General features: G+C 40.0%; 4 protein-coding genes across 10 annotated transcripts; 1 reads left to right on the top strand and 3 right to left on the bottom strand.

Annotated features, from left to right (window-relative positions):
* Positions 1-14,435: 14,435 nt before the first annotated feature.
* fgf13a (fibroblast growth factor 13a) lies at positions 14,436-92,891 on the bottom strand. Of its 5 annotated transcripts, XR_011037171.1 has the most exons (9): positions 91,644-91,909; positions 91,304-91,470; positions 90,909-91,072; positions 57,676-57,843; positions 35,837-35,947; positions 31,559-31,662; positions 20,626-20,824; positions 16,055-16,352; positions 14,436-15,805 (listed from the first exon to the last, which is right to left on the bottom strand). XR_011037171.1 is itself a non-coding variant. In XM_068325312.1 (8 exons), the coding sequence occupies exons 3-8, from the start codon at positions 90,955-90,957 to the stop codon at positions 16,216-16,218; spliced, it is 768 nt and encodes a 255-aa protein (XP_068181413.1). In that variant the 5' UTR covers positions 90,958-91,072; positions 91,304-91,470; positions 91,644-91,909; the 3' UTR covers positions 14,436-16,215. The 5 variants fall into 5 exon arrangements, 4 of the variants coding, with proteins under 4 accessions (XP_068181413.1, XP_068181415.1, XP_068181417.1 ...); XM_068325312.1 differs by having other exon boundaries at positions 14,436-16,352; XM_068325314.1 differs by lacking the exons at positions 91,304-91,470; positions 91,644-91,909 and adding an exon at positions 92,832-92,891 and having other exon boundaries at positions 14,436-16,352.
* A 6,421-nt stretch (positions 92,892-99,312) lies between these two features.
* f9a (coagulation factor IXa) lies at positions 99,313-102,669 on the top strand. Of its 2 annotated transcripts, none has more exons than XM_068325964.1 (8): positions 99,313-99,431; positions 99,678-99,853; positions 99,941-99,965; positions 100,065-100,178; positions 100,915-101,049; positions 101,126-101,472; positions 101,601-101,724; positions 101,966-102,669. In XM_068325964.1, exons 1-8 carry the CDS (start codon positions 99,314-99,316, stop codon positions 102,553-102,555), a joined length of 1,629 nt encoding a protein of 542 aa, XP_068182065.1. In that variant the 5' UTR covers position 99,313; the 3' UTR covers positions 102,556-102,669. The 2 variants fall into 2 exon arrangements, with proteins under 2 accessions (XP_068182065.1, XP_068182066.1); XM_068325965.1 differs by lacking the exon at positions 99,313-99,431 and adding an exon at positions 99,436-99,545.
* Positions 102,670-113,417: 10,748 nt separating this feature from the next.
* On the bottom strand, positions 113,418-115,507 carry slc25a5 (solute carrier family 25 member 5). Its single transcript, XM_068325534.1, has 4 exons — positions 115,302-115,507; positions 114,171-114,657; positions 113,940-114,080; positions 113,418-113,833 (listed from the first exon to the last, which is right to left on the bottom strand). Exons 1-4 carry the CDS (start codon positions 115,410-115,412, stop codon positions 113,676-113,678), a joined length of 897 nt encoding a protein of 298 aa, XP_068181635.1. The 5' UTR covers positions 115,413-115,507; the 3' UTR covers positions 113,418-113,675.
* A 140-nt stretch (positions 115,508-115,647) lies between these two features.
* Positions 115,648-121,688, bottom strand: slc25a43 (solute carrier family 25 member 43). Of its 2 annotated transcripts, none has more exons than XM_068325533.1 (5): positions 121,274-121,688; positions 119,171-119,412; positions 118,816-118,988; positions 117,777-117,911; positions 115,648-116,339 (listed from the first exon to the last, which is right to left on the bottom strand). In XM_068325533.1, exons 1-5 carry the CDS (start codon positions 121,543-121,545, stop codon positions 116,268-116,270), a joined length of 894 nt encoding a protein of 297 aa, XP_068181634.1. In that variant the 5' UTR covers positions 121,546-121,688; the 3' UTR covers positions 115,648-116,267. The 2 variants fall into 2 exon arrangements, with proteins under 2 accessions (XP_068181634.1, XP_068181633.1); XM_068325532.1 differs by lacking the exon at positions 115,648-116,339 and adding an exon at positions 116,346-117,256.
* Between the last annotated feature and the right edge of the window lie 208 nt (positions 121,689-121,896).

Raw genomic sequence — 121,896 nt, forward strand, 5'->3', positions numbered from 1 at the left:
AATGACAGTGAGACCTGGAAGGGCGTGATTGGGAGGAACGGCCCCCCCTGATCAGAACCCGAGTGGTGTTCAGTTATTGGACTTCTGTGCTTGTCACGGATTATCCATAACGACCCCATATTCAGACATAAGGGTGTCCATATGTGCACTTGGCACCAGGACACCCTAGGTCGCAGTTCGATGATTGACTTTGTGGTCATGTCATCAGCCTTACGGCCGCATGTCTTGGACTCTCGGGTGAAGAGAGGGGCGGAGCTGTCAACCGATCACCACCTGGTGGTGTGTTGGCTTCGATGGTGGGGGAAGATGCCGGTCCGACCTGGCAGACCCAAACGGATTGTGAGGGTCTGCTGGGAACGCCTGGCAGAATCCCCTGTCAGAAGGAGTTTCAACTCCCACCTCCGGCAGAACTTCAACCATGTTCCGGGGGAGGCGGGGGACATTGAGTCTGAGTGGACCATGTTCCGTGCCTCCATTGTCGAGGCGGCCGACTGCAGCTGTGGCCGTGAGGTGGTCGTTGCCTGTCGTGGCGGCAACCCCAGAACCCGCTGGTGGACATCGGTGGTAAGGGATGCCGTCAAGCTGAAGAAGGAGTCCTATCGGGCCTTTTTGGCCTGTGGGACTCCTGAGGCAGCTGATGGGTACCAGCTGGCCAAGCGGAATGCAGCTTTGGTGGTTGCTGAGGCAAAAACTCGGGCGTGGGAGGAGTTCGGTGAGGCCTTGGAGGACGACTTCCAGACGGCTTCGAGGAAATTCTGGTCCACCATCAGACGTCTCAGGAGGGGGAAGCAGTGCAGCATCAACACTGTGTATAGTGGTGATGGGGCACTGCTGACCTCAACTCGGGACTTTGTGACTCGGTGGGGAGAATACTTCGAAGATCTGCTCAATTCCGGCGACATGCCTTCCCATGCGGAAGCAGAGTTTGGGTTCTCTGAGACGGGCTCTCCTATCTCTGGGGTTGAGGTCACCGAGGTGGTTAAAAAGCTCCTCGGTGGCAGGGCCCCGGTGGTGGATGAGATCCGCCCGGAGTTCCTAAAGGCTCTGGATGTTGTAGGGCTGTCCTGGTTGACACGCCTCTGCAACATCGCGTGGACGTCGGGGACAGTGCCTCTGGATTGGCAGACTGGGGTGGTGGTCCCCCAGGGGGATCACACTCCTCAGCCTCCCTGGCAAGGTGTATTCAGGGGTTCTGGAGAGGGGGGTCCGTCGGGAAGTCGAATCTCGGATTCAGGAGGAGCAGTGTGGTTTTCCTCCTGGCCGTGGAACAGTGGACCAGCTCTACACCCTCCGCAGGGTCCTTGAGGGGGCATGGGAGTTTGCCCAACCAGTCTACATGTGTTTTGTGGACTTGGAGAAGGTGTTCGACCGTGTTCCTCGGGGGGTTCTGTGGGAGGTGCTTCGGGAATTTGGGGTACCGAACCCCTTGATAAGGGCTGTTCAGTCCCTGTACGACCGATGTCAGAGTTTGGTCCGCATTGCCGGCAGCAATTCGGATTCGTTTCCAGTGAGGGTTGGACTCCGCCAAAGCTGCCCTTTGTCACTGATTATGTTCATAACTTTTATGGACAGAATTTCTAGGCGCAGCCAAGGCGTTGAGGGTGTCCGCTTTGGTGGCCTCAGTATTGCATCTCTGAGAAGGAGCTGAGCCGAAAGGCAAAGCTCTTGATTTACCGGTCGATCTACGTTCCTGCCTTCACCTATGGTTACGAGCTGTGGGTCGTGACCGAAAGAACGAGATTCCAGATACAAGCGGCCGAAATGAGTTTCCTCCGCAGGGTGTCCGGGCTCTCCCTTAGAGATAGGGTGAGACGTTCGGTCATCCGGAAGGGACTCAGAGTAGAGCCGTTGCTCCTCCGCATCGAGAGGAGCCAGTTGAGGTGGCTCGGGCACCTGGTTAGGATGCCTCATGGACGCCACCCTGGTGAGGTGTTCCGGGCACGTCCTACCGGGAGGAGGCCCCAGTGACAACCCAGGACACGCTGGAGAGACTATGTCTCCCGGGTGGCCTGGGAACACTTTGGGATTCTCTCGGAGAGCTGGACGAAGTGGCTAGGGAGAGGGAAGTCTGGGCTTCCCTGTTGCCCCCGCGACCCGACCCCGGATAAGCGGAAGAAAATGGATGGATGGAATTGTACACAAAGAAGAAGAGGACAAAATTTTCAACTTGGCCAGAAATAACTATATCATATCTACCCAAGGGACACATGTTATGTCATCACTGAAAAGTGAGCTACATCTGCTGCTGTGTAAAAACATGTCTTGAGCTCTTACTTTAAACAAAGCCTGCTTATTTATGTGTTATTTTTTGTAGATTTGTGCTGTATGTATTTGCCATAGATGACTTCTGGACTTCTGGATAGTCTCGTCTTTCTATGTGGGTCTGTATTTGCAAATCTTTATGCACAAACATACAGTACGTGTTGCAGATTAACAGTGGGCGGGTGAGATGCCTTCTTCTTGCCAAAGCGTTGCATCTCGGTGAAAGAAGCCAAACGCTCTGTTTCATGTAAACACTTCATGGCATTATGATGACACCAGTTCAGTTAGGACAGACTAGTGGTTCAAGTAAATAGAATTAGATCAGATCATATGTAGTCTGTCAGAAAGTTTTTGGCTGTTCAAGAGGAAAGAGATTGATAAGTGTCTGTCCTGAGCAGTGTTAAGATATTCGGTATCTCCCCACTTTGAGTCGAGACACTGGTGGTGGTGGCCGATGAACTTGGTGAAATTAATGACCGAGGAAGTTGATGAATCTGTGAAAACTAAATAGTGATTTGGCACACAGGTGGCACAGATGATGACTTGAAATCAGCATTGTGTAGGTTGATTTAAAATCTACGCCCAGCAGGCTTTAGGCCTCCATCAAGGCCACATACACCACCTTCACATTGAAATTGAACAGTTAGCTAATATGTATACATTCTACTTCATCTGAGCCAATAGGATAAGCCTTTATTGAGGATTTACAGAAAAGATCCACAGTTGCTTCCTATGATAACAAGTGCCACTGTTGGCAAGTGAATTCAACACCAAGTCCAAGGACCAAGGATGGTCAGTGTGAATGGTCACTCAATGATAGACACACAAAAGTGTAAAGCACAAGCGAGACCCAGCTGGAGGGAGTGAGGAAGTGATTGTACAAGGCGATAAGACTAGGAGATAGCAGACCTGACAAGCTGAGAAAGGGAATTGCGATTGAATGGAAAAAGAGGAGATACTATGTAGGATTACTCGATATAAAGAACTTCATGGAAGCTAGCAGTGTGTTGTGTCAAGGCAGACATGCATTAAAATCAATAGGTTTTGTTGTATGTGGATAAAACGAATAATTTCTGTCAATGCTCTGAAAGGAATATTCATTATCTCTTGTCTAACTTATCCGTCTGTCTATATTTACACAACTAAAAACATGATCACAATAAATGTAATGGCTTGAAAATTCCTCTTTGCACACTGGATGGAAACCCTCTCTTTCATCTTACCTTGCACATGTCTTTAATCCTTCCTTATGTCCTCTGTTCGTTTATTCTTTTATAGTTTCTCATGTTTAATATCAAGACCACTCATTTGTGTGAGGCTGTTCCTGGTTTTCTGATGTGGAAGAGGAAATAGGATCTGCAAAGTCTCATATTTTCTTGGTGGAGCAAATTTCTTTCCTCATTATCGGATCAGTAAATCACGTCAACCAACCAATATGGTAAGGGCAGAGATACTGATTTATTCTCAGACCTGGACTTGTGGCAGTCAATCCAACAGGATATTAAAGGTGCCCGTCTGGTTATGATAGGGACAGATATCATAAAGTATGTCTCTTACAAATCTCTATTTTCAGCGATGCTGTTCAGCACTGAAAATATATCCAATGCAATGTCAGAATCTAATGACAAACATTTTTACCTCTGGAATCATTCACGCATTATGGTATCCACACCGTAATCAGAATGTATTTCTCAGAAATTTCAGTGCTTTTTTACAACATGCTACTGCAGTGTAATCTGCACTTCAGTGCAGTAGAATATGATGAGTTACTGCTCATTTTTCTTAAATTTACAATGAATCTTTCAGTGTATTGATCATTTCTACACACTTTTGTGTTTAGGGAGGCAGTAATCTGATTTTGTCAAAGTTTTCTCTGGCTCTCTGCATTGCCGGAGGGAATGATGCAGGATGACAGGACAATAGACAAACTGTTTTCCACTCAGTTATTAAGAAAGCGCTTTGACTGCACTGTAGTGGCAGAGGAATTATTCTGCAGCACCTTCATAAATATTGGATTTACCCATGCCTGCCTGCTTGCCTCTCATTGCCTACCATGATGCTTTACTGCATTCTAATAGAGATGAGTGCTGTTTTGTCTGTGTGGTTTGCTCCCTCTTATGTAACGCCAGGCTTATACACCATACTGAGGCAAGAGTGGGGATTCCCTTCAGCGCTATGCAGCACAAAGAGAAAAAAAAAAGGCTGGTTATTACTGATAAGCATAGAAGGCTAATAGAGAAGCTTACTGGCATGTGTTTTGACTTTGACTTGTCACAAATATAATGTTAACAAAACAAGACATGGCATGAAATGAGTGACATCAGATTTGGAAGCATTGTATCTGTCATTCTCTATTTGAGGGGCTGAATGGTGAGTTGGAACAGATGATTCACAGTGTTGGAGATGAAGCAGTTGATCAGAAAACAAAGTGTTAATGAGGGAATGACTTGGCTTTATGCGCTGATATTTGAATAAATTGAGGTTATAAGTACTGAAGCAAATCCACGTGGAAGAGGCGAAGAAATGGTGACACAAAAACTGAAACAGTATTGAAATATTGCGCTATAGTTGCATAACACACCAAGCTGGTTGTTTGGGCATCTCGGGAATTAGTTTTGAACAGTTTTCCAATACCAAAAATAATTGGTTGTGTCCCCAACTGTGAAAATTGAACGAACATTCACTTAAACAGCACTGTTGTTGAAAGGTATTGAAAACCACAGAAAATAGACAATAAATATATCATGTAATGCAGCGCAATGAGTGAAGATTGAATGTTTAAGATCCTATTCACTTATGCAATAGTCACGTAATGTATGAAACTCTGGGCACAATTACTTTTTGGCCACTGGTTGCTAAAAGATGACATATCTGTAAGCATCAAGCTTTGGTGTCCCTCAGATTAAAGGAAGAGTCGCCTAAAAAAAGATTTTAAACTGATATTTAGCAACCCTTTAGAAAGAAATGCATTATTAATGAACAACAGACCCAAAACCTCTCAAGACTCCAAATGCAATACAACACAATGCAGACCGCAACATAATAAAGAGGAAAGGAAATGATCTCATTTGTTTTATCACACGATTATGTATAAGAATGGAATGATAAAAAGTCGTTCTTTTTGGTGGTTACTGTGTGTGTGTGTGTGTGTGTGTGTGTGTGTGTGTGTGTGTGTGTGTGTGTGTGTGCATGCTCACACACAGCCTATATGTATGAAAGAGATATCTGGTTGAAAAAAAAAAGAATTTCCTCACTGACGGACTAATAAAGGAACTTTTTCTTCTATACTAATGTGACGGTTATTAATTTGACACTGAAAAAAGAAAAAAAAGAAACACTAACAAGCCAACACAATTAGCATAATATTTTAACAGAAACTGGAATTCATTCCATATGTATTATTTACATGTTTGCACTGAAATCAAATATGACTGAAGACTTAGAGAAAGAAGGGAACAGACAGCGAGAAAAATCACCAGTTCTGAAGTTATTTTATTAGTTCATAACAGGTATCTCAGTGGTGTAAAGACTGCTGTCTAACAGGGTTCAAATCCTAGTGAGAATCTGATTTTTGTTCTGTCTGTATGGGCTTCCTCCAGGCACAATGACTTACTTCTGAAGTGGAGTAGTCTTATTTCAGTATTGGCTGTTTGAGGGGTGATAGACCATCATGGTGCCAGACAACCACGATGGTCCAGAACCATTCTTTCCCTGGTCAGTTTGACTGTCCTTTCATTGTGAGTGTGAGTTCCCTAGTACTGTAGCTTCCTCCTATGGTCCAACAACACACAATAGAGATGAACCGATGACCTTAAACTGCCCACGAGGGTCAATTTGAGTGTGAATGACTGTTTGCCTTTCTACATGTCAACCCTGTGACTGTCATGTGTCTAACTCATCTATTGGTTGCTTAGTTGGTTGGAAGAAGAATAACGAAAGTTCATGCGACACCATCTTCGCATACTTACAGTACATGTTGTATTTGAAAAAATTTGGATACGCAGTTCTGCTTGGTTGTAGTGGATGACCTACATGGAACAGATGAAACAGAACGGGAGACGTTTGACAAAGTTAATGAAGAAATCTTTGATCAGCCCTCTAAGGGACTGCAGCACATGACATGGAGCATAATTTGCAGCCACCTCAGCCAAACTACCAGCTACATCTATCCCCACAAATTCATCCAGTCCAATCCAATCATGCCATCAGTTTCTTTTTACCTGGATGAACAACAACTCAACAGATTTAAGAGAGATTTACTTAAAACATTGTATCAAATTGTTGTGTTGATTTTGTGCCATTGGAAGTGGTGTGTATTGCACTTGGGCTCATTATTATTTTATTTTATTTTTTTAAATTTTATATACTGGTTTGATCCCCGAAGGGAAATTAAGAACGCACACTCTAGCTACTGATTACAAACGCATGCATATATATATATTTGTGAGTACAGGCCCCTGTATCACACACACACACAAAGGGGCCTGTAGGCATGCAGGGGAGGTAGAGTGGCAGGCAGCTCCTTCTTGGTGCGCCTCAAATGAGCAATTTGTAAAGGGGACGGCACCTTGCTCAAGGGTGCCTCGGCAGTGCTCCGGAGATGAGCTGACACCTCCCACTGTCAGCTCACCTCCGGGTATTTTTGGGGGGGCGGGAGCGGGAATCGAACCGCCGATCTTAAATCATAGGACGACCCGCTCTGCCGCCTGCTTTACCACTGAGCCACTGCCGCCCGTATGACCACACAATATTCCATTAAAGTAGTTAATCAAAGAATCAACAAGTCATAATAATGTGCAGAGCAACCAAAGAATAACGACATATATGTGCAGACTTTATGGCATCCTTGTTAATCTGTTATATAAACAGCCAAGGTCCTTTTATTATCTAGTACCAACAAGTGATTCATAGTTCAATTAAGTTTTATGATTAGTTTACTCAGTAAGCACATATTGCTTCCGATTAGGTCTTGACTTGGGTCAGCTTTGCATTTTCTATTCATAGTTGTAGTTACATGATCTTTATTTACATATGTCTCTGACCGATCACCACACTTCTATTAATATATACATATGTGTGCCAGCAGTTACAGTATATTCATGCTCCTTTCTGCATCATCAGCCTTAGACCCACAAAGCAAAGACTGTGGGAGACCCAGGGGGAGGGGAATGGAAGAGTAGCTGGAAACAGGAAAGAGGAAACTACAGACAGACAGACAGACAGAACAGTTGCTCAATAAAAAGTCTGGTGTGGTGAAGTCCAGGCCTGATTCTCAAGCCAGAGTCTGTAAATCGACCCGACTCCAACACACCTAATTACACTCCAGCAATTAACAGGCAAAAACACAAACACAGAGGTACAAAACCTTCTGTGTAGAAGGGGACAAGGCAGAAGCAGAGGAATAAACAGGAATTTACATTTTGCTGAAATTAATAGCTATTTCTGTGTTGTGAGGACTCTTTGAACACACTAAATAAATTATGGCATAAGTTTTGATGAGAAGAAAAGGACCAACAGCAGATTTACGGCAAGTCTGCACAGACAAACAAATAGTCCACAGCATTAAAGGGGCAGCACACATTTTACAAAAATCACATGCAAAGCTCTTCCAAAGCCACTCTTATTAACTGGGAATTATTCATTAAAGTAATGGGTTGTTCTCATTGAGTGGATTATAGTCATGTAATCTGTCTATCCTGACAGAGACTGGGATTTGATCACTCATTGGTGGTCAAAACGCTTTCCTGCTTTTGTGATGCTGCACTAACCAATGATTTTTACTCTTTCAGGAAAATGACTACGTACTGTATTTATGTGATCTTTGACACAATGGCTTTTGTATACAGCATGATCTCATGTGACACATCCAGCAGGTCCAGATGTACAGCAGATCTATGACGTGACAGGTGTGTGTGTGTGTTTGTGTGTCTGAATTAATGTCAGTGATGGATTTTGCGGGAAGTTGATTAAACTGGACAAAGGGCTTTAAATAATGAATTTGTGTCAGCTCATGCCTAATTTTGATATACCGTGTTGTCCAGTCTGTTATCTAACATGCAGAAAATGAAGCTGTTGCTCTCTAACTGGAAGCTCTTACGATGTGATTTCCCGAAGTGGCCGGAGCTCCTCCAGTGTCTAAATTATGTCAGCCGCTTGAGATGTGCTGCTGAGTAGCGATGTCTTACTGAAGTGGTTATGGTGCTATAAGTGTTTTAGTGGACTCGACCACAGCATAATGCTTCATTTGCGTTACATTTGAATTACTACCACTCTACACTCATCTATTTACAAACTACTTTGCCATTGCTGGTGGACGAGATGGATGGATGAAATAATGTAGTAAACCTTGTAATCACATGACAGTGATGATGTCCTCATTGATTTTACTCAGCTTCTAAACTTTCATTGAAGGGATGGCTGTGACACTGACATGAACATGACTTTTTTTTTGTAGCAATGCCAGGAATACAGCTCCGATGCGGGTCCATTACATGCTTGATTTTCCACTTTGCTCAAAAAATTTGGAAATATCCGAAGATTGAATGGATTGTGATGATGTTTTACAAAAAAATGATCATTACAGTATAGATTCTATAGATCACAGATCCCCTTCAAGGTGAATCAGATCATAACACTCTTAAATTCAATACCTTTATTACCCAAATTTCCTGTTTTGCATACTCATTAATCAAAGCTGAACCTTGTTCTTATTTTAACATGCTAATAAGCTAAATTAATCATCATGTCATAACCATCTTCCCCTTTTTCATCTTCTTCATTTGAGAATTGAACTCAATTCAACTTTTCAAACTTCAACTTTTGGATAACCTTTTGGACAATCTTTTCAGATATTAACAGTTGTGGAGCTGCTACAAGGAGTTGACTGACCAGTGCTCATTCAGTTCTAATGTTGGTAACACTGGAAACTTACAACAAAATTTGTAATAAATGTTTAATGAAGCACTTTGTAATCATTGTTATGGCTGCATACTTTTAGTGTTGCCTGGGGAACAAGCAGGAATTAACATCACAGCTGTACTGCTCCTTTAATGGGGAAACTGTGAAGTCTGGTGCTATTTATGGTAGATATTATCAATGTTCATTCTCTTGGCAGTCTGTCTTGTTCATCTTTGCAACCTGTCGCTGGTGCGCTGATGTGCTGGTAGTGCTGATATATAGAGGTGTGAGGCACTTTCTTCTCAGGCTAATCCACTGAGAGTGAAGCTGGTGCCTTCTCCTTGCCAGCCTGGGGAACATGTGTAGGATGATGGGGGAGAGGTTGTTGGAGGGACAAGTAGCAGCAGGCTCTTTCTGGATTCTCAGCTGTCAAAGGGCAGAGGGTGCTGAGGGACCGACAGGCCAGGTGCCACCAAGGTTAGCAGTCAGTATTTCACTCTATCTCATCATTTTCTTCGACCTGACAATTTTCTTGCCTGCAGAATGCTACTCCATTTACGTCTGTGACTCCAGCCTGCTGATAGGCTTGTTTATGGATGTGTTCTATTTTCCTGCCACTTTTGTCCATTTACAAAGTAACTAAGCTGAGGTAGTCTATCACTCAATTTTGTTTTTCATCTGAAGGGACTGGCACAGATTTGTTTCTTAAACTTACCTGGTTAGACAAGTTCATTTATTCTGCTGTTAAACCTTTCCTTCCTACTTTTTCATCTCTATCACATTTTCTTACACTACTGTCTGTTAACTCTTTGTATGTTTATTACAATTAGAGCCATATAAGAGCTTTTTTGCAATTACTTTTTAGTCTATCCATCCATCCATCGTCTAGACCCAGCTTCTTCCGCTTCGTGGGTCACGGGGTGCTTGAGCCTATCCCAGCTGACTGGGGGAGTGAGGCAGGGGACACTCCGGACACGACTCCAGTGCATTGCGGAGCCACACATTTCAATTTAGCCCTTGTGTTTTTTCTTTTCTTTAAATGTAGACCACTGGAAATGTGACAGCACAACATTTTCACTTAAGTTTCACTGGAAAATGACAAATACATTGGATTGATTTGATTAATTTTTTTGTGCGATAAAAATCTTTTATGACAGTTGCTTGTGAGTGATTTTGCTTTACTGATGATTCCAGCTCATTTTATAATTGCAGTAATTTCAGTCACTGGTTTCTTGAAAGGCGGGTAGAGAATCATTTTCTGTAAAGCACACTGCTTGGTGATAAAAGTCGACCAATCACATCTGTAATGATCACAGGGAAGGTCAAACCCCCACCAATATTAGACGAAAACACCATATGAAAAAGAACATGCGTTGAGCCTTGAAACTTGCAGTCTTCCTTTGAAGAATATTGTAGAAACATTCTGCACATGTTTGAAATGTTACGTTAAAAATGACAAGACAAGGCAGCAGCTCTGAAGAAGAACGAGTTAGAAGGTAGTTGCTAAGGGTTGACTGGGTGAAAGAGGCAGAGCAGAAGACACTCAGCGTCTGCTGGCAGTGATGAAGAGTGATGAGTTAAAGCTTTCACAGGTACACAGTGCTCGCAGACTTTATATCACAGCTCCACAGGCTCCGTCTGATTCATGACAGATTATTGCATGTTGATCTCACTGAAAATCTCAAATCCTTTCACACAGCGGAGGTGCAATAGCTTTGCTTGACGTGTGTTTGTGTGTTTATCCGTATCAGACATACCCACAGGATTTGCATATGCTCTTCCTGGGTGCTTCATGAAGACTCATTAGTCTGGCCAAGTGAAGGGCAGAATAACTGGCAGTGGAGCAAAAGAAAGAGAGAATGAGGAAAAGAGAAAATGAGATACCACCGAGTGAAAGTAGCTGCTCCTCACATGTCATCTTTGAACACGAGCAGACAGCCTCTACTAATGAATTGAACCACCCCGTGCTAATGAATGGAGTCTAGAGACGGGGAAGTGGAAATGAAGGGAGTAGGTGGATGTCAGACTACGTGAACGATGAAGCAGCTCATATTGGGCCTATATTACACTGGCTTATTAGTTCTCCTGTCTCTGCTGGCAATGAGTGTAATGAGGCAGTATCCAAGGACCAAATTGATGCACATTCTAGCTCATTTTCCAAGGATGTACAATAGGCCCTTTTGTATCCAGAAATGCAAGAACCAATTGTAACCCTGGCCCAGTCCTGGTTAGCAGATACTGGGCATTAGAGACATGTATTTCTACTTCTGTTAAATCAGAATTTGTTTGGGCCAGTACATCAAAAGATTCTAGATTTGTTAGAAGGCTGAGCAGTTAAGGGTTAATGAGTGAGCAACACAAAGAAGACTCAGAGACCAAGAGATAAATTTATAGAGAATTGAATGTATTACATTGAGGAAAATAAAATAAAACTGAAAATAGAAATTAGAGGTCAATGCACACAGCTGTTAACAGCTTGGTAAATTGTGTGCAAAAGAAAACACCACCTAATCAGGCTAGTGGTCAACCTTTGTTTTATCTATGATGACTATTTATACTCAGTGTTTATAAAACTAATTAATTTTTTTATTAAACCTCAGAGTATGATTCTCTTTCAATTTCAACCTCACAAAATGGAATGGTTTTCACCTGTCGATATTTAAACCTTCCCTTTTAGACTCAAAAATATACAATACATGCCGTATCTTTTCACCCTTGCACAAGATTACCTCTACTTTTTATCAAAATGTTGTTACAGTCAATCAAATACAACATTCCATTATATCAGGATAGGATTAAGGATTGATCTTGTTTCCAAAAAATAACTTCTTTTAACCAGTAGTCAAAATGTTGTGTAGTGGCTTTTTTTTTTTTTACCAAAACAATTGCCTTAAATGAAATGTCAACTGAATGCTCAAATATCAAGTATCAGTCAGTAATCAATAAAATGATAATTAAACTCTGTCTTCTTTCCCCTTTTTGATTATCAGTCCAGTGGAATGACCAATATGTCAATGAAGTTATCCAATCAGTCTTTGCAAATTTCAGCCCTACCAGTTCTTCACATTAAGGAAACAGTTCTTTTGGATCGACTCAAATGTGATGGCTCGCCACAACTGCAGAACTCTTTCACCACTGCTGCAGATCAGAGGCTTCCTACAGCTGAAATCCACTTCTCAAAAGACTCAGCCTACAATAGGCCAACATTATAGTTACTCTCATGTATTCACATTCACTATTCAATTAACTGCTTATTCATATTCAGTCAGTAAATCACATAGATATCTAATCTTCAACTATACATAAAATCATAACGTTTGAGGAGCATTTCACACATTACATGGGATTAAATCACTCACCAGCACAGATCAAGTTTAAGTTCTCATAAAGGGCATGGATCATCATTACTCCAGTTTCCATTTATAGAGGCAGGTGACATAGGAACAGAACAATTAACACTTTTAATCACTAATTCACTTAACAGCCAAACATGATGTCAATGTGTGTAGCCACTGCACCGCTGCTAGCGCACATGTCGGGTGAAAAGTAGATTAATTGTCAATTAAAACTTACGCGAGTTTCTCCCAAGATCAAAGCTCACAAACTTTGTATTTGGATCAATCGATTACAAAACGGGAGTCTCTTCCTTTGATCAATGTGTGTCTCTTACAAACTGAATTACAAAATCAGCTTTCCAGCGTTATTTGACAAGTCATCACTCTCCAGAAAACGCAACAGGTTTCCCCTCTCCTTTCGATAGAAAGCGGGAGCTTCTACAACAACATGACGCTCTGTTGGCCCACTCCTTCAGTAAGCAGAGCTCTGATTGGACAGTGGATTAGCTTCCCTGATCCCAGATCTGTTCCCATGTCACCAGCAACTTTACACTTCAAAATAAAACACTTCGAAATAAAACACCTTCACCTTAAGTGAATCTAATTTGAGGCATGTGTGAGTTATTTGCTTTATTACTTTTATGCAAATAATAATGCACTGATGATCCCATTTTAATATTAATTAGTAGGGCTTGGTAACATGGGTTACACAATGTCTTTAAAGTTCTCAGATGTATTTTTGTCAAATTAAGAATCATTTTCCATCATTACATGGAAACTTCTGATTTTCTGTAGCTCAGTCCACTGGGTCTTGGAAAGGAGACCAAGAAGGTGTGGCTGGTTCAAGACCCATGTGGAGTATGAACTAGAATGTAAGTAGAGTGTAAGAGGTGTGAGTTTGCCTCCTGAGCACTGCTGAGGTGTTCTGGAGCAAGGCACCGTCATGTGAAAGTTGCTCATTAAGAGGTTGTTCAATTGTAGTTTTTGCCATTTTAATGACACCAGAATAAAGAAGTGTAAGCTCAATAAAACTCAGTTTTTTTCCTTTGCATTTAAATGAAAAATTAATAATTTATCAACATAAAGCTTGGCAATGAAATATAAATACATCTACCATACTGTATATCACTCAAAAACTTACTGATATTCATGCAGATATTCAGTGTTTTATTGTTCTTTCTGTCTTTTTGAAAGTTTTGCCACAAAAGTTGGTCATTGCAAAACTCCCTATATGCTGCACAAGAGAATCTGCAGTCAGTTTGTTTTCTTCTTACTCGCCTCACATTTGATTGCTTCTACTCTTATCATTCCAGACATGCACTGTGGACAACAATCAGAGCAGAGTGACCATGAAAAAAGAAAAACTCTCATTAAACAAAGTTGTTCTGGCTGAGATGACAGATGGATGGGAGGTTAACACGATGTCATGCTATCGTTCAGATCCAGCTTGCCTTGGCAGCGATTTCCTCACCAGGTAATTACTAACTCAAGTCACATTCTCTCTGCACATATGAAGACTTGGCAGCACTGTAATAGCAGTGGTTTCCAGGTACCTGGTCTCTGTCCTTTCAAATTCAAGAGACACTGATGTTTCAAATAGAAGTGGTTCTATAAAACCTGTCAGCCTCAATTCTGAGACAATTAATGGAATTTCCCAGCTGCATGTGACATGATGCTGACAACAGATATAGGAAAGATGTCAAGTGTTCAGGCGCTCCTCAAGGCTTTTCGAGCCAGAATGCAGCATATATGGCTCTCTGTTATACACAAGCAATTATTATAGTTCAGGTCAACTAAAATCTGGTTCCCACAATCCATTCGTTTGTATAATGGCATAAAAACATATGAATATTGCAGACAAAAATAAGACCATTGACTCAAAGAAGAAAATTTGACACATTTTAAAAGTAAATCTTAATATAAACATTTTATTCAGTGCATTTTTGTGTATACAACAAATAATAAACAACTGGAAGTTATCAGGCAGCCACACTGACTGTCTGTGAAGGTTGTTTTATCAGATTTAGCCTTGTTGTTTGGAACACATGATCCAACATGGGTTTAATACACATAGCCTACATCATGCAGCTCTAGACCCAAATGTCCTTGCCTTCTCCCATGCAACAGATAGGTTCACCTAATACTCCTTCTGGAAGTAACAAAAAAAAAGAAAGCCTCCCAAAAGCATGTACCAGGAAAAAAAAAAGTTACATAGCCGAAGGGAAGAGTACCTAGCCCACACTGAGGGTCCTTTTGTACATAATTGTGTTTGTACATGCCCTGTGCAAGAAAGGGAAGGTCTTCATTTTTGTATTTGTTTTTTCTTTTTTTCCACTTTTACAAATATGACATGTCCTATAAAATGTTAAGCCACCTAAATGTCCACAGTATTCCTTTTTTTTTTAAATATAGAAAATATTTATACCACAATAAGTTACTAAAACACATAACAAGCATCCTGGGAAGGGAGCTTCACCGTATTCCTACGGTGAACTGCAGTCATTATAAGTTGACAAAAAAAGAATGTGGGTGAGGTTTGGAAGTATGACACAGCACAGAGAGAGGAAAAAGATCACGAGGACAAGAGACATTGTGACACAGTGGTAACAGAGGGGAATGGGGACACAGAATAGTTGCTTCATACCTCGGTCATCAAGCAAACAGCACAACACCAAGCCCACCGCCATCTTCAAAGTGTTTAAAATCACTTCTTTTGTCCGTTTTTTGTTCCGTGTTTTACCAAATCTTTGCTTTCTGTCACCAAAAAAAAAAAAAAAAAGAACAATAAAGGCATTCCAGATTTTCCTTCCTTATACTGGCTCGGTTTTCAGTTGCTTAAAGGGACACTCTTTCACTCTGTCTTTGGTTAGCTGAAACCCTTTTCAAAGATGTAACAGCAACAAAAATAACAATGCTAAACAATGGTAAGGGAAGGGAGAATGTGGGGGGGGGCAAAATAGAGTTATCAAATATTTCCGCTAATTCAGAAAATTAGCCAAAAAAAAAAAGAAAAAGTTACAGCTGTGGCATCAGAAAGGAAATGAAAACTGCAAAAGAGCCACACTGCCCCTTATATTTTAGGTCAGCTGAACATAGGCTTCGTTTCCCCGTGCTAGAGAACTCAGTCTCTGAGCGTGTGCACTAGGATGCAGGAGAGCTACCGTCTGGCTGGACACAGTCCCAGCAGCACCAGGCTGTGCCATACCAGGGAGTTTATAGGCTTTGTATTCACAGAAGCATGGTAGAGACAGAGATCAGGGCTCGTACTGTACCGCTGCAGCCTCATAAACCAGCACCGTTACTTCCCATCCCTGCATGACAGATGCAGAGGTTGGTATCAACATGACCAAAGAAATATTGTTGTCAAGAGGAAATTAAGAAAAATAAAATCTGATAAAGTTGCTAAGTGGTATGTGATGATAACCAAAAAAAAATAGTGATTAAGGTAAAATAAGATAAATCTCAAGCCAAAAAAAAAAAAAAAATTGTAATTATCTTTTCAAATGGGTAATGTGCTGTTAAAGTGGTTCAATATTGATGCTGTTGTGATGATGACTGACCATGATGGTATCTAACTGATGGTTTCTGGGTGTTTGCTTGTGGTCTGTTGATGCAGCTAGTCCTGAACCGTTGATCTGTGAGAGAATTCTGCTTGGATTCACGCTCTGATGGAGGTAAGGTTTCGTCGTTTCGTCCCCCGGGCCAGGGTTCGGCTGCCGGGTTACGTCGACTCGTGTTGGCTCACGGCTTTACCCCCGTTGAGAACAGCCGAGGCACTCCGACTCTTCGTGGGTGTGCCGCTGCCGGAGCGGGAGAACTCTGTCAAGTCATGGAGGGATGGCTCTCTGTACATTGCCACTGTAGGAAGAGAAAAACAAGTGATAATCAGCAATTTAAAAATTTTCAAATCAATAAAAGAAAGACAATGACTGTGATTCATTGTTTGCTGAGACCTTTGAAAGAAATGTTGAGTAAGACAGATCATTATTTTAGCTAGTTGAATAGTTCCTGAGCTGATATAATATGAGATCTTATTTACAGCACTTTAATCTGCTGAATTAAGCTGAATCACAGCAAACGGAGTTTAATGCTACGTGGAATACTAAAGCCAGTGGTTGCTTTAGATTTGCTGTGTGTGCTTATATGGGATCCATTTGCATCTCAGCAACCGCTTTTCAGATGAAATATCAGTTATCTGACGTTCACAGCCTTTGGTTTCAGGATGTTGTCAACATCGTTCTGCCTAGGATGCTGTTTGATGATCGTTCCTCTGGGAGTCTGTGGCTGAAACAGCGAAAGCCAGTCCTTCACAAGCTTCACTTAGCCCAGCATTTCTTGTTACAGCAGCAATCCAAAAGACCTTCCTTAGACATGTTATTGAATGGTAGGGTTTCACTAGGAAAACCGCTGATGGGTCACACCCTTTGGGGCTTGAGACCCCCTCAAAATCATCAGTGCTATTCATTTCAAACATTAATTCCCAATAACAACCATCTTGTCATTTTTTATATTCATTCATCTCCCCTTGTTTCTCTAACAGATACCGCTCGACGCCTTATGCCCGCTACCGATGATGGCGACTCTTTGTGCCATACATCAAGACTTGGAAGAGGATTTTTCCTGTTTGAGTTTGATTGACGTGAGCTGAACGCCATTCATCCAGAGAGAGACAGATTGAGTGGCTGTGGGCTGAGACTCACAGAGTGGAACCAGTAGAGTAGTGAGTAATGGCTGGAGGGGATGCCACCGCCAGTGCAGAGACAGCTTCTTAATTGGTGCCCTGAAACACCACTGCCTTTGAATCTTTACGAGCTGCTGGAACAAGTAATCCTTTATTTTTCTTCGTCTCTATGTTTTTCTCACGAGACTGTTTCCAAACCCCTTTTGCTGCATCTGAAATTTAAATTATTCCAGTGCATACTGTGCATATCTGGAATATTTCACACTTATAATAAATACAGCAACAATTATGGTAATTGCATAATTCATTTTTCTCTTTTTTTTTTTTTTTTTTTTACTATATCTAAAATACTCTATCTTGCTGTAGATGAATTACAAAAATGTTTGCTTGGTGCAATGTTTTTCAGAATCTCCTGGGCTCACACTCAGCCCATATCGGTCCCTGATATTCTCCTTTTCTTTTTCTCAGTGTTCCTCTTAGAGAAAAGAAAGGCAATCACTCCCCGGCTATTATGCTTAAGTGCGTTTGAAGCCCCCTGGACTGCCTGTGCAATGAAAGTGAAAAGCTATTATAGTGATCTCAGAGGGCAAACATAGATCCTTAATCCTCATAGATTCTTGGCTGGAGGAGCTCCACCAAAATAAATTGCGTTGACAAATAGAAATAAATTAGGAATGTAATTCCAAACAGGTAACATCCAGCAGTGTATTCTTTCTGACAGAAACCCAGCATTTTAGTTTAGAAAAATATTCTCTACAACTTTTGTTTGTGATGAGTAGAAGATGCACGGTAAATGTCTGACCAAGAACATGTAGTCCCTTAATCTATACTTAACTTCCAACAAAAAAAGAAGAAAAACTTTCCCTTTATCTCGATCGGCACCTTTTCTGGCTCAACACCCATCCTCCCACCAAGGTTCAAGGAAATCTATTAAGTAGTTTTTGCAAAACCCTGCTGTCAATCCCACTAGAAAATAAAATAAAATAAAATAAAAAAGAAAACACAAACGGACTTGACTGACCTGTGACCTCTTTGGAGGAGGTGATGATCTGTGAATATCGGCCCTTTCTTTAATTCAGCCTTAACCCAAAATCCTATCATTGAGTCATGAGTCAGTAATCATTCTGCATTCAGTCTATTTAGTATACTCAATCATTTACTTTAGTGGGTTTGATCTTGTGCGAGACTAAGAAGCTAGGAAAATAGTACTTGAGTGTTACCTCTTGTGTAATATCAGTACAGTAATTAAAACCTACTCCTGCAAAATGCATATTGAAATAAACAATTCCAAAAGTCACTTAAGGCTTACAATAGAATGGCAGGAAAATGTAAAATTAGTGAGAAAAAAAAAGAAAAAAATATGGAACTATCACCAATCTAAATAAAGAGCTGGTGTTTTAGTCTTCCGAGTCATTTGTGTCTACCGAGGGGGAAAAAAAGTGCTCTTATTTTATCCCACTGAAGTGAAAGCAGACTCTGTCTCCTCTCTGCTAACAGGTAAATCTGTGTCTTGTTGAAGATAAAAGGACTCTGGGCTTTTCAGCAGAGAACAGAACCCTGTCTCCCTCTCTCCTCCCTGTGTTCTCTGCTGTCCACACACACACTGCCACACATAAAGCCAACATGGGTGGGGCTCTATATATTTTATTATTATTCTCAGTGACTTTATAGCACTGAAAAATAACCTCCTGGCTGCTATGTTTCAAAGAGTTAAATTTATTGTTCCTGGTGCCTGTGGTCAAGGATGATGCTTCAGCCCCCTCCTAAACTCTGTCTGGAACTGAGTGTGACCAGCTCGGCTGGAGCAGGGTTACCGATTAGTGGACCAGAGGAGGCTTCTGCTCAGACTGTGACACCTTTTGACATTAAGGAAAAATGATAGATGGTCTACTAATGAAGAGTTGAGAGGGAGTCTTCCTAGATGTCTTCCTAGAAAAGTACACATCTATTTTCTTTGCAACAAGCTCAAAAAAAGCTGATTTTTTTTTCCTCTCCATTAGATCTTTTGCATCCATCAAAAATGGAAATATCAAATATCATGCTGTATTATTATTAGCGAAAAACAGTGATTTGGTAGCAACTGCTTTACAGAAGGCTTTGGACATTTTCTCCTAGAGGACTGTGCACATTCTCCAGCTATGAAGAGAGACGTTTCCTCTCATCATGAAACTGAGTGAAGATGGCAGCTTCTCCTTTTTTACAACTGGAACATTGGACACCTGCTGTGCTAAGCTGTAATACAAGTAACGGTGTGACGGTGTTAATTGGTTTCAGGATGTATGTAATATTAATTAATTCAGGCTAAACCTGAAATAACCATTCCCAAACAGATGGAAAATTGAGTAAAATGACGTAAACTTTATTTTTATTTTTCCACGTATTTATTTATTTAAATCAAGAATGAATGCAACTCGAAACGATGTAAGCCGAGGTATACCTGTAGTTGATCTGTTATTATGCTTTTGGCTTCCGTCTTATGTGACTGTCGGAGTTCATTGCAGCGGAGCCTTTTATTTGGTTCTGAGGAATCTTTATGGAGTTGTTATGGAGTGGAAGGATTTTATTTGTAATGCAAATTTATAGATGACCTGTTTATGGTATTTTGCTTTCCATATTTGTGGACTGTTAGAATTTATTTGTCATTTTGTATCTTTGCCAAAGCGGCCTGGAAAACAGACATATTTAACAACAAATATATATTAAGAAATGAGTTAAGTCAAAAGCACTTTGCTGTAAAACTGTCAACATTTTATAGTATGCTCAATAAAAAAATATAACTAGACTGATTCCTTGAAGCAGGAGAACATATTTACGAGTATCTAACTGTTCAGTCCTCAGCAGGGGAGGAGGGTTGACTTATTGGACCTCTTGCTATTTTAATTGAACACCCATGGGCTACAGGAAGCTATTTGGATAGCTCCACGCCAAAGGAGAACGCTTAATGGCAGAAGGTTATGCAGACTGTGGCTCATTTAGTCTCTACTAAAAACAATATCCAGACAAGCCGAGAGCATAAAGAAAATGTGGTCATTTAATCAGAGGAGGGTTTCATATTTAAAAAAAGAAAAGAAATACCCTTTAAATAAAGTGGCTCAGCTGAATAACCAAGAAACTTTTCTGTATAAATAACATAGTATCGCTTCATCACTGATGCCAAGAATTACACTTAATCGGCGAGCGTACCTCAGAAACTCCCTACCTCACACCTTTCCACCTCTAACTGTGCAGACTGTGTCTAATTCTTCCTGATTCTCCTCTGAATGCTGCTTCCTGTCAGAGCACTACTTGTGAACTTGTCTGAATGGGAAAAGAGGACCTTAACCTGCTGTCATGTTTTATTTTTCTTAATTGTGAAGTCTCAAAGTTGACAAGGCTGGTTAAATAAGGATTGATTAGTATAAATAGGTTATATAATATATAACGTGACCCTGAGGATCCGTGTTGCCTTACCTTTCAGAGGTTTGGGAAGGAAGTGGGCTGCTGGCTTGTTCTTCTTCACGTGGTTCCCCTTCATGATTTCTCCTTCCTTGTTCAGACCGAGGTACCAGCCCCTGCCTGACTGCTGCTGCCGGTATATCATGGAAGAGTATGTCACGTAATAGTTCTCAAAAACTGACTCCTTGAATTTGCACTCTGGTGTAAAGTGTTCCTGTGAGGAAACAGAGAAGTAGAGAGTGCATAACGGTCGTTAGGCAGTAATCCACCAACTCTCCAGAGGCTTTGAACAACTTGGTGAACAGAAGCAGCTGATATGCAGTAGTTAACTGGTTGAGATTGCAGCTGAGCAACAGTGCATTGCACATGCAAAACACACTTAAACAACAATAGAGACAAGAAGCCCTCTCATAGCTCAAGGCCCTGCTTTAAAATGTTTGTCTCCTGAGAGGCTCCCCTATTCATTCCATTTACTGTAATGAATAATGTAGCCCTTTATAGCACAGATAACAGTGATTGACAGATACAGGGAAGCATTAATAAAATATATGGGCTAGATGAAGACTACATTCTCATTTTTCCAATGGCTGTTAAATATGTATGGTCAGTTCTTTATACTTTGGTGGAACACGATAATTTCTTTCTGTTCTTTCAATTCGTATGGAAAATGTTTTACCTTTTAATCACAAAAAGTAAGGATGCTTTGGTGTGTACAAAACCCAAAGGGTGTGTGTGTGTGTGTGTGTGTGTGTGTGTGTGTGTGTGTGTGTGTGTGTGTGTTTGTTGGTTTGTTGGTCCAATTTACTGGAGTGTCCAATAAGATGACAATATCCCTCGAGGGAATGGGCACAGTTTCAGATTTTCTACTTGCCAAATTTTCTGCAAGTGAAAAATTATAGAGTGCAATGAAATATCACTATGGCTATCACACCAATTCTATTTACACGAGGCTTTAGAAAATGCTTTCCGTCGAGAAGGGAGGAACATGTGTCTCTCTCGGACAAAAATCGGTCTACCCAGGATCAACCCTATCCGAGTTAAGAAAACATCTTTGGACATCAGTGGTGAGAATAGTAACGCTTCTATTTTTCCATGACAGACAGGAGGTCATGTACGACAGCCTGCATAATATTTTATTTCACATCATTGAAAACACACCCTCTTCCTGTGCAGCGCTAACTAAACTTCAAAAACGATGAAGGTGATTCATGTCAGGTGATGTGCTTTTAAAGTCTATGCAAAAGACACATCTAAATAAGCTATGAGACATTAAAGCAATAAAGTGTAACAGGCTGGAAAATGTTCACATATTTATCACGTTTCAAGACAACACAGAACATTACCATATTTTATGTGTCTTTTGCCACACCGAGCACATTTGAGACACAAATCACAGACTCACCACCAAAGTCATTCATCATCCCCTCTCACTGATTTGGCCTCTACAGGCCACACTAGACAAAAGTCTATGACAGAAACAACAATGAATTCAAAAGATGCACACATCATGTTGGCACAGGACCAGTTCTCCATTCAGCTGCAACATGGCAGAGGTACCAAACACTAAAATAAACGCCACCAGCTAACCTACCAGCTGGGATATTGCGCTGTTATGATGAAAGTCCAGTCTTGTTCTCTGGATAGTGTCAACCAGGCAGGATAAGATAATGTGCCCTTCTTGCCTTTATCTTTATTTTTCCCAAACAGCAGTTTTTGTCAAGATGATATTAATGCTATATTTGTAATATAAAGTTCATGTACTGTTGCGCCCTTACTTATGTAAATACATTAAGTGTTCTTGTCATGCACAATATTTTTCAATTCATTGAGAAACACTGAGAAACGCAAACCTTTTAGAAACACTGTTATGATGAGCTTATCATTTTTAATATCCTTAAGAAAAACCACCCCATTAGCAGGGGAAAGACAAATGCAACCTGCTTCGCCAGGAAATGCTAAAAATCAATATTTATACTTTGCCCATTAGAGCATAAATCAAGAAGTTGCTTTGATGATCTATTCACAGATAAATTACGTTATTGACTTTCTGAGCCTTCCTCTGTCAGCACCATCGAACACATAACATTTTTAATCTTACAAGTTTTGGACATTTCTTCATACATTTTTTTTCAAAGACCAATTTATTATGATGCGCAATAAGCATTTGAGCCTACAAGTGCATTGATCAATGCTAAATATCTGAATCAATATTGGTGTAACCTAATTAATAGGTATTGCAAAATTGAAAGGAAGAGCAATCAAACAAGCTGGAGAGTCTGTTGTGTCATTGCTCAATCTTTTTCAGTGACAGACAGTTGGTGCAACTTTCACTTTTGTTCAATGTTAAGCGCACCAGAATCATTTCCAGTGCTTTGAATTTAATTTTTACAAAAGAAACTCTTTAATTTATGGTATTTACAGTATACAGTCGAATCTTTGCAAACACATTTCATAGTCAGAGCTCTTCAATGACCTTTTCTGTCAAGTGAAATGTTTCTTGCACAGATATGATGAATTTAGAGACAACAAATGAAAACAGAAAAATGAGTGGAAACATTAATTTAATTTTGCTAATGTCCTTTATTTTACACCGAGGATGAAGCATTCAACAAACCATGAAATGATTCTCTCCATTTGTCTCTATTTTAAATCCGATATTTTTTGTGTCTTCAACTGCTTTCTTAATCCTAGTCCTTAATTTTTTTTAACCAATCAGCAGCCTGAACACCTTCCCCATTTCTTACTGCCTGACTTTGATTAGCTGTCTTTAAAAAAATAAGCTAAGCAGCATTCATTTCACTTATGAGCAGCAACTCAGAGCTCAACAAAAGACTGCTCAGCTCTCTGGGCCAGGAGTTCTGTTCTACCTCTAATAATGAGCTTATGTGGATTTGGCTGGCTGCACCTAGCCTGGAAACGAATAAGAATCTACTGATGAACAGACTCGTTCGGATTCAGACGTTTAGAGCCAAGAACGAGGACAGCCTGTTGGCCAGTGCTGCTTCATTGCAGTCGGTCTATGGATAAGTCTCACTCAGCCTGACACAAGGAAAGGGCCAAAGATACAGGGGAACCCCATTTCTCCTTTAACAAGTCTTTGATAGACAGAAACATCCAGATTCCTTTGAAAGGACTTCAGTTGCATCCCGTTCAGTAAATAGCACTCACTGAATTCTCCCAGGGAAAAAAAAATGTGTCGTCACTTTAATCACGACTTCGCTGCCAGATGGAGTGAGGAGAAATCGCTTTAGAATGAATTTTTGAAAAAAGAAAAAAAGAAAAACAGGAGCCTAACTGCATAGACAATAATATCAGTCATCTCATCTCCATCCCCCGTTGTCTCTATGGTGGTTTGGCTAAATGGACTTTTAATGATCCCATTACACTATGTGGGTTTTTCCATGAAATATGCAACTATTACAAGTTCTTGTCCAAATGATGCACAGCTGGCGACCTCAGTTACACAATGTCCACACAAATATTTTTATTTTAAAAAAAAAGCCTGATGTTAGCTTACAGAAACCCAGTCATTAACTTTATAGACCTCTCAGTGAATATTAGCATTTTTCCAGCTTTTTAAAAAAATCTGTGACAGTACCAACAGTGATATAACTTCATCTCCTCCTTCCAATTATGCCCCATGTGCGCAGAAGGTTTTTGTCACGGCACTGATTGGCTGATTATTCTTCAACTTTATCCCTGGTTTCATTTTATATTTCTTAAAAAATAAAATCACAACATCCACATTTTATCACTGCATTTAAAAAAAAAAAAAGAGCAAAGCTTTAAAAAAAAATACGACAGGAATTTATACAATTTATTCTTAATAAATTTCAGTTTGAAACTGGAATGAACTGTTTGTCTAATGATTTATAGATATAGGCAGGTAAATATTTCATGACATAAAATTAATATAACAGCACACGTAAACATGAACATTTTTATTTAAAATCATTAAATCATTATTTAAAATCATTAAGATATGTCAAGACCAAATTAATTCAAATGTACGGAGAAAAGAGAAGGGAGAGGCAGGCAAAAGTTTTATATCAAGTTATGGTAGAATTGTTCATTATCTTAGACCTGTCAATATGAGAGACAGATTCAATCGGGGAACATATTTATGGATGTATCCCAACCAAATTTTAATAATCATGAATTTAAAGCACGTATACGGCCACACACAAGCACAAAATTTCCCCTCCTGTATACCTCTTGTACTCTATCAAATGATTACACAATTCAGCAGTGGCAAGTGTAACTGTGAAACGCATAATCCATTAGCACGGCAATCATGTCAAGAAAACATGATCAATTACGATGCACTTTCGAACAGCTTACTGTTGGCTTCGAGGAAGTAATTACCGGTGAATGGTGTTTCTCTGATCCGATCAGCAGGAGAAGAAATTCTATCGTAATGGTTTTGATCTCCTCTGTAAATAAACTGATTCTCTGTAAAAATTAAAGGGGAAGAAGAAAATCGGAGGATACTCTAGACCAGATGTTCTCTTCTATAAAAGGGTTAAAGAGTGAGTTAAAGAGTGACTTTGATAAGTTAAGGAGTGACTTTGATAAAAAGTTGGAAGAAAAGCTAAAACCTGTGCTGGACACCATGGAAGAAATGAAGGACGAAATGAAGAAAATGCAGAAAGACATAGATGAAAAATACCAAAGAATTGTCTTAGAACAGGAACAACAAGGAATGGATGATTTGGAACAAAGCATTCGCATGAATGATGTGATCATCACTGGCATCACGCACATGCTGTGGCCAGGGGAGATGGAACAGCGCTGACATAGAGACTGTGGAACAACATGTGAGTTCTCAACGGAGGGATCTGGAGATAACTATAGATCCAGACCAGATTGAGACATGTTATCCATTAGCATCTGGAGGTAGAAGACCACCTGCAGTGCTGATAAAATTCCAGAATCACAAACACAAAATTGCTTTTCTGCAACAAGGCTTCAAACTGAAAGGGAAAAAAATGTCTACATTGATGATAATCTCACTAAAAAGAATACTGATATCGCTAAAAAAAAGCTCGACAACTGAAGAAGAATGGGTTGATCGACAACACCTGGACAAACAACGGCAAGATCTTCATCAAAACACGGGGGCTTTCTCCGGAGCAGAAGAAAACAATGGTGGTCAGGAGCGCAGAGGAGTTTGTGAAATACGAGTAACAAAGATGGACAAGAGTTGTTACTACACCGAAGATCTGTACAACAGAATCACTTCAATAGTGGGAGCCTCTACACCAATTTTGGACACGTCAAGTATTACATAGAACAGTTGAAAAACCATCCAACATCATCAATGTAAGAAACATGGATTAAGGAACAAAAAAAACATGGATTTCCCTTTATTTTCAGATGTTGTTGTTGATGTTGTAAATGTGATGAAGGTGTGAAGTTTGTTATATTAGCATGTCCGGAAAAAAATAAACTAAATAAATTTTTATTATTCGACGTATACACTTTGTAAATAATCAAAACCGTAACGATTGTATATACTTGTATTTCTATTTTATTCTTTACTCCTTTTCTACTGTTAAATTATTGCACTGCGAGGAGTTGCCCAAATCTTATTATACTATTTACAGTATAGTGACAATAAAGGCTTTCTATTCTATTCTATATATATACATATATATATTAATTGGATTATTATTTGCCTAAAACAAGCCAAATCAATGCTGCACACTGCCCTGTGTGTTTTCAGCTGCCATATCCAAACGGAGATGACACAAATTATGCCAATGAAATCATGTCTGACTAATGTCGCCGCTTCCTTCATATCAGTGCTTGTGTGAATCACAGAACCCAATGCAACAGCTGCTCCCTGAAACTAAATCTTCCTAAATCCTGCTTTTCAATGTCACAGTCTTTTCAGTAGAATCAAACTGGATTAAAAATCATCTTTTCCTTCAGCCACAGACAAAGATTCTTCTCATTTCATGTTTGTTTGTTTAGGAATAAAAGGGGTTTTTAAGCTAATAGAAAAGACTTTTGCAAACACAAAACACAAATAGACACACCCACACAGGCTACACATTCAAGCCATTAGCAAACACACATACACACAGGACAAAGTAGTTAATGACAGAGCTCAGTGAAGTGAAACCTTAAACCAGTGGTTGTTTTCCAAAGGGACTGAGCTTGTTAAATGATTTAAAAGGCATGAGTGTGTGGCAACAGCACATCTAACAGGAATCTACTAGCATGATATCTAAGTGCAGTGATGTAAATCCTGCACACATACGATTAGGATATATGATTATATACGGAACAGCCAAAGTCTGTGCTGACAGTGGATTAACACTGGGATAAAAATCTTCATAATTTTTGGAATGCTGAACATACAATCCTGGCATCAAATTTGTTTCAGGCATTCTTTCGCCTTTTCCTGTACATTATTCATACACATGTAAATGACACTTAATACATATCCAGAGGGCCTTTATAAGTGAGTGTGAAAGGTTCTTTGTCTTAAGTAGGGACTTTTGCACTGGATGCATGACCTTGGCAATAATTCGAATAGCCTGGAGACATAACTAATGAGCCAACACACCTCAAAGCCACCCCAAGAGCCCTAAAGTCTATGCAAGACGAGTGTCAGTGGTTGAAATTCGAGTGTCAGTGATTCAAATTAATTCAAATTTGACCCACCGGAAATTATAAACACCACTGCAAATATGCCTGCTGAAATATGTGGAGTCCACTCAGCCAAGGATCTAAAAATACACCCGACACATCTCTGAAAATATTACCAGAGCTTGGAAGCATTTTTTCTTGTGTTCAGTGGAAACATCCTCTCCATTGCTACCGCTGTGAAAAACTGTATTGGTTTGATAATAGTTTGTTTTTGCAGAGAATTTTCATGTGTTAGCAAGACATGTGTTTGTGCTCTAACATGTGTGCCAAATGTGGAGAGGCAAACAGAAAATGAGAGGGGCAATTAAATAAGATCTATAAATCTCTCTCATCTAAACATTTTCTGTGTAAGCATTTACAATTTTGTATTATGTACATGAACAGAATGTGAATGTTTCTTTTTAATTATATCCTAAACATTCTCTGGGCATTCACTCACTGTTCAGTCGTGTTTCCATTCACACGTATGCTTACACACACACACACACACACACACCCAGAAAAAAGGGAGACATCCAGATCCCCACAGCAGAGCATCCCCCACCCAGAATCACGTCATCTGTTGTTGCTCCACTGATGATTGGGAATCTCCCTCCTCTGCTCACATGCCATTGGCTGGTTTAATGTCTGGCTTCAGGGCAGCACTTTACCATAGCAGCAATCTCAGTAAGACAGGCATGGTTAGGCACCAGCTAAACATTCAATTCAATTCTCTCTCCAATTCAGCTAAGGCAGAAAGCTGAAGCTCTACAACCCTTTTCCAAATGTACTCATCAGCTTTAAAAAGAACCTGCAAGACGTATCGCATTCCACATGATATATGCACTTAGCAGTGTTCTTGTTATACTGCAGCTTTTATACTTTACTCCACACCAACATTAATGCATTTACATACAGTATGTATGTGTACATGTATATTATATATGCATATATACTACGTATATGATTATATATGTACATATATGCCTATATTTTTCCTCTCTTGTAAGTATACATTCATATATGCACATACTGTATATACATATATTTGTATGGATGTGTATATGTATATACTATATACACAGTTATACCTCGACATATAATGTCCTCAATTATATGTTGGTTTTGAAAAAATATACATGGAAATACATTTTTACGTCAAAAAGTATACATCTTTTTCTCAACTTACTTTTTATTTTATTTTAGCATTCATTCATAAATAAAGCATCAGCAATGCATGGTAAACATTGCAAAATTCAAAAAAAAAATTTGATTTTTTTTTTCTGTAATAAAAAATACAATTTGTTTTTGTTTTGTAAGCCTAAAGTATTTTATTAACCATTTTTATTAACCATATATGAAAATGCATTCATGAATAAAGTACAGTACAGAACAGCCTGGAGCAGGTTAATTCAAATTATGTTGTGTTTCCTGAAACCAAATAATGACGTAGGGTGAGGTATACCTTTATACGTACAGTATACTATATACATTAAACATATATACACATATACAGTTGTGATAGAAATAGTAGTCACACCACAAGAAAGATAAATTGCTGTTTTTTTCAGAATTTCAACTTCTACGCTGCACGTAAGTTTATCCAAGGGTTAGTATAGAAAACCAACAGACCCAACAAGAATGATGCCCATGCTGCTGAAATTGAGTCATTAACCGAAAGAAGTGTGCTCAAAAAAAATAGCAACCCTGAGTTTAATTAGTGAGGTCATTGATTATGTAAAAAAAAGAAAGATGTTAAACAGGTGGTCCTTATTCAAGGATCAATGCAACTGATGCCGCATATGCTGACTGTGCACTTGTCCTTGAAAAACAGGGTAAAATGGGTCATTCAAGACATTGTTCTGAAAAAGCACCTTCTTTTGATAGAAAAGTTAATAAAAGAGGGGAACACCTATAAAAAACTGCAAAAAATAATAAGCTGTTCAGCTAAAATTATATCAAATGCTTTAAAACCAGAAAGAAGGGGAAGAAAAAGAAAAATGATTATTTGAATAGATTAGAGGATAACCATAATGGCAACGATCAGAGAAGATATAAAGTTGTCCATGAGTACTGTAACAATCAGACGACGTCTACATGAAGTCAAGCTACCAGCAAAAAGACCAAAGTACCATTGTAATAAAGAAGACGTGACAAAGTGGTTACAAAAGAAAACCTGTGGGCTGACGTAAAAAATGCTGTTCATGAGTTAAAACCAAGAAACGCAGAGGAATTGTGGAATGAAGTACAATTCACCTGGGCTGCAATACCTGTTGACAGAAATTGGTCGATTCCGACTGCTATTTTTTAACACTAGATTTCTTGTAATTCCTGTAAAATATTATCAAATTCAATTACTTTTTCCACTTTTCTTGCTTTGAAATAGAATGTGCAGTGTCCCTGATGCATTTGTGTGCATTAAAATAAAATTTATTTGAAGAATTTTGAGGTTTACTCATCTTTTTAAATACACTGCTATTATTATGAGCATAACTGTATATACACATATAGTATACATATATACAGTATATGTATGTTTCAATTCAATTCAGTGCATGTAAAAATTAAAAAAACTTTGTTTTTTTAAATTTTTAGTTCCATTTTTACATGTCAAGTTAAAAAAAACAACACATTATTTTCTATCCCTCTATTCTGAATGACGAATCAGTACTTCAGAGGTAATCCAGTAATATGTGAGAAAAACAATTTAACCAACTAAAAGCTTTAGATTAGATGATTCTACATGGACAAGACAGAGTCTAAGGAAATAAAGACATGCATGAGAGTAACCCTTTCGGACAAACCTCATAGGTCCACTCAAAATGTGTGAATGTTCTTCATTTCATCTTCAGATTCAGGTGCATGAAGATGTCAAGGAAAGAAAAAAAATCTGTTTCGGTAGAAAAACAAAAGCCTAAATCCAAACTGAAAGCCTTCAAGGATATTAAGCTCATCTACAATAGTCAGATTGCATGGCATCCATTAATGGGCCAGGACTGTTGCCACTGTGGCCGGCAGAATCCATCCGTATTGAATTCTACAGCTTGATGTATAGAAAGTATTTAATTAGCAACAGCCAAATTCTTATAATTAAAATCCCTGACTGAGGAAATGGACTGAATGATGTTGAAGGGGTTGAAGGAGCATGTTTTATTTCAATTATTCTGGTATATTCCCTGCAGGCATGCAGTGCAGGGGAAACCCCTATGGGTATGTTGTCAAACAAAATGCTAGCGCTCATTAAAATGTAATTAAAGTCAGACCACACAATCACTTGCCACGCTCACTGCAGTGATTATAGTGCCTTTCTTTTGGTTTTACAGATGTGTCATTAGACTAAAGCGTTGTGGCTTTGTGTTTATACAGCTGTACAGGTCGACTTTTACAACCTCACAGCTCACACAATTAATCTGCTGTTATTGTTGTATGGAAGGTGGGTGTTTTACCTGTCCCCAGCATTTCAATCTCTCATTCATTATGTGGTTCAGTTGCTGTCATTGTCCTTCTAACATCCAATGTTTGTGTTTGTTTCTCAGGGGCCTGATCTTTTCAGCAATATCCTTGTTATGTTTAGAATTCATACAAAAAAAAACAAAACCCTGGAGCTTTTTTTTATAACGACTAAAATCAAATGAAATGATCATCTGAACTTCTGCTTGCTGATAACTACACACTCTCATTAACCCTGTTTGTTAATGCTATTGATGAGGGAATCAGGGGATTGATTCTTTCCTAATCACATCACTGCCTATGTATGAACAACATCATTTGTCAGCTGCAGCTTTAGAATGAAAAGCTTACAGATTTAGTTTTCTTTGCGTCTTTCTGAGCTTATTTAAATCAATCAACATTTTCTTTTTCTTTTTTAACCAACCCTGACCTTTGCCGCACAGACCAATCTTTGCTAATCTGACTATGAGGATTGTCGGTTAACAGCAGCGGTGTGTGTCTGCACGCCCTCTGGGTAGATGTCCAACCAACCTGTCAGCCCTCTTATCAATGGTTGCCACACAATAAAGTGGTGGCATTTGGGTAGATGACCGAAAGGGACATGATTTGGTGTGAAACTGAATTATTCATCAGACTTGAATCAATTATGAAGAGTCAGCGAATGAAAACAACTTAGGACTTTTAGTGTTTTTGATGGATTTCTTCCAGTATGTCTTGTCAGTATAATAACCTCGATATTTCCCAGAGACCTCACATCTCTATACTGTACATACAGTGCAGAGCAGTGTTACAGAACAGACTATTAGTAACTCAGAGAGGAAGACACACACACACAAACAGTTAGCTTTAGTTAGACACTTACTGATGTATACAGATAGCCCTCACTGTTCATAGCCAGATAGAGTTTGGTCTGCACCCCCTGGATGGCAACCACTCGCAGCCCCACTGGAATAAGGTTGAACATGGCTGAAAAGAGACAGAAAGGAGAAATGAAGGATAAATATTTCACAGACCTTCATGCCCATTTAATGCAATCATTGAGTCTTACAGATAATAGAGCAAAGAAGATGCATATCCATTGTACAGCTGCTTAAATACCTAGGAATGTATATGACACTTGAGTGTTGGTTGTTAAATAAATTAAAAAAGGCAGTACACAATGATGTGGTAATGTTTTATGGCAGCATTTCTGACAGCCAGAAAATTCCTTGTGGCATTCCACGGGAGAGTTTTTAGGGGTTCACATTTATTTTCAATATTTATGTCTAAATTGACCGCATTGGGTTACAGAAGTTGATTTCATCATGTTACTTCATTTTGTGTGTCACTAAATCTATCACTAAACGTGACAATGAACTGTCTCCATAAAGCTCAGCAAATATGGAGATAGTTCATCGTCACTCCATATTACTCAGCAAAAAATCAGACTACAAAAAGAAAAACTCAGGAGGTCTGTATCTCTCTCTCTCTCTGAACAAAATGAAAAATGAGACAAGCAGTGAACGCACAATATCCTTAATTTACTCACATGAATTGAATTCATAGCCTCTACATGTAACACTGAATGAAAAACAAATGAAATGTCAGAATAAACTGTACTTTGTAGTCAAACTAGTCATGTAGTGTGTAGTCAGGTACAAATTGTAGGTGATGATGATGATGATGATGATGATGATGATGATGATGATGACGATGATGATGATGATGACGATGACGATGATGATGCGGTTGTTTGATGGTCCTCTGTGAATTCTAATCATCATACCCAGTGGTAACACAAAAGAGAAGGGACAGAGAACACTAGACAGAGAAAGCATTGATTTAATGCTCATGTTTAAATAAAGGCATACATACATGGGCTGTTGTTGGACATCTTGACCAAAACTGTTCTTATCTCTTCTTTATTTGTTGTATACTTTCATTAATCCAGGACAACATATGATCAGTATTCATCTCATTGTTTCCCTTTCCATTATTTTGAGTGTAACTTGTTCAAATGCTGCCAGGACCCTGAAATATTCTGACCTAGTGGATTGCCTTGTTCAGACTCCATTTACTACAGTCTAATAGTTTTTTGATGGGCTATTTCACCTGAACGTATAACTTTACTACTGATGCTCCTCTCTCTGGGCTGTCATGCTTCATCCGTAGAATATATTTCTTGATAAACAGATATTGTCAACATGTTTTTGGTTCAATGCAGAAATATTACTCCCAGACACAACCCTGCTGTAGTTCCATTTTTCCTTTCTCTCTGCCTGTCCTCTTCTAATGAATAATAACTCATTTCTGCTGTCATGTCAATAGACAATTTAACAGTAATAAAATATCGACAAAAGCAACAAAGGATATTCAGGATTTTGGATACATAATGATTCCATTGGGCTTTTTGTTTGGATTGTACAAGTTTTTCTCCGCATAGTCCTCAATGCATCTTAAATTCTTATCATGGTTAAACAGTTTCTGGCTACCTTCAGCTCATATTAAAATTACAGCACAGTATTGTACTCAGTAGATTGCTCCTGAGGGAAATATTACCTTCTTTTCATGTCGAAGCTTTCCAAACGACATGTTTCTTACTGTTTCTTGCATTGGCAGCTTTGTACTGTACAGCAGCCGCTGCCAGTCACATGAATATCTCAAACAGATAGGACCTACTATTTATACCCTCAATATGTCAGGATTTTTTATATCTACTTTACAGTAATTATGTGCATGTATTAACCTGATAAAACTGATAAAATATACGTATCTATGTATGCATATATTTATGCCTGAGATTCCTTACAAGCAGTATTATTATTATATAATTATTACCTCAATTATGATTCATGAAAGGTTATTTTATTGCTTTTAACGCCGCCTGAAAGGTTCTCTGACAAGTTCTGTATTGTAAATATTTTAAGAATACATATATTTATTTCTTTTTTTCCCCCCTGATATCCTCAAAAGTGGAACCAATAATGTTGGAGTAAGGCTAGTTAGACAAGACAGAGGCACATATGGCTGAACATGATATGGCATTTTAAGAATCCATTAGTGGACTAAAGTCTTAATTTATTTAACCAACAGTAGAACAATAAAGTCAATGTGATGCTCTTCGTGTCCCGTTTGAGACATCTGCTCAGCCTTTAGATATGAGGCCATGGCTTCATGGGAAATATCTCTTCACTACTACGGTGAACTGACAAGATTTACAGTTTATTCAGGTAGAAATGTAATGGTGGAAATAAAATTTGAGTCCATTTCATGCAAGCAGTACAATTTTCTAGTTCCTGATTTGAATTCTTCCTGTCCTGGAACATTCCTGCTTTATAGTCATTTCCTTTTCTATCCACATCTTTCACTGTTTTATCCCCTTACACTTCCAACCAGTGACACCAGTACCCATCTGCAGCCCACTTCATTTCAGGAAGATTTCCAGCCAGTGCACTAATGGAGATTTTCAAAAGGGGGAAACTCAATTACATCCTGGTTTCTGGAAACACCTGAGCACCCTGAAGTGGATGACAGAGCCCCCACCCACTCAGACCTTTCCTAGACACAGACCAGCAGCCTTGGAGACATGACGAATTCAGTGTGCCACTAAACATGTTTCCTATCTGTTGTCTGGTATTCTAGGAGTGTGACAGAGATAAAAAGTAAGGTGCTGTCACAACACTGAGCTTCTCTGTCCACTAATTGCTGCTCTACGGTGGTATCTGCATTTATTCATTCCCATCTTCAATTTTTTTGGACTACATTTCTGAGTATAGTACGGATGCATTAAAGACGGCATTGACTTAAAATACTGTAAGGGATCAAGAAAACAATATTAGCCGTTCATTTATTTGCTTAACACACTGGGTTTTTTTTATTCTTCTTACAAAGACAAGCGTTTCAAGAAATTCATCCCTTGTGAGATTCCTTGTGAAATACAGTGTGAACAGCACAACAGTATCACCTTTAACTAAAGACAAGAAAGTGTTTTTTTTTTCTTTCTCAGTATTGATGCAACACAAGAAAAAGATTGTTATTGTATATAACACGCAAGATATCAGGAGCTTTACGAGACTTGGATTTGATATCACAGTCATTTTTTCCCTTACTAATGAAAATGTCACAGAAATATCAAATTTCACTACCAAAGAGCAAAGTCACAGTGAGTAAAAATCAAATTATACTTCCGTGTTTGACTGTGTGTATACGTGTGTGTGTGTGTGTGTTCCTCTCCCACCATCACAAGACACCAGTAGCTCCAAGAGGACTGCGCTCTCCATCACCATGGAGACAAGCGCACCCAGCACCTAACAACGCTATTTTTGGAGCAGTGCACAGAGCTTCTCGCTTTCTCCTTTTCTTATTCAGCTGTACTTTTTTAAATTTCCTCTTCAAAAAGTATTGCATCTCTGATGCAGGCCAGTCGTTATTTGCAACAAAGAAATGGGACTTAAAGCGGACGTGAGCCGTGGGGCGGCCGGAGTGTCAACCGACATCTATTTTTGGACGACGTCTAACTTGCACAGAGCTTCTGTTCACATGTGAGAAACACACACCATGTCCACCGGGGAAATAATTGAATACACAGGTATTAATTGACAGGCTCTGGGGGCATTTATATCTACTTAGTGTCACGATTACAGAGCAAGTCTTACATCAAAGTTGTGTCAGTGTGTTGTGCAGATCTGTTACTCAACAAAATTGTGTTTGCATGGAGACAACAGATCTCAAATAGGTCACTACCAGCTGCAGTGCTTTAATGCATTTACTGCAGCATCCTCCTCTGTGTCTCATTCAAAGTTATCAAAGTGGTTGTGACAATCTTAAATTGATCTTCTCTTTCATTAATTTACAGGACAACAACGAGTCGGTGGGTTTAAAGGCAATAAAAAAGCTATAATAATATACAATATGAGACAAAATGGTCAGCTGTTATGACTTTAAGTATATTCACTCAAAGTTTGCAACGCAGGACTTACACATACCAACACTGAAGTGTTTTTTGCTCTGGGGCATGATTTTGATGTGCAGTTTGCCTTAATGTCGATAGATTAGATAATTAAATCTTGTTTCTTGCATATGGATTAGAGAGTAGTGAGGTAAGACCACCAGAACAACAATGGGTGTCTGACAAATGACAAACCAATCCAGTGAAACTTACTATAACCGTTGTCCTCCTCCTTCGTTCCATCAATGGTTCCGTCTGCCTGCAGCTGCAGGTGAAAGCCTTGTCGACTGTACAGCTTGGTCACTATCCCCTTCAGCTGGGGCTCTGTTGAAAGAGAGGGAGCACAAAGACAGGAAGATGCAAAGATGAAACCATAGACTATAAAAAAAAGAAGAAAACTTTAATATAGCACACAAGTAACACTCTAAAGTTAGTCTAGCCACAAAATCCAGTTTAGAGCAAGGATGAGTGCCAAATAAAGAATGGTTACAAAATCTGTGTGTGAGATGTCAGTCCATCAAACACGTGACAGACATGTAGCAGCAAAGAGAATCAACCATTAAACTCTGGCCTGCTTGTGGCAGAGCATTAGACTTTTAAGAGAGACTTGTTATATATTAAATATTGAAATTATATTCAGCAGCCATTGGAGAAGCTACAGTTAAAGATGACACCAGCTTAAGCGCCCAGTCGTGGCGGCCATCACTTAATGAAATATTAGGGTTGATAAAGGTAATGGCCTCGCTGAAATCCTAAATGCAAATTTCTCTTAATACGAAAGTCATTCCACCAGCACCATGGTCCAATGGCTGAAGAGGATTCTTTTGTGTTACCTTCTGATTCTTCTGTTTCCCATCACTTTGTTCAGCATCTGTCTAACTGGGCTAATGTTCCAGAAAAGTGATCTTATTAAAAAAAAAACAACTGCTTGTCAGAAATTCCTAATTACTTTTGAAGATATGTTTACTTAATAAATATTGAATTTTTTTTTAAATTGTAAATAAGACCTATTATATTAAAATTATGCTAGGATTTGAGGGGATGGGGCACACAGTGCACTGACATTGTTTCAGTATTGATGATACTGATTTAAAAAAAGTGCTAAATACAATTTTGAAATCACAGAACTTTATCAAATATTTGTTAAATAAAATACAAAATTGCTTGTTAAGAGCTGTAAAAACAAATGGAGAACAGCTCTGTTGTTATGAGTGTCATTATAAGAATCAAGCCTGAATGAATCAACAATGACAATAGATTTCACAACAATAGTTTGGTTTTAAAACTCCTGCTAGTGAACATTTGCTTTTTGGAGTGGCTGCAGACTGTCTGTGTTACATCAGCGCCGTGTCTGATAAGGGCTGAGTGCTCTTCATTCCCTGGTTACTGTCCCTGGTGGAGTGTCCTTTACTTCAGTTTACCACCTCTTTCATCCATCCTTTCAGCTCATCTACCTCTCAGTCATAGTGTATAACCACCCTTATTTCTTTTGCTTCAGGTTTATTCTGTCTGTGCGCTGGGACTATAATAATATATATGACCGTGTGCATACAGTATAATTTACCAACTAGTCCAAAAAACAACCCACATTGTGTTTCTAGAGACAACACCTTCTTCTTGACACTCATTACTGTCCTTGGAGGATGAAAAACTGAAATATTGGCTGGGCAGTCTGCCGAAAAAAATATTATCAACCATGTAACTCAAATCACAATTCAAGATCCATTCTGAGATCTTTTTCTCACTTTTTGGTCGACTCCTAGAGGTAAACGTAACATGACATAAAATATTACATCCATGCCCGAATTAAAGTTGATACATTTAACGTTCACCTTAAGCTGCAGATGAATCAAACACAGAGTTATAAAAAGTGGTGACATAAAAAGGAATTCATAGTGACTGAGGGAAATGAGAAAGACGTATCCTTTGAGGATGTGGAGTCACTGTGCGCACATGAAATTTATCATTTATGAGAAAACAATGAGCTTTTGGCCTGACCAAAATGATCAGAATGGACATACATACGTAGTCACTTGAGGATGGGATCTATAGGAATAAGAGCTTTTGCTCCAGGGAAACATTTTGACATAGAAATAACACAAGTGCTGTAGCAAACCTGGACTTTGGCCCATGTGTTTAGGGAAAACTCCAATTCAGATTTACAATTATACACTGAAAATACTTAATTGTGTTCAAGTTCTGACATGCAGCTGTTTATCTTACCTGCAAAGTATTTTTCCCCAACTGGAAAGTTTTGAGCAACAAAACTTTATGAAGATATATCTTCAAGTTAATTGAAGTTTCTGTAAACGGCACTTTAATATCAAAAGCATTTGTCCACTTTGACAACTAAACATGCGTAACTGATCATGATACGCTACTAGAGAAGTCTTGGGTAATTTCCTACATAGACTTGATAAATATGCCTGTATAATTGGAAAATCTTTTTCCAGTGTTGACTTCAGAGGGAAAATCTGCCACTCCATGCAAAGGTTGCATGTGGCCCAACTTCAACAGAGGGACTATGATGTTTTGAGCTCATCATCATCATCATCATCATCATAAAGTGTGATATATAAAATATAATGGCAGCTCATCTGATAAAGAGTCAATACTCAAATGACATAACAGACCTGGCCGTCTCCTTCTCCTCTTCTTGGAGCCAAAGAGTTTGACCCGGGAGAAAACGTTCAGTCGACTGGGTTTTTCGCAGCTGCCTTTGGTTTTATTGGGGCTGCTAACGCAGCGGCAGGCATTGGTCTTCTCCCGCTCCCTCGCCTGCCTTTTCTGCCTGATGAGGGAGCTGGCGATCGCTGCGGCCATGGCCAGTTTGGCGGCGTTTCTCGGGGAGAAACCTCCGAGGAAACGTGACGGTAGTCGCCCTCTTGGAATCCAGTCAGCTGGATCCAGAGGGAATTGGAAGTCAAATGGACTTTTGATTGAGCGGACAAAGAAATAATCCCAGTGGTAAAAAAAACCAGTTCAGAAATGCTCAGATGAATCAGTTTTCATGCTGGTCTTTACTCAGGAAATGTCCATTGTACCTCCGAGAAATAAAGACACAGGTCCCACCGTGACGCGACAGCGCTACAAAGACTTTCCCCGTGACACGTTGCGTGTTCCTCCAACTCTTATCATTTTCTCGGGATGTCAACAAATACGCGCAAACACAGTTTTGGTAATCTGCGGTGCATCTTCCCGCGAAACTACATGCCGAGCCGCACATGGAAGGCAGATGGATCTCACTGCGCAGCTGAGAGATGGAAACACCTGTTTGAGAACGCAGGGAGTGTTTGCATTGCTCTTTATCTGGTCTCTGAGATCCAACGCTGCTGCTGCTGCTGATGATGATGAGACGGACTTTAGAGAAGACGTCGAAGAGGATGTGAACGAATCACAACAGAAGAGCCCCTCAGTCGCGCCTCTGATTTTTGTTGGAGCGACGCAGCGTAAGGCATCAAGAGGCGCACCGCTGCTGAGAGCGTCCTACCTGAAACCTGGACGGGGACCAGTGGGGAGGAGGGAGAGGACAGGGACACAAACCCACTGGGACAGGAATCCATATGTCATCACGCCCCGTCATAGATAGGCCTAATTCATATTTTATTATTATAGAGAGAAGATTGAATGTGTGGCTTGAAGCCAAAAACGAAGAGATGGGATGAAGTAATGCCACATATATTGAGAGAGAATACATATTTTAAAAAAAGTCACAGCAGCTGATGACAATATGTGACAAATAAATCCTAACATTTCTCCCGTAAGGACACACATTCAACCTTAAAAAACAAGGATTTAGTGTCGTAGAAAAGATCATGATCTGAGCATGAAATGTGTTCATTATTTACCAACCAATTTATGGTTTCACTTGCAAATGATTGCTGGGTATGAACCCGAATGTTTCCAACATTGTTGTTAAAGAGAGATAGCAGTACCAACAGCGAGTTTGTGGAAAAAAAATCTTAACAATGCCAACACGAATTCCCACGAATAGGACTTCCCTTTTTATGAACAATATGCCATTCAATCTTTAAGACTTTTAGCCTCTTGCAGGATTAAAGTACAAATTTAGTTAAAGAGCTATTTTAGTAACTATAAATCTCAAATATAAAGTAAAGTTCAGATGACGTCTGTCGGTTCCATCCCATAGCAGAACATCTCCCTCCTGAGTCCTCGGTTCTGAGTTTAAAAGCTTGACTAATGGCGCCATCTACCGGCCTTAAGCGGGAGAGTCTTTTCTTTTACTGCCATTGATTAATAATAAACGCCAGTAAAACAACTCAAGATCATTAATTTTGCATTGGAAAAAAAAACAAGACGTTGCTTAAAACTCGTATAAAATAACAAAAGTATGAGACCAGAAAGCCAATGAGTCCCTCAAGGAGGAGAAAATAACAAAAATATTAAGGTAATCTTATAGAAAGCAGAGTCGTTAACTCCTGAGTAAAATAGTTTTCGTCACCACGGATAGCTCCGACACCAAGTACTAAAATAAATCCCACTTTATCCCCGAAACAAACCGAAACACATCATCCATCTTAACCAACAACCACAAAACACTAAAAAAAATAAATAAATCACAAAATACAAAACAAAATACAGCATAAAAGCAGAAAATAAGAAACACCATCCTACCTGAAACTGATTTTCTCAAAGGAAAAGTCATGATTCTCTACAGGAGCAGCGACGCACAGTTTGGCAGTAGCAGTCCTCGTGTAGTGAAGTGGAGACAAATAATCTACCATCAGTAAAGTTTAAAGCATCCTCAGACAACTGTCAGAGGCGCAGTGGAGGAGAAAGCATCGAGGCGTGGCCATCAGCGGCTGGATCATTACAGGACATTAGCGACATGCCATTATGACTCTAAAATGCTCATTAAACATTCATTTAGAGGTCTTCTTGATCCGCAAACAGGGGCGTGGGTTCAATGTAATGTTGGGCTCGGTGGGGGCCAGACTGAGCAAAAGTGATCGAAAATAAAGGCTGAGATTGGACTTCCTTCTTGGGGCAGAGAAGACTTTGCTCTCATATTACAAAAAATGATGTAAATTGATCCGATAATGCGTCGACTAAACCGGTTATACGGGCCTGTCTGCTTTCGACTGGAGAATATCGATGTGAAATTAACGGAGACAACATGCATTAAGCAAAGTGTTGGGGTTTTTTTTTTTTAGAGACAGTTTTTCTGTCCTGAAAAACAGTAGAGGGATTATTTTAAATCGTCCTGCTACTGACATTGACCAAAATATGTCATTTTTCACGAGATTACTTATCACCACCGCAGGCATCACTGTTATATAATGTTATATAATACATCAAGCGCGTCTGAGTTTGCTTGCTCAGCTCCAGTCATTAGTTCTGTAGCAGCACGCAGAAGATGAAATCGATGTAACGTGTGCTGTGTGCCTTTTCACAGACGAAAATATCGGATTTATTGATCCATGTTACGCAACGATGGACTTAACTATTAATTCTGAGCAGCAGAGCCTCTCAGTAGATACTTCTGAGGTTCAGCGCCTCTCTATCCCCCACTAGCAGTTTACCGCACTCAACACTAGATGGCGCCAATGGGCTGCTATCAGATGGGCAGTACCACGTAAAACGAATCCACGGAAAAATCAAACTGAGAAATGTTGAAGTCAATATCAAATTTCCAAAATAATAGGGAGATGTGCGACTGAACACAGGGAGCTTGTGGATAGTATTCAAATGTGGAGTTATGGTGTGTTTTTTGGGATTAAATATTTACAAATGCCTTTCAACATCTAAGAGAAACAACAAATCAATAAGGTAATCAGTGAGATAAAATATATATTGCATTCAGAGCTTGAATGACAAGGCATGTTGATGATGACTGGTCAGCCAGGGAGAAGATGGCTTCTAATATATTGATTTACATTAGACATTAGATTCAAGGTGCTGAAGCAATAAAAACAACTGTATCCTTTTGCTGCCATTGATGCTGTTTGAAGATGGTTTTCTGAAATGGAATAACGTTTTGCCCTACACAGACTGAGAAATGATAGTCATCCATGTTATGCCAAGGTTAAATAGAGCCTGTTAGAAATAAAAGAAAGCAGATTCAAAGTATGTTAACTGTTACATCTATTACTCCTATACACTATAGGAGTAAAACATTGATTACTCAAGTTTCCTTTTCTCTGCAAAAGGAAAAACATAATATACTGTAGAGGCTGGGAATAAAGGACCAAACCCATTTATCAGACTGCCTCTTCTGTAAATCTTTGCTAGTCTAACAGAAATAAGATAACATCTAACACTCCATGTCAACTCCTGTCACATGCTTAACCTACATTAGACATGTGACTCAAAAATAACTATAACCCTACTTTCCAATAAAGATTCACATTATGTTTTTTTTAAATTGCATGTGCCAGAGGATCCCAGTCACAGATCTTTCTTCAATAATGGTTAAAAGAATAGCGACCATCTGCAGCATGACATTAGTTGAGGGTGTCGTTATACAACAGTGGTATTGTCCTCTGATAGATGTCCCTGCTGCTGCACTCTGGAAGATGCATAACAAACCTTTACAACCAAGTCAAACGGCAGCATATAGCACCCCTGCCTGGTATAACACGATACCTGTAAATCTGCCATGAGCAAACACAGACTGATGAATCCCAATGCTACTAAAAGCCGATCCCAGGTTTTACCTCAGTCATCCCTCTGCAGATAAACCCGACCAGGCACTCCAGTAAACAATGTGTCCCTTTCAGAGGATGGGTGGATTGTCACCGACTGAGAGGTGATTCTATTATAATGACATGGATCAAACATCCAAGAAGATACGAATGAAAGTGCAAATGTGTATAAGCTTGATTAAGTCCATCCTGCTCTTGAGGCTTTTTAAGTGGCGGCCAAGTTTTAATGGAGAAGGGCAAAAAATAGCACATAACAGCACTAATAGAACGGGTATCATGAATATAGAGCCATGCTTTAAATAGACAAGGTGATGTCAAAACAATTTAAGAATGGATATAAATCATTAAAATTCCTTTGATCCTAACTTTTATCACTTATATTTAGAAGATTCTCAAGATTCTTCTTTTCCTTTTTTTGTGACAATGAGTGGAGTATATTTAACCACTGACTTACGGTGTGCTCATTTACATTATTTACATTGGCTGTTGGGTAAGAGTAGACCAATAACATACAACGTACCTGGTATGTTATAACCAAACAGTAGGCTTTAGGTTTCATATACACTTATAGCTGAAAGACATGTACAAAAAGAGACAATACAGTAAAACACGTGTCAAAGAAAGGTCAGAGAGTAAGAGAAAAAGAACGAACCCCACATGACTTCACACAAAGCCACAACTACCACCACCCTGCTGCCCTCGTCAGCTCTGACCACCAGAGGACAGCATTCTAAGGAAATTGGTCAAGGTTTATGTTTATGGCACGGGTTCCCAAACTGAGGCCCCGTCCACACGATGACGGATTTTTTTAAAAACGGAACTTTTTAAAAACGCATTGAAAACGGTTCCAGTCCACACGACAGCGTTTTTAAAAAAATCTCCGTCCACACCTAAACGCACCAGTGCGTTTTCGAAGACGGCTATAAGCATGCCAAACCATGTGGTGGCAGTATTGAGTCAAATTTTATCCAATAGGAATCTTCCGTGTTTTGTTGTCACAACACACGGGCCCATAAATATGTCACAGCGGTTTTCGTCGCAGGCAAGACGTCAGCGTTTTTAAAAAGTCGCGGATACACCATCCACAAGACAATGTAGACCCAGCGTTTTTTTAAAAATCCACCTCGGCCAGCGTTTTTAAAAAGTTGTGTTTTCGTTCCGGATATCTGCGTTGTCGTGTGGACGGGGCCTAAGGCCCCCAGGCCAGATGTGGCCCGCCTCCACATTTGGCACGGCCAGGGGAAACTCATTTGCGACATGTATTCCCACATAAAAGCATCTGAGGTGAAACTATCACTGGTTTTGGAACAAGTGAAAAACACAACTTTAACACCTCCCTGCTACTCAAAACCTCCCTGCAGAGAACCCAGAAGTCCCGTTCCCAGTTGAAAGGTGTGTGGAAGGACTGGGAATGCGGAAGGTGGAGTTCGGTGTGTGTGATTCTGTCAACTACATGCATATGCAAAAGAAGTCCGCACCCCTAAGATCGTCACAGTTTTTCTGTTACAAACTGACCCCAACCCCCCCATCAGAGAATGGAAAAGTTATGCGGCCCTTACAGGAAAAAGTTTGGAGAATGCTGGTTTATGTTGTTTGTGCATCTCAAAAGTACCCCAAAAAATAAAGCTTTCTTCATGAATAACCAGCGGCCACCATGACAATGAAATTTTGCATCCCAGGCAAAATGCTGAATAAGCAGATAGGTGAACTTTGTTAATGCACGATGTCCAATACAGGACAGACACACGAGGGCTTGTGTTCCTGATGACATCAAGATGTTTAGTGTTGGACTCATTTATTCTCTTCACATCCCACTAGAAACTGTAATAGAGGGTTGTTTTTGTTCAACGTCTTGGTGCACAGTGAGAAGATGAAATTAAATATTATCAGGGGAAAAGGAATGACCTCTGAGGAGCTCAAAGGTGGCCATTCAAACCATTTAGCCCCCCCCCCCCTGACAGTATCTCGCTGTCTGCTCTTTGTGTGTGCGCTGGTACAGTAAATCCACTACAACGGCAGCTTACAACATGCTCCGCCACCAGTGCCATAGTGAAACCATGCGTTACCATGGAGACTGCACATACGTAACATGGTGTGTGTGGAAAAATAAGGAGCGAGTGAGAGTGCGATCATGTGCTCTGAGAATGGGGGGTTGGATATTACAGAGGAAGAAAAGCAGCAGTCTCTCAAGGATTTGGCAGAAGAGGAAGGAGGTAGAATATGGTCACATCTGGCTGGTGGAATCACAGCAATGACTGCATGATCCATCCCAGCCAGTGGGAAACAGAAGGATGTATTCAGGACACGAAAGCAAGGGGTCAGTAGAGTGAAGCTGGAGGACATGAGTCTCATTATTTCTCCCAGCAGGGAGACCAGGTTGATCATCACCTTTGGGATAAACAAGAATGTAGGCTGAGGGTAAAACAAGAGTCCACACCTCCACCATGGGACCTACGTGTCACCGAGGAGCTGCTAAATGTTATATATGCTGGATGTCTTAGGTGTATGTATTATGGGTTATCTTGTATTATTTCTGCGAGAGTTTTGTGTTATGTAATAAAGAGAGAGAGTGCCACTTATCAATGGTAAAAAACAACAACAACGCTACTAAAAATGATAGAAAACACATATTTTTAAACATCAAAACTGCGTCAGTAAAAGGATATGTGAGCTGTGTGCCAGTCTGCTCCTCATTAAACCACCAGCACTTCATCTTCATCTCCGTTTTAAACTCCAAAACTAATTAGTGGCAGACAGAACGTCTATGTGTCATCTAACCTCTCACCTTCTGTATAACAAGCGGCTTCAAAGACTCCGTCTACCGATCAGCGCTGCCATATTTTCTCTCACAGAGGAAAAAACTGCTTTTTAGTCAAAGGGAAGGAAAACAATTTTATTTTTGACATCAATGAAGCTAAATATGGCTAAGAACTGAAACAATTTTAGGAGGTTGTCTGTCATATTGGGTACAAAGATGGTGACACACACACTGAGGAATAATTAATCTTCTAATAGATATTGATTTCAAATCTAGATGAATCGTTCACCAAACATTCTGGTCATTTCACTTTATCTTCATCCATATTTTCCTCCAAATGACATTCAGATTTACTTAGGTAAACTATGTATCACAAACATTCCTGCTATGGCAGCTCATTGATGTAGAGGATATTACAGACACAAGGACATGATGAGAAAATATGGTTTTTCCCTGCTTTAGTTTCAAGCATTTAATTTGGGGTGTGAAAAATTATTAATTCAAATAAGCGTTGATGTGAAATAAACAGTAATCATTAATAAACTAGGTTAATTTGTAACAATAAAAAAGACCATTATCAAAATGGATTTTCTAGTTTTTAAATGTTCCTCTTAGAATTGTATTAGCTGTAATAAATAACTATAGCTAAGTTAACGCAACAGTGAATACACTGATTTCACAGCTTGACCCTGCGCTAGCAGGGTTTATTTGCATTTGAACTACTGTATATCAAGTTACCTGAGAAGCATACTTTGGGGTCTCACATGCTTTGCCATCTGGTTGTGTCCTCATATTTGCATGCATGTCTGTAATTCAGGAGTGTATTTGTATGTAAAGTTGCAATGACATGGACAAATCTCAATCAGAGGCACCAAGCGGTGTGTGAAATGGACAGCAGCCTGCTCGGAATGACTAATGGTGCACCCAATGATATATTCTCATTCCCCTGACACTCACAGGAGTGTAAATACAGGCCAAAGAGCCTCTCATCCTCAAACCGGCAGACCTTTATGTCTCCTCAGACTTCACACAAAGACAGTCTCTGATGTAAACAAAGTCTAGCATGCCCTCTTTGTCCCTCCCTGAGCGGGAATATTAAAAAAAGAGGCAGCTTTATTTAACACTCCAGAGTTTTATTTAGGGTCACTAATGGATATTGAAATGTAATATCTTTGTGTATATTTGTTAAAGGTGTGTTCATGTGTTCACTAACTGCATAAACCTGCACTTATAAGGTCACCTGGGAGGTTGTGGGTGAATCATAACCAGTTTTGTTTTTGCCACAGAAAGAGGGCCAAAAGCCCTCTGATAGGTACGCAGAGAGTCCTGGATGGTAAAAATACTTTTAATGAAAGCAGTTCCCGCAGAGCTGAAATCACATTTTAAGGTTGTTTCAATAAAGAGATTGTATTTAAAGTGATTTAGGTGCACAAAAGGCAGAGGTCAAAGTTCAAAGCAAGGTTCAGGGTTATAAAAATAAATTGCTTACAATCAGCTCAGATGACACAAACCTGTTTCTAGGATAGCTACAGCAAACTACCTCATCCAACATTTTCTATTAGCCGAGGAAGTGAAAGAGGAGGCTCATACAGCATGATTTATTGCACAAATACTAATATATACTGTATGTAGCCAAGTCAAATAGAAAACGCGTTTATAATAAAGCGGTTACACATTTCTTCATACTGCCTGGTGTTACACTGTTGGTTGGCCAGTAGGAGTCACAATTTGTGATATATATATATATATATATATCAACTCTCAGTTTTCGAACATAATCCATTCCAGAAGTCTATTCGAAAAGCGAATTTTACACCATAAACTACACTGTATACTGTTTACCATAAATAAAAAAGGGTAAAAATAGATGCTGTTTTATTTTAATAAAAGATATCCTATCGAACTTTGAACACGAATGTGCTACGGAGGAAGTATCCTGGGCATTCGAGTTCACTCGGCTCCCGAGTGAACTCGCATTCAGGTACGCCCGGCTTCTTTCGGTTTGGTCGAGAGCCGAATTTTGGTCGAGTTCAGAGACGTAAAATTCTCGCGTTTTCTGGTCAAAAACCGATTTGGTCGAGAACAGAAGCGTTCGAAAACTGAGGTTTGACTGTACATATATATACATATATACACACATAGTATATACATAAATAGAGTATATACATAAATATATGAGAAACAGAAGCAGCCAGTCTGCCAAATCACGTAGGAGTCTGCAGTAACTGACTGCTTTGTGAACAACATTCAATAGGCACCAAAGCCAGACTCACAGGAGGACGTAGCCGGAGGAGGAAATCAAAAAGGGGAGAGGCTCCCTTGCCAAAATGGATGATTGGACATTCACAAGTGTGAATTATCTCATGTGTGAATCATGGATGACAAATCGATGCAGACCCTTCAGCAGCATCTCTCGCAGTGAGAATAGAGAATTTAGGAGTTGAAAGACCAAAATCGTTCTTTGCTGTCCTTTACGTTGTTCCCCCTCTATTAACCAGAGCACTTCCAGGAAATGGGTTCTCTCCACAGTGAAACAGGGCATCTGGTATCAGAGACAAATCACAGAGGAGTTCTGGAGCCAAAATAAAGAGGCTCAGACTTTATGAAAGTCTGTATTTTTAACTCTGTGCTAATTATACACCATCTAACATGACTTCAGTAAGTGAAATGATCTTGTCCTTCATGTCCCTTTCAGCATGACACATTAAGAGAAAGAAGTGACTCAGATTAAGGGCATTGTCTAAGACAGAAGATGGCTCAAATTGCTCATTTACTGATGGAGAAACAACAGGACGTTTTGTGCCACGAGCACATCAAGTCACCCATAGTTGTTTCTACCTCAAGGACACAATGAAGTCTTGATGATGAAAGCGGTATTCTTGAAACTAAAAAAGAGTTAAAATTGTGTCCTGATTTAGAAAGTGCAAGTAATAACAGTCCTATACAGGTGTTGGTTTGTATTCACCAGAAACAAATAGTGCTTTTACCACCTAAGAATTCACACTTACATTAGAAATGGGTCCTTCTTATTTAAATCAATCACTGTTGAAAACGGGCCATTATTGATTCTCCTTTACATTTCAAAAGGAAGGGTCAAATTAGGTCAAATATTCAGCGAAGACATATTTTTTGCAAAATCATCATAGTATGTCTTTCCATGCCAGCATGATTGCATGATTCAAATCGACATGCTACTGAAAATCCTGACACATCAGGTGGAACAGATCGACTCAGCTATAAATGACACGGCAGAAGTCATGACTCAACTCGTGGGAGCGAGTAGATAAATAGGTCACATCCCCTGACCAGCACAGAGTATCCCACTGGTCACTTTAGGCCCCTGTGTTTGTTAGTGAGGTCAGCACACAGAAAAATCAATGGAAACATAATGACAATGGATGGTGGAAGGGTGTTGGAGATATTAAAAGGTGGGAGGAGCTGCGCAAAGCTGTAGAGAACCCTACGGAGGTTTGAAGAAGTAGGCCAAACCACAGCAGTAAGGCAATAATGGCTCTCTGCAGTCTGTCATAAGCGTATAATATGAAATGCAACACTATCACAGAATAATACTGACCTTCTTTATTGAACTGTAATGAAGTCTAACAGAATGTTATCTCATTACTTTGCCTACGCCGAATCATGTTATGAAATTAACAGCATCCATAGGGAAAATGTTCAGTAACTATACTGTCAACAGCAGTAACATATTTTATTTCGTTTTCAGGGAACACAAAACTACAGAAATTGAACATTTAAAGTCTAAAACTAAACTTCAAGGACAACCCACGTCTAGAAATTTTCTAAAACTCCACAGATGTAATCAAATATTTAAAAACTCTGAAGTTAGTTAAATGGCCATGTTGCATTTTTTTAAAAAATATGATAACATTGCATGGTAATGCAGCAGATTATTTTGAATGTTCTTCTTATGTGGTGCATTCAAATGCAGTTGAGAGAACATGACATGACATAGTGTAGCTGAGACTCACCTGCCAGAACATTTATGAACAGCTTGGTGTTATAAATCAAAGTGCAAAAATTAGAGCCGCAGATTTTTCCACAACAAGAATATTCAGCGTAAATTTAATTCAAGCTTTAGATAAAATAATCAGTGACCACAGACTAAATTCTGATGAAAATAATCTTCCCTTCTGTATGTTAACATGAGTCAAAACTCACATCAAGGGAACAAGTGTCAGTAGTGATGGAGATCATGTGTCCCAGAAGCATGGCATCTGTTGCACAAGGCGTCTGCTTTGGTCCGCTGCTATTCTCACTGTCCTCTAAATATTGATGAAATGAGATCGCGACCACAGATACCTTTCAGGCGGCATTCACTTGTCAATCATTCAGTACTTTTCATGCAGTAATATTTTCTGCCTAGGCTTAAATAAACTATGTGTAAAAAATTGTTCTGATAACGCAGCCAGTACTCAGAGATAACAGTGAAAAATGGTGAGTAGAAATTTACAACTGCAGATTGTAGAGGTGATATATTTGACTGAGGTTTAGAGAATGACAATTCATTCCCTCTAGATTCTACTTTCTGTTAATTTCGATAACCACAAGGACCCCTGTGGCACGCAGTAGGTCAGAGGTCATGCTTTAACATGACTGAACTGAGCCCTCTGTTACTGATCGAAATGGTGGCAACCCATATTATCTTACTGTCTGTGCTCTCAAGCTGCTCAGCTGCTGTGGTGTTTCTGTGAATGAAGCACTGTCAGTTTACATAAGTAGCTGCCATAAACACGCACTTATATTCAAAAGCCTGAATAGGTTGGTGTGGATGCTGCTGGATTAGATTTTTAACAATAGACTGCAGAGAAGTCAACAATTCTGAATGTTGAGGATTTATCTGAGATAAGGTGCATCATCTCAGTTCATTAAGGTGATAAAATGAAACCGTATCGACGAATGAACCAAAACTTTGGTAGTGAGAAGCACAGTTTAGAATCAGGAGGATGTCTGTCCTTTATTTCCAACCCAGTCATATGAAGTGATGTCACAGCAAGACATATGACTGTGACGAGTGTGTACCTGTGAGGAAGAGACAGTGTGTGTGTGTGTGTGTGTGTGTGTGTGCTAGAGACAAAAAAAGGAGAGAGGCAGCTGTCAATGTACACTGGCTCAGCGTGATAAGATGTGTGAAGTCTAATTATATCTCTGGATGAGAGACTGGAATTAATGGATGCTACATGGCCATAGGTCATATGCAAGTGTGTATATGCAGTGATATAGACACTCATACACACATAAATTCAGATGAGACAGATAAGTGGAACCATATAGGGTATATATTTTGTGTTTTTTGAACATATGATTAAAAGCCACGGTTAGTTGTGTAGCGGTAGATTGCTTACAGCCTTAGTAGTTACGAATGTGTTTGTATGACAGAATCCATCTGACAGCTAACTTTAAGGTCATCACGGAGTCACTGCACTGAACTGACGTGCTCTGGTCGCTTGTGCGTAAACTGAAAAACTACATTTGAGTCTAAGATAATGAATCCCGGGCATCATGTTCACAACATACTGATGCATGACACCTGACTGAAGTCATGTGTGTTGTGTAGCGAGCAATAACGCACGACACGGTAGCGCTATACGTGGAATGAGCTTGTTGGACGTAAAAGGAGCTCTATATGGGCCAAATGAGTTACCTCCAAAGAGTATAAAAGAGGAGCATTCCATACATCTGTGAACGGTAATGTATGCACGAAGGAGCTGATGATGGGGAGAATGTCAACGGAAGAAGCAAGACAGCACCCTCTTTGACAACTTAAGAATTACCATTTCATTAGCAGCATGCATTATTTATACCAAATCCATACATTACACCGGGCATGGCAATGAACTTGAGTGATGACTTTTTAACTACAGAGAGACTATGATATAATATTTGAGGAGACTGCTTCCATGTTTAAGTATTATCATGTTCGTTAAAAACAGGTAGTCCTCAAGATATGAACATTCCACTTGCAAACATTCTGAGATACCAACAACCACACAACACAATATGCGACTGCTGTCCTGTAGTTCCCCTTTCTGCCACAACGCCCGCCGAGCAGCACCACTACATACGCATATCTCCTAAACTCAACTTCCCCTCTTGTTCTTGTCTCCGTGAGCATCTCAAGCACATCAGGCTTTGTACCTCAGATACTTTACAACTTACTACGGCTGATAAGGCAAAGGCTAAGGATGACAGTGGATCTCCCATGAAAATTCTGACTTTCACCGACAATAACTGCTCCCTTCTCACAATGCAAGAGTAATGCCTACTATATCATTATATTCATCCGGGATGTCTTGCTGTTTTGGGATGTTTTTTCATCTTTCAGACATGTAACCATTAGGAATCAAACAATCTGTGACGACAAAATACAACAAGGAACAGACATGGGAGGAAAAAAAATCTGAAACATTAACAAGACAAGAATTATATATTTTGATTCCATTCTAAAGACTCTTGAACATAATCGCAGAATTTGGTCTTCAACAATTGTCAAAACATCACACAGTATATCCTTTGTACTGTATGTGGGGGACAAGACGACTTCTCTCATCCTTGATCTGGGTTTCATCAGTCTCGCTGGGAGAGTCAAGTCTTCTAGACCCGGCAGGCAACATGTCAGGAAAAATTTGGTCTCTGTATGAAACAAAGCCAATACCAACCCTGTCTAGCAAGATGACACATTTTAATGTTGCCCCCTGAGAAGGAATGTGCAAGGTCTTTACATAACTGCCTCCAACAAGATGACTCTCCAACTGTCTGTATATGTCAGCGTCAAAGTTCCTTGTTGTTCTCTGGGTCTCCAATAATGTGGTTCTTAAGCTATTGTGATCAGAGATTAGATGGGGCTTTCACATTGGTCTTTAGTGGACGCAATGCCTGACCAGTACTGCAGCATTAAGGCAGATAGCGGCAGCTGCTCAGTGGCAGTAGCTCAGTCTACAGGGTTGTGAGCTGGGGACTGGAAAGTGGCAGGTTCAAGACCCACGTGGACCAAAAACGTCTGGAGTGTGAACTGGCAGCTAGAGGTGCCTGTTCACCTCTGGAACACTGCCAAGGTGTCCTTAAGCACCGTCCGCCCAACACGTTACTCCTTGGGCGCAATGGCAGCCGTGCTACCACCAACCTCTCTACCTGAAAATCCACAATCATTATAGCTATACTTCATGTTAAGCTGGATATTACTCTCAGATTTTCCAAAGAATCACTTTCAGTGGCTGAGGCCAAAATTTACCTACCAACAGAAGCATGTGGCATCAAAAGAATTTCAAAATGTGTTTTATGGCTTCTTCTTCTGTTAAGATAAAAGTAAAATAGTAATGTGCTGGCATGCTACCTGAAAAAAAGCTATTTGTTGAGTTAACTTATTACAGCTAATGAATATGTTATTCTCCACAGTAAATTATACTAATTCATGTGTATCCACAATCTCTATCCAGGCTGCTCTCAGGAGCCACTTTACTTAGCCTCCAATCAAAGAGTTGCTGACTCTGAAGTTTGGGTCACTGTCCTAATTAAATAGGTAATGTTTTTTTCACTCTGGGGGAAGCTTATGTTTTGCTGTCCAGCTGTAGAATGTACCAAAGCACATTTACTCTAAAACTAGTCATTCACTGGGGGATTTTTATTTTCCAAGTGCTATAAAATTGTTCACATTACTTTTCAGATTAAAATACAGTATTCCCAAATTTGCTTCATTCAAGTCTCAGTCTCTTTGATAAAATAGAGTATTAAATTGGTTTAGAAACAGATTTGTGGGTCTCCAAGGACAATGACGTGACAAGTGCCAGATGCTTTCTACGATATGATGCGCTGTTGTTGATTAAAACTGTCAAACAGTATGCAAATTAATTAAAAAGAATCCAATTTTAAACACATACAGTTGTAAAATAGAACATATTCCTAATAAACCAGTAATACTAATTTCTAAAACCGGGCAGCCCCATGTGCCCCGGACTGAGCTTCAGCAGACAAGGAAGTGTGTAATAATCAGAAGCATAGTTCTCTGATTTCAACAATTTTTATGAAAATTCATTTGCGACACCAAACAGCAAACTTTCATTTCCAATTAAGGGCCAAAACACCATAACAAATATTTCATCAGACATAATTTCCAAACAGCAAAGTTCATTGTAGTACCTTTTATGTTATTTTTGAGAAATACTAAATCTTTTAATGTGAAGGTTGTATAGTCTGGCATATAGTAGGCCTAATAAAATAATTGATTCTGCTTCCACCTTCTGCTATTTCACACTAACTATAAGATGACCATTCCTTTTATCAGGTTTATTCAAATTAAGATTCATGAAAAACAGGCTTATGTGATTTCCATTTCACCCTGCGTGGCTGTCACCAAGTATGCTATGAGAAAGGGACCAGAGATGTGTAGGCAAATAATAGAGGTGTACTAATTAAATTAATAATGATGGAATATAATAGGCATGGCATTTTTACTCTGCTTCACTCCTCTGCCAGTCCCCAGAGTGGTTTCTAATAAATCCTGTCATGTACACCCACTTCTGCTGATGGTGCCTTTAGTTTAAGCCTCATAGGAGAATGAAACCCCATGCTGTGATCATATCTGCCTAAATGTGACTGTATGGCCCTCATTGTGTTAAACAAGCAGATGGACAGGCATATGTCAAACAATTTGTGATTACAAACTAATTACTTTTTTGTCATTACAGTATATGTGCGACAGTTTTTCATTTTCAAATCTGCTGTTCAAAGGAATCAAACACCGTTCTTCTGAATTGATCACCCTTTGTCTGCTATAGGGTCCTTAATAAAATGAGCCGACCACAGGTCAGGTCTGTACAGCAGAACTGAGAGTGCCGGTGTGACATTGACACCAACTCCTGGGACCAAATCACATTAGCATAAACATTATTCATGCAGCATCTATTTATGTATCAACTTAGATAAACAGAGTTGCATTCAAGCAGAAAAGAGGGACAGAAAAATGAAAGAAGAAAATTAATCAAGCTGTCATTGCAGAAACATGAGGCTGCATGTTTGTTTCTTGTCAACATTACAGTGTGCAGCAGCCAGTGAGGCACTGCAGTGCGATACTCTGTCATAAGGAGTGATACTGCCCTCTTGAAATGTAATTGCGATATGTCGAGCGCGTGAATCACTGCCATGCTTTTTACACTGGGCGTGGGACGGATGGGACTACGGCTCATCCCAGTCACACTTCTGCTAACATTGTCTTGGCTGAGTGGGCAGCAGATGAGTTATTTTGTCAGTAAGGCTAAAAAATTTTAGACAGCGACCTCAATATGAAGCAATACAGGTGCTGGACTTCATTCTGTCTGCATGAAACAAATCACATCACTTATTTCATTTGAGTAATTTAGTGCAGCTTCACGCATGCAGCAGGTAACATGTAGCAGGTTCTCTGCTGGATGATGTCGTGTTTTAATCAGAGCTTCATTATGGATGTAATGATTGAGTGTTCCTCACTTTAAGAACACATATCTGAGTTTAATTAAATGAAGAGTTTCACAACAGTCCCTTACTTGCAATTACATTATAGTTGATATTATTCATTCCTCAGAAAGTAAAAAAAGGCTGTGCATACATGGTGGAAGTTAGACCAATGATTTTGTGCTTCATCAACATGTCATAACTAAAATATATGTGATGTGACACTTTAAAGGTCAAGAATGGATGATTTAGGTGAGGAAACTGAACAATAATGTCATATATTATAAGTAGATGTTGTGCTTGTGTGGGTATAAGCACAGAAAATCTATGGTACTGGTCTAGAATAAGCACCTTATATTTATAGAGGGAGTCGTGGTGTTGACGGTGGCCCAGAAAAGACAAACTAAATGCTGGCACTACAGAGGAGCTCTCACATTTTTAGCTGTGAGACCCATTGCGTAGGTTAAAAAAGGGGTGCTGGGTTGTTTGAAATATGCAGTTACAAGAAACCTTAATCCTGCATGCTGGATCTTTAAACAATGGGTTTACAATATTTCCATAAATATTAGAGTTATACACACAGTATATGAGCACATATACTCCAAATAAGGCCTAGATTTTGTCAACGTTCCTATGAAATTTCATTTTAATTAAAAAAAGAAGAAGTTGAGACTACAGTATTTAAATACTGTTCGTTTTATTTTTCTCCAAGGAAATACAACATAAAAATAAGTTTAATTGTATTAAGGAAAATATGTCAAGGTTCACTGACAACTTAGTGACTTTAATATAGATGATACTTATCTTTTCAGTCAATATCACTAATGTTGGTTGCATTATTTTTTTTAAAAACGTCTGGGTAATTTTGTTTTATTAGAGTTCGAAAAGAGAGGGATCAACAAAAACGTTTCAGGAAAAAGCTTGGAAGTAAGACAATACTAATGCCGGTCTGATCGTTTTTTGTTATAGGAATTTGTGAGATTCCAATCTCTGTTAATGACTTAATTTTTTTGTATTTTCAAGTGTATGTCAAGCTAGTGCAGATACAGAACTGGAGGTATTCATTACCAACAGTGAGTATTCCAGTTTAGAATTGGTCTACAGAAGCTCAGTAAATCCAAGGTAAACTTTATTCCCTCCTCGAGCTTATGTCATACAGAATAAGAACATAGTTCTGCTGATATGAAATTCTATGCATCTGTTTTTGTGTACTATTACATAGCTGGGAACGTAAGTAGAGTCATGTAATTGTTGTTATGAATCCGTTGCTTTGGGCTCTGTCTTTTGATCGTTCTGTGGGGGAAGAGAACTGAGCCAGAGAGAAATAGCAGCAGAGAGAAACACAAGAGATTCACTGGAAAATGAAGAGGAATCAAGAGGTGGTGACACAAAATGAGCCAAAGAAATCACAGAACAAACTTTAATTGACTGCAGGCAGAAAACACAGGCTTGAGGAAGCAGGAAGCAACTCTAGTGCTGCCTGTCTGCCTTCTCCTGTGTTCATTCACTGGATGCAGCTGCACAGAGATTAAGCCATTAGAGCAAGGAGGGTTTACTTTAATAGAACAGAATAGAAAATAGAATAATATTTTATTTAATGACATTTTTGTAATGTTTTGATGATGCTATGGATTGTTCAGAGTTACAGCGGTAATCCCAAAATCATTGAAAATGTGTGCTTTGTTCTTATATTGTTTTATTTGCTGACAGTTTCTCATATTATCGTATCCCTGCTTACAGGAATCTCACTCTTCTACTTCTACCAAAAAACCTCCTCTTTTTCTTTTTTTTTAGAATCATGGATAAATCTATTTGTTACCAAATTATTTTGGCATTCAAACTGTTGTTAACATCTTGACAAGAATATGAACAGCTGTGTTTCTCTCTGTGTAGCTAATTTGCCCATGGTTCAGTCTCCATCTGCATCATGAATCAACTTTAAAGACCTTACATAACAGCTGTGGCCTCCCCCTTACTCCCTTTGTAAATTCAGGCATGTGCAACTGGAGTTGGAGCCAAACTGAATAATACATCTAAACTTTATTAGTGAGACGTCTTACCGTCTCCCCACCACTGTCTCTCAGGGTTTTAGCCCTACACAGACATCCATCAATAGGTTGACTGATGTGGACGTTTTTGAAAAGCATAATCCACATTTAGGCTACTTCACAAGGCAGTGCAATAGATTATAGAAAACAACACAGATATGATTTATATCTTACCCACCAGGATGTCTGAAAAAGAAAGCATTTTCTACAATTGCAACACTCTGATTAAAGATAAATGGTAAAAAGACGGAGTTAAAGAGCCTGAGTACCAGCCAATGGTAGCATGCTTGAATCACAAAGTGAATTTCTTTTTATTATTATTATTTCTTTTACTTCAATGTGTGTGCTAAATGTACAATGGCTGGAAACATGTGCAGACATGCTGCTGCTGCAAGCACCGAGAAGGAAAATTAAAATAGAGGTTGAGCAAAAGGTGCTAGATTGCTAGAAGAGGGAGGGAGGATGGAAATAAAGGGGCATAGGTGGGTTAGGCTGCAGCCAGCAAGACCGCAGACTCACAGGCAGAAGCACAGGAAATGCAGGAAACAAAAGAGAGGGTTCGGGAAGAGTTTCACCTTATTTGTCCTGTGAGGCTGTGGAAGTGGTAGCGCATACAGAAACTGCATCGTCATGGAAATCATTACAGCAGTTATAAACTCCATCTATAAACTCTTTTTTTTTTTTTTTTTTGCACTTTGTTTTGGTGTGAGCATGAGCCTCAGGGTGGAAATGACCGAGTTAATGTTGTGGGGAAGGGAGGGGTTGGCAGGAGCTACAGATGCTATACTCCTCCGTCTATCATAAGGGGTGTGCAGACAGGCACAGAAAAAAAAACAAAAAAACAAAACACTAACACATCACGGTGGACAGCAACAGTGGGGCTCGGGGAGGGATGCTCTCTGTCAAGCAAACGCGCCCAAAACAACACACATACAGTATGTGCTTAGACACACACATGCTAGAAAGTGAAACACAGCAGATGCTCTCTAAAATAGGCCAAGAAAGAAGAAGAATTTAGAGAAGCAAAACTATCAGTTCACACAGAATATGAGAAAGAGGAGAGAGGAAGACGGGAGTGGGCGGGGGTAAAATAAGGAGGAAGCAGCAAATCAAAACAAGGAGAGGGAGCAAACAAACCTTCGGGCTCTGCGCTCTCTTTGTGGACGACTTGCTTCAGGGGGCAGCAGAAGATTTCGTGACACTTAGCACGAAAGGGGGACCCTTTACTCCTTATATCCGCAGAGTGGATGGAGTCCTGCCGTAACATAATGTACTCCTGGGTACCTGGGGCAGCGTCATCCTGGACTGCGGTGGTGCCATAACAGAATGAACTGAGGTTAGAAAGCTCACCACACACGTAAAACAAAATAAAACAACAACAGCAGCAAAAAAAAAAAAAAAACAAGAAGGAATATAAGCAAAAATTAAAAAGACATCACAATATTAGCAACAGTAATAAATCACAATAGTGGAAAGAGAGGAAATATACAGAAAAACTACTGAGAGAAACGGGCTTCAAGCTCACAAAACAACTGAAATTAAAGACAACTACCAACAGTGGGAGTTCTGTTAAAATACACTTTTGGTTGCTGAAAAGGAAAAGTGATAACACAAAAAAATGTTAAAAGAAACAAGAACATTTGGTGTTATAGCAGGTTTTCATGCAGCAGGCACCAACCCATGACCTGCTGCACTGGAATGAGGTGACTGTAGAGCCTGGTAGAAAAATCAGACGATGTAAGGGCTGCAGACAGAGCGTGCATCCTGGATGATTATGTCCCCCCCCCGCCCCCCTCCTACTCTCACCCCCACACAATACGCACACACGCACACACATTCACGGCATATTCAATCCACTTACTGTATGTATAGGCAAGCAGATGAAAAGGCATGCACTGGCCCCGGGGTCACACTGGAGTGTCCAGGTTTGCTTTCATGAGGTCATGCTTTCTCGATCAGTTCAAATGAGTCTAAGAATTCTGCACTGGGATCCTGCTGACCGCCCTGCGTTTCCAGTTCTATATTTTGGATGTATTGCATTTGTCTGAACACAGCTTTCATCAACGACCTATTTTCTCTAAGTGGATGGATATGTTACAAGCAATTCACCCCCAATATATTGTATTTCCTTTTCTTAATGGATTTGAGTGTTCCATGCCACCCTGACGTATTTACTAAGATAAGTGCCTATAGAGAAGCAGACAGACAGACATGACACACATGACATGTGTGACCAACATATTTATTTTCCCATTTTGCTAATTTCACCAGAGAATGGCACCATTTAAAAATATACACTTGTAACGCATGGCCCATTTTACTGTAATGACTGTTCTTGATATGAGAAAATGTACTGTGAAATTGTAGGTTCTCAGATCTTATCATATATTTTACAATGAATTCTGATAGTTTGATCATATAACTCTATTGACTATTGAGAGTAAATCAGACATGGGTGGGTGCAAACAGCAGTAAACTATTAATATTTTCATTATACTCAAAAAGCTGATATTATCACCCTTGGTCTTAATCGGTCTATTAGCTGACATTCATTCATAACCCTTTTACACATTTAAACATTATTTCTCTTCATCAAAGTGCCCTTTGTTTAATTACACGATGCCAAGTTAGGATTAATGTGCGTTAAGTGGTGCAATCAACACAGGAGCCCAGCATGCCAGAAAGATTATATCATAAAACAGATTGAGCTGCACAATGCGTGCAATCGCCTCGTTTAAAATGTTGTGGCCGGGTTACAATCAGACCATTTCTGTGTCCAAGTGTGTTTGTCCATTTCGCTCAAGCTTAACCCTTTATTGGGTAAGTGGCTATTTGCTGTCATATCATTTTATATATGATATTGAAAAAAATCTTAAAAATCTTAAACATGAATAAATAAATGTTACAACAATTTTTTTTTTGTCATTTTCGCCCATAACTCTCTAAGGTTGAATTTTTTTTAATTTCAAAATATTTCAATGACTGCCTTTTAAGGGGTTAACAAATTTTTTTTCCCCCAACATTCAGCAAAGTCGTACTTTCCTCAATTATGTGTGATGCATTAATTTGTATTCACGACCATAACCACCACGGAAAGTAACATATTTCCCTAATTCACAGCTTCGTTGATGTACCATTTCATTTATTTTGTTAACATAAATGAAGTATTTACAGAGTATAAAAACCATATTGGACACATTTGGGGGAAAAAATCTGGTTACAATGTGTTGCTGTATATATTATATTCAGATTCATAGTAACAGCCACACACGTTGTACAGATAATTACACCAGTGCAGTCTTAAACGGGAGACATACGTGTCAAAGCTGCTGTTTTTTAAGATCACCGTTCTACAAAGGAACGTAAACTGGGCCGAGAGTCCTGAAAACTGAGCCAAACATGTGAGCTGACTCCAATATTTAGTTGCCTTTATGGACACACACACACACACACACACACACACACACACACACACACACACACACACACACACACACACACACACACACACACACACACACACACGTAGGCAGGAGATAAGCAGGGTTTCACAGCCAGTGCAATTAATCACCACATGCCTTTTCTCCTACAGGACTTATCAGTATCCCAGTACCGCTTTCAGGCTCCTGGGTGACCTGTTACACTAATGCCTCGTGCTCCAGCAGAGGGTTCTGCTAACCGCACGGATACTAACCAATATCACAGCCCCAAAAAAACAGCAACAACACAGTTGAAACATCGGAATGTGAAAGAGGGCGTTTTCTTCCGAGAATATGAGTCCATTCTCTGGTCCTGAAGCACAGACACATTCGATCCAGTGAAAATTCTACTACAAAATAATCAGCTGCTCACAGGCATAGAAACCAACACTGAGGAGACAAATGTTTGATATACAAACTTCCTTTCAGGTTGTTTTATCCCATCTATTTCCCTGTTGCCCTTAGTTCCTGTTCTCTTTTCTCTGTATTTAATCTGGCAGTGAAGTGCAGTGAGACACTTCCAGAGGTTAAGCACCAAAGGATCTAACTTCATCCTTCTTCCTGGCACAAAAAAACTAAAGCACTCCACAGTTGTTTTTTTCCCCATCATCCTGGCTATGCTGTCTGCTTGTGTTTAAGAAATCCACAATGAGCGCACATCTGAAGCAGAAAATGTGTGTGACAAATGGAAAGAAGAATCGTCTTTTGAGAGATTCAGCAAACATTCAAATTCCACCAGGCATTGTATTAATGAGCTCGCTAACTCCTGGACTCATCCGGGGGTAATAAAACTAAGTGACAGTGGTGCGAAGAGGACAAGCAGAGTAAGGGGCGGAGCCTTCTTTTTCATTCTATCTACTTCATCCTCGCCCCCAGCCTTGATGAAAAGCACACACTGGGATTGAGCAGAGTGTGATGGATGACAGAGAAGAGCCTGGAACATCACTGTCTATCAGAGTAGCTACTCGGAGTGAGCTGTCACACAGGCTCATGACAGTCAGTGAACTACACGCACAAGTGTTGCCATAGTAGCCCTTTAGCAATCAATGGCCTTGCCCCTTTGACAGGAATAAATTTAACGGTAAGGGAAAAGGGATAGGAGGAGTATGAGGCGCATCCTGATTCAGTTAGGTGCTCATCTTTTAGGGCCCCTTACGAATGGCATCCTCAGGTTTAATAGCAAAATAGTATGTTTGGTTTATTACGACAAAAGGTATGATCAATGAAACACTGATTCACAAATGTCACCTACCTCTCGTTCAAATGGGGTTCAAGGACATGTCTCATCAACGGAAGCACCCATCAGGTCCGGAGAAATGGACCACATTTCCATATGTGAGATAAGTTCTGTTCAATTCACTTAAGTCATGGCTTACATCCATCACCAGGGGAGGAGCATGTTTATCATGTCCTGGCAAAAAGCACACTCACCTAATTGGAATCAGAACTGGGCATTGAAAGTGTGTAGCTCAAGGATGGTGTTTCAAAAATACCCACATGGCCTCACTGCTCCTTGGAAAATGATTAGGGACACGTTGTCTTCAGGGTTGATTTATAAAGTGTGAATCAATGTCAAGACAGAGCTGTTTTATTTGGGTCGTAAGTCATCTTACAAGCAGCAAAGACTTACTAATGTTGAACATAAGGCTTTCTTAGAAATGCAGAATGAGCTTGCATTTTTTATTCATGCTCTTTCATCATCTCTGAATTCTTTTTTTTTTCCTCTTCTCTCTGTCTCTTCCTGTCTTTTTTTTAAAAAAAATCCTTCTCTTGTTTTGTTCTTCTATCATTGCCTTCAAGCGTGAGATGATAGCTTGGGACAAATATAGTAGGATTTTGGAATGAACGACACAATAGTTCTAAGATGACAATTACAATTAAGGAAGAATTAAGTAGCCTTGGTTCTAGATTTCCTTGCGTACATCAGTGACAATTTAAGCTCCACAAAAGTGAAAGCGTACTTAAAAAAAGACATGGATGTGTATAAATTTATACCAATTCATCATTAAAAAGGAATATTGTCAGACTTATGGATAAGATCACAAATACTAAGGGGAACTTTGAAGCATGAGCAGAAAGTAAGATGAGGGGAAAACGCCGGCATGAAGTCCAGTATAGTTTATGCCCCATTATCAGAGGATCATTGGCTGCTTTGGTGTTTACAGACAGAGAGGTTCAGCTGGGCAAGTGTAATCTTACTGTGTACCAGTATTACATGTCTGCAAAGGCAAACGTGATGAAGCTGTTGATAAAGGCCAACCGACAGATATATCCAGTGCTCATTTGAAAAAAGTATCGATCCTACATCAAAGACACACAATTTCAGCTCATTTTTCTTCCTGAGCCTCCGGTTTGCTACTCTGCACATACTGCTGCAGCTCAGCACGATAGCATCTTATATTCTTTTTTCGTTTAGCATGTTTGTGAGTGGCGCTGGGTAGAAATGCAGTGTCACACTGACCCTATTCATAAAGTCTTTTCAACGGGATTTCAGACGGTCGGACACAAAGTAAGGCAGCTGTAATGATGTATTGTGGATGCAGATTAAAATGCAGCAGCAGCAGCTATCTTTTAGAAGTTTTCAAAGTGGGGAAACAGGATGTTTGGGAGCTCCTTATCACCAGAATAGAATCCACATTGATGGATTTGATTCACTTGAAATATGCATATATATTAGAAGCAACATTTCATTTCCATTTTTAGAAATGACTGATAAACGCATTATTTATGAAAAAACCAGCATCATTTGATTATTTCATCAGGGGACTATCTGGCCTTTCTGTATTGCTCTCTTTTCCTCATACAGACACATTTCCACTGATTTTCATCACCACTTCAATATGCTGATACAGCAGAACTCACAAAAATGCAGACACAAAGAAAACTCATGAATATAAACTGACAAATGTAACCAATTCCTCTTGTGTTATAGACGCAGACTTTGCATCAATTGCTGTCAGAAGTTCATGACTTTTTGTTTTTTTTATACCTGGATGTGTATGGATAGCTGCAGTGCTACTACAGGAATTAAATGTTGTGTTTTACTTAAGATCAAAAGTTTGCATATTCTCTCATTGCATATTCCAATGAGAGAAGACATTAACCCTTGCAGAAATTAGCATGCACACAGGAACACACACATGCACAAAGAAATATAATTTCATTCCTTATTGGCTGAAATACAGTATGTGTACTGGCAAGGGGTTTGATCTGCCCAGAATAAACATTCTGAATATCAAGAAAGTTAATTGGTTTCCTTGTTTCTTTTGGTGGGGCATTGAACATATTGTTTGATATGTTATTAGGACTTCCACTCACAACAAATAGAATGTGAATAGCCCCTTACATGCAAACGATACATTTGATTCATGCATTTTCACTTTATGTTGTATTGTATTTCCTCTTCATCACATTATTAGCTTTATCCATCCAATTAAACATGGTCCAGAATGAACCGGGGACGTATCAGAAGAGTGAAATAGAATTGCCCCACATACAATGAGAGCAGGAGTGAGACAGTAAAACAATACTTCCCTTCATTAGTACATGACTGAATAAAATTTTAAAGAAGAGAAAAACAATATATGAGGAAAGGATTTCATTGGTATTATGGTATTTGTGCTACAATAAGAAGTTATGAACACAATACAAATTCCAGTTGACCAAAGAGTCCCAACTGTGTTGACCTTAACGTTGAATTACATAAAGTACTCAGTCAGACATTATTCAGGCAGGAGTGAATTCGGAATAGCTAACGCCAACTTTATCTGAGTCATCAAAAATATGCGATTAATGTTTATTTTGGCTTAATTTTGTCCCGGTTGTCAGTTTCAACAACCCAGAGATTCAATTTGACCCGGACAGCTGTTTAAATAGGTTTAAGGTCAAAACTCTGATGTCTCATGTAGTAAATTTTTACAAATTTTTACAAAGATCCCTTCTGCAGCACATGCCATACATGTTTCATAGAACTCCATGCATGTCTCAAAGTGTGATGGATGGATTGTCGTCAGCGTTAACTATTTAAAATATGAAGTGAAAAGCATTTCTCTAATCTTGTGGTCCGACACGGGACGGATCCTTTTTCACTTGCAGCTGCTGTCCAGCTTCCAACTACATCAGCCAAGGCATCCAAGCTGTTGACCCATCATGTGGTCAACACACTGTCCTGAACCACATACACAACCACACACTCAAATTACAAACCAGAAGTAGGCAAGTTCAATGGGTTGCTGGCAGTCATCTTGGTTAGTGATGCCAGAATAGTTGTGTTTGTGCTATACTGTCAGCTGAACGGGGATTTACTGCTTAGCGTCATTCTAGGAGGAAGTCCATCAAGATACACTTGATGGTTTGTTTGTGTGGTTTTTACAGACACCGTTTCAACAATGGAACTCTTTGCTTTATAAATGGTGTGTATATGAATATTTTCAGGCTAAATTAAACAAACTCATTTGAAAAACATTATTTGGTCATCATGCCCAGATACTACATAAATCTGAAGATTGGTTTGACCTGATCTGACTTCCTTCAGGTCTAACCAATCAGACTGGAGCCACTCCACATAACACCCATATCACAGCCAGACCGATGACTACAATATCTGTGCCGCTGTGAAGTCATGGTCTTGCATTTCAGGGTGTGTGTGCATCTTTGTGTGGGTGTGTAGATGTCAAGTGCTTCTCACTCTTGTGAGAGTTTAATCTGCAGTTTCCTCCACTTGAAAGGACACTTGTTTCAGAAGATGGGACTGGAATTCTCTCAATGACCAGGAATCCACTTTCTTTCTTTTCTTTCTTTTATTTGAAAGTCGTTAGGCCAAGGTGAAAAACCTTCAAATACAAACACAAATATGTAACCCAAAAACCTGCAATCAAACATTGTGCCCCAAAATAAAATACTTAATTTTTAAACTACTGTAATTTTAAGCCATTTCAACTACAGTACTAGAAATTAACCCTGAAAATAAGTAGAAAATACCCACATTTAAAGCGCCCAAGAAAATACATTTTGAAGCATCGTTCAACTATTTAACTTCCATAAATACAAACATCATAATTATCAAATTAATTTTAACTTGCTTTATCAATTTATTAATTTAACTTTTCTTTAACTTTTTTTCCACATTTTTAAATGCTCGCTGGCTCCTTCTTCCTTCTTTGAAACAAGGTTTCTGCGGTCTCTCCTTCCCACATCCAGACAATGCAACCGTTCCTTCCCACAGCTCCCTTTCACTCTCTTCTGTGTGAGTGTCTCCAGCTCCACCTCCACCTGTTGCACTCAATCTCCAGCCTTCCAGCTCGGAGACACACCCAGACCTGATACAACCAGGTAGAGGGGCTGGGGCTCAACAGTAGAAGAGTGTGTTTGTGCCCTGACCACATACCATGAAATCGAAGAGATCATTCATGACATTTTAATGGACTAAATATTATAGGAACTGATGTTATTTGAGGAATTAGACTAACCCTGCTCGAAGATTTCTGCCTGTTAAAAGCGCGTTTGCTTATAGAAGAACTGACGGGTCTCTGTAAAGTGGAAAGAAGTACTATCTTGACTTGCGCTTCTGGGAAGTTTCATGAGACAGTATTTGTTGTGATTTGGCATCATACAAATACAAATTGGTTCAACTGACTCTTCTTTGAAAGTGGATCTTTTGGGGTTCATGAAATTGGGCTCATGAATTTCCTTTTTTTCCTCCTGTTTCCCACAGACACACTCTGTCTAATGCAAACAATTCATTCACATTACCTTCTAAAGCACATATAAAAATAAAAAAAATCACTGCATAATCTTGCCACGTGGCGTTGCACTGCCAGATTTGGTGTAAATGCGGTTAAAGCCATGATTGATTATAAATGCAAACCTTGAAAGAGAACCAATGAATCATATGGATGGATTGTTGTCATCCTGTAAAGTCGTGACAGTGGTATTGATTTCATTACTGTTTCCTTATTTGTTCAAAGATTATCACAACATGTTTTTCAGAATTTTCAATAAAAATGTAAAGCATTATGCTTACCATTGTGTATTAAACAGTGAAATGCTAATATATATCTGCTGCATGTTGTTTTTTGACTGATACACTGAACTGTCAAGTTCATTTCTCTTTATTCATTCATTGTTTTATCCTGTCTTCATATTTATCTCTGCCAAATATTTTTCATTATTCATGTAAGAATTGCTTCATACGCTGGAGAAGAGTTTTTTGTTAAGTTTAACAATTATATATTGTCAGCTAGTACAAGTTAGTAAGGACTCAAAAAAAAGTGGAATATTAACCAGAAATATGCCTAAATTGGTGAGATGGTATGGACAATGGAATCCTGTGTCAGGCATGAAGACACACACCTCTGCAGGTTGTTTGATCTCATTGGTAACAAATAACCCCCATCCTTCTCCATTTTCCACTACCTGGATAAAAACTACTTTAAAAAAGGCTTCAAGGTGTATCCAGACAAGAATGCAGCCAGGGGTTCCTCTCTATAAACAACATGTTCCCTAACAAATAATGCAGACCTAGACCCAGCCCTCACTATACACCTTAGGAGTGTTTAAGGTTCCTCCAGGGCTTTGGGATGCACACAACTGGATAAAAATCAGTGAATCTCCAGCAGAAAAAGATTCAACATGATGAGCATTTTAAACGATAATCTGTTAGAAATTTGATCATCCAAACTCTTCTACCTTTGCAAGAAAACAGCAGGTAAAAAAAAAAATCAGATCTGCAAACCAGTTGAGCTCATCCCTTTCTGATAATATCTGTCTGATCTTTATAAGGCTTTGGGAGCTATTTCTTATAGCAAGAAAAGAAAACCATGTTAAAAGCCATTAAATCCTTACTTAGAATTAAATATACAGGGAAAAAACTCCATCCCCTTTCTTAATGACATTAACGTCAAGAGCTACATTAATTGTTTGTATTCTGTTAAGAAACAACATATGTAGTGACAGGTGGAGAAAATACCAGAATGATTTGCATGACACAGTAGAGGGACAATTAAATTTGTTGCTGCAGGATCCAAAAACTTTTATTAGGATTACAAAATATTTCCAAAATATACAAATGCATGTTTTAAACTAGCAATCTGGAAGTGACCACCCCGGTCATGATGTACTGTATAAATGCTTGTCTGGCCGTGGGAGCGGTCAAGCTCCCCTCCATCTTCTACCTCCCCAAGCAACAACATGCATCTCCCAGTGTAACATCAACACAGCATCTCTGCCTACAGAGGTCAGTGTTAATATACTGATCAGGTCAACAGGTTATGTGAGGCAGGAGTACTGATGATGTAAGAGCTGTGGTCACATGACAACATCTACATGCTATTGGAGAGGATATGTGTCAAATAATTCACTATATACTGTTGCAAGTATTGCAAAGCATATAATGGATCCATTCACATTGTATTAGGCTAGTAATAATTTATTACAGTAAGAGTAACCTCTAAATTGTTTATTTGCCAGCAGGAATCTCTGCTCTTCACTTATATCTGGCTTTGGGTCATAGCTCTAGATGTTTACGATGTATAATTCCATAAATTCAGGACTATACAGCGCACCTGAATATATGCATCACCAACTCAACTTTGAAAGAAAAAACTTTGTACATATATGGGTCACACCCGTCTATAAGCCGCAGGTGTCGAGGTGTTGTAACACGAGGTGCAGAGAAAGATTTATAAAAATTTTAATCAACACTTTTTCCTAACAGTTCCTGTAAAACACCAGTAAAACGCTGCGTCTCCAACATGTCATCAATTCATTGGTGATAAACTCACGTACAGAAGTTCAATTTGCTACTTCAACATCCAGATCAACTGCCTTAAACCTAAAAGATACATCATATGACTTTCATTGGGTGTTTTCCATAGGGGGTGTGCATGATGGTCAAGAGCACAAGAGCAAGACAAACAGGTGGAAGAGATAATGTCGCTCTTGTGCTTCCTGCTAGATCACTCCCTGGCGGCCGTTAACCTTTAAAAATCTATAGATTAGCCACATTGTTGTTTAAACCACAGGGTTCAAACCATGTGGAAAAAGTAGCTGCTTATATGCCAGAATTTATGCTATGTGTCCATGGAGAATTAATGTGGAAGAGCGAGCTAATAAATTTAACAATCCTGTTGAACAGAGGAACATACCACCTGATGAATTCTGCAGCTTTACATGTTCAAGATAAACCTTATAATTATGTTGCCAGCTGCTTCCACACAAGTAGCACAATGAAAAACAAGGAGAGAACAAGAAGTCAACTGCAATTTAAAGAAAAAGAAAACTGATTAATGACCGTCGTAATTTATTGATTGCAGTGAGTTACAAACACGATGCTTAACTCAAACATTAAAAGAAAATAAATGTTCAGAATGAATGACAAAGTGAAAAATTATGGCTGCGGAGGGCTGCAATCATGAGTTCAGTTGCGTGCATGCAGTTCTTTGTGCAGTGTGTGTGTGTGAGTATGTGTGTGTGTGTGTGTGTTGAGTTAGCATTAGCTGATGCTACCATGTTTTATGACTACACTGAACCTATTACACAGTTGAGTAGACTGAAACGATCAGTGTGGATCAAGTGGAGCTAACATTCCCTGCTTCTACTCAGCTCTGTAGCGACTATATAATAATGCATGGAATTCACACTTTCCCGTTTTAATCCTGAGTGAGGGTTGGACAAGGATCATGCTTGTTCATAAGCACAAATAGGGTAAGGGGCAACGCGTGTGTCCTCTCGCTCCAAGTGTTCTCCTATAACTTAAATAACGCTTCAACTGTAAGCTGAGAGCCCCACAAAGGACCAGGGGGCCTCGTGTGTGTGTGTGTGTGTGTGAATCTGAATTAGTGGTTCTTCTGATTGGTAAGTAACTGTGTGTGACACAGATGAAGACAGTGCGTATGTGTGTGTGTCAAGCTTCGGGTGATGTGTTTACAGGGGGGTCTAACCAGAGGAGTTACCATTATGCAGGAACTGCTTAAGACAGCTGCTTACTCCTGGTGTTATCAAACCACCCACACTCGCTATATGCTGACGCGTGCGCGCGCACACACACACACACACACACACACACACACACACACACACACACACACACACAGAGCGGTAAATGGAAATCAACACCCTTCTCAGTATTTACGAGCACTTGCGCCAGGAGCAGGTGACTATCCAGGGTGCTGGAGGTTTTACTGACATGATTCCAGGAGTTACTGCCATCCAGAATTTCTCTAACAACAGTTGAGTCAAACTGTCTCTCAAAATAACCTTATTTATTCTCAGACCTGCATAATGAATTAAACAAGCATTTACACAGTAGCTGTTTGGTGACGTCAGGCATCACCAACTGCATACACAAAACTTAATTTACGATGATTAACAGGATTCTTCATGCTGATCTTTTTTTTAATTTTTTTTATGAGTTTACATATTAATAGTTGACAACATCAGGCCCTACTGTGGTTTAATTACAGGCAGTAAATGTGTCGCTGTCTTTCACTTACTTTGTGGTTTAGGAGCACACAAATATTCACAGGACTGTTTCACCTCCTTTAATTACTGACGAGGAGACAAATGCTGTGAAATCCTCCCGTTTATGTTCTCCTGCCCAGTGTGACAGAGAGCGTCAAACAAGCAGAGCAGACGATTTAGCAGTGGAAGGGGGTTCTGCTAGATGTACGTTACCAAAAAGAAGATGATGTCTCTGGCACGATTCTTGCATTCTCTACATACATTTGTCGTATCACCCTGGTGTGTACATCGTCGATGAGGTATGTGTCACCTCATTTATAGCACAGCCATAGTAGCTTGGTGATTACTGCCAGCACCACAGCAGTTCCACAACACCTTAACCCACAGCTATAAATCCATCCTACTTAGACCAAAAGAAAATCCATGAAGAAATTTGTATTGAATAAACTTTGTCTCATTAACTAGACAATGTCTAAAAAAAAAAAAAAAAAAAGTCCTTCTTTCCTAATGGAGTTATTCTGATTTTTTTAAAAAATACAAAAGACTTGTTTAAAAAAAAAAGAAAAAAAGAAACCTTATTTATTTTGATAGAATTTTCAGTTTAGAGAAATTTGAGATTGCCGTTTATCTCATCAATCAAGACTTCAACCCAAAGCCAAGTTTAAAACACCACAGATGATATTGAAATATAAGGAAGTAATCTCAAACTAGTGTACATCAGCGGGTTTTCAGTTGTCCTAGTAACACTCTAACAAATGACAAAGTTCATCATTAACACCTGGAATGAGTGCAGATCAACCCTGCAGGAAGCATCTGGTGAAACAGACTGAAATTCTCTCACTCAGGTATATTTCTGGCCTCTTCCTGAATTTACTGATTTCATTCATATTTTCATTCGACGATTTTCTGTTGCACTTGCAATCTTATCCACCTGCACAGAGAGTTTGTTGTATTGTATTGCTGCTAATGGTCCCACAGCTGTTTGGCTGTTTGTATTTGTGTTTTTTTTAACAGCAAACACTGACGAGTGGGAGCCAAGGCCACAAAGCACTTAACTGCTTCACACTGATTATTACCATGACAACATTCGTGGCTTGAAAAACGAAACAAGACAGAGTGGCTGAAGTAGAAACTGCAATTTCTCAGAAATGTATTTAATAAGGCGGCTCTTTTCTCATGGGATGTGGGTGATCAGTGTAGTCGATAACCCTGTTAAATGAGGAACATTTTTAAACATTAATAACTATGTGTTATATCAAGGTTATCTGCCTTCCTTTCAGCGGTGAATGAATTGTGAGTGTTTTTTCTTTTTAAAATGCCGCCTCTATTACTACACAGAAGTCAGTTATGTATGTCTGGATTCATGTCATGACCCAGGTCCACATTGCACCAAAGTATGTGGGTCCAGGATTGGGCTCTTTGCGCTCCTGAAGACCCACAAGGACCGAAAAGGAGGACAGACTAACCCAAACACGAAAGGTCTGATGATGATGATGATGATGATGATGATGATGATGATGATGATGATGATGATGATGATGATGATGATGATGATGATGATGATGATGAAAGCATGGCTGGACTTTACCCAATCACTATATTTGTACTGTATGTTATCTGAAGTATATCTAGAGTAATTTACTTTAAACGCAGTACGTGAGTCGCTGGGTGAACTGTTGACCTTGGTGCAACTTGGATGTACGACAGGCTCAATGTTAATGAATTTAGAAAAAAACATAGCTTTTTGTGGAGAAGCATCCTCACTGGGACATATTGATGTGCAGTAAGAGAAGGCATTGATGACTACAGCACCTCCGTCCAACACAACATATCCATGGGTTAAAGCATGAGATGCTGCTAAATATCCTCAACTTAGGTCATCTGTCGTGTGGGAGTAATTTAGATATAGAGAACAAAGGATGTGAATATTCTGTAAGCAAACACTTGTAGTGAAAACCCCCACAGTGCAGAAGGCAAAAAGATCTCACTGCAGCATGAATACAGTTTCCACATTTAGTCATTTAAATTTTCTAAATATCTGACCAGTAATTTTTGAACAGTTGCTGTAATCAAGTATATTGTAAACAGATATCTGACATTGTGTTGCACTGTAGGTTCTGATCACTGCTTCATATACTGTATCGCAATGTAATATTGTATTCTGCCTGTGCATGAGAAAAATATGTAAACCCTTTTACACTTTGTTTATAAATTTAATTTCATGGTTGTGGGGCCAACGGGTCAGCCAGCCAGATAGATGAATACTAAGAATTAACTCAGTATCTTTGCTTTTTACATTACATTGAGTTACATTAAGTTCCATTTATAAGTTACATCTGGCCCTTTGAGGACAGCCGTTATTCTGATGTGGCCCTTGGTGAAAACGAGTTTGACGCCCCTGCTTTAGACACGCATCGCCAGATTTTAGACGGACTGGCTCTGTCTGTGGCACTCTGTGTGTTGGTCTCTGCGTAAACATCAGTATTATCATCTATTCAGTACAACTATTTACATTCGGTGGACAGGACAGACCAGAGAGGAGAATTATTCTGGTGCCATGACAGGATCTCTATGAAAATTCCATATCTCCATGACCCAACCGTAATAACCTTGATAACAGGGTTTTTGTTGTAGTTGCTGTTTACTTTAAATCATAGCCCTTAATAATGGCAGTGTATTTGACCTTATCTAGCGCACGTGAACAGTATGCTGTAAAGAGAAAAGCTTCCCAATGCACACATCATGTTTTCAGACTTACACCTGGTGCTCCCTTCACTGTCAGCCAGGTTTAAATCTAATGCAGTCTGGATTAGTCTGTAGCCCTTCATATAACCTCCATTATGGCAGGAGGCCATAAAACCCATGGGAAACCCAGTCCAGTATATAAAGCACCTCTGCTCCACTACAATTCCCCATACTGAACTTTTCCAGCCTAACTCTGATGACTATGGTATGTCAAAAAGCCATTTACGTCAAGCGGTCGTTCTACTCAGCGAGCGTCTCATTTGTCTCGTTTATATGTCTGTTACTAAAAAAACATAAAAGGTAAAAAAGAAAAATGGACAGTGTGACACGATAACACGACAGATACCAGATAGCAAGATAACAGTCAGGTTTAACAGTGTAGCTTAAAAAACTAAATCAACAAAGCCAGCAGCAGTGGTTTTCCATGACCTTTGTTGTTGCCAGCTTGCAGTTTCATGATCTCCAGGGGATTTGTTAGTAAAGCAGAAAGGGTTGATGGGAAGTGTCTTTCAGGATAGCAGCATTCTGAGATTCAAAATGCATGCAGACAGACAGGTATGGTCAAAGACAGAGACAAAGGTGACCTCCAGAAGGAGACTGGCTGAGATTGTCATCTTTATGAAAACATTTTTGCTCAGGAAAATGTATAGATATACAGTATATGTCATATATATCACAGCACAGTACCTCAGGGGTCACCCTGGAAAAAGCAAATACTAAGAAGAAGCAATCAATGCCAAACCACTGCATCAACCATCTCTCTCCTCATCCTCAGCGTGTCTCCCAGCCTACAGAGTGACCTGCCCCCTGACCTGTGCCATAAACAGGTGTAATGACACCCTGTAGGAATCAGCTTGTGAACATGGCACTCCAAGGCTGACGGCGATGACTGCTTAGTGACCAATCAAAGTGCTAAATAAATCTGGTTCTTCAGCACAATGGATGACCCTAACCTTGGGTTTTGACAACTAAAATAGATGATAGGCTTTGACTGGTGACACAGAGAGAGATGAGTTTTATGACTGGCCAGAGGGCCAATGTGAGCTGGTGAGATCACTGCAGTTAAGCTCCTGACGTTGAGAATGCAGGACACTGAAAAACCTGGTGCACTCGAGAGCTTTTATGATTTTTCCTTGTTTATTCAGGTTGTTTTTGTCTTTATTTTGCTCATTTGTTGATGTATTCCGGCCACCAGTCCTCCTCTTAATCCATGATCACACAATCTTTATAGCATGTATGTATTTTCATATATCCAATGGCAGGGATATAATTAACCTTTAAAAAATAAGGACTGGATTTACAAAAGATGCAACATGAACCTCAATTAAGGAAAACATACAAATCAAATGCCTTGACATTTTTACTTTCCCCTACAATTTTACCCGAAATTTGTTTTTAATCAACAACAAAAATGACATCGTATTCAAGAGAGGTTCCCTTCTTTTTTCTTTAATTGAGCCTTCAAATGTAACTTTCCATAAATAGCTCATTCTCAGCTTCGTTTACCTTAATTCTCATGAATAGTTAATCTAAAAACATACAAGTGAGAATGGGCTCACCCACATATTCCTACAGTTCTGCACCAGAGTGAGATAAAGATGGTAAAAAAAAACAAACATGCATGATAATTGAGAACATACATCATATTACATGCTGGTACGGAGGGGAGAGAGTTCAATACCGACCTCTCATTTAAAGCCATGCATGCTGAACGTTTTCCATACATAAGCTCCCCTATAGCTTACATTATGACCTAGATGAAAAAAATCGGGCAGGACTTAAACACTTTTCTTTGTCTCCTGTCCCAGTAGAAGTGTTCGACCCTCCTTCTCCAACAGACTTAGCCATTTAATGGGGCCTCATCGGAGTGTTGGTGTGTGAGAGAAAGAGAAATTAATGGTACTTTCCCTGCTGCTCATATCATGACACCACCTCACTCCCGTGTTAGACTCAAGGACAGATCATGCTCATTAAAGCAATTTACCCAACCCGGCAAACTATGATATGATTTTTAAAAAATGGAAAGAAAAACAATTTTCGATTGCACCAAAAATGTTCAAAAATGGGTCTAGTGATGCAGGTTGCTGGGTAACAACGAGCTCTTGATTGATGCAAAAGCAAAAACCTCTGGAATAACTTTGAAAGATTAAAATGACAACTTTCCACCCAAAGTCCACCTCCATCTTCCAAAATGATTTTCTTCTTGTTCCTATAGTTTAATACTTCAGCTTCACTATATAGAGTGATGTGTGTACATTGCACCTCTATAAGGCTGTTTCTACAGTATTTTAATGTTGAAAGTTAATTCCATATGAATTGCATGATTTATGAGATTACAAACAGATTGGATGTCAAACCCGTTCTAATATTTAGCACAACAGAAGAGACATAACAGATTCATAGACAGAGAGAAAAATCTTGCATCCAGCAGTTAAATTGTCAAAAATATTTGCTTGTTCATGAATTCTGGAATTGTTAAGCAATGCCATTTATAAGACTTACTTGTGGCGACTATACAAATTCTGCCACAACCACATCAGATCCGTATTCATTTATGGTTCAATACAACTTGGAGGGTCTCTTCAAGTTGACTGAGTTACTGGGCTTGTCTGATCTGGTCTAATCTGGGCCGGGTTGTTCTGGGTCTGTCTGTTGACTTTCCTCTGCTCAGCTCTGTCAGTCTTTACCCAGAGGACCTGTTATTTTGGGAGCTCAGCTGAGAAGAGATGACAACATCATGGACTGCTTAAGCTGCTTACATTTCCTGAAGCACTCCCAGTGCATCCTGGGATCTACACCCTCGTGTTGCTGTTGTCACCGGTGCTCCACATGCACTGGTGGCATGCTAACAAGCATTGTGCTATATGTGCACATGCAAAGCATTCAGGCACACACATTATTAGGAACATATTTCTGACATGATCGTATGGAGTGTTGTCACAGATAGTCGTGTTATTGTGATGAATGTGTGCATGCGTCAGATGAAATGACAGATTTTTAATATATTATATGAAAGGCTATGTAATCACATAAATGTTTTAATTTAACTTCAATCATTAATTTGATATCCAGCTTTTACCATGGCTGTAAATTCACATCATCCCTCTCACAGACATTATTACTGCTCCACCTGCATATAAACCCTGACGCAAACAGCAGAGATGACTGCATAACTTCTGATCCAGATTATTAATTTTGTCAGCCATCAGCGTAGCATAAAATGTGGGCAATTGTTAAATAATAGTAACATCTTTGAGTGAGCAAAATGAAATGATATTTTGAAAAGACTGGAGCAAAGAAAGGGGAAAAGAAAAATCGATGTACTGCTAGAAGTATTTCCAAAATACCAGAAATGTGTGTCATGACAACCCACAAAAACCAGGTGACTGCTGCGTGAAAGGATGTCTTCCTTTTCTCTTAACTTTCCTGGCTAGAAACATGGATTAAATCAGGGGGGGGAGGAGACAGGCAGCGAGATCATTTGCAGGTTATCCATGCAGACAGTCATCAGGCCTCAGACGTCTGCTGCCTTCGACAGCATCCGACAGAACAACACGTGTCACAGCCAAAGAGATGGAGAGAACTGAGTGGAGAGCGTAAGAGAGAAAAACTCTCCAACTAAAAGAGACACAGGACTCATAGACAGACTTCTGCTACAAAAACACTGTTAATTAACTAAAATCTGTTTTCAACTCACACTGGCTTGACTTTACTGACATTGTCAAAAGTTCATTTGAAACATGACAGACCAATGACTGGTCAATATGGTCAATGCGCAAGATTGAGCACACGTCAGGTAGAGTTGGTATTATGCAGTGGAAACGTGGTTATCGATACATCATAGCATTCCAGAATCACAATGGATCATAGAATGAATTAGAAATAGAATAGAAATAAAAACAGCTTGGATTAAGCCCCATGACAAAAAGGCAACCTGTCCAGGCTGTACTCCGCCTCCGCTTGTAGTCAATCCTGGTTGAAGCATAAATCTGCAACCAGGATTACAAATAAGTGGCTGAAGGTGAGACAATGTCTGATTGCCACGCCTTCAAGAAAATGAATAATAATACTAGTGATGATAATAACAAATTGGCTGTTATAGAACTTTTCAAAAAATCATGCATTTTGCAGACAGATAAGACAAAGGAGAGACACAAACAGGTGAAATGAGGGATGGAGGTTAGAGGTTAAAAGCCTGTTGAAAGTAAATAAATGAACCTGGGTTAAACGTCATTTTGAGTCACCAGCAAATGTTATTTTTAAATACGTAGAACATCTTTTACGTTGAACAAAATGTTAGACTCTAAAATCACTGAATCTGATTATTTGAGCTCGTCTTGCAGTGCTTTGGCGTAACATCTGTTGTCATGGCTGTGGCAGCCATTTGTTTCCAATGAGTATGAGCCTAACTAGATTACTATGTGCTTTACCACCTGCTGTGACTTCATTCATGCAGCAGTACCCATGCTTCAATACATAAATGCATCTGCATGTAATTGTCCATTTACATGCCCAAATGCATGCACATACATTAGACACACAGAGCGTTTTCATGCTAGGATCATGGACTCAATCAGACATGCCCACATTAAGACCTTTCCCCAGTAATATCTTCAAAATGACATAAAATTACCCAAAGGCTCTCTCTCTCTTCACTATGTTGTGTATTAGATGACATACAGGAGCATTTGCACCCCCACCCCACCCCCAGCCTAACACTATCCAGACTCAGCAGAGGGGAAAGCCATTTGCTTTACTAGCACAGAAAAATCTTCTCTCTGAGGGTTTGCTTCTGCTCAGTTTGAGGTGAGGGTTTGTAACCCTCCATCACAATAAGAGCTAGAAATTCACTTTCCCGCACAACTCTTGTACTCAACACATGGTAATCAGGACAAACCCTACACTGTGCAATCGGGATATCAGGATTCAGACTGATTTATGTATTTACGCTTTTTGTCTTGTTTGAACATTACCCTCTTTGAAAAACAGTAAAGGCTCTCATTCATTTTCCAGAAGACAAGGAAATCAACATTTGTCTCGTATTCAGCCACTTATCAGAGTCCAGGTCACCGGAGTCTATCCCAGCTGACACTGTGCAGCGGGCAGGGTATGGGGGTATGGGCACGCACTCAGAGTAGCTGTCAATCTATAAAACCGACTCAGATTCACAAATAACAAAGCAAATTATGAGTGAATGAATTAATGTAATGTTTTATTCTCTTATTCTCTTACAGCACTTTCTTTTATTTGAGCAAAATTAAAATTAAAATTATTAATCTTCAACAAGATCTTTTTCTTTTCTTTTTTTTTTACAGAGAATTCAACCCATTGCTCTTTCAGAACTTTTAGAAGACATTTTACAGTCGTAGAGTTGAAGTGACCCCATAACTGCTATACTTTTGTGTTACTTCCATTTACATAACTTTAATGAGTAAGAATTGAGAATGGAATGAATTTCTCCTAAAACCTGTTCTTCCATCTCTATGGGAACCCTTAAAGCACCCACACAAGTCTGTTAACAGACCCAAACTGAAAAAAGATTCAGCATGGCCCCGCTTGTTAGAAAAGCTGCCACCATCGGGTCATTTTTCTTCCCTTTTTCTGCTTTCATCTCACCTTCAATCAGTAGGCATGGTGCTGTGACACAACTACTGATTAGTGAGCAGCAGTGGGCAGGCAGAGGAAAGCTTTGCAAAGACAAACAACTTAATTAGTGGCAGGCTGACTTTAATAAGTTCATCTCAAAATAGCATGGAAAGTATGGCGGCCGAGACTCACATCAGCTCTTTTAATATTTCTGGGCTATACAGGTAGTCCTCAAGATACGAACAAAATAGCTCCTCCCTCCTCCTCTTCGTTTGCTCTAGAGATAAGTTACATTACGATATTCCAGTACAGGTATAACTCATCCTACCTTGTCGTTAGGTTATGAAACAAACAGGAAATGTTATTTTGCAATACTAAAAAAACAAATTCATTTTCAATTTACCAATAGGAACATTCAATTCGGTGGTTAAACATTGTGGACACAGGTAGGTGTAGATCGTCACCATCAACAGCTCACTCTGGCTTTTGTTGTTGTCAACCAGTCAATGTGGTGATGCGTCGCCTTATAATTTAATAATGCCATGCTAATTAGCTTTGAATAACACAGCATGCAGACAGAACCTGATTTGCTTCGACATTATAAATCTGCAGTAGTGCTACAGTAATGACAACCCACTTCCTTAATGAGTTTTGTTTGTTTACAGGTGTGTTACAACCTGCATGCTTGTTTTCACATGTTTTTTTGAGCTGAGACAGTGCAAAAAGGTGAAATGCACTGCAGTGCTTCCTGTACAATTCAAGCTTCTGCAGCACAGGAGAGTAAAAGCAGAAATGATTGACTATAAGTGCTTAAATACTTGCTTATATAAGCTTTTCACTTTTATTCAGTACAGGTCGAGCAGAGCTGCAGTCGCAGTCATCAAATCTACCATGAGCTGAGAGCATATTGTTATCACTGTAGTACTGACTCTATGCAGGAAATTCTGAATGACTTGAGGAAGAGTTATGGAGTGAAAATTTGCACTGCGTCTTTCATTCAATTTGCGTTCACAAGTTACTGGTAATTAGTGCATAATTATTAAGGTAGTGACTAATTACACAATCAGGAACTGGGACTGCCTTCCAACACACAGTTCACTGTGGTGCATCAGCCTGAGAGCAGCAAACTCACAAGAGAATTTATTGAGCAGGGGATGATGCATAAAGATACTAATTAATAATCCGAAACATTTACTGTCACACTTTAGCTGTACATGAGAAAGAGTAAGGTATAAACGTATAACACAAGATGTGTGAGAGGTGAAGGGGCAAAAAGAGGTGGAAACATTAGGCGAAGCTCCCACATGAGGATCTAATGTGATCCATGGCAACCAAGGGACACATTTGCTTCGACTCTGCAAGTCTAATATGAAATATTAACCTACACTTCACATACTTTTGGTGCTATCTTTAGTCATGGTATCAGAGCAGCTATTATTCCTGGGGTATACAATTAATTAATGTTAATTTATTACAGAAATGTGGTACTATAGTATCTGATTACTTCAAGGTGACCTGGGGTTCACAAGTATTTAAAGTCACTGATCTTATTCAAGCGCGTTATCCTTTTAGCATTCCTCTGTACTGTACTATTGAAAAGCAATCACAAGTCAGTTTCAACAGAGGTCAACGGCGACGCAATCTGCTTATGCGTACCTTCTAACTAATGTATTTTCAATTGATTACACCTTAACTGTGATGTTGTCAAAGCCCATTTCACACTCTCTACATACGTTAATGGAGATGTCCATCAATATCCTTCAATGCCTAGATAATTCAATACGTCCTTTACGTCAACATCGATACATCCGCGGGAGGCAGCGAAGTTTTAAAGGCTTCAACAACTAAAAATAGGGAGACGCTCTGAGGAGGTAATAATGTACCCAATGAGCTCAAAGCTGAGGGAGTGACTTCCCTTTCTCTTCCATTTTGTTTCGTACACATCTAGCATATTTTAATTGTAGCTATATTGCCCTCATTCATTTTGGGAGGAATTGCTCCACTTGGTCTGTACTGTAAGCCCTACTGTAATGAGAATATACACAATTACTAAAAAGTTGAAGGCAGAAGAAATACAGAAGTTCCATCCCTATCCGTCCTGAAAGTAGAGCATAACTCGATTCTACTCTGAATCTGATTACGTGAAAGTTTTTCATGACTGATAGGAATGTTTGGCATATTTACTACCAAAGTAAAGCTTTCGCTTACAGACATTTTAACCTTTACCCAAAAAGATTGCTTTGTGAGGGTTTGTTATAGAGAGGCCTCAAACTATGATCGTTCAAAGAAAATACATCATGAATAAAATGTGTTTTTACCCATTTTCCACTACGTTGTACTCCACAGCCATGAAGTGACGCCAGTGCTTTTGTTGATGGGTGTGATTGCTGATTTTAGAGCAGTGTGGTGCCTGCCTCCGCAAGGTGTTACCAACGCATTCTGTTCATCCTGCCAAATATTTCCAAAGGGGTCAAATAGGGCTCCACAGCAGACACACACTTAGTTGAAATCACTGTGGCAGCGTGAATTACAGAAGTAATGACATTAGCAGAGAAAGCTGTATCAAGAACGCTTAAATGTCAAATTTCTAGCTTTTTTGAGGTTTGAGATGTTTTCACTGGTGACATGAGCATGAAGGCCTTCATTGTGATTTACTGAAAATATGAATAAAATGAACGAATAAAATACATTGGACCAGATGAGGCTAATTATTCTATGAAATAGAATGACACAACATTTATTACATTGATAGAAAAATAAACTGTTTGACTATGTATGAGATGCAAGATAATCCTATCAGTGAAATTATTAAGGAATATTTAGACGTCCCTGTGATCCTTCAATCGTTAAGTAACAGGTTAATTTAAAAAATTGTCCTTATTTGAAAAAAATTTTTTTATGCTGAGGACAAACTGTTTCAGTTCTTGTCCAGTTAAATTTGAATGGTGGTGAAAGATTCCACATATTAATTATTTGTACTAAAAATCTCATCATGAGTTCTCATTCTACCACCAAATGTAATAGTTTGCATTCTTTTCATACAGTTTTTTTTTTCCTTGCACGCTGTTGTACACAAGCCAAGGAAAAGATATCAGTTAGTAGAATCACATTTAACTGCCCTTCACAGCATAAATTAGATCCACCTTACAGGACTTATTTAAAAGGAACACTCATATTTAAAGATGGGTCGCACGCTACTCGGGTCATTTCCTTCAAAGACGATGGTGAAGAATACCAAATGACAGGAGTTGAGACTGAAGCCAGGTTTTCACTGCATGCCAAATTAATCTGTGCACATTGAGCCAAACTGCCTCCCGACTGGTGTTTGACAAGCATTTAAAAAGCTATTTTTTAAAGTAGATTCCGCTGCAGTGTTCTCACCACACACAAAAACACACACATGGGCTATGCTACACATTCACCATCAAACATCACATCAAAAGAGGGCAGAACAGACACATAAGTCTATTTTAAAAGGTAAGTTCTCTAGATAAGCACATACAAAAACACAAAAACACTGGATTCATCAGCATTTCGGCATGTCGGTCCCTGCAATGTCTGTATGTGTGTGCAGAGAACCACTAACACTTAGAGCACACTTTGATATTAAAGATGTGCACATGTATTAAGACGTGAGGGCACTTTGAAAATGTCTCATTAAAGTGAAAAACATTCTAATGCCTCAAGATGACATATTCAGATTGCTTTTGTTTGAATCTAACCAACCAATGAAATCCAAGCATTCAATGAACAACGTTACAAAATAAAGTCAACAAGCTGAGTTTCACATCTAAAAGTTGAAACAAAGAACTTTTTTTTAACAGCTGGCAAATTATGAAGGAACAAATTATTTATTTTGTAACACACATACAAGCAGTCACCATACATGTACGGTTGCTTCCGTTTATCCACAGTGCATCATGAACAATAGATGACGCTTTCTATTCTAATCTGCAGGGTAAAGAAAAGCCACACACAAAGACATCCCTGAAAAATCCCACAAATACACTCGAGAGAAAAAAAACGTGAACACATACATAAACAGTACAACACACACACCATCGTCTGTAGCTGGTTGGGGATAGTTGTACATTCCCTCAGTGTTAGACATGTTTCAAAGGTTGCTGGGATACAAAGATCTTTGTGCTATGAACAGTGCAAAACATTAGGAATATATTTATTGTGTGAAGCCAGCGAGAACCACTGATCAACTGACAGACCAAACACGGGTGTGTGAAAGGACCGACTACTTGTGACTTCATGTACTAAACACCCTCCTTCCTTTTTGAAATGATTTCACTCTGAGCGTCGGACTAGAATCAGAAGTGCTGAGCTTATTATTAAAGGAGACAATTAAGACACAGAATTATTCAAGGCGCTGCAGTAATTTAACAGTGTTTCCGCCTAATTTTTCCACTGTAACCTTTAAGCAAAGCTAAGGCGTTTTAATCGCTATTGCATGTAACCTTTTTCTCTCGCCTACAGCGTTGTTCGTCTTCATGTCAGTTCTGCTGTTACGGATTAATGTTAGATCACTGACTACTGTCTCTCTCTCTCTCACCCCTTTTTAACTTTGTGCTTTGCTTTTTGTTATTTTTCTCTCTCTTTGCTGCAGTGGAAGCAGAGCCTTGTCTCCTCTTGTTACACCAAGACGATGTGGTCATTCACCGCAGACGATCTCTGATGACATGTGACAAGTCATGAAGCAAAGTTTGTCAGGTAGGAGTTGTGCTGCAGTCTCACTGAAGTGGAACATCTTAACCCATGCATGGGGAGTAGGGAAAGTATAAGATTCAAATAAAAAATGAATCTTATAAAGAGATGAGGAAATAAAGACAATGGGTATTAATTGTCTTTCCTCTCAGAAATGATAGGATTATTGTTGCAAATCACAGTTCTTTTCTGTAGAATTTAAGTGATAAAGTCAAAATTTCTAGAATTTTATAAGTTCAGTGTTTTTTATAACAATCTGGTAAATCAGACACTGTCCATATAGATGCTATTTTTCTTTGATGAAGTCAATCTCTTTAGATTTTTTTGACAAATTTTAATCAGTTTTATTTATGTATGATTGATATGTGACCAAGGAACAGAGACGCAAATGAACCGCAAGTCATAATCTGATTCAGTGCATCAACCGGAACAATGTATGTTACGTAACATAAATGTGATTAAAATCAATCCACTAAAAAAATTACATTAGGAAAATCATAACAAAAACCACATAAGTCAAAGCATGAATAAAAACCAGACCTCATAGGACTCACAATTTATTCTCTGACTCCATTTTTTTGTGCGTTTGTGAGCGTACACAATCAAGTTCATTGCACAAATGCTATGAAGCCACCTTGCCGTCAACAACAGGCGACTCCCATGCTTATTGAGGTTTTGTTGCCTTGGCAGCAACTCATTATGTAAATGATGTCTCCCTGATGAAAGGGAGGCAGCGCAGCCATGACGTTCACTGCTCCAGACTGTGTAAAACTGGCTTCAGGGACCAATGGAGGGTCGTTGCTATATTTAGCAGTCAACTTAACAATGCGTTTCTTCCCTATCGTTTCTCACATCCCAGAAATAGAAAGCAAATTCACATCATGCTTGCATCGTCACGTTCACACTGATGACTAAAATATGGAAATGAACACACATATATACATACACATTAAAAGCGCACACACATACACACACACACACACACACACACACACATTTCATTTGAGAGGCTGACGTTTACTATTTCAGGGATTCATAAACTATGATTTAAATCATCCACCTTCTTTATGTGACATTGTTTTAGTCTTTTCCGGTGGAAGAGTTCATTCCAAATCTATCACCTTTCCATTCCCTGTACTCATTAATCCTGACAGAATGAGCTTTCTCTGAAGAATAACAGTAATTCCTTTCTGCTATACATCATTTTCATATTCCATTTTATGAGAAACCGATACTAAGTGTCTTGATCATTCCAGACATTGGACATGACCCAAAAGTGACACATGACACACCAGTACCTGCGTTCTCAGCCATCACTCTAAAGACCGTACAGATCTTAATTCTACCAAAACAGCTATTTTGAGGGACTGACCCAGAGATCAATACGGCCAACCCTCCAGAGGACACAGAACTGGCTACACATAGAGGAGTCTGTCAAGACCTTAATTAATGAGCAGTGACTGAAATTGCTTACTCCTGCTATCCGACGGCTGTCGTACACCTACATCCTCTCATCCACCGGACTCATCAACTGGTTACATAGCAACACTAAACCTCATCTCCTATGCACATAAGTTGCAAATGTTTATCAGCTGGATGTTCCACCACATGTAACATATTGCAAAAGTATGGCTAAGATGAGTGTGACAGTGGTGTTTTGGTTACATCTCAATACCAGGATAGAGAGAGAGGGAGTGGGGTCAGTTAAAGGTAAGGGGTCAGGGAGGGGGAACTTGAATTCTGCGCTCCCTCTCCCTCGTATGGCAGCAAGCATGCTGCCAATTTGAGACTAGAGCTTGTAATTGCGTTAACATTCATAGTTTTGCATTTAGTACCAGACATTCCTCATCTCTGCGCAAACACAAGAACTCCAGGAGAACACTGGCTGTAGCGTTACAGCTATAGCATGGTGGAGATTTTACAACAATAGCCATTTGGAGAAATGGCAAAAAAAAATCCATCACGCTACTTTCATGTGTGAGATTTTTCTTTCATCGTACAGTAAATAAAAACTAAAGGCATATTACACAGAATTCATCTGTTGTTGTAGAGAGAAATCTTAGATTGAGACTCATTTCCAGAGTTGAGAATGTTGTATCTTACTGGTTTGCTGTTTGTTTGAAAAGATATGATCTAATATTCTATACATTTCTCCCCACATCTGATATGCTGTAGCGTATTCTTTTGTCTTACATTTTTAAAAGTGTCACTTTTTATTTAACCAGTAAAGAATATAACGTAAATGGGTGGCTGAACGTTTGTGCAAGGCAGTATGTATTGTCTTTGTTCATGCTGCCTCTCACAATGAATCAAGGAGCAGGGTTCCATCTTTTCAGTATGCATAATTGAGTGTTTTTGAAGCACACTCCGAAATATGTTACAATAGAGAAGAGATCAAGGTTCATACAGTCATTACTTTCAAATATTTCCCTTTTCTATCAGTCAGGTCAGTTCAGGTCTTTACTTTTCACGCTGATGTTCCGTCTCATGAGGCAGTTGAAGTGGAGGACTGCTGAAAAACGGACACGAGACCCAGTTTGTAATGAGGTGCAAGGTTGGGGAAGAAGAAGAAGGAGAGGAAGCTAATCCTGTAAAGTATTCTGTGTCTGCAGAGGGGTTGGTGCTTTGCTGCTCTGGTGTCTTCCTGGTGAATCATCACTACAGAAACTAAAGCCATGCTTAAAATTAAGCACCTGCCAATCACTAAACCAGAAGCAATCATTTCCCCTTCCTTACTCCAGAAGTCTGCTGGCCATTAAGACACTGTCTCTCAGGCTTCCAGCTCGTACGCTAACCCCTCCACATCGTTTTAATCCCCGTTACAATTTTCACCAACCTAAATTAGTTCATGTCCAGAGCAATTTAAAAATATAGACTCCAGCTGGCCATAAACCTTTCAACTGGGCATGATTTCCAGGCCTTGTCTTCCACTCTGAAATACGTCACCAGAGATACACTGTCCAGAAAAAGCCTCGGTTATCAATCTTCAGCTCGCAATAATTCTATATGAGTGCTTCACTCCTGCCAGATTCCAGATTCTACCCACGTTTTTTCTCGGATGCTGATGAAATTGGCTCATGGCTTCCATGGTGACCAACAGAAAAATGTAATTGCTCTTGTGACCTCTTTGTGGCTTCGAAATCTCCAATATCCTCTACAGCTGCACACATGATCTATTGTAACCGTAGTTCATCTGTTGCACATGAAAAACTTCATTTAGGATTTCACATCTGTTTTGCTTCTACAACAGGGTTAGCAAATGATGGCCTGCGGGCCGACGTCAGACAGCAAGAGGCTTCCATTTACTGAGCCCATTATCGCTCTGCATTAGCATGCCTGGTAAAGCTGTTGTTACATGAGGACAAATTGATTCTGTCAACCAACTGTAATCTCCTCTATACATTTATTGCTTCAAAAAAAACAAAAAAACACACACAATGTGGTAATATTGTGTTCACCCCTCACAGCATCAGCCGAAATGAGACCAGAAAAAGAAACACTCCAGGACCATTTTCTGCTGATGTCATCTCTGTCCAAATTTGCAGATAATACGTCAATGGAAAACCTGTTATGTCCTCTGCTTCTGCGGCCGTTCACCGGATGAAGACTGCCAAACTCAATTCTGCGATAATATAGCTGGCGTCAGTGAAAAGTCTTACTGTGCGACACACAATTTTGAAAATACACTGAATAACTAGTTCTCCCACTCGGTGGAGAAACACCATGTATAGAGATCGGGACAGTTTGACACACATAACCACAATTACAGGGATTATCTTTAGATGAGATTGACTTCTGGACCATGGACTGCATGAATGAATGTAAAGTCATTTAGAATCCATTTCTAGTAGATAATCCATCACCTTTGTACGAGTTCTGATCCGCATCACGGTATTAATGAAAGTAACACCGGTGCATCATAATCATGAGATGTCTGACGCTGTTTTTATGGTCGGATAAAAGTCTTTTTTCTAGTCTTTCTCAGCGTCAATGTCACTGATAAACAATTGCAGACAACTTTGAGATGATTTGTGAGATCACACCTGCTGTCTTGGTGCATTCTAACATTTTGAAACAATGAAAATCAAACTACATTCATGGCAGTGACTTTTTTACTGGTTCTATAGCCACACAGATCAAGAGAAATACCGAAGCTGAAATCTAGCCTTGCTTAGACCTGATGGTAGGTTTATTCCATTACTAACTGATCAAATAACTTCGACAACACCAACTTAACACTTGGGGTACCCTGTGTCAGTCAGAAACCAAACCTTCTGAGGAAAGTCAGCAATGTAGAGTGGCAGATCTGAGACGTGAAGCAAACCAGTTTTGTCCAGGCAGAGCGGTCAAATCTGTGTCGCCATCGGAGAAGCATCTGGCAGGGAACAACTCTGTCATGATGACACCACAAATTCTTCCCAAGAACATGTTTTCACCAACTCCCACATTTGACATGTGTTAAAATATCTGTGCCGTGATGAGCAGATTGTTGGCACTATAGAACTGACATGTTCCATAAGTGGGTACTGTAGGTTTTCATTTAGTTGAAGTTTTAGAAGTATTTTCTGAGTAACCATGAAAATGCTGGTATTTTTAAAAACTTTTTAAAGACTTTTCTTAAAAAAAACGCCGGTGAAGTACGTGGTCGGCTTTTATTCACACCACATCTTTCTGCTGACAATGCAGACATTGACAACATAAAAATAATGGCATAACAATTACACAATCCTCCTTTGCCCACACACCACGCAAGTGGGAATCTTTAAGATTCTGCTATTAGATCAAAAGATTTTAACAGCCTTGTAAACACTGTGCGGTTCTGCCAATGAGTGCAGCTGTCAGTGTTGTGGAGGACGGAGCTGCATGCATTGTGATTAATGAAGCAGCTTCAAACTCATCTCTGGGCATCTATTGATTCAATTCTGAGGCTGGCTTTGCGCTGAATTAATCTGAGTGCAAGTATGCAAGACTTATGACTTCTGCCCTGCTCTGACCTGCAATTGGAGGTAGACATGAATCTAATGGCTGACACTCACACCTAAGAGGAGAGTCTACTGATGCACAGCGCAGAGATAGATCAAGTGTGGGAAGATTGACAAAAGCTGTTAGTTTTTTTGCTGTCATAAATTTGCGAACTATATGCAAGAAATGTAAAGTTAAAGCGATGATAAAAGTATACGTTGTGATCTTCTTGAATGGGAAATCTGTAATATGATGCAGAAAGTTGGTGGCCTGCACGGTTGATGCATAATCTGGTCTTGCGTAAACCTTTCGCCACGTCGCCATAGGTGTGTAAATTCCAGATTGGCTATAAGGTTTTTAGCTTGTGTAGCCAAAGTGGAGTTCTTATTTTAAGGAAAAAAAGGCTAAAACTTACAAATTTTTTGGACTCGCGAAAATCCCCGAGCGATAACAAACTTTTTCTCTCGCTAGTGCCGCTATAGCCGACAGAAATAGCCAAAAAGCACGCCGACGGAAATAGTCGAAGTGACCCGAACGCTCCCGATCATTACATATGCACTCGGGTCATGACCTCCCCTCATCCAATGAAAAATAAAAGGATTCTATTTTTACAAGCTAAACCCGTGAATTGGTGTACGACAAGGCGAGGACGCTCAATCGAAAGAAATTAAGAATCCAGTGTTATATAGTAGAGTTTGTGTTAAAATTCAATTGAACAACAAATGGTGGAGGGAGTAGGAGTGGTGACAGACCGATCAGAAGGTAAATGAAAGATATTATCAATACTTTTTGTAGTCTTAGACTTTTAATCCCTATGACCGGCAGGAATAACCAGCGATGTACAGTATGTAAATGTGTATTCACCTTGTTTGCTATTTTTCATGCCTTTTTAAATTGAAATGAAAAATGGCATACAAATGGTGTTGTCTGAGTCAAAGTTAAAATGTCTTCTAGTCTTAAGTAAAACTTACAAGTAAACATTGAGTAATATTTTGTATGACTGTATCTTCACATAGTGAATGGAAGTTTTCAATTGTTGAATCTCACATTTATACCTGCATAAATTAGGATAGAAGTAAAGATAGTTCAGCTTGAACCGTTGATCTTAGTGTATTTTTGTAGGTAAACTGAACAGAAGATTTTGCCCTTAGATTCCACCAGAATGCATGAAAACAACCCCATTTTCTAAAAAACTTCTCGAGGGAGACCCCTCGGCGCGACGAGCATAGGTCGTCCGCGCGCTGCGCCACTGTCTTGGACGGAGTGTGGCTTTTGTGGCTTGCTCCATTCTTTTACAATGAGCCACAGTGGCTTCTTCATACTAGCTCCTAGTGCAAGCCCAGATAATGCATATAAATGCAGTGCTTGTGGGTCTAAACAGGCTTTCAGGCTTTGGGAAGTCATAAAGTTTAATGAGTTTAGACGTCATACTTTGATTCGTCACATGTGCCGCTACATGATGACTTTCATGACTCACCCAAAGACAGTCGAACAGCTCAAACTCAGACTCAATATAGAAAAATAAGTAATGCCTTATTGGTGAGGTGACAGAAGTGATTCTGTCCTGGGTTGCAGTTTCAGTATGACATTGTTGACGTGATTACAGCTTGGACCGCCTTAGAACACATCAATTCAATACAATTTCATTTAAGGACAACTCTAAGATCTTTTCTGAATCTCTACGATGCTTTTCTTTATCAACTTCTTCTAACTACACATTGATTCTATTCTCAAAGAAATTGTTAAGAGTCTCTGAACTTTCTGTGGCTCGTTCTTTTTTCCTGTGTGTGCCTTGAGGAGTATGTTTGGTCAGAGAACTTATGCGTTGAATAAAAAAGAAAATCCTAATGATATAAATGGACACAAATGACCCACATGTTCTAGGGAAGCAGGGATGTGCCATTTTTTGGCTTTCAGCTGGATGTGCAACCAGAACGCTGCAGAAATATGATGGGCAGTCATGCTGGGGGAGAATGGGTTACGATCTGGGCTAAAAAAATTTTGGAGATGACGCTGCTCTCAGTGGGAACGCCATTGGCAAATTTCATTGATCTTCAATGACAGAAATTAATAGTCACTACAGATGTTAATGGCAAATCAATTCTTTTAAGCATATTTTGGTAAATGTTGTCAACAAAATGCAGCAAAGGATCCCTTTCTACCTACTGCTGTTTGTTTGTTTGCTCATTTGGTTGATAATTTGCTCCATACCATAAAAGATACATACTTTATAGATTTTTGATAGCATGTATTCCTATAGAGAGTGAGTTTTCTTCACTGCACTACCCTGTAAAATGAATAAATATTCTTTAACCTATACATTTAAGTTTCTCTCTATGACGCTATTAATGTAACTTATCCTATAAAAAAAAAGAGAATTATGGAAAAAGAAAATAAAGGATACTATTTTACTATATAGAGCGTAAGACTTATAATATATTCATTAGAGGGACGTCATTACTTCAGTACCAGGGCTGCCAAAATGAGTCGAGTGGCTTTACTGATCTGTTAGGAGCGCCTAAAACCGGGAGGGGGGGTCCCACGTGAAGTGCTACTCTAACTGAACACTTGTGTTGGGCCACAGTGGAAGTCACTGAACACAAAATTATCTTTAGTAAAACTGAATGTCTTACCTGCTATATTGACATTACATCTTTGAGGATAGAAAGGTCAATGCGGGAAACACCTGGAGACGAATATAACGACGCAGCTACACGTCACCGCATTAGTTTGATCTTATTTCGAAGGGTTTGATAGAAAACAGCGCAGAGGAGAACGCGCAGTCATGTGTGTGTGTGGCAGTGCGTAAAAGCGCCGTGCGCTCTCCCGGTGTGGATGGAGCGGCTTTTCATGACGACTATCAACAGATAAACGCTTCACTCTCTTTGTCGTGACGTGCATTGAACCTTATTGGAAAGTTCAATGTCATAACCTGAGGCTAAGAGACCGAGAAGGCTCCGCGTTGCGCGGATGTTGTGCGGATCAGAATGCGGAAAAGGTGCGAGCGATTAACACAAAGGGCTATTCCAACAGGACGCCACTGACACGATGGCATACCTGTCATTTCAGCGTTGTAATGTCCAATTTTATGGTCAAAATTATATTTTCTTTTATTTGGACCGATGTCGCTCCAGCCTTCTAACGAGTGGGATATTAATTATTTGCCTAATTGTCTCTGTTTTTGACCATCAAGTCAATGCAAACAAAGCATGTGATCTCTAACCGAGGCATCGGGCACAGGCCTACCATCTCTGATCTCAAGACAACAATAACCACATGCACCATGCTGCGAATGGCTCACCATCCGGTGGTCGCTATTGTGTCAGGTCTTACCTCAGAGGGGAGGAATGAATGGGGGGGGGGGGCAAAGGGAAACCTGTGATTTAGGAGTAAAGCAGCATGTACAAGGCAATGCTCGTTTCTTACCCTTGGAAGCATCCTTGTCTTCTTTAGGCTTCGCCACTTTGCCGCTCATAGATCCCAGTTTGGATGTGTAATTCCCGATTTAGACAAGATTCGAAACCCTTTCAAATGCTGATTGCCCTCTGAGAAATCCTTGCCAAAGGTTCCGGGTGCTGAGATAAGGGCTTCTGTGAAGAGAGAGAGAGAGATGTATTCATCAAAACGTTCCATCATAAAAACAGGAGCAGAGGGGCCACATATCGAGCAAGATGTTTCATTTCCCCCCCCCCCCCCCCCATTGGATATCAATGAAAACATCCAACTGTGGATGCTCTCTAAACACACCGGCACACACACACACACACACACACACGCAGACCGAGAGCGCGTATGGGCTCCAGTAAACATCAGAATCTTACCTTATCTCCTCCACGTTTTCTGCTACATCAATGCACATTGATGAAAGGAAACGCTCCCAGCACGAATCCCGTTATGTTGCATACAGAAATCACGACCTGCTCTGTGACAAAGGAGAGGAGCAAGGAAGGAAACCTGGAAAACCGAGTCTCTCCTCCCAGAGATCCGTCTATCAACGTCGACAAAAGACACACAAAAAAAGAAGAAAAAAAAAGAGATGAAAACACCGATCAGCTCGACGTACAAATGCCACCCAGTGCAGCCGGGAGCCGCCAGATCTCCTTGTCAGAGGCTTGAGGTCCACTGAACGCTCGGTGGGCAGAATCAACAGGATACACAAACCTGAGAGGAGCGCTGCTGCCACCCCTCCAGTCACAGCGCCGATTCACACCGCGGGCATTTGTTGTTGTTGTTGTTGTTGTTGTTGTTGTTGTTGTTGTTGTTGTTAGGTGGAAAAAAGAAAACGAGGAGAAACGAGCTCCATCCGTGAATGCAGCCAGAAGCGGATGTGATCTGTCGGCGCGGTGCCGGAGTCACAGCGGGAGCTGGAGCTGCGCGGAGCGCACCATCTTGGCTGTTGCTCTCATTCAGCTGCCTTTGCAGAGCAATGCGTCATCCCATTCACAGACAACCTGCGCATTTTTATTCCCTAAATGATGTGAGGTGTTTAATTTAGTTGCATGGATGTGGAGCGATAAAAAAAAAGATTCAGTTTTTACTTGTGAAAGGATAAGCTTAACTTCACTTGCATGATACCTGAATATTTCTGCAAAATTGGCTTCAATCCTCAAAGATGAAAACGTGCGTGTTTCTGGAAATCCGTTCCTGAATCCACTGATACAAGAGGGGAACTCGTCTTTATGAATGCAGCTGGTGTGTTTGTTCTTTTCAGCTCGCCACACACTTAAAAGGTGGGGTGACTTTTCTACTGATGGAGTAATTTTGGACTGCACCAACAAAAGCTTCATCTGAGTTCGCGTTCTAACAGAAACTCATGTAACAGAGGCAGTTTTTTTTTTTATAATAAAAGTGATTTTCAGACCATCATCTGTTTTTCCTGTTTGTTTTTTAAGTTGATATCATATCATATCAATGTTCTCAAGTTGCTGGTTTTGTCCAATGCAATAAACACGATCATACTGATTCCTTTTAAAAAATGCTGAAGTCATCACAGTATCTTGTTTGTCTCAGTCTTAGTCCTTAATGGATGGAATCCTCTTTTTCTGTATCACTATCACCACTATCCATGCAAGAACGTTTCGGTTTTAAATCCACTGAGAAATTTTTGTTATCACCTCTCAATGCAGGAATTTCTTTTTATTTTGAAATCCACTACTTGAATTTCCTTTAGATCATCAACAGAACCTTGAAATCAATTCTTTAGCCAAGTTCTAAAATAATTTGTCCCTTTGATACCTTCTATTCCAGCTGTGAGTTTTTTCAGTGTTGTTCACTGATATTTCTGTCCACTTATAATTCATGCAATGTGTGGGAGTAAAGAAATGCAGTTGATTTGAGGCATTTTCTTACCTTGAAATGCTGGAAAATGAATCCTAGAGGTCACACCTCATCCCTTACTTGCAGTTATGTTAAACCGTCCGCTTCCAAAATGGTAAAAATGGTTGAGATTGGTTGAAGATCAAAAATCCAAAATTTTCTCCAACCTCTTGGTCCACTTTTGAGGTCGCTATAGTAACTGCGGCTCTGTTAGTTTTGTCAGTCTAAAATCAGGAAGGTCTGATTTTTACAGGAGTTATGTCACATCTCTCAGGCCAGCAGGTCTGATAGCACTCAGTGGCCACAGGGAAAAACCATCTGCTGGTTGAGGGTTACAAGATCTATATGGTGGCTATTTTTAGAGGAAACAAGACTCCTTTCAAACTTTCTTCACATGCTCAAAATCTTCCAAAGACATTTTACACACACTGTGTTCTGTTTGAACAGTGTCCTCTAAAGTATGAAATAAAATGTTCTCTTGTTTAATTCTTTTCTTTATTGTAATTGAGACATAATCAACGATGGGGTATTTATAATGTCATGTCAACAGTACTGTATTTCTTTGATTTTAAATTGAACAAATTGGACAGGAAGAGAGTGGAGGAAATGATCACGCCAAGGCAACTTTATTTTAAAATTCATTAATAAAACATTTGCTAAATCTTGGCACTAATATTTGGACGTCTTTATATGAATGATGATTAGTTTTTTGCTTATGTCGGGATGACAATATTTTATTAAAACAAGGAGATGAGAGAACGATGCAATGTAATGTTTCATGCATAATAAAATGAAGCAAGAATAGATGAATGTGTTTTCATATTTTGATTGGCAGGAAAGGTTGATTGGACTGATGAATGGCAGGTACGCAAAGGAGAAAAACGTGTGTTGGAAAACAGCGGAGTCCGAGCCACGCACTATAACAGAAGGAGGGAGGACGCTGGTGCCTCCCCAATGGGACTATTGCTACTGGATACTTTAAACATGCTGTATTTAAGACTTTAACACTGGAGCATATTTTAAATTAACACTAAAATGGGAGAGTCCATGCATTGTTACTTTACAAAGGCAGTCAAAACTTAATACAAGGTTCAGTTGAACTTATAATTTCACACTGTCAAAACTGATTTCTTTCATTTTTTTTCTAAGTAAATTATATTTACAGAATTCATAATTAACTAAGTTAATAAGCCTTTTCAATAAGTGACACAGAAAGAATTCATTTATGAAGAGAATTAAGAAGTTGTTTCAAAATCAATTTCCAATCAGGTGGATAACAACCGGTCGTCTCGTCTGCACACTGAACTGTCTTATAAATCACTAGCATGGGATGACACTCTAACACAAGTCCAATCTCAAAGGCACCGCTTGATTTGCAACTTGGCTGGACGGAGAATCCCCGAGGTGATATTTGAGGAGACGTCTACGGGTGCTGGGAAAGATCAGTCCTAAAAAATCATTTAGTGGGACAAGCAGCGAGGTGTCAGAGTGTGATTAATGCATCATTACTTTTGCAGGAGAATTTGACAACAGATTCTGAGTGTGTCTGACAGGGTCTTAAGTTTATTTGTGTTACTGGGGGGCTGATCACATCACTGAATCAGTATTGTTTTGTAATGTGAGTTATGAGAAGCTGTCTCCTGCTTCACACTCAAAACAACTCTCTGAATAATGTCTTTAGGATTTCCTTAGAATCAGAGTGGGTTGGTTTATAAAGGGTGAATTCTTTAGAGCATAGAGCATTATTTTATTGTGTTAATTGCAAGCTAGTAAAAGTCAAACGTAACTTGAATATTTATGTTTGTTCATGTTTTCCCTAGCCTCTCGCATAAAAATGATGGATATCATCGCAGATTACTTGTAGGACCTGCTCATTTATCTGTGAGCCTTACAGAGGTCAGGCAAAGGTTAGAACAGGGTCAGCAAGTTATTCCAAATCCAAAGAGGTCAGGGCTATAAGGTGTGAGATGATCTCGTATATTTGTCACACCTTCAAATAACAGGAAACATAATCAACTCAGCCGCTCCACAGATTGCATTTTTGTATCCGTCATGTCACACGTTTGGGATATATTTCAGGAAATGATCTCGATGGATCTGGTTGAACTGACACTCTGCCATTTACTCCTGGTAATGAAATCTTCATCAGTCCACATGGAGGTGAATTATTAGCATCTCAAGCACATCCTATTCTGTAAAGACTGCAACAAATAGGCTCTGATTTATCATGAAATATACTTACCATCTATAACTACCTCATTGATTCTGTCCGATGTGGTTTAATTAGAACGCATTTCTGGCATTAATCAGGACAAGAGTGAGGCTTCACAGCCATTTTTCTGACCGGAAGGAACAAGAGCTCCACTTTTCATTAACGCTGGCTGAACATCCCAGGTCCTGAAGCGTCTGTCGCTCGGCTACATCACGGCTCGCGGGATCAGGGATGGACCTGAGCTTTCATCTCCTGCCTCAATGACTTCCGTCCCGTTGCACTAACATCCACCGTCATGAAGCGCTTCGAGCGGGTGGTTAAGGACCACATCACATCTATACTGCCTGCTTCATTCGACCCGTACCAGTTTGCGTACCGACCAAACTGTGATGGTTCTGTTCTGTTTGTGTGCTTGACAGGTCTGTTACTGTGAAAACTCATTTTCTCTTGACAGGTCAAGCTGTGGCAGAGGGTGTGGCTGGATCGTAGCCGCTGACGAGCCACACCAGTTCCCACTCTGCTCATCAGCCTCATTTTAATGCAAGGCCGGGCCTTGGGCTCTGTGCAATATTTAAGTTTACTATAAGACTCATAATGTATATAACAACTAACACTGTCTATGTCAATCTTCAAACTACTTATGTTTCCAAATATATAGAATCAGCGATACGAACAATGCTGTGTACTCTGGTTGCCAAGCAATGACATTTCGTTGCCAGACTCACTGTTCTGAGTCTCTGTGCAATGACAATAAAAGGAAGTCTGTCTCTGTCTGTCTGTCTCATTCCAGAGGTATTCACAATAGCAACATTGCAAGAATAAGCATGGTTTTATTCATGCAATGTTCATCTCAGCTACTTTATAACTTCTATACATTAGTTTTAACTCATTCTTGTTTGTCCCAGCCTGCACACGCAGGCACTCAACAGTTTAGAGTGAAGAAACATGCGCAAATAAGCAATGCATTTATAAATGTCTCTAAACCTACGGATTTATTGGAGCCAGTGGTTTGAACGTCTAATTGTTTGGTTGGTGAAAGATGAGTGTGGACAAGCACGGACCTGGGCGTGAGACGTCAGCGTTTCAAATGACAAATGACAGCTTTTAACGGAGCAAGACTCTCTCTGATATCACATTAATGTCAAGGACTTCATCCGCTGGAGGGGAGCAGCGCTGTGAAGCCGCTCGTGCTTCTTTTCACTGCTCACATTATAGCAGCTCCCTGTGGATGTTATGGTGCAAGTTCACAAGACCTCAGTGTCAAGTATTTAAGAAATGTCCTATTTCTGTATATACCGGTGTGGTGAAACTCCCAAATTCTTAATACTAACATTTTTAGACAGATTTAAAAATTGCTTCTTAGGTGCATGACTAACATATAGGGGGTGTACGAGATGAGGCTGGAGGATTGATCCAAGACTGGATCCAAGCATCTGGAATGAGGAACTGACAGCCGTCCCATTGCTGTCAATGATGGAGAGAGATGATAAGAAGGAGTTTGGAAATGTTTCTTAAAAAAAGACATTTCATGTTTTTCTGAGATTGCACAATCTCCCTTTAATCGCTGCTGCATAAATGACACTGAAGAGCATCTTTTTCAGTCTCTCATAGAAATCACATGAACGCTTCATCTCCCTGAATCTGATGCACAGAATATGCATCAAAACCAAAATCTAACTCTGCTTATTCATGTTTACAACAGCAGCTTTTTCTCTGACTTCAGGGGACCGCACATCCAAAACTGGTTCAGAGGGTGAAAAAAATGTGCTAACCTAGATAGATGGAACACTTCCGTGTCACCAGGCATACATACATGCAAGACTGTATGAATAAACACACATATGAATATTAACATTTACATGCTAAGGCCTGGAGAAGCTTTTATTGTCCAAACATTAAACCTGGAAGGAGTAGTTGATCTTTAGCAGAAATGTTCTAAATGTCACTGTGCACACACTCAGCATTTATTTAGGTTTAATATAAATTTAAAACCAATATACAATGTAATCATTTAGGGATTATTCACACATCATCTACATTAAAACACAGTCAATAATGAGTATGGATGAAAAACCAATGCTTAAAAAAGGATTCTGTAATATTCCTGAATTGACACAGTCAGCATCTCACATTTAAAAACAGGCCAGACTGATATAAATATCACAACATCGAGTCGACAGAATTCAGCGTGATGATCCTGTGTGAGCCCTGCAAACAGTCTGAGTCACAACTTCAGAAGCTTTTACTGCTACTGATGCCGCCTCTCCACTGAAAGGCTGGAGTCTGGGCTGCCTGCAGCCCAAAGAGGTACCGTACGGTAACAATCAATAGTACGGAGTGAGCATCTGAGGTTTCATTATCTACAAGGCCCTGGCTGCAGCCGGGGAGCTGTAGTGACTAATCTAATTGGAGCTGACACGGACTCCCCGGCTTGATGTTGCTGCCAAAGAAAGAGAGAACACGTAGAAGTCAGGGAGATCCTTTTAAATCAATAATCAAGTCACAGACAATTTTACTATCTTCCATCTATAGCACACGAGTCATCACCTCTGTTCTGATAGTAAAAACCATGTTCTTCTGCAAACCAATGACTTGGATCCCTAAACTAAGTTTAAGGCTGATCCATCTGATACTTCCTGGGTTCATGAAGCCCACTGCTTCCCCAGAACACTCAGACTTACATTTAGAAATAGGACTTGATGAGGGAAGTGATGATTGTCAAGCTGACATAGTGCAGGATTTGGACATGAGTTGTAATAATAATAATAATAATAACAAACGTTCCCACTTAACCCAGAAATCTGTTGGAGACAATAATCATCTTTAAATAACTCTGATATCCATACTGGCTGAAATGATTTAGAAGCAGACGTGGTAGATACTTTGAATTCCTCACAAGTAAATTATTCAGCCTCTGAACGGTTTAATGAAATATAAATGCCTCCGGTCAATAGTTGCCAACAGTTGAGAAGACTTTGGATTCCTTCTGGGTGGGGGTCAGAATCGGCTGCATTTCATACTTAAGACCACAAAATTACGCTTTAGATCATTTAATTTTATTTATTAAATTAAATTAAGTTAAATTTAATTAAGTTACTGTAAATTAAAGTAAATTAAATTACTGTAAATTAAATTAAATGAAATTACTGTAAATTAAATTAAATTGAATTAAATTGAAAATAGGACACAGTAAAGACAATGCCTAAAGATGGATATGGCAAAAAAACAGTCAATAAAATATGTGTATTAACAATTACCAACATAGTCTGTAATCCAGTAAGAGATCAAACTGAAGCTCTTTTAGAGAGGAAACAGTATTAGAAAAAAATATATAACTGGTCAAACAACATACATTATTCATTGCTGCTCTGTGGAGAACCAAGGTCAGTGGAAACACAACGACTTTCATGTGGGTCACTGTCGACCTCAGATCAGGCTAAGTAGAAAACAAGCAAACCAGACAGGAAGGGAAAGCAGCTTCGAAGATACTGGGAAAGATTGAGCGAGATTTGTTGTCAGAAATCACAAATCAAATGGTGAGATGGAGTTTTGATTTGAATTCCCTGGTTTTTAAAAACAGAGAAATAGATTAGAGGGAGAGAAGCAGGAAAGTTGTCTGATAAACTAATAAAACTCAATTAGGAAAATGATGATCTCTCCTGGTTTTCCAGACTTCCATCGTGCGTTGTGATTATCACTTCTACACTGTTCAGTCAAACCTGACTCATTTTCTAGCTTGTGCGCCATCCTGTGGTCAAAAGTCCAAGGTGCATTTCATGGATTCTTGTAGTTTTACAGACATGGGCAAAGAGGACACTGAGAAACGTTTAATTTATCATAAAAAGCAAGAAATAAATTACCCAAAAAATAATCAAGTTAATTTATTCCATACCATACATGTTATCAAAATAATTCATACATTTAAAAAAAAAACTTGTCCAAAGGTTTCCTTGGTTGCAAAGTACAAAACATTTTAACATTGGCCCCATTTTACAGAATATTATAGTCCAGCTGAACCATAATGAAAATAAGCCTGACACCTGAGGTCAGAGTCAGAGCCCAAGGTTTTTACATTACAAAACTACTTTTAGTAAAAGTATTAGAATGGTTCTGTGAGTCCCGTTATTATAAAGTCTCCATGATTTTGTTACTGTTTGCTCATCTATAAATAAAGTTTCCTGGTACGTATGAATGTCAACACCCTGGCGTTTACCAGATGGAGGCAGAATGTTTTCCATTAAACAAACATGCAACTAATTGTGGGTGCAAACGGGGAGTTGTACTTTGTCCAGTGTGTCTGCGTATGTGTGTTTGTGTATGTGTGTGTGTGTGTGTGTGTGTATCAAAGCTGTTTGGAATGGAACTGTTTTCTTTGTCTTTCTTATGTCTCCTGCTTCTGGACCTTCATCTGGTCTCTGGAGGTATGTTTGATCAGTTTAGATGAATTATTCTCCCTTGAGGTTTATTTTAGTTGTGAAGTTTGGTGTTGTCGGTATGTAAGGCAGGTGCGGACTGGTTTCTTTATTTACTGTAAGGTAATGTGTCTTTACTATTTTATCATTCTCAACTACAAGATAAAGACAATTATTTATAACTATAGATATATACAGTAAGTATATCCACACATACCCTAACATTATTTCTTCCTTTGCATATTCTAACCCCAGCCTCAGCCCCCGTGTTCCTGTCCGATAAGTCAGCCGACAAAGTCCTGCAGAGACACAAACGCTACAACACCGGTGTGTTTGAGGAGGTGTTGGAAGGCAACCTGGAGAGAGAGTGTATGGAGGAACAGTGTGACCTGGAAGAAGCAAGGGAGGTTTTTGAGGACGATGAAAAGACAGTGGGTATTAATTTTTTATGGTGTTATACTTTGTACAAATTCTTACTCTTATTAGTCATTTTCACTAGAGACTTATCTGCATTTTAGATGGCATTCTGGGTAGGATACACAGGTAAGATGCTGCTCCAACCCAAACAGACAATGACAGAGATGTTGCAACAGTGGTTTAGGTGTTTGTGTGTTGAGGTAATGTGTGTGTGGATTTCTTCAGATGGCAATCAGTGTAAATCAAACCCATGTCTGAACGAGGGTTCATGCAAAGACCACCTGGGTTCTTACAGCTGCACGTGTCCATCCGGCTTTACGGGCAGGAACTGTGAGATCGGTAAGAGAAAGTCCTGTTGTTTGATTTTAAAATGGGATCGGAACAAATTCAATTTGGATGCTGGATGAGCCACAGTTTCTGAGGATATAAGACCCAGTCTGATCCCATATTAATCTCAAGGAGAAAACTGCCAGGTGTTTTTTTGTTTGTTTGTTTGTTTGTTTCAATCTTTGGAAATTCAATTTGTGGCTCCCATCCTCAGTCAGTCTGATTTTAGGTCTCAGGACAAGGTTTGTCATTTTGGATATTCTAAAAACAGCAGCCCGATTGTCTCCTGTGTGAAAAGTCTAAATGACTCATAGCTGGAACATATGTTCAATATTTGTTAACATCAGCTCAAAGGGATGAGGAAGAGCAGATTTAACTACATTATTTTTTAACAAAATTAATTTAATTGAGTTATCATGAGGAAAGTCATTGGTTTGTTCACTCTTTGGGTGTCTGTCCATCCATCGCAGTGCAACACAGTCCATGAATATATATATATATATATATATATATATATATATATATATATATATATATATATATATATATATATATATATATACATACACTATATATCCATCACATTCATTTCAATGCAGAAATTAATGAACAGAAAAAATGTTTCAAATTAATCACACAGGACAAGTCATATATTTGGCACTTATAGTAAAATCTCAATATAGACAATACAAAACTAATGCGTTGCGTGGATGTCATAATTACTCATGTATTTTTTTTCTGTCCTCAGCTTTGACAAAACGGTGTGACGTGAACAACGGAGGCTGTATGCACTTCTGTGAGATAATGGGAACATTTGGAGCAAAGTGCTCCTGTGCATTAGGGTACAGGCTGATGGAAGATGGGCTCAACTGTGAGCCTGAAGGTATGGATGGGTTTTGTAGTCTTTCATGAAGATGTTTGTATTAATTACACTATTTCCCCTTTCCTTGAATCAACAGCTGAATTTCCATGTGGTATAACAGCCCTGACAGAGGTGAGTTCAATATCCACCAGGTCTCTGCTCGGCCACTTAAACGCAACCCTGCAAAACACCACAGCATCATCGCCGACCATCAACATTACCATGACGACATCGCCATCCCCGACTCCTGCCAGCACCACCACCACATCTTTTCCAGCCACGAACATCTCTGCGGAAACCCAATCACCAGATGGACTGGAGGCGATCGGGGACAGAGATGACCTGGACTCCAGCTACGAACTGGACTCCAGCGAGGGGCCTCTTAGTCCCTTTAAGCGCATCGTGGGTGGGGACCTCGTGCTTCCAGGGGAGATCCCATGGCAGGTGCTAAAGTGTGAAGAGTGAAGCATGCCAGACTGTGTCACATGAAATGCATGAAGGGGAAAAAAAGCAGCAGGAGCATTGCGTGTCATTATTTACCATTTACGTTACCGTCCCACTGTCTCGCTCAGGTAGCTGTGGTGGATCAGCACAGCGGGTCGACATTTTGTGGAGGCTCAATTCTCAGTGAGCGCTGGGTCGTCACTGCTGCTCACTGCCTGATGGAGGCACAAGACTCCTACATCATCAGAGTGGGTAAGAGTCACAACACCTTAGATTAGTAGAGCTTAAACCATTGATTAATAATAACTGATATTGAACATATTTTTCTCCTCTTTAAAGGTGTAAAAATATTTAATAATATTCTAGTCCTAGTCTAGTCAAATCGGGCAGCAGGGGCCTGAGCACAAGGGTCTGTAACACATGTGAGAAACAGAATGGAAAAAAAATAATGTTCCTGCTGGGGTACAATAAAGTATGTTTCTTCTCCCTCCAGGTGAGCATGACTTGAACATCCATGAAGACACAGAGCAAAATTACCAGGTCCTGGAAGAACACATACACCCACGCTACAACGCCAGCGTCAGCCTGTACAACCACGACATTGCTCTGCTTTTGCTCAAATCCCCAATCGCCTTCTCCACAACAGTCAGGCCCATCTGCATCGGGCCCATGGCTTTCACCGAGTTCCTGGTGAAGGAATCTTCCCCGGCTACGGTCAGCGGCTGGGGACGAACACGCTTCCTGGGATTAACATCCAGCTCTCTGCAGAAGGTCGAAGTTCCCTACACGGATCGGACTGAGTGTAAACGCAGCAGCAGCTCCAGGGTCACTCCCTTCATGTTCTGTGCAGGATACTACGATGAGGAAAAAGATGCCTGTCAGGGGGACAGCGGAGGCCCCCACTCCAACCGCTTTCATGACACGTGGTTCCTGACGGGTATCGTGAGTTGGGGGGAAGAATGCGCAAAGGAAGGGAAATATGGCGTTTACACGCGAGTGTCTCTTTATTACCGCTGGATCAAACATGTGATGGGATCAACGAAGCATAAACTGACATTAGATGTAGAAGATCCTGATTCTTAAACTGAATTTAGTTTGATTTTTTTTCAGAGCTTCTGTATTAATTACATATTAATTACACTAGGTGTTTTCTTGATCCTTTCATAAAAGCTTTCTGAAAAGAAACAGAGAACGAGAGAGAGCTGTAGTGTGTGATTCTTATTTTCATTATTTCATTCAACTTTAAAGTGATACTCTACTATAATCTTAATCTCCAGCACCAGTGGAGTGATGGCATTTTTAACAGGGGGTTGATCAATTTTAATTAATTAAAATTTTGATTTAAGTATCGAACAGAAAGTAAAACTATTGCAAAGAACATTGAATTCACGTCATTCTTGTAACAGATGTCGCCCCCTGCTGGTGAATACGTAGTAGTGGTCTTGAGTTGCAGAGAGAAAAAAGAGGGAAGTTTTTTTTAACATCGAACAGCAGTGAAGTACAGGTATTCAGATTATTCCCCCCCATTAGATTAACTGATGACACGCCAGAAACATACATATGTGAGAGTCCAGCAGCATCACAGACCACCTGCTGTGAGTCTGGTGCTGCATGTTCCATCATTCATGCATGAAAGTAAATGCAGGACTTTGCAGTTTGTAGAGTTGGACTAAATATTAAATTACTTTTTATTGGACTGAAATTATTTTAATTGTAAATTAATGTGTGTTGTTAATGTGTACTATTAAAAAAAAAGTTGGGTCTTCCTTAAAATGCTTTTCATATAACTTGTCCTACATTAAAATAAGGAGAAATCATAGATGAAAACAGGATGAATGAAACAGAACAGCCCTTTAGTAGTTTTTTAAAAATGATTTTAACAAAACAATTATCGTAACAAAGAATTTCCATTCACTTTTCTTTGACGAACACTCTGTAACAAGCTCAGACTAGATGGCTCATCAGGATACACAATAGTTTAAGCAGGTTTTCTTTTTGATTTACAACTTGGAAAAACTGTGCAAAATGTGCAGCATTTCAGATTAAAATTACAGAAAAAAAACAATGATTTGATCATATAAGACATAATGAACAAGATGGGCTCTTTATATGTGAGTCAAGCAGATCTCCTGTAAAGTTAGTAATTGTGTAAGTTTACTCATGGCTTCACAGACACGTCACAATGTGAAGGAACAACATGACAACAGCATAAATAAATTAACCAGTTAGAAAATGTGCCACTGCTGCAAGACTCATATCCATATCAAAGAGGGTGTCAAAGGCAGCCCTCCAACTGGGGCTTCTATTTGATGCCTTAAATTCATATAAGTCTGCAATTAATATTTGATTAAAAATGTGGCATAGAGGGTATATTTTGTGTTCGCACAATGATCCCTTTTAATAAGGAACCCAGGATTAACAGAGCTTTAATGATGACGTCTCGACCTGCCTCCATAATGGAGGAGAGCACAGTCGCTCCTCTTGTTCTCCTCAGTCGCTCCTCTTGTTCTCCTCAGTCGCTCCTCTTGTTCTCCTCAATCTCTCCTCTCTGTGACTGACAGATCTCCAGGTGTGTTGCAGGAGAACGGTGTAGCTCTGCGCCACCAGCCTCCCGTTTGTCTCCTGCACACTCCGAGGACTTTGCTGCCCTCAATCTTTATTGTGTGCTGCATCTGACATTATATTATGACTGACGTTTCAGTTGGTGCCTCCAGGGTGGGGTGGGGGGGACATACATTCAAGAATAAACAAAGCAAACAACAGCATGAATAAGGAAAAATACACTGAGAGGCAAAAACAGGAAGAGAAATACACATTCAGTAGACAATAGGTGGATTTTTTTGTTTCTTGCCCATCCACACTATTAAAGTGCTTGTTAAGTATTTGTAAGTTCAACAGTAAAGCAGAGAATTTGATTTTGCAAACAGCACAACGAACAGTACAGCGAATCCAAGACAGCAGGAGTAAAAAAAGGCATTATGGCATGGCACGTTTTGGCATTTTAACTCCTAGACTGCACACAAGAATGCTCCATATTGCCTGAAATGTGAGAAAAATACAATTAATTATGGAAAATTATGACTAAAGACACACAAAGATGAAAAACTGAGGTATGATGTTAAAAAAATTATGCCAATGACAGAAGTCTCTGCTTTAAGAAATGGTTCTGGCAACTCCTGCGTTGCCGTCCATCCAGCACCCACTGAGAAAAAAGGGAACAGAGAGGATCTCAGGTACGAGCTGGGATGAGGAAAGATTGAAAAGTTTCACAGATATCTCTGATGCTGCAATGGGAACCTCACATCCTCACTACGTGTGCATTGTGGTTGAGAGCGCCAAGACAAAAAATTACCACCAGGATCAGAATCCAAAGAGCGACTGAAAAGCTCCAGTGCCTTTGTCCATTAGAAAACACTGGCTTCAGGAGGTTGTCAATCAAAACCTGGAAGAACATGGAGTCTGCGGGGTCCCACGGTGGTCTCTATGATGACTGAACTGTGCAGGAGGGAGCAGACTAGTGAGGTGTAAGACAGCTATGGCTCAGTCTGTTCCTTCTGGCTGTCCACCATCCACAGTTTGAGATCACGTTGACATTCTGTGCTATCTTGTTTATGGGGAGCTGAGCTTTCTCATCTTCAGGTTCCCTGGCTCTACAAGAGAAAGGGATAAAAAATAAAAAAAATCAGAGCAAAAACCAACTCAATATTATGCCATCATCTTTGGAAGCCCTTATCTTTTCTTTACCCCCTAGTCTGAAGGAGTGTCTTGTCCTTTACAATCAGATGCAAGTTTGCTGCAGCCATGACGCCTTCTTGTTGCTGACTCAGATTTTCCCGCAGCCTGAATGATGAAAAATAAAGTCAAGAAAAGAGTGATGAAATAAAGGAAATTGTACATTGTCTTTACAGAATGATTTGGATGTTTGTTCCAAAGCAAAGCCACAGTTTTTCTATTTTTGTCCACTGACACAACCCTTCACACAACAACTGGGAACAATTTTTTGTTTAGCATCTTGTACAAGGACATTCTGATTTACACTCTAATAATTGTGATGATCAAACCACTGACATGCGCTCATATCTTTTGCTTGAAACACATTCATTTTAAACCCACCTTGCATTAGACTAAGAGAACAAGAACACCACTGAAAGCGAAATCTCAGTTTAGCTGACCTGAAAGAAGGAACAGTCTGAGAACTGTCTCCATAGCGCCTCAGAGCGAGGTTTGTTCTGACAGTAGCATTCATTCATTTGGAAACTCTCTTTCTGGAGGGACAGGAAAGGAAACAATAAACAAAGATTATATACTTTTAAAAAAGAAAACAGCTACGATGTAATCTCACCCGCTCCAGGAAGCAAGCCCCCACGGATTCAGGAGCCTCCAGACATTCTTCAAGGTCCTGCAGGAAAACCCTGGATTCCCAGAGAGGTTGAAAGTCAAGAATTAGATCTCAAAAGACAAAGAGATGGAAACAAGCACCATATTAACCCATAACCACCCACACACCAGACTCAGTACAATAAATGGGCTGTAAAAGCCTCAGTTGGTGCCTGCATCACGTGACGATCTCTTCCCAGGTAGAGACAGGTCGAATGTGAACTTCAAACCATCCCCTGTTCAAAGAAGAATCCACCACAACAACAGCAGCAACAGCTCATCAAGGTGTGTGACTGTATTACAGATACAGCAGACTTCAATATGCTCTTATGAGGAATACGGTAGGATTAGAACCACATGAAATCATTAACTATCCTGTTTATGACATCGTGCACATGTTGGCCTCAAAGAGATTTCATTGTCCTGCCTGTGGAGCCTACCTTTGGGGATCCACGGCTTAAAACAAGAAATATTATTTAGCTGTAACTGACATGTCTGGTAATCAATAATAATAACAGGGCATCCTCTGCAGGTGCAGCCAGCATGAGCAGATCTTAAGATACTTTTGATCTTAGTAGCTGACGCCTTACATGATAGTCAAAGGTCATCCAAAACCTCGTGTGCCTGCATGAGCATCTATGGGTGTACCGAAACAAATCACCCAAAGGTAACAAACAACCTTCCCATTCATTTCTTCTCTCTCATGACTGTTGTGTGAAGATGTGGCCTCGCAGAGGTTCATTACAGCTTTCATTCTATCCAGTTATTGCTTTCATTAGTACGACATCATATCAGGGAGAAATAAACAAAAGCGAATGAACACAGAGAGAAGCCTATTAACCCTGAGCCTCCACGTCCTGTGATGGAGACAGCGGCGCAGCAGAAACAATCACATGAAGTGAAAACACCAGATCTCACATGGTTTTAATTGGCTAACGCTGTATTCAGTTGGCTTTGTGGAACCTCTCTTGGGACAGAGGGAGATGAAAGGTTCTTTAATGTACATCAGCCACATATAGCAGCTATAATGATTAATAGAGCAGTCAGCTGCCTCCCACTGGATTTATTATCCCCACCACTCTTGTTACAGCCTGTTTGTAAAAGTGTCCTGCCTCCCCAAAACCCTAATTCAGGAACACCTTAGGCCTTCTCAGTGGCACCCTGTGATGTGTTAATGTAACTGTGGTGCCTAAAGAAAAGATGCAAGGTGGAGTGGGATTGGTACCAGGCCATAGGGGTAGTGATCAGACCCCATACTGGGCCTGGGAACCAGAGGAGGCTGGGGAGTCGGCTCCTTTGTACAAAGCTTAGAGTCCATCTTAGAAATCAGAGCAGCAAACTAAAGATAACCACTACTTCTGCTCGAGAACAGCGGCATTCACTCTACACGTTTAAAAAAATGTGCTGCAAAAGTCTGTGACTTGAACATTCATTGTGTTTTTGTACCATGCTTGGGGGAGAAAAGCGGAGACTTGGAGCGTGGGGGGTTTTCAGGTCTGGGGGCCACCAAGAGGACCGGTCGTACGTGGTTGTTGGTGAGTTTCCTAAGAGAAGCCTGTCGGTTCTGGATCATCTGCTGCACTGCTGCATGCTTTTCAAATATGTCTCCTATCCGAGCCTAAAGGAGAGGGGAGGACATAAAGGAAGGACCACAAGCTGTGACGTCAAGTTCAAACAGAACTGATATTGAGAGACAAACATGGAAATGATGACTTCAGTCTTCACAGGTTTTTTAGGTCACTGACCTGCAGCCGAGGAGTGATGACAGCTTCATATTCCATGGACAGGATGTCGGGTTCGGAGCTCAGCACCGATGGCGCCCCCTCCAGGAACCTCTCAATATCTCTCAAGGCAGCTTGGGCCACCTCTTTAGAATGGAACTTTTCTACTAGTTGATTGGCCAAGAGATATGCTCCATCATCACACCAGTGTTGGGCCTTAATGCAGAAAACACACGTTAGCATAGAAGCAGATCCAATGTGTGTGTGTATGCATACATTGCTGTGTCCAATACCTGTCCAAGACAAAGCAGCAGCTGGTGTGTTTGTCGAAGACAGGAGTGTTTGGTCTTGAGAGCAGCATCAATTGTATCACAGTAGTGTCGGAGCTCGTTGCAGCGCTGCATGATGGGAGCTGTGGCGTATTGGTGACCAGACGACAGCTGGTGGCCATGGAGGATGATGATCTGAGCTCGAGCCATCACCTCCTGAAAGAGAAGCAAAGAAACACACCAAAGCACAGTGTGCGTATTTCATCATGTATTTGTGAGTCACTCATGTTGTAAACAAAGTCAGTAAAGAAGTAATGCTATTCGAACCTGTGCATTTGATTCCAGGCTGCTCAACGTTCTGAGAGTGAAGGAGAATATAATCAAGTATATTTTCAAGTTTTGTATTCACGTTACATTTCACTTAATAATGTATAGCTAAATACATTGTGTAATGGGCGTCCACTGTTTAGCGGCGGACGCCGGCTGTGTAATTTGTTTGGCTTTCTGTTGTAGGTGGAGACTGACACTGGAGAACCGTATAAGGGAGAAGCAACCAATCAGAGAACAACACGATGTACAATATATGAGCTAATGTATAATGGCCCATCCTTAAGGTGGAGCCTGGTGACGTGCATAATAAATATCTGAGATTCTCTGGAATGTGTTGTTCCTGCCTCCTGTCACGGTTCATACAACACAAAAATTTTGTGTTAGGGACAGAGAACCCAGATCTGTTTAGAAATATTGTATTAGGGCAAATATATATATTTGATAAACAAGACGATTTGTTTCTTGTTCCTCCTTCCGGTTTTGAACACGCACAACTGCTCTGGATGGACTTCAAGATAAAAGTCCGTTACCTGTTCTGTTTGAGCTACAGTGTTGACAGAAATCACCAACTCCCTCTCCTGAACCATCAAATGCTCCAGACAGATTTCCATCTGAAAATACAACACACAATGCATTTGTTCATCCACAAGCTGAGAGGTCAATGAAAGCCCCCTCGTGGCTCCTGGGAGCATTAAAGCCCACATTAATACAGAAGAACCTGAGATATGAGTTTAATCTGTTCTGTGACTGAGCTCCTAAGTCAAACAACATTTCTCCATTAAACGTAAATAAACCATTTTAATCCATTTCAGCCTTTTAAAAAAGCCCCAGACCCCTCTAAATTTTGGAGAAAAAAAACACATTTCTTATCAATCAATAGACATTCATACTTTGCCTGTCCATAATTGATTTTATATATGGGTCATTCTACCGAATTTGTGCAAATTGCTGTCCCACAATAAAAAAAAACTACTTAACAAAACAATTAGAAAACAGTACAACATCTACTGGATGCTAAAATATCAGTTGGCATGGGTTTGAAGTGTGTGGCATTTTACAGAAAGCCTGTGAATAAAAATATCAGCAAAATAAGCAAGTCAGAAAATAACATGTCTAACACATGTAGACACGGGTCACACACACTGACGTCACAGCGGTTTTCGTCACAGGGAAATGCCCCCCGGATAGACGAAGTTTCGGCTACAGCGTCAAAACGGCAACACAGACCCGACGTTTACAAAAAAATTCACTTTGGCCGCCGTTTTCATCCTGGATATCTGCATTGTCGTGTGGATGAAAGACGTAACCGCAACAGAAAGCCTCACTGCCCGATGCCTTACGCCACATTGTTCACGTGAGTCCTGGCAGGTGCGCCGTGATTGGTTGGGCACTTGATTGACAGGTAGTGGGTGGAGTTAAAAACCGTGACAGTGTGAGGTTTTCAAGTGAGCTTATTCAAATAGATAGGTGGGGGTTGATTTGCAGACTTACGGTTCAACATCGTTGTTCCTTCTGCCATTTTTCATGGTTTTATTTTTGAGGCCCATAAATGTGAAGCAGTACCTGTAGGTGGAGACAGATCATCACAATTGAGGCCTTTGTGTTCCTGTGCGCTTTAAGAGTGAAAGCTTCAATGGAATCTACTGTACACCACAGTCCATGTATTGATATTCAAAGAACGCTTTGTCCTTTAAAAGCTCCTTAAAATGCTGTGCTAAGGAAAAACTGCTAGAAAGTATTCAGGCCCATAACTCTAATATCACCATTGTCATACAGCACATCCTATGCTAATGCTGCCTTGTTGACTTTGCTTTACTACCACACGATGATGGATTTTTTTGAAAACGCAACTTTTTAAAAACGCCTCGAAAACGATTCGCGTCCACACGACAGCGTTTTCAAAAAAATCTCCGTCCACACGTAAACGCATCAGTGCGTTTTCGAAGACGGCTATAAGCATGCCAAACCATGTGGTGGCAGTATTGAGTCAAAATTTATCCAATAGGAATCCTCCGTGTTTTGTTGTCACAACAAAAGGTTTTTGTCGCAGGCAAGACGTCAGCGTTTTCAAAAAGTTCCGGCATCGTGTGGACGGGGCCTAAGATAATTACAGCTTAAATAAGGCCCGAAAAAGCGAGAGGAAATTTTTAAAAACTGCAAAATTCCACTCAGATATCATTAAATACACATTAACTAACATATTTTGTGTTCTCTGCTCAGACAACAGATTCATGCATCCACTCCCGGCTGCCGTTGTGTCTGTGGAGAGATGGTCCTCTCCAACCGTGTCAAGTCAAAACACAGCTGCTGAAATCTGCTGACAGCAGCCTGAAGTCAGGAGCAGCACCTTGGCTTCTAACATTCTTTCGCAGCGTGTTTCTAACCTGCAAAGACAAATGTTCTTACTCCCCTTTCAAACAAGCCTCACCTTGCTGCAGAGATCTCTTCACGTGTGGATATTGACATCCCAGAGGTTCATCTGGGACATGGTTTCTTCCATCTGTCGAGTCACCAAGAAGTTCTTCCACAACAGTTTTCTAAAAAAAAAACCACACACACACACACACACACACACACACACACACACACACACACACACACACACACCGATGAGTACACCAGTGAATGGAAATGATTAAGAACACAATCCAGCTTTCTGGGTTGAACTGTGGGTCACCTGTGTTAGGAGATGAGTAAAAACAGGTCCTTCAGATAAATATTCAAAGGTATGCTTGAAATCAATGTCTTTATTGATGTATAGGGATAACACCAGATTCAACTTCCTTGACGGTGACAAGGTGATGTATTTCTGAATTTCCAGATACACAAACAAATTGTGAATTTCCCAGTTTGGGATCATGGAAGTGTATCTAATCTAATCTAATTTTACTCTCTGAACTCGGCGAGTTTCCAGTGACGAAAGAAGGAAAGCCGTCCTAGAGCGTCACCGAGCAGTCACGCTTCTCTGCAGGTCATGTTTCTTATCAACACTTCCTTCCTTCTCCTTTATGCAGACATACAGCTGATCCTCAGGCTTGAATGGATTGTACAGTGTGTGTAGAGTGGTGCAAAAGTGTGCTCTTATGCCATTCATCGACCTGAGTAATTCTTTGAGTTTAGTTGTGATTAGAAGTGGTTTGTGTCGAATGTTTTCCCTCATGAGCGGAAACCGCAGAGGATATGACCCCTGGAGTCATGACGTAATCCAGTCCAACAACTGAGATTACATAACAGGCTGTGTGACTGAAGGCGTAATGTGTAAAGGGGGGCTTCAGTGATCCGTAGACCCTCATGGAGATAGAGTCTCTTTAAGAGGAGGTCACAACAGGAGAGTATGAGACCAAGATTACATGTTTACTGTCTTTAAAAATTCTGCCAGTGGAAATCATGAAGCCTAATAAATTAAAGCGCCACTTAAAGACATCACACCCCAATCATGTGCCGAATATTGCCAAAAATCATTCCGCATTGTGAATGCTACTTCAGTAAACCAGCGAGCTCTGTTAGTATCATATAAGGTGGAGTACCAAACTAATAACTGCAAAAAAAAACCCACCATAGCAGAGGAGCTTAAACACTGAGCAGGAGCTGAGAGTTCAGTACTGTATCATGCTTCAAACCTCGCTTTTGTTTAACATGTTTAAATGTGAAACAACATTTTTAATGTGAAGCATTAAAATTTTTAATCTTTTGCTTTTGTTTTACATTTAGCTGTGCACAGCCTAAACGTGCTCATTGTAGTCATCCTGACTTCCTCACTTTGATAAAAAAAAAAGAAAAAAACAGCTCAAATTGTTTTATTCATTTTTGTTTTGTTGGTTAAAGTGTTTTATATGTTGTGTTCCTCCATTTATGTTGCTGAACTGAATTTGAATATGTTATTATTTATTGATTTTATCTCATCTTATTTTTTAGTATCAAATGGCGCAATATGTCCCCGTTGAACACTGTAATGGAGCAGCTTGCTGAATAAAGGATTTATAATGTGCTATCTACTGAGGGATTCGGGTATGGAGTGGTAAAAATAGTATCAAGACTGATTTTCTTTAGTTGGTAGTTACATTTAAGACTCACTGGAAGGAGATTAGAATATGTCCAGCTGAGTAAATCATGTAATCTGATCTTGTTGCTAAAAGGAGGCTCCGTCCTCCTTCTAGGATCAGTCTGGGTTTAGTGTCCAAGACACAGATTGCAGCTACATTCAAGAGATTTTAAAAGTGCGTAAATATGATCTTTAGTCAATATGATCTTTACTCCTGATGAACTCAGAGCAAATAATTGATAAAAGCTTGGTGATCATTTTAGACTCTAAATTAACTGCAGTGTCTGAATACTGACTAAGGATTATTAAAGAAGACAAAATTTGACTGTACATGTCATAACCCATGTGAAATGACTCCCTAATTGAAACTTTAACATTTTTTTAGAATGAAATCAAGTAATCATGCCTCCACGGTGCTGCCACACTTTAATTGGATAATGAAAATGGCTTGACACTGATCAAAGTTGCCAAGTGGCCCCGTGACCTCATGGCCAGCAGGCAGTCCCCTGATAGAAACCAGATTGCTGGTTTATGATTCTAGATTTGGACTGAGAAGTGCTGCAGACACTTGAGGCATTAAATCCAGATTACTCTCGGTGAGGAGTTGCTTCGATCTGCTTTTGGAGAAAAGCTGGTACATGCCCTTATTAAGTGAAGTGCACCATGTCCAGGCTTGCTTCGGTTACGACCATCCCCTTTATGACTGTTAACACTCATCTAACCGTGTTCATCCATCAGTGGAATATCAATTGTTTTTCACTCTCACATGGATGTCCTACTGCTGAGCAGCTCAAGGTTAAAGTAGTAAGTTACACGAGTTGTAACTGCATAAGCATGTTCCAGCACGTCAGGACATAAAGGTTTATTTATGCTTGAGTAATCTTCACTTGATAAGTCTGGTTGTTTCTCTGCAGGAAGTCGCTCGTGCGCATATTACGATAAGATAACAAAGTCTTAAATTACCGTGGGTAAAAACTCCTGATTACTTTGTCACGTGTTCTTGTTGGTCTTGGTTGAAATAGCCAGCAGGTCGTATTTCTCTGCTTATTTTGGCTCGCCTTCAAACACAACCTAGACGACATCTGCTGACACAAGAGGCTGCCAAACGGAAACACGAAGCCAAACCCGCAGGGAAGGGACACCATCACTGTCCCTGTGATGACGTCCATCATATTTGTTGTTACAAATTCAGAGCCAGACAAGAGATTTGTTTAGTAGGTTGTATTTATTTATTTTGTGCCGTTAAGGGTTCCTTTGTTCAGGGAATGAAATTCTGGTAATGGGCAAAACAAAAGAGAAAAAAACATGAGCCAAGAGAAGAGTGCGGAACAGATTCCCCCGGTACAACTAGTAAAAATACTAGTTGGTCCCTATAAATATAACGTGGCATTTAAGTCCTTCCAAATGTACAAGATATGATACAGTTAAACGTCACAACATGACCTGTGGACATACGAAGACAATTTAAATGACTTTTTTAAGCTCGTCGTACAAGACAAGCACAAAGGCGCCACCCATGCCCCTGAGGACGTTAGACCACGCTCCCTTAAAGAAGGCCTTGGGGCCTTCGTCTCGCGCGATCTTCCTCCAGCAGTCCAGGGTGCCAGTGTACATGATGTCAGCTGTGGGGAGGGAGGAAAAACACAATTACAAAGACATCCCATCATTGCTGTAATAATACGACAAGGAAAACAAAGACAATACAATATGATATTTGAGTTTTCATACCTCCTTTACGTCCCGACTGCATCATCATACGACGACGGACGGTGTCGAAGGGGTAGGACACAAAACCAGCAACCGCAGTCACAGACTGAGCAATCATCCAGCTGACAACAATGTGTGTGTTCTTAGGGTCTGGAAGCATGCCTGTGAAAGAAATGTCAATCAAGATGGTCATCAGAAGACAGAAAAGACAAGGACATCCACTAAGGAGAATGTATTATACTGAACACTCACCCTTTGCTGTGTCGTAGACCCCGAAGTAAGCAGCTCTGTAGATGATAATGCCCTGTACTGACACGCCAAAGCCCTGGTACAGACCCTTGAGGCCGTCAGACTTGAAGATCTTCACCAGGCAGTCTCCCAGGCCTTTGAACTCACGCCCCTTTCCAGCTTTGCCGACATCAGCAGCCAGACGTGTTCTGGCAAAGTCGAGAGGATAGACGAAACAGAGCGACGTGGCTCCGGCCGCACCGCCGGACGCCAGGTTGCCCGCAAAGTATCTCCAGAACTGTGTGCGCTTGTCCACGCCATCAAGGAAAATCTTCTTATACTTGTCCTTGAAGGCAAAGTTAAGTGCCTGAGTCGGGAAGTATCGGATGACATTGGCCAAGTTGCCCCTCCAAAACGAGAGGAAGCCCTGCTCTTTGGGGATACGGACTACACAGTCGATGATGCCCTTGTATTGCTTGTCGGCTGCGATCTGCTTGCTAGCATGTTGGACCTGGAATCAGAGAAAAGGGTATGACAAGCGGATTAGAAGAGGAAACCGGGAAAAGATCACCAGTGTGAATATCCTGAGCATCACGTGACCGCCTGACACGCAGTTCGCGTCCTACGTCACAGCACTAGTCTGATGGTGTCCATTCAACAACCCCTAGCCCCGCCCTCCCTGCTGCTAGGCCCCGGCCCGATGCAGCAGGATGGGGGGGGGGGAAGAGAAATGGCGCAAACCTTGCTATGACCTTGTGATCGTTCTGAATCTAAACTTAAAAATCTTTCGTGATTTAATAAAAGCCCGTTAGTCCCGTGTGTCCGTCACACAGACACGCTTTTTTTCTTTACTTTCCCTGCGGCTGGTCGGGTGTTACGTAACCAGGCGGCTGCGCCCCGGATCGCTGCTCATTCATCTGTTCCTGCACCAGTGTTATAACCCCCCCACCCACCACCACCACCCCGGTTTCTGCTCTCAAAAATGTTATACTCTCAAATTAGTTATAATTCCATCGAAAAAAATTGATCAAATTCGTCCTCCATCACAAATGACCAAATTGTTCGACGTCAAATGCAGCTCTTTTCTCCCCCCCCACGGTTGCAGATGGCAGCTAACGAAAGACTCCTGTCCGCCGTCACCAAGCACGACGTTACCTGGAGGAGAAGCTTGACTCTCTCGATAGGGGCGACAGCTGTTTTAGAGATAGCAGCGGCAATACCACCGGCCAAGAAGTCCTTGGCGAAGGAAACAGCAGTCTCACTCATCTTCAGATGTTTCCTGGTTCCGTCTGTCGCGGTGTTCGCCTGTAGAGCTGGTATGGCCGCCTCCTAGTCTGAAGAGAGGGGATTTAAGGAGGCTGAGCGACAGAAAACCTGTGAACTTCCACTCTCGCTTCTCATTGGTCGTCCGTGACGTTTGTAGGCGGGATCATGGATATACTTGAATTCTGATTCGTTGCGCTCTCTCGTCACTCAAGGACATAATGGCAGCGGCCATCGAAAGGAGTGAAGTTAGCTGGGGAGAATATGTGTTGATTCTCTGATTAAATCAACACAACTCACGGGAAATTTGGAAATAAATTTAAGATGATGGGCGGTGTTTGCTCCAAAGTCATTCCACATGACGTGTGCAGCCGGCCAGCAGTAGTACTGTTCCTGCTGTGGGTAAAGGTCACTCCATCTGTCCGTGTCCTTTGGCCGCTGCTCAGATTCCCACAGCAGGTTAGAGGACATGATTGAATCAGCAAACCACACTTAAAAACTGAAGCAGCCCGAGTACATCTGACATACATTTTGACAGGTTTTTTTTTAAATTCTGACAATATATGTCAAAATATATGGTTCACAAAGACACAGACACGGTTTAAGTACTTTCCCCCTTTGGTATTCAAATGTCATGCTGAGTTTAATTTTTTGCATCCCATGGAAACAAGTTAACCCTGTTCGGTAACTTCATGAATATGGACTAAAGGTGAGTTGATCATCTTGAATGTCTGAGGATTTCATCCACATTTTTTTGCTCTCCCTGTTGCGCCATTCTCTGGGGGACTTGATGTACTGAAATGTGTTCTAAGTATTTGCAGAGGGTAGGAGGGATTTTTAAATGAGTCATTTACTGAATTACCTGAGGAATTCATGAAGGTTATCCAATCTTATCTGGGGTAGATGTTGAAAGAAATAATCCTTGCAAGCCTGAAATTAGACAGAAAATTTCTGAATATCAAAAATGAGGAGATTGGGTTTTGTTTTGTTTTTTCCTTTTCTGACTACAAAAGAAAAGATAAAAAATGAATAAGTAGGGTAGGAATTGCTTGAAGAAATGGATGGAAATTGGATGCATTAATGGTGAAGTATTTCCCAAACGTGGATTGAGACTTTCAAACCATTCAAAAAGTGATTATAATTGAAACTTTATTATTATCACATCCTCTCACAACCCACATTAGTAATTGATGGCTTATTACCACCTCACACTAATGAAACATTTAAAAAACTGCATTCATTATTCTTTAAAAATAGAATCTATTATAAAAACAATAGAATAAGAGCATTTGCGACCTTTTTGAATATACAGACATAGCACAAAAATAAATATTTAAGTTGAGGCACATTTTTTTGTTAAAATTGTAATGGAAATACATTATAGGCGAATGGTCGATTGATAAACCAACAATACTGACAGATAAGTTAATAATAATTCTGAAAGACGCTAATAAGACATAATACAAGAGCAAAGCTATACCTTACAGTAGGATGTGAAGCCTGACACAGTGTTAAGAATCAAGCACACAGAAACACAACCCTGAGGTACGTCTGTTTGGCAGATGATTAACTTTTCGGGTCAAATGAAGTCAACAATCAATATTTTTCCTCGACACAATGCCTCGGGTGAACTATCACCAGCGGTTTCCGAAGGATGACTCCCTGGACCCAAAGTTCCCATTTCTCAAGTAGCGTTTCACCTCTTTCAGCTCATATGGCCCAAGACTCTGGTCGACCCCCGGCACAAGTTTGTAGCTCAGGGGTGAAACGATGTACCCGTTGCGGTAAAGGCAAATTTGCTTACACATCTCGAAGCAGGTGAAGAGAAGGCCAAAGTAGGGAATAATCTGTGACAACAGGATAGAGGTCTGTCAAGTAGGGTATATTTCAGTGTAATGCCTCATTATTTGATTAAAACACCATAGATCCGCACAGAGAGGGTTGTGATCTGGATTGGGTATTATGAAAAATGTCAGTAGTGTTTCTAAAATTTACTAGGTTGCTTTTTTTACAGTCAGCTGCTCATGAGTAGGATGGTCATTTGTGATATGATGAACTACTCTCGTGACGTCTGCAGCTGAAATAGAAGAGTGGAGCATGCTGTTCCAGAGACAGACTTTGTTCACCTTGCTTGTGATGTTTGTGCTCTCAGTTACACACTAAATTCTCTTCCCTGCTCCCAGCCCCCGCCCTATTCTGCCTTTTTCACAGGCCTGGGGTTCTTTCGTAACTCACGTTCCTTAGCTTGTGCACTTATTTCAGTTCCTGTTACTTGCATGTTAACACAAGTACATCTGTATCTGTATGACTGACAGTAAAATTTTGATTGAGACCGTTCAAAATGAAGTACGTAGGTGAAACTGGTACCTTTATTGTGTTGGCAGCGAGGCCGTTCCACAGTGAGAGGACGCCATTGTTTCTAACCACCTGTACGAAACAGTCGATCATTCCACCGAAGTGAACATCCACTCCTCCGAAATGGGGAAGACGAGCGCTCTGCGCCTGAGGAAAGATTAATTGAATAAGAAGAGTGTGCAATTGTGTCTAAACAGTCAAAACCAGAAATACATATAACATGACCAGAAGGTTGTTGATTGAACGACACTTATCTTAATCATATTTATATTATTCTTATTCATAGATCAATAGATTAATAGATGAGAACAAGAGTGACAAGGTCACTCTGTATTGTGACTCTTCTTCAGCCTGGCTCTCATGTGACAGAGGGTATCGGGCCATTCAAACAGCTTTGAAGGAACCATAAAGCTAGCCTGTGAGTTAAACAATATCTGAGTTTAAATCATTACCCTAAGCTTCTGCAAACGTCCCCGGATCATCTGTTCTCTGCCTTCCTTAATGCTTAACCTGGACATAAGCGTGAGCTGAAACCCCAAACCCAGGCGTCATTGTTCTTTGTTGTAAAGTGACATCGTTTTGATGGTTTGATGAACTGGACACACAGAGATCCCAGCTTGCCTGTTGTCTGATAGCTACTGGCTATCTTTAGAGAACTTATCTATAGCTTCAGCAGACCCAGGGGACATTCACATTCCCAGCTGTTGTTGAACCTTGTGGAAGCTAATAATAGGCTGATAAAAACCGGATGTAGTACTCTGTCCTCTGCAGCGCCATTGTTTCACACATGGCCTTCCAATGATGTGCTAAGATTTTGAATTTAAAAAAGAAATATTTCACCTGCAATGAAGCTAAAACTGTTGTGTTTTTCTATGCATTGATGGTTTAAAATATGACAATCAGTTGAACAATTACAACTAAAGGAAAAAGATTTAAATTATTATAAAAAACTGTGTAATTGCTTGCTTGGCACCACATTTAAAAAAATTCCCACATGCTTTCTTGTCTTTAAAACCGATTTAGGTGCATTATTACACTGGTGGTGGCTTACCTGCATCTTACGCTTTACAGTTTCAAAAGGGTAGGATAGGGTTTGGGCCACTCCTGCTGCCAGACAGCCATTAATGAAGTTCTGAAGGGGAGTAAAGCGAAAAGGAGGCTCCTGCCAGAGTTTATCCAAGTTCACGTAGACCACGTAGCACCCAAGAGAAAAGGGAAAAGCACCTGTAGACAAATCAAATATACTACAAGTTATAGCTCAGTGCATCACTGGTAATAGCATAGTGACAGAATATAAGATTGTTTTTTTTAAAATAAGTCACCTCATAAACTGTAGTTTCACAGATGTAGTATTACGAAATCACAAATGACAAACACAGACGACATGTACGGACTTGCAAACATACCCAACAAGGTGAGGGGGAAACCCCTATAGAGAGCATGCAGGCCCTCGTTCCTGTAAATCTTTGAGAGAGTGTGAGCTACTCCGATGTATGTGGGTTGTCTGCAGTTCTGAACGATGAACCTGGTCTCTGCCACCTCCATGGGGTATGTGAACAGGGTCGCCACCACGCCGGCCAGGCCGCCAGCTAATATGGCTCTCCACTGAGAGATGAAGCCCACTTCATCCATGTGAAGGTGGACTATCCTGGACAACGAAGGGCACAAAAAAACATCTACGATTGTTGTCACTGCTCTGTTTGAACCCTTCCTTCATCATCTTTGAAATAGAGATTTTCGAACAATCAGTCAATGTATTGATGAGTAGAGACAGAAAATCAATTGTTTACGTCCGTTAATGATCAGAATAAATAAAAGTTCAAAGTTTAAAATGCAGCAATTTGCTCCATAATTCTGCTTGATGTTAGACATCAGTGACACAAATGACTAATTTCATAATGTCTTACAATCCCTCAAAGCTGTTTGGAATTGTGGTTTAGTCTAACTTATGTAAAATTAATATCTTTGTTGAGGGCTGTTTGGAAACATGTCATCTTAGGACTGGGAAGATTATGCTGGCATCACCATTTTCATTAAAATGTATAAACTAAATTATACATACCAATAGTATTATTAGAAATCACTCCACAATTTATGAAGAGGTTCAACATCATTTTATCGTCATTTTCTCCATGTGCTTGTTCATCAGAACACTTTCAAGGTCAGGGACCGACACATGTGCAGCACTCGATGCACGCGTGTATGTGGACACATAGATAGACAAGCTTTCCATCTGCTGCTGCACAACGACGGACGGTGGTTTATTGAGTCCGGATGACGCGGTGTTTGCACACACACGTGTCCCGAATCGTGAACAGATAACTGGACAGTCATACTACAGAGTCAGCTTCAGCTGATTCTGTAGTATGACTGCGCCCTGGGACTCTGACGTCACTCCAGACTCCGCCCCGTGCGTTTACGCATCAGCCGTGTTGTTGGCGGATAGGTTTTGCCCTGTAGTAACCCAGAAGGGTTGGCTGAACGGAGGCCTTTATACTCCCTGAGTTCTGTCTGTCAGGCGACTTCCGCTAAATGATGTTCTCTAGCTCCAGTTTTATTCAAGACTAAGGGATTCAATCCTTGGTTTGTAGTTTGTAGCTTTTTCTATGTTTTGTCAGGTTGCTTTTATAGAACTGGCAATTTTATAAATGTAAAAGTAATTCACCTCTGCTGGTGGACTCCTGTGCCTAGTAATGGCAATATATTCACTAATCCATTTGAATATTTGATAAAATATTTTTAAAAAAATACCCATCATAACTTTCCAGAGCCCAAGTTGACATTTTCAGTTATTCTTTTAAATAACGTGTTTTTTAATTTGCAATCGTAGAACACACAAAAACCTGCTGCTAAGATTTAAGAGGATGGAATCTCATGAAATTGATCTTCAAAATGACGTTATAGTTAAATCCTGAATTTGATAATTGATTCAACATTCTGATAAATAACATACATTCAAAAGACAGTTCAGCAACAATTGATATTATTCGTGTCAAATAAAAGTAATCAACAGCTGCGTATTTCTTTCACTTCTAACCACAGCTAATTTAGTACTTTGATGTTGAATGTTATTCTGACCAAACAATAGATCTGAATATGTTACGAATTTATTAGTAGCATTTTTGCATAGAACGTTTCTTGAGCTTGTATCAAGGAAAAACTACCTGTGAGCCAAACTTCAGGGCATAAAGATCGCTATACGTCAGAAATCGAATGAGCAAATACAGCCTTCTGATTGGCTAAGACTGAAGGTGCGTTTGAACAGGAAGTACTTCAGCTGTAGAAAATATTAAATATTTTAAAAATGATGTCGATTTTGTGTGTATGATATAATAAAATGAACGATGAAAGTGCCATACACTCATCGTTCATCACATAAACTTGAAAAGTCTTCAACTACTGTCGCACAAATGGGGCAAAACCCCGATGTAAACAAAACCCAAAAGATGATAAAGTAAACAAAACGTAACGCAAAGCAAAGAGAAGCAAAATGACATTAATTTACTTACTTTTTATACGTTGTGAGGTGAACAGCGGTAAATGGAAACAACCGGAGACAAGAAACCAGATTTCCTTTCCAAAATCCTCGAAGTCCCTCATGCTGGTAGATGAGAAGAAAACTTTTCCAGAAACCATTTTTACTGTGAAAAGTTCCCACCTGACTCTTGATTTTAACCACTTCTAAAGGCGACGTGACAGTTTTACTAAAAATCCCGGCGAAACCGACACACATAAAGCTCTGAGTCTTAGTTAGTCTATAATCCTTTTTCACTGAGGCCATCACTCCGTGGCTCTTCTCTGGACTGTGTGGTTCCGACGGTGGGTTCTAGTTTCTCCAGAGGGCGATAATGGGCTTGTTTACGCGCGTTCACCATCTAAATATAGAGTCCGAGGAGGTGTCGGTGTCCTGCCTGGACCAGCGGCGTTCACCTGACATGTGACGGGGAGCTGCACTGGCGCGGCGCTGAGGCTAGAGGGCGCTCGTTGACCTGGTTTTGAAAGGCTCACGCGCCTTTGGCTGCAGCACAGGGGCGTGTCTAGACGCGGACATCCGGGGACACGTGATCCAATGAGGTTGAACAGCGGATAGGAAAAACATTCTGGAATTTTTAAAAATAAGTTTAATGGATGG

The sequence above is a fragment of the Antennarius striatus genome, chromosome 10 (genome assembly GCF_040054535.1).
Source record: "Antennarius striatus isolate MH-2024 chromosome 10, ASM4005453v1, whole genome shotgun sequence".
In the NCBI taxonomy this organism is placed as follows: domain Eukaryota; kingdom Metazoa; phylum Chordata; class Actinopteri; order Lophiiformes; family Antennariidae; genus Antennarius; species Antennarius striatus.

What these genes read in the sequence shown, in the direction of transcription:
- slc25a43 (XM_068325532.1), bottom strand. Translation starts at nt 121,545, where the DNA reads ATGGCCTCAGTGAAAAAGGATTATAGACTAACTAAGACTCAGAGCTTT. An exon ending in CACCTCACAACGTATAAAAA is followed by an intron (nt 119,413 to 121,273) that starts GTAAGTAAATTA and finishes TTCGTTGTCCAG; the next exon opens with GATAGTCCACCTTCACATGG. An exon ending in TTTCCCCCTCACCTTGTTGG is followed by an intron (nt 118,989 to 119,170) that starts GTATGTTTGCAA and finishes ATTTGTCTACAG; the next exon opens with GTGCTTTTCCCTTTTCTCTT.
- fgf13a (XM_068325314.1), bottom strand. Translation starts at nt 90,957, where the DNA reads ATGAGCGGCAAAGTGGCGAAGCCTAAAGAAGACAAGGATGCTTCCAAG. An exon ending in AGAGAGCGCAGAGCCCGAAG is followed by an intron (nt 35,948 to 57,675) that starts GTTTGTTTGCTC and finishes CTCTTTCAACAG; the next exon opens with AGCCCCAGCTGAAGGGGATA. An exon ending in GGAGGAGGACAACGGTTATA is followed by an intron (nt 31,663 to 35,836) that starts GTAAGTTTCACT and finishes GTCTCTTTTCAG; the next exon opens with CCATGTTCAACCTTATTCCA.
- f9a (XM_068325964.1), top strand. Translation starts at nt 99,314, where the DNA reads ATGTGTGTTTGTGTATGTGTGTGTGTGTGTGTGTGTGTATCAAAGCTG. An exon ending in TTGAGGACGATGAAAAGACA is followed by an intron (nt 99,854 to 99,940) that starts GTGGGTATTAAT and finishes TCTGCATTTTAG; the next exon opens with ATGGCATTCTGGGTAGGATA. An exon ending in ATTCTGGGTAGGATACACAG is followed by an intron (nt 99,966 to 100,064) that starts GTAAGATGCTGC and finishes GGATTTCTTCAG; the next exon opens with ATGGCAATCAGTGTAAATCA.
- slc25a5 (XM_068325534.1), bottom strand. Translation starts at nt 115,412, where the DNA reads ATGAGTGAGACTGCTGTTTCCTTCGCCAAGGACTTCTTGGCCGGTGGT. An exon ending in GGTCTACGACACAGCAAAGG is followed by an intron (nt 114,081 to 114,170) that starts GTGAGTGTTCAG and finishes TTTCTTTCACAG; the next exon opens with GCATGCTTCCAGACCCTAAG. An exon ending in GCAGTCGGGACGTAAAGGAG is followed by an intron (nt 113,834 to 113,939) that starts GTATGAAAACTC and finishes CCCTCCCCACAG; the next exon opens with CTGACATCATGTACACTGGC.